The 137,358-nt window shown below is 47.8% G+C and overlaps 16 protein-coding genes and 3 non-coding genes across 35 annotated transcripts; 10 read left to right on the top strand and 9 right to left on the bottom strand.

The window, feature by feature from the left end:
• Positions 1-18,035: 18,035 nt before the first annotated feature.
• Positions 18,036-27,614, bottom strand: LOC108165106 (gastrin/cholecystokinin type B receptor). Its single transcript, XM_017301163.2, has 5 exons — positions 26,352-27,614; positions 19,508-19,708; positions 19,090-19,407; positions 18,802-19,027; positions 18,036-18,707 (listed from the first exon to the last, which is right to left on the bottom strand). The coding sequence occupies exons 1-5, from the start codon at positions 27,010-27,012 to the stop codon at positions 18,233-18,235; spliced, it is 1,881 nt and encodes a 626-aa protein (XP_017156652.1). The 5' UTR covers positions 27,013-27,614; the 3' UTR covers positions 18,036-18,232.
• A 789-nt stretch (positions 27,615-28,403) lies between these two features.
• LOC108153685 (coactosin-like protein) lies at positions 28,404-34,480 on the top strand. The gene is made up of 3 exons (XM_017283811.2): positions 28,404-28,474; positions 33,756-34,079; positions 34,152-34,480. Exons 1-3 carry the CDS (start codon positions 28,424-28,426, stop codon positions 34,266-34,268), a joined length of 492 nt encoding a protein of 163 aa, XP_017139300.1. The 5' UTR covers positions 28,404-28,423; the 3' UTR covers positions 34,269-34,480.
• Positions 34,481-34,684: 204 nt separating this feature from the next.
• On the bottom strand, positions 34,685-36,740 carry LOC108153661. Its single transcript, XM_017283776.2, has 4 exons — positions 36,506-36,740; positions 35,830-36,416; positions 35,068-35,767; positions 34,685-35,003 (listed from the first exon to the last, which is right to left on the bottom strand). Exons 1-4 carry the CDS (start codon positions 36,592-36,594, stop codon positions 34,922-34,924), a joined length of 1,458 nt encoding a protein of 485 aa, XP_017139265.1. The 5' UTR covers positions 36,595-36,740; the 3' UTR covers positions 34,685-34,921.
• A 278-nt stretch (positions 36,741-37,018) lies between these two features.
• LOC108153632 (serine/threonine-protein kinase S6KL) lies at positions 37,019-58,043 on the top strand. Of its 3 annotated transcripts, none has more exons than XM_017283746.2 (9): positions 37,019-37,813; positions 39,050-39,153; positions 39,231-39,447; positions 39,527-39,650; positions 39,739-39,837; positions 40,006-40,164; positions 43,788-43,876; positions 57,287-57,595; positions 57,664-58,043. In XM_017283746.2, the coding sequence occupies exons 1-9, from the start codon at positions 37,385-37,387 to the stop codon at positions 57,769-57,771; spliced, it is 1,638 nt and encodes a 545-aa protein (XP_017139235.1). In that variant the 5' UTR covers positions 37,019-37,384; the 3' UTR covers positions 57,772-58,043. The 3 variants fall into 3 exon arrangements, with proteins under 3 accessions (XP_017139235.1, XP_017139228.1, XP_017139251.1); XM_017283739.2 differs by having other exon boundaries at positions 39,047-39,153; XM_017283762.1 differs by lacking the exon at positions 37,019-37,813 and adding an exon at positions 38,288-38,350.
• Positions 40,171-43,377, top strand: LOC108153679 (autophagy-related protein 101). The gene is made up of 2 exons (XM_017283798.1): positions 40,171-42,697; positions 42,748-43,377. Exon 1 carries the CDS (start codon positions 40,622-40,624, stop codon positions 41,276-41,278), a length of 657 nt encoding a protein of 218 aa, XP_017139287.1. The 5' UTR covers positions 40,171-40,621; the 3' UTR covers positions 41,279-42,697; positions 42,748-43,377.
• On the bottom strand, positions 44,476-48,854 carry LOC108153670 (protein bangles and beads). Its single transcript, XM_017283787.2, has 3 exons — positions 48,764-48,854; positions 48,441-48,613; positions 44,476-46,678 (listed from the first exon to the last, which is right to left on the bottom strand). Exon 3 carries the CDS (start codon positions 46,675-46,677, stop codon positions 45,334-45,336), a length of 1,344 nt encoding a protein of 447 aa, XP_017139276.1. The 5' UTR covers position 46,678; positions 48,441-48,613; positions 48,764-48,854; the 3' UTR covers positions 44,476-45,333.
• Positions 58,044-58,131: 88 nt separating the features above from the next.
• Positions 58,132-64,681, top strand: LOC108164583. Its single transcript, XM_017300410.2, has 13 exons — positions 58,132-59,083; positions 59,174-59,223; positions 59,282-59,477; positions 59,607-60,642; positions 60,723-60,857; positions 60,941-61,152; positions 61,218-61,289; positions 61,355-61,644; positions 61,721-61,901; positions 61,964-62,224; positions 62,295-62,753; positions 62,823-62,999; positions 63,065-64,681. The coding sequence occupies exons 1-13, from the start codon at positions 59,048-59,050 to the stop codon at positions 63,215-63,217; spliced, it is 3,258 nt and encodes a 1,085-aa protein (XP_017155899.1). The 5' UTR covers positions 58,132-59,047; the 3' UTR covers positions 63,218-64,681.
• Positions 64,682-65,513: 832 nt separating this feature from the next.
• Positions 65,514-86,718, top strand: LOC108158553. 9 transcript variants are annotated; one of them, XR_001775256.2, is made up of 12 exons: positions 65,515-65,900; positions 66,129-66,307; positions 76,538-78,071; positions 78,176-78,272; positions 78,337-79,252; positions 79,307-79,819; positions 80,328-80,444; positions 82,094-82,402; positions 82,464-82,616; positions 82,677-83,837; positions 83,927-84,052; positions 84,256-86,718. XR_001775256.2 is itself a non-coding variant. In XM_017291006.2 (12 exons), the coding sequence occupies exons 4-12, from the start codon at positions 77,337-77,339 to the stop codon at positions 83,985-83,987; spliced, it is 4,062 nt and encodes a 1,353-aa protein (XP_017146495.1). In that variant the 5' UTR covers positions 65,515-65,900; positions 66,129-66,307; positions 76,538-76,868; positions 77,051-77,336; the 3' UTR covers positions 83,988-86,718. The 9 variants fall into 9 exon arrangements, 8 of the variants coding, with proteins under 8 accessions (XP_017146516.1, XP_017146495.1, XP_017146487.1 ...); XM_017291006.2 differs by having other exon boundaries at positions 76,538-76,868; positions 77,051-78,071; positions 83,927-86,718; XM_017290998.2 differs by having other exon boundaries at positions 76,538-76,872; positions 77,051-78,071; positions 83,927-86,718.
• Positions 86,719-89,354: 2,636 nt separating this feature from the next.
• Positions 89,355-94,083, bottom strand: LOC108164995. Of its 5 annotated transcripts, XM_017301026.2 has the most exons (4): positions 93,536-93,675; positions 92,610-92,713; positions 90,518-92,382; positions 89,355-90,441 (listed from the first exon to the last, which is right to left on the bottom strand). In XM_017301026.2, the coding sequence occupies exons 3-4, from the start codon at positions 92,289-92,291 to the stop codon at positions 89,624-89,626; spliced, it is 2,592 nt and encodes an 863-aa protein (XP_017156515.1). In that variant the 5' UTR covers positions 92,292-92,382; positions 92,610-92,713; positions 93,536-93,675; the 3' UTR covers positions 89,355-89,623. The 5 variants fall into 5 exon arrangements, with proteins under 5 accessions (XP_017156515.1, XP_017156513.1, XP_017156511.1 ...); XM_017301024.2 differs by lacking the exon at positions 93,536-93,675 and adding an exon at positions 93,976-94,083 and having other exon boundaries at positions 90,518-92,713; XM_017301022.2 differs by having other exon boundaries at positions 90,518-92,713.
• Positions 94,084-94,156: 73 nt separating this feature from the next.
• Positions 94,157-95,280, bottom strand: LOC108164996 (nuclease). Its single transcript, XM_017301027.2, has 2 exons — positions 95,017-95,280; positions 94,157-94,952 (listed from the first exon to the last, which is right to left on the bottom strand). The coding sequence occupies exons 1-2, from the start codon at positions 95,176-95,178 to the stop codon at positions 94,188-94,190; spliced, it is 927 nt and encodes a 308-aa protein (XP_017156516.1). The 5' UTR covers positions 95,179-95,280; the 3' UTR covers positions 94,157-94,187.
• A 2,912-nt stretch (positions 95,281-98,192) lies between these two features.
• LOC108164648 (kinesin-like protein Nod) lies at positions 98,193-102,633 on the top strand. The gene is made up of 6 exons (XM_033394018.1): positions 98,193-98,406; positions 98,528-99,266; positions 99,338-99,483; positions 101,024-101,238; positions 101,305-102,186; positions 102,256-102,633. Exons 1-6 carry the CDS (start codon positions 98,293-98,295, stop codon positions 102,359-102,361), a joined length of 2,202 nt encoding a protein of 733 aa, XP_033249909.1. The 5' UTR covers positions 98,193-98,292; the 3' UTR covers positions 102,362-102,633.
• LOC108164649 lies at positions 99,306-100,921 on the bottom strand. Its single transcript, XM_017300501.2, has 2 exons — positions 99,881-100,921; positions 99,306-99,800 (listed from the first exon to the last, which is right to left on the bottom strand). The coding sequence occupies exons 1-2, from the start codon at positions 100,900-100,902 to the stop codon at positions 99,521-99,523; spliced, it is 1,302 nt and encodes a 433-aa protein (XP_017155990.1). The 5' UTR covers positions 100,903-100,921; the 3' UTR covers positions 99,306-99,520.
• A 412-nt stretch (positions 102,634-103,045) lies between the features above and the next one.
• Trnad-guc lies at positions 103,046-103,117 on the top strand. Its single transcript has one exon. It is a non-coding gene; the product is annotated as a tRNA-Asp (tRNA).
• Positions 103,118-105,352: 2,235 nt separating this feature from the next.
• Positions 105,353-109,714, top strand: LOC108156165 (glutathione S-transferase theta-3). The gene is made up of 4 exons (XM_017287496.2): positions 105,353-105,691; positions 108,673-108,959; positions 109,044-109,179; positions 109,238-109,714. Exons 1-4 carry the CDS (start codon positions 105,574-105,576, stop codon positions 109,417-109,419), a joined length of 723 nt encoding a protein of 240 aa, XP_017142985.1. The 5' UTR covers positions 105,353-105,573; the 3' UTR covers positions 109,420-109,714.
• Positions 109,715-109,993: 279 nt separating this feature from the next.
• LOC108156156 (fatty acid hydroxylase domain-containing protein 2) lies at positions 109,994-113,688 on the bottom strand. 2 transcript variants are annotated; one of them, XM_017287484.2, is made up of 6 exons: positions 112,729-113,688; positions 112,478-112,647; positions 111,990-112,063; positions 111,045-111,220; positions 110,527-110,981; positions 109,994-110,458 (listed from the first exon to the last, which is right to left on the bottom strand). In XM_017287484.2, the coding sequence occupies exons 1-6, from the start codon at positions 112,939-112,941 to the stop codon at positions 110,308-110,310; spliced, it is 1,239 nt and encodes a 412-aa protein (XP_017142973.1). In that variant the 5' UTR covers positions 112,942-113,688; the 3' UTR covers positions 109,994-110,307. The 2 variants fall into 2 exon arrangements, with proteins under 2 accessions (XP_017142973.1, XP_033249877.1); XM_033393986.1 differs by having other exon boundaries at positions 112,765-113,688.
• A 441-nt stretch (positions 113,689-114,129) lies between these two features.
• LOC108156147 (probable histone-lysine N-methyltransferase CG1716) lies at positions 114,130-124,140 on the top strand. Its single transcript, XM_017287473.2, has 5 exons — positions 114,130-114,369; positions 114,439-121,819; positions 122,007-123,088; positions 123,156-123,312; positions 123,379-124,140. Exons 2-5 carry the CDS (start codon positions 114,470-114,472, stop codon positions 123,541-123,543), a joined length of 8,754 nt encoding a protein of 2,917 aa, XP_017142962.1. The 5' UTR covers positions 114,130-114,369; positions 114,439-114,469; the 3' UTR covers positions 123,544-124,140.
• A 287-nt stretch (positions 124,141-124,427) lies between these two features.
• On the bottom strand, positions 124,428-124,499 carry Trnae-cuc. Its single transcript has one exon. It is a non-coding gene; the product is annotated as a tRNA-Glu (tRNA).
• A 560-nt stretch (positions 124,500-125,059) lies between these two features.
• LOC108164692 (lysine--tRNA ligase) lies at positions 125,060-127,608 on the bottom strand. Of its 2 annotated transcripts, none has more exons than XM_017300563.2 (4): positions 127,467-127,608; positions 126,380-127,052; positions 125,359-126,306; positions 125,060-125,289 (listed from the first exon to the last, which is right to left on the bottom strand). In XM_017300563.2, the coding sequence occupies exons 1-4, from the start codon at positions 127,496-127,498 to the stop codon at positions 125,188-125,190; spliced, it is 1,755 nt and encodes a 584-aa protein (XP_017156052.1). In that variant the 5' UTR covers positions 127,499-127,608; the 3' UTR covers positions 125,060-125,187. The 2 variants fall into 2 exon arrangements, with proteins under 2 accessions (XP_017156052.1, XP_017156053.1); XM_017300564.2 differs by lacking the exon at positions 127,467-127,608 and adding an exon at positions 127,128-127,449.
• Positions 127,609-130,427: 2,819 nt separating this feature from the next.
• On the top strand, positions 130,428-130,499 carry Trnat-ugu. Its single transcript has one exon. It is a non-coding gene; the product is annotated as a tRNA-Thr (tRNA).
• Positions 130,500-137,358: the final 6,859 nt, after the last annotated feature.

Here is a 137,358-nt window from a genome sequence, read left to right as displayed (position 1 = left end):
TATTTAAATTGCTCGGACATGAATCCATATGTATGGAGCACCTTACAATCCAATAACAGACTCTACGGCCACGACCACGACGCAATATGGGTTTGCAGATTAAAATGAGCTGAAATGAATCCTTATTGTCGAATGAAAAGGAAAAGTATTCCATAAGGTCTCAATCGAGCGTTTGAAAAATTCAATATTCATTATTCAGAAGATGAAAGGCCATGCGGAATAAAAGAAAAATTTATGAAAAGAAAATACAGGGATTGACAACATTGGGTCCGTTAAAGTTTTCTCTCATTTGTAATGTATTTTAATGTGTTTTTATGGTGTGGTGTATACTTCAGTCATTAAATCGAATTAAATACAAAACGTGTAGGTTATACCATTTTCTATACAACCCATCAATTGTTTTGAAACAATATGAATGAGCGCAGTCACGCAGTCAAAAACGTTATGTTGAATTTTTAAGGAAAGATTTTAGGGGAACTTTACTATGATATAAAGTACATTTAAATGATCGTCCCAACCATCGTGCAAGCGATAATGTGTCATTTGAAATGATAAATATTTTCCAATAGAAAAGATCCCCAAGGAAGCAGAAGAAAAAGCAAAGAAAAAGCTATCCTACATCGATTGTTTGGATGGTGTTTCATTTGTTGTGTCTTCAGTCCTTTAATAATTCCGTGGATCTCCCTTTCCGTGTCCCCGTTTCCTTTCCCCCGCTATCCCCGCTCTCTGATGCTAATCAAAATGTAACAGCTCTCGCGCAATTAAAGCCGCAGCATGAAAGGGAGGACTGCCTTGCACGGTGCCTGCCTGCTGCCGCTTTTCCATTTGTATTCATGACACAATCGTACCCTCTGTGGTAAGAAGCAAACACGGTGGGTTGCGGAAGGGGAGGGCGAAGGGGGGCCAGAGTAGACTAACACATACTAATACCTAATCATGCGTGTGTGTGTGTTTACGTTTATTTGGCACATCATGGTCCGTGTTTGCTTTGCGAACCGCGCAAGCTGCCTGCCAACTTTTTCTGGCATGCAAATGAATGACATGGCGATGACACCGGAAAGTTTAGTTTCCCCCGTACCACAACCGCTGCCAATGCCACTGCCATTGGCATTACAGCTACCTAGCATCCCCATCCCACACTCGTCACCCCAGTGGTATCATCAGCGCTCCACTGACTGTTGTCAGAAAACATTGCGGTGGTTTCTCGGTTTCGGCGACCATTGACACGCCTGGAGAACAACAGGGAGCAGCAGCAGCTAGTGGCGGTGGCGATGGCGGTGGCGATGGCGGTGGCGATGGCGGTGGCGATGGCACAGCCACAAGCTTCGATATCCAGCTTGCAGCTGATGGATATAAGTATCAACCCGGGCAAGACCAGGGAAAATCCAGGGAAGGACCAGGGGAAATAGTACGAGTACTCGTGAAACTCAAGAATATTATTTTTTAATTAAGTCATAATGGCAATGGCTGTCGTTCAGGACAGGATGTGCTGATTGGGGCCAGCAGCAGCACGGAGACTTTCGGGGCTTTTCGGGACCGACTGCCGAATGCCTGCCTCTGAATGCTAATGGTCTTGTGAATGGCCAAAAACGGAAGAGCGGATAGACGAGCCACGACGTGCTCACAATTTTCGACAACGCGCACGCAGTTTGCATATTTTCACATCATTATGCATTTCTTTAGGAGCCCACATCTGACGGGCCAAATGGGCGTATGCGCAATTACCAACAGAGTGGGAGTGGGAGGCGCAGCACAGCGTTGAGCTAAAGCAAGTCCACCTACGCGTTGCACATCAACGATGGCAGTAGGAGAAGTCCATTCCCATTCCCGATTCTAATTGGGGGTATCGTTCCACTATCCCTGATTTCCTCCTGCATTCTGCAGAGAGCTAAGCGGAATCTGAGCCGTAATTAGTTGTATCGGAACGGACCCAAAACTCGCAAAAGACTCCTGCCAAGATATTCGACACTCATTCAATCAATCAATTAATCAAAAGTTAGCAGCAAATAGCCGAGAAAAAGGGACACGAACACGAGCTCGAGCACGAGAGCGAGGGAGCAGCAGGAGCTGGAGAGTCCGTCGGGGAGTGGGGAAAGCGTGGAAGAAAACGATTAACGGGTTTATTGGGGGAAATTAAATTTAATTTTTACGCTAATGAGAATATCTTACCAAGCGGAAGCCACCTCAAATGCGAGCAGTACGGGGGAAGGGAAGTACGGCTAATGGGTTGATGCGGTGATGATGAGGGCATGGGCGCGGAAAGGGTCGGGGCAAGTAGCTGCTAAACTGTTTCAGACTTTGGCGTGTGTGTAATTTTGGAAAAGTAATTTTGTAATTTTTGAATTCGCTTTGGCAGCCAAAAATTAATTCTGCCCGCGGTTTGGATTTGCGGCAAGAGTACGGCTTGCGTCGAGAGCTTTCATTATCATTCCATTTCATTCATAAATCATGGTCTGAAGAAGCTGGAGGAGCTTCACCCCTTACCGCAGCCTGCCCCGCTATCCATCCACCGAACTGTCTCCTTTCCATTTCATTTGGCAGAGGCTCAGAATTAATCAAAGCCAGAATAAGCAGAACAGAATAACAGCAGAACAGAACAGTTCACCAGCGCAGTGCCAGGAGTGAGAAGTCAGGAGTCAGGAGTACCCGCGAGTGCTGGAAATACAATATTTGAAGGAGCTTGGATGGTTGGATTTCGCATCCATTGCTTCCTTACTCTCTTGGCTTTTGCTTCGATTGGTATACAGCGCTTAAAGGGTCCAAGGGCAAGGATGTACCATGTGTGTCATATGAGAACGAGTACCATGGAGCGTGGGCATTTTCTGATCTGCTGTTCCAGCACTGATATCCCATTCGCTGTACAGTTTTGGTCATAGAGCAGCAAAAACTTGGGAAGTAAGACTAAAGGCGGCACAAGGCACGCCGGAGCAGTGTTTCGAAAAATGAAGCAAGTCAAACGCAAATAAAAGATAAAAGAATCCTCAAAGAATGTTGCCGCAGCCCGTTCCACACATGACTCCACATTCACATTCACATTCACATTCTCATCTGGTGGGTGTACCTCTCGCACAGACAGCGGCAGTGGCGCCAGCAGAGAGTGTAGAAATCAAAGCGAAGGGAAACGGGAACGGGAACGGGAACGGGAAAAAAGAACAAACAGAAAAGAACAGATATGAAACTCGAACAGGAGCACGAAATCCACGCAAATCTAGTGGAAAATTAAAATTTTGCCAATTTTGTGCGTGCAACAGAGACGGCCCCAGAGAGCGACACCGAAAGCTGGATAGCCCAATGTTGGAAAATCTGTTTAATGCATTAAGTAAATGTGATTCCACAGTTTGAGGCCTCGATCTTTAAAATTGAATTGTTTCACTTTCGATTTTTTAGATTTTGGGAAATGCACAGAACATTTTAATTGGGGCACAATTTTGTGTACACTGGAAGGTACTGGCAGCTATTGGTGACCTCTGGATTGGTGGCTTCGAGCCCCTGCACCATTATCGTTCGCTCTGGGCTCTTCACGGACTTCAGCCTGTTCCGATCTCCTTGGGCTGCCTGCACGGGAACAAGCTCCCCCGCTGGCCCTGGAAGTACGTCTGGCTCGGCGGGAATGGGCACCGAATCCAAAAAAGATAGGGCCTGTTTCAGGGTGTAAGCTATGAGCGCTATGTACTCAAAGAGAGAATCTCGAAATGCTTGCAACACATGCCACACCACTCATGCCATGCCACACACGTGCTTATTCCCAGATCTCTTCGAGCAAAGTATGAACATTGCAAGCGAGGATTGTGCCTGGAGCTGGCCTTGAGCTGCATTCCAGCTTCCTAGAAGCTGCCAAGAAGCGGCGAGAACAGTTCCGCAGAGTCTCACCCATCAGTCCATCGCCGTCACTCACATGCCTGAGCCAGAGCTGGAGCCCATCCGCTCAAAGTTATTGCAATGTGGAAGCCACATAGTTGCACTTGGCTTTGGGGGGCCATCAAAATGGGGAGGCACAGCACGCAGCTAAGTTGCTTATGCAGTTTCATCTTAAGACTTAAAACAAGAAACTTGAACAGGAGACAGGTCATCCTGAAGAAGGAAACCGTGTGCAGGATCTGTGGCAAACTGCAGCTGCAGGTGCAGGTGCACGTAGCTAGAGTGCTCGGCCCTCGGGGTCTAAATAGCTGAGCGACAAAAGATGAACAATTTTTTACTTTGCACGAAACAAAAATGAAGTTGTAGCCCCTGCACGAGCAGATCTTCCGTAAAAATAAAAAAATTTCATAATTTTCAGCATTTCGCAAGTCCGATATCCAAAACAATTAATTGTATGACCTTTCATAGAATTTTTCATTTGTTTCGACACCAACGAATGTACCTGGAAGATATGTCGAGCCCAAGTTGAAGTTTTCTACCATTTTGAATCAATCTCGTGTAGAGAACCCAGAAGCCCGTGATTTCGAATTTTACCCCAAAATGCACGGCTACCAAACTTAAACAAACCATAAATGTTTGCCAGCAAACGTCACCTCCCACTGTCCTTGGGGCGGTGGAGTGGAGGGTATTATTCATTGGAATTTCCAATTTTGGCACTCGTGCGCCTAACGCCTACCGCCTAACGCCTAACGCCTAACGAACGTGGGCAATTAGGCCTAATTGGCGTTCGGCCTCGCACGTTTGCATAATTCAATTCAACAATTAATATTGGCCAAACACCGATAGTCCGTCCTATGGTCCACAGCTAACAGCTGTACACAGCTGTATACCCCATTCCGTTGGCGAGTATATTCATACCGTTTTGCGAACATCTGATTTGATCATCACCGACGCACCAGGGAACTGTTGCGAAGGCTCCACTAATTGCACAAGACGCCGCCACGATAAGTTTGTCACTCAGGCACCAGCCACAGCCGCAGCCCTGGCCCCGGCCCCAGCACCAGCACCAGTCCCATCTCCAGACCGCTGAAAGTTTGTTCTGAGTAATTAGACATTTATGTCAGAGACTGGTCATCCCGTCTGTTTGGGGCTGGGAAAATTAATGCGTGTACAGCTCTCACATAATCCCCGGATGAAACAGTCTTAGAGTCATGCTGCAGCCTCCTCACTGGCGACTGGTGATTGGTGATTGGTGAGAGATTGAGAGGATACCAATTTGGAGGCCAGCCGATGATTTGCCAGTTGATTGCCATTGCCAGTGACAGCTTTTTGGGCCCTGCGCTATGCTCAAGCGTGAATAATGCTGTTAGGGCTGCTAGACCTTGACGGTTGCTTCGCTGCCACTTGTGGCTGGCCAAGTGGGGTTCCTCCCAAAAACAAATTCGTAAATCATTGCATGCCGATTAGTGTTGTTTGCTGTCCTGCCGTCCTGTTTTACACCACAAATAGGAAGAACGGGGCGAAACGAGGAGTGGCCCAAAGCTGTGACTGCCGTATGGCCGTAATATTCCCAGCTTATTATAATACAAATTAAATGATTTTGTGCCTTTTGTGCTTTGCGGTTGAGGCCCCTGCTAGCCAACAGGGGATTATTCCTCCTACTTTTGAGTGGTTAAACTCTTTAATGCATTTACATTAATTGATTGGACAACTGATTGCCACAAACGCCAGTGGAGTGGAGCCATCCTCACGCTTCGGTTCAATTGAATTGGGAGCCTTTGCCGGAACATAAACCATTAATAGCCGCAGAGCTAGCGATGTCGAGGCCATGAATATCAACAGCAGACACACCACAATTCTTTCGTTCTTTAGTTTAAACGAACATTCAAGTAGCATTCAAGACTCAAGAACAAAAGCAATCCGCATCCGCATCAGGGTCCGTGTCCGTGTCCGTATCCGTGGAACTGCAACGGAGTCTTTCTTAGTAAGTAAGTGCAAATGCGGAAGGAATAGTGTTTGCCTTTGTTCGTAGTGACTGTCTGTCTGTCTGTCTGTCTGTCTGTCTGTCTGTCTGTCTGTCACAGACTCGCTTGTCTCGCTTGCTCCCTTCCGCCCTCATTTCATTTCCTTGCCTTGTCTTGTCTTGGCTTTGCTTGGAGTTTCTTAAGCGGAGACAACTTCCGGCGACGTATATTCTTTGCATTTCCGCCCACGGGTGAGGCTCGAGTGGGGCGCGGAAACAATGCGAACAACAGCAGCAGCCGAACGAACTGTCTCAGCTGTTAAGTTGCTCTAAACGTACCCCGGAGTCGGCACACGGCTGCACGTCTTCTGATGGGATGGCCACTAAGCAAACGCATCTTCCCCCCTTGGCACTTTACGCTGCACAGACAAGACAAGCACAAGGGAGAAAGAACATCAAATGCCGGCCTTGAAGCCTGGTCCGGGTCCTAGTCCGGCTCTGGAGTAATAAGCAAGACAAATACTCAACCCAACGTCGAAAAACACACGAAAACAAACTCTGTCCTGTCCGTCGACCTCTCCTTTTGTGTATTATGATCATCCCATGTACTTTACCATTGTTTTTGCAGGAATGGATCGGCATTTGAAAATATTTTTATATTAGTTCCAAGAACTGTTTTGAAACCAGCAGCCTCCCCCTACAAGTGCTCTTCTGGAGTACTTTTTATTTTGTATTTTGGCGCCTTGTCAGCTTGAAGTTTTTATAATAATTTGTCCACCAGGCTGTGCTGTGCTGTGTTGTCCCCTATCCCGTGTCCTTTGTGGCCTGCAGATAGACAAACGAAAATTTAATAAAGTCAACTCCTCGAAGCGAATGCCCAGCCCCAGCCCCAGCCCCAGCCCCAACCCAGTCCCAGTGCCAGTTCAGTAATTGAGTTTTGATGGTCGAATGTCAGGCGGCTCGTGCGGCAACATCTGTGGTCAGCATGTAAATAAGGTCCCTTCCCTTCCGTGTAGATACTGGTACAGCCTAACGACTCCCATTTGTTGCCATCCGGACGCAATATTCGAGCCCTTCTGCACTAGTCTGGACATTTGGCCATGAAAAGCTCCCACGCCCAACGCGCATTGAAGATGAACCCCAGCCCCCCTCCACAGCAGCAATCAAGTGTTTCAATATTTAGTGGGGCTTCGAGGGAAGCACCAAGCACCAACTTTAAGCATCAACTTCAGCTCCAGACCTCAGAGAACGTTTCTGGAATCACTAATGGTTCTCACACGAACCAGATCCCAAATGCTATCCATAGGCCTGAGCCTGCATCTATCCCATTTCCAGTTTAAAAATACTATTGCATTTCAAAGCAGGGGGTAGCGGCTGGGAGCGAAAAAAATTCAATTTAAATTCTGCCGGTCCTCAACTCAACCTCCACTGGGCTCCCCACTAGGCTAGCCATAGCGCTACCACTTTCGTCAGCTGCGAAACGCAGTGGGCGTGTGGCATGTTGCAATTGGCATTCGGCATTCGGCATCTGTTTACCAACAGGAAATACAGTTTATTCTTGGAGCGCGGCAGCACACCATGGACTCCATGCCAAGCCCATGCCAAGCCCATGCCAAGCTGCCACGTGCCTCTCGAGAATGGGATAATGGGATTCAAAGGTTTTTGCTGTTGTTGGCTGTTGCCTGTTGGCCGTTGGGTGGGAAAAAAGTCGCGAGATCCTTTAAGCACACATCATTTGCGGGCAGGGGCAGTGTTCCTGTGTTAGATCGCCACGGTGCTCTGGCCCACTGCAGAATGTGCACGGCACTGGGTACGAGCATTGCAGGGGGCGTTGCATGCCCAAAATAAATAAATGGAAACTGGTCACTCGGTAAATATTCGCCTGGCCAAGCAGCAGGCACACCACTCGGTTGTTGTGCGGCAAATACTCTTTATGAAGGATGCAGCTTCCGTTTCTGTGTGTGTGTGTGTGTGTGAGTGTGTGAGTGTGTTGCAATATATGCAATATGCGGCAATATCCAGCCAGCCGACCATGCTAGATTAGTCCCTGATGGATAAACATAGATAGAAATACAGAGTAGGCAAATCCACATTTTGGCTGGACTGCCGGTCATGGTTTCCGGGAAACAGTTGGTTATTGATATTCACAGAACAGGATATTGCTCGCAATTGTTTCCACCCGGTGTGATTCGGATCAGAAATTTTAATTAAAAAAGCTGCGGTAGTGGAAAGGGCATGTCCCACATCTGTCCAAATCCAGTAAGCCAAGGCAGGAAATCAAATATATTCCCAAGCTGGCGCCATAAATGAGATAACAAGTTTGTAATTTCGCCATAATTGGCCATTGGGGTGGGGATGGGGTCGAGTCCAAAAAGGTGGAATCACAGCAGGCGAGACGCGAAACGCGAGAGGCCTGAGATGTATCCGCGGCCTGTGTTCTGTGTCTCTGAATTCTTGGCGCTCGTCTTCATTTTATTAAAATCAAATTCGCATATTTTGTGTCTGGCCCGACCTCGACCCCGACCCCGACCCCCGACCTACAACCCACACACCAGAGCTCTCATTCAAACTCTGACTCTGACACACAATCATTCCCCAAGTTTGAGAGTGCGGCTGTTGCTGTGGCAAAATCATGGGTATAGGGATGGGTATGGGGATGGGAGCAGCAGCATACACGTGCTGACAACAAGCCAATTAAGCGGGTGCCCTGCTCCCCTGCTCCCCTGCTTGTCCCAGTCCCAGGCGGATACCGGGTTTTCTTGCACGCACAATAATTGACAGCGCCGCATTATGCTGGCAACCGGTAACCGGCAACCAACAAGCGGCACTCGGCACTCGGCACTCGGTAGCTGGCCAGCAGCCTTTGGGGCAGTGACAGTAGCGGAGTGTCTTTGCCCCAGATTCGGCTGGCACACAATTGAAATTTCGATTTGTTCCGCCGAGACATATATTCGTTTGAAAGAGTGCCTCCAATAAGCATTTAATATTCATTTCGATTTTGATTTCGATTTGGATTGTGTCTCTGATTTTGATTTGCCATTGATCTACTCCTGCCTCCATGCCCCCAGTGGGAGTGAAAGAGTTGCCTCGCATTACGGATTATGGGTACTCGTGCGCACATTGGTAGCAGCATGAGCTGAAGTGTGCACCAAGCATCAAGTGTCCTGCGTGGGCGAAACGAGCTAAGGCCAGTTCAGAGTTCATTTTCATTCCAGTGCGTTCGATTTCGTTCGTTTCGATTAAAAAACTTTAATGAATCGACCGACCAAGCGACGCATGTGGCAGCTAGACAAACAAAGCAATAAACATTCCATGACCCTGGGATCCAGCAGATGGTTCTATGGCTGTACTTCTTGCTGGGTGAATGGGTGTCCTGTTGGCTGTCGCTGCTTTGTTGGTTTTACCGCTTGAGTGCCAGAGGACAGACGGACGGACGGACGGACGGACAGATTTGTGCAGGACATTTTTTTGCCGGTGGGCAGTGCCTAGAAATATTTATTAGATTGTAAATATAATAAATAGAAAGGCCTTTGTGCGCATTGTTGGAAAAATCAAAGTCGACATACCACCCCAAGGCCTCGCACGCAGCCCCCCACCCCACATGTGTACACGCCCGAGGGGGGACCATGAGGTATTTCTGTTGTTCTTTATGTGACAGGCCGAATCATCGCCCCCCATTTGGCGAAATTGATATGTCATGGTGCGGATTTGCTGGGGATTTTCGAAATTAATTGCGACTAAGGCGTGCGAAATGTGAGGTGACAGCACGCCAAAGGACGGCCAGGACACCCTGAGGGACACAATCGTGTAAACGCACGTCTCTCGAATCTCATTCTGAAGTAGCAGGAATTCTGGTGACAATCTCTTATTATTTAGATATATTTCTAGAAGCTTTACCTGGTGCTGCCGCTGCACTGAAGAATACCTGGCGTATACGCAACGTTAAACGCTTTCGTTGATCCAAGCTGGAGGAGTCCGTTGTCATAGCCATAGTCCAGATGCCACTAATTAAAGAGCTGCATGGATATCCATGGATGTTTCCGTCAGTTGCAGCTGTGGCATTGGCAGAGTCACTCCCAGTCCCAATACCAATCCCAATCCCAATCCCAGTCCCAGTCCCAGTGCCAGTGCCTGCCCAGTGCCACTCCAATTATCCAACCTCGAGCGACTGTTGCGACTCTGCTGTATGCGGATCTCATTAAAAATTCAATAAATTTATAAAAAAATATTGGAATAAGAATGCAGCTTTTCATTATGTGGCCGCAGGCAGTCGCAGTGGCGGCGCTGGTCCTCGCAATAAAAGGATATTCGTACAAGTATAAATTGTACAATTGTACAATATACAGCCGCTGGCGGGGACGTGGGCGTGGGCGTGGGCGTGGGCAACAGCTCGTTTAAGTTCCACCACAGACACATATTTTGCTGTACGGCCAGCTTAAAGTGCCACCAAGAGAAAATGGAGCGGAAACCGGAAACAGAACGGCCTTAAATGAACGAAATGAAAAATATGGACTCGCTTTGATTCTGCAGCCCATGCCACAGATGATGATGCTGATGACGACGATGTCGGTGTTGATGTCGCTGTTGATGCTGATGCTGATGTTGATGCTGATTTTGATGTTGATTTATCGCCATGGCTTCCAGAAAGGCACACAATGAAATCGCTGGGCTGTGACAAATGCCCGAAAGTAGCCGAGTCGACGGTTTTGTCCGATGGATGGATTCTGCCCACTGGTCCACACTGCACTCACGGAACGGTGGGACAGGGTCGGCGAATAGCCAAGAAAACACAACTTCCGACTAGGTGCGGTCTCAGGCCCAAATGGCCGGACAACAAAGCACTAAAGCGGACAGCTCCGGTACCGTTTTCAAGACATCGCCGCGGCTGAGGTTGAACAGAACACAGGAGAGCACAGGGCCTATGGGCGAGTGGCGCTGTGTCGTGGCGCCACTTGCGTTTGGCTGCTTCCGTTTCCGCGTCGCTGACTTTCACTCTTTCTGTGTGTGTTTTTTTTTGGGGCTGTGTTGCTGTGTGAAATACTTTCGGCCACACACATAAAAAACGTTGTAAAACAGGGCTTACAGGGAATGGAGAATGGGAAGTGGGGCCCGGAAAGAACCCATCAACTAAACGCCTTCAGCGTGACACAAAGAAACCAAAAAAGAAACAAACAAACAAAGTCCTTTTGCAATGTGCGTGCCCGGAGGCGGGGAACTGGCCAAAAACTTCAGAAAGAAGTATGCTGCCGCTCACCTCTTCATTTCCGTGAAGACCTGGCCACAGCCAAAGCGGCCAAGACCACAACCAAACTTAGGCTAATTCGACTTGCAGATACGGATACTCGCACTCGTACGGGTACAGGTACGGGTACGGGTACGGGTACGGGTACGGGTACGGGTACGGGCATCTGTGGGACACGTAAAATAGGAAGGAACCACTTAAGATTCCGCTGGTCGCAAGCTCCAATTGAACGACTTTGCACGAGCTCCGCATTTGTTTCGTTGTTTCATTGTTTCGTGCTGGGCAGCCGCAGGATCGCAGGATGTGCTAGGATCCGAATAATACAATTACGCAATCAAGCTTTGACCCAGCACAGAGCCGACCCGCATATTTTGGCGCTTAACAAAGACTTTCGTTCCAGGAAGGGTTCATCGGCACGCATGGCATGTGCCGCGTCGCCTCCTCCGCTGGTGTCCGCAGCAACTCGTATTTGCATGACGTATAAACACTGTGGCAAGTACTTGCCCAAGCACATGCCACATACCTCTAGCATACGGCAATGTTTAATGCATGTCCATAATGGCGGCGGCGGAGGCAGAGGCGGAGTTGAAAGTGGAGCTGGAGTGGGGGTGCGATTCCACAGATACAATATTGTCGTTATGGCTTGTTCCTTTTGTAGTAGTCAGGAAGGAAAGTGCTACACCACGTGCTCCCTGTGACCATCTGTGCAGCTTTTCACTTACAAGGACTCCTGGGCTGGCAGAGGGCGAAGGGCACGAACGAGGTGCACAGTCACGTTGCAATTTCACATTTTCGTGCACTGACCATCGGAGTATATTTTCTCATAAATTGACGCCGGACTTGGCAACGCCCCATTCCTGGTTATACCATACGATACACGATACACATACGAGTACAACACCCTCCGTCCCGCTCTGCAACGCTCCCATGGGGGTGCATGCAGCTCAATCTTGGGAAAAATTTGTCTCACAGGAATTTTATTTATTTTGTTGACTTTGACTTTGACTTTGACTTTGACTTTGTTGCGGCTGAGGCTGCGGCACCCACGTGCCACTTGCATATTCTTTCATATATGTAAGATGAACAGTCCACTGCCAAAAACAATGTGGGAGCTGCAACGTTTCCTCTAGGCCAAGTCCAAAACCAAAGAGTCCACAATGGTGGCCGCAATGAAGACAGGCTGAAACTGCAGAGAAAGATAGAAACTTTGGTTTACGCGCAAGCACTCTTTAACCCCTGAACATGTGGTACTTTTTCAAGAAAATAACTTACATGTACTCGAATATTCATGCATATTCCGTGACTCTGAGAAACTTTCGCCCCCAACTCCGTCAATGGACCAAGTCAGTCAATGTCCAGAGCACAAAACTGTGGCACTGTCTGACTAAATGATGTTTGTGCGAGTAAATCTGCAGCCCACTTCAGAGTGTGGCAAGTGCTGCTCGTAACATTCCATTTGGTTGAGTTTCCAAATTAAAAATACATTTTAAGCCGCCCAATCCCTAGCGTGCCCTCTCAAGTGGAAGTTCGCCCCTCATTGTCGCCTGAATGATGGGGCTGTGGCCGTAGTCGCGCCCAAATCAAGTGCACAATCAACAAATGCGAATCAAATTGCATGGACGTCGATGCCCCGAGGAGCAGCCACTGACCACTTCATCACAGCGTGGACAATGGAGCCACCATCGGAACTCTAGCGTCGGGACATCGGACATGGGACATGAGGCGTGTGGCAACAATCGGAGTTCATCAGCGGGTATCTGTATATCAGCCCAGGAGTATCTTCAGGGCTCAGGGTTCAAAAACCTGCCCGATGTCAGCTACCAGCCCGCTGCGGTCACGCCGCGCGAGAGGGCAATTATCCGATAAGGGCGAGGGTTCAAAGCCCCAGCTGGCTCGAGTGCCAGCCTCGCACGCGCTCTGACTGGCGACTGGAGGCTGGAATAAACCGAAGGAGCATAGTGTCACGTCTCTGCAAATCTTCCGCCATTTCATCTGATGGCGGAGGCGCCACTCGGGCGGCTCGTTTCAATTGAATTCAATTAAATGGCAAATGGTCCTTCCTTAGTGAAGTTCCACTATTCCATTTCCATTCCCATTCCCATTCGCATTTAATTTTATTACATTTATTCTACCAATATTTATTATTAGAAACGACACATGGTATGTAACGAGCAGGTGGGGCAGGGAAGGAGTAGGGACCGGGATCTGGACCGGGGCCGGGTCCGACAATTGTCGTGGTGTCAGCACAAGGACATTAGGCGGCATTATTTAGGCTTTGGCTTTGCATAATCCCCGCTTGTCTCTGTCTCTGCCAACGGACTCGCATATCTTTCTGGGTGCTGCTACCATCTGCGGTCTCTTCTGACTGCCATACTGTGGGCAGATCGTGTGGGGGGTGCGGAAGAGGATGTGCGTGCCAAGGCCATGAACAAGAACAAGAACAAGAACAAGAGACACAAACACGTCAATGCCATAAACAGCACACACAACACTAAGAATAAGACCAACACCAAGAGCAATACCAAAAACAGCAGCAACATCCGGAACAATAAGCTGGCAGACGGACGCGAGATTCCCCTCCCCTCCCATCACTCCAACCCAACTCCACTCCACTCCAAGGTCATGGGGGAGTCAACACGCCTCGCCAACGCACGAGGGGATAAAAGTAAATTAGCAACCTATCAAGAATGCTCGAATGACTAGGCCACGGCGCAGCCCCATCTCCGTCTCCCCGTCTCCGGCTGTGTTATGAAAAATGTCCGTAAAGTTTGATGAGAGAAATGTGGATTTGGCCAAGGAGGATCCTCCTAAGGTCCAATCGGGGACCAATCAGCAAGAAGGGCCGTCGCCGCAGAAGAGGACCAGTCTGTCGTCGATGATAGATTCATCGATTTGCGAGCTATACGCGCCCAAGGCAGGGTCATTTGTCAAGTATTCCCGAAGGTATGGTGGAATTGGACGTGGACGATGCACTATAATTCGAGCGGCTTATGAATATTCCATCATCCATTCCCCGCTTTTGCGGCACTTCGATTTGATTATCCTGTCATTTGTTCCTGTGGCGTGAGGCGGAAGCGTGAGAGTGAGCGGGAGATTATAATAAGAGAGTGTCTGTCTGGGTTGCGCTGAATTATGAATAGAATCAGACGTTGGTCAGACTGCCGCCACTCCAACGGAAATGGAAACGAGACGGCGACGATGTGCGTGCCACTCAGCCGTTGGCTCCACTGACGCAATGACTGATGGCCCACGCACAATTAGCCCCGAGCAGAATGTTGAATGGTGAATGGAGAATGGAAACACGCACGCCTTCTCATGGAGGATTAATCGTCATCGCTTGTTGAGCACCGCTCATCGTTTAGCCACAAGTTTAATGCCTAGCTACATCCGAGCCCCCCCGCCCCCACAGTCCAGGCCCAGGGCCAGTCCGAGACCCAGACCTAGACCCAGTCCCCCGCTCGTCATAGCCGGGCTCTAATCAGCTTTTTATGTCGAAAATCTCATTCTGTCCACCCACAAAACACACACAGACACACGGACTCGACACACACACGTCCTCGTCCTGATGCTCGAAAGTGAAATTTGCGTGCGGCCTCGATTGTTTACCCCCAGCAGTCGCCAGCTTGCCACCTTGCCACCATGCCACCACGAGTATCATCATCTCGGGGGCACTCGGGTGCGGTGTTCGACGGTCAGCCACTTCCTTCCTTCCTTCCTTCCTTCCTTCCACGGGGATCATCAAAACAAGCACAAGTCGAGGCACTTTACGGGTATCTATGCATTGTGTTTGCTTACCGCCATGGACTGGGGATACTGTGGTTTCTGTTGCTGCCTCCTCCCCGGTGCCTATGGCAACAGCTCGCCATCAGCATCGCCATTGCCTACGGGCAGGTTGGGAGCGTGTCGTGAATATTTATTCGTATTTGATTAGAGTCTCGCTTTCAGTTTATATTGAGTTTATTGGTCGACAGACAGGACAGAGACTGTATGTGGCATGTACTCGTATGAGACACTCATCCAAAGGGGGCTAGGACATCTGCAAGGACTCACTGAACTAGTCATTTGACTGGAGTCGGAAATCAAGAGGCACGGCAGTCACTGCCGTGCTGTGATGCTAATGGAGTGCACCCGTTCTGTACCAGCTCCAGCTTTCGATGAGGCCGTCGCGATGGCAACGCACTAATGAGTTCTCCCTGGAATACATGGAATATGTGGAATATACATATGTATGGAATATGTTGGATCAGCCTACCCCTAGCCCGGGAACCTGTCAGAAGTGGACGGCAGCTGTGCCGCGTGGGACGGTAGCTCTGCGTGGGCGAATAGCCGGAATAGCCGCATGAATAATGTCACCTGACAATCGACCCGATAAGCTGTCAATTTCTCCTACTATTCTACTATGCTGTATCTGTTTCCCTATATGGGGCTCCGTAGGCGTTGTAAGCTAACCAGCTTTGTGTCTGGCAGAAGGGCAGTCCCCAGACACTCAGAGGTGTCCGGTCCTTAAGTGCGGCCTTATGCTGCCCATGTACACAGGTCGACCACTGCCTCCCCTGGATCCCTTCCGTCAACCCATACCAACCCCCAATCCCCAATCACAAGTAACGGGGCCTTCCGCAGCTAACTACTTCTGGAGCATCAAATCCACAAGCTGTGAAAGTTTTTGTCGACGCTGCACAAGAAGCAATGAATAAAGGACGATGAGGAGCCATCATCATTGGAGCCCCGCTACATCCTTCGCGCTGGAACTTCAGCCTCCACTGAGGGAACAGAGACGAGTATTGGCTCATGTCAAGCTTGCCGCCACATAAATAGAAAGGAAGCGAGTGTATAAAATAAATTAAATAAATCCTAAACGAGACGCGGTCCGTGTTTCGGCCTCACACACCATACGAGTATACGAGTAATACGAGGAGTTCCCCGCGGTAACGATGCCATGTGTCTTCGGTCAGGAGCACTGCCCATGGCCTGAAGCTGCTTCCCACGCTACCATTGGGTCTGAGCTCTGGACTGGGCTGAGTGCTGGGTATTTCGTGGTGCGGCACTGCTTGATTATGCGGATGGGCCGCATGTGCGGATGTTTGTAGTTCCTCGTGTCCGCCAGCTCTTCTTTGGAATTCTGTGGGATTCGCCATAAATTAAATTACCTAAAGCGCAAAGCAGATTCTCTCCGCTGGAGCTGGCTGACAACAGCTCGTTTAAGACCATACATCTTCCAGATATAAGCTATCCAGTTCCAGTTCCAGCCACGGCACGGACGGAGCTGACGGCTGGAGGCTGCTTAACGACCACAGTCTTGGGGACAGTCTTTTCTGCATGCGCCGACAGTTTCGCAGTTTCAGAGTTTCTCAGTTTCTCAGTTTCTCATTTTCTCAGGCTGCCAGTGCACATTTGTCGCTCGTCGCTGCCAAAGTAAAAGTTATATGAATGAATAAAACAAATTGCAGCTTCCCTTCCCTTTCCTTCCCTTCCATTCGACTCTCCGCTACGCATCATCTGCCTTCCAGGGCCATTTCTCTTCTCCTGCCCTGTCTCCGAATGCTCCTGCTACCCGAATATCTACATCTTTGCGGCTAAACGTACGAGTAAGTACTGGCAAAGCCACGGTTATTCAACAATTCGATTATTAGACTACCCCTCATAACACCACAGACAGTATACTCTATACTATATGTGCGTCTATCTGTAGTGCATGTATTTCCCATTACGCCTAATAGGGATTAAGCTAACAAAAGCTCCCACTAATTGACTACATGAGCCCCATACTCATATTAACAGTCCCAGTGTTCTATCGGATGGACGGACGGGCTACCTTTCTCCGACAATGGGACAGGTTTCCCAGTCAGAACCCAGTCCGGAGAGTGTACGCGTGGGCGTGAGAGTCAAAGGGTGCCATCGGAAGGGCTCTCCAGAGTATTTCCACTTTAAAATAATCATCTCTGACAGACTCTGCACCGACCCCGACCCCGACCCCGACCATTGGTGTGGTTGCTGCTGTGGGGAGCTCTAATTGTCGACACCGTTGCCATTCGACCACTCGACCAGGCGACGAGGCGAGGTGCCTACTTTCAAGCACAGAGAGACAAAGAGGCAAAGTCCTCTGGTGACTGGTGACTGGGGGCTGGGGGCTGGGGGCTGGGGGCCTCGGTGGGTGGCAGTGGATTGACAAGCTGTAGAACAAACGGACTGGACCCCAATTGGAAGCCGACTTGCAAACCCTTGTGCGATACCTAAGCGGCTTGTCCTTTTGATTTTTCTCAGTGCCGGCACTTGGACTCAGTAAATATATAAATTCGACCCTATAAACTGTACAATTAGTGGAAAGAGTGGACACCGGAACAAAAGTGAAAGAAGACTCATTTTGGGCAGGAAACTTACCATCCGTCGGCACCCAGATAAGTACTCGTATTGGCATTGGGTATCGAGTACGGATTAATGGTGATAGTGTTCAACCTTGCCGAGGCATAGTATTTTTTGTTGCAAATCGTGCGTCAGTTCCGTGGTTTGTGGGTGCGTGCTTCAAGGGGATGTCCCGTGCCCAGGTGACTGGAGTTTCAAACTTCTTCGCGATTGATTATGAGTAAAAACGCAATAAGTATACTCAATTCAAACTCATTATGATGCAAACATGTATGTTTTTGCGCAAAAAACGGTCCCCTCAGTGATTTTAGGGTGATCGAGAGAGCAAGTGCATGAGTAAAATAAGAAAAATGTGATTTTTGCAGTTCTCCGGTACGGATAGGTAAAGAAAATCGAAATAAATTGAGAGAAAGCCGAACAGACCTTCGCCCTCGAACCCGCTCTCATTTTCGATGATGAATTGTCACCTGTCTCTGCTTTCTCTGCGCCTTGAGCTCTTGAGTCCCCTCGATGCCCAGGCGGTGCATAATTATCGGCGGATAAGAAGAATCCATCAGCAGCTACAATCCCCGCGATTCAGCCAAATGAAAAATATATTGAGTTTGAGTTTGAATTTGAGTTTGTTTATTTTGCGGCAACCTTAAGAAGTATTGAAACACCAATAGACAGATTTCAGATATGAACTAATTTTTACAATCATATACGATACGTTCTAATCGAAAAAAAAAACAAAGAGTTCGCTATAATAAAAAAATACGAGTCATGTACATATTTACATTAGTCCTCGTTGGATCTGTGGAGCCTACAGCCTAGAGCCGTGGACTGTCAGCCGCCGTGGCGCTGCTGGTGTGCACCACCGAATTTAGTGGGTCGTGGCGCGAACGTGTTCGCCAGGTGCCCATGCCCATGGCTTGGCCAGGATTGGCATTGAGGGCATTGGGGTTGTTGTTCGCCACTTGGCTGGCGGATAAGGCAATGCCGCCCGCGGCCCCAGTCCCAGCCCGCCGCCAGGGCATGCCCTTGAAGGTGTCGACGAATGCGCGCCGGAAGCTCGCGTTCATGAAGCAGTAAGTGATCGGATTGCAGCAGCTGGAGGAGTATGCCAGCAGCTGTAGGTAGCTTATGGAGGTGTAGTCGATATACTCATACAGCGCCTGTCCGATGAACATGCTCAGCGTGTTGATCACGTACAGTGGCGTCCAGCAGATGAAGAACTCCAGCACCAGGACGAACAGCATCTTCACGACTCGCTTCTTGCTCTCCAGAGTCTTTGCTTCGTTTGATCTAGACAGTGAAGGACAGTCAAATACAGTTCCCAGCCTAGAGTCAGTCCTCAGAAACCCACAAATCACCCACTCTCGCTCTGACTCGGACTTACCTGCGAAGAGCAGCGTCTTGGACCCGCATGCTGGGCGAGGACATCTTGGCCAGCGTCACCGTCGTTGTGGTTGTGCTTGTCGTTTTGCTCATAGCTGACGTTGATGCTCTCGTAGTTAGTGTCGCGGTCGTTGTCGTTGTCGTTGTCGTTCTCGTTGTTGCTGTTGCTGGGGCAGGCGCAGGCGAAGGAGCTGCGGCTGCGGCGCCATTGTTGTTGTTGCTGCTCTCTGCTCTCGGGGACCAGAGGTGAGTGGGGCAATACTTGATACAACGACAGGCCGGGACTCACCGTTGTAGACTGTGCTGGCGGTCAGCACCAGGATGCAGCTGTTGCTGCTATTGCTGCTGGGCCCAGCTGCTGCAGCTCCCCCGGCAGCCACTACCCCGGTGGATGGGGCTGTGGTTGGGCCTGCTGCCGTGGCCGTCTGCTGCATGGCCATTATCCTGCTGCTGTCCTTGGCCATGCCCACGTAGAGGGTGCGGGTGATGAGGATGTAGGCCACGCAGAGCACCAGCAGGGGCAGGACGAGCAGCATGAAGTCCAGCAGGATGTTGTAGAACTGCTCGTAGCCCTGATCAGGCCATGTCTCCCGGCACTTGCAGTATCCTGTGTGGGTCAGGATGTGAGTGAGGATCGGGTCAGTTTGCCTCACAGGAAGGAAGGAGCCTTGATCGGAGTCTGAGGCGGAAGAGGAAGCGAAACTCACCTGGCCGACTGGTTGGTATCAATTGACTGAAGACGGCTATCGGCGTCATGCACAGGATCCCCCCGAGCCAAATGAATCCGATTATCTTGTAGGCATGGCTGATGGTCTGCCAGGATCGCGAGCGCAGCGGATGGCAGATGGCGTAGTAGCGCTCGCAGGAGATCGCCACAAGGGTCCACGAGGACACGGCCACGGAGGCAGCTGCAGGGGAAGCAGATAAAACTTTGGATTAGGCCATTACCATGAAGTCCGAAGTCACGCCTCTAATGTTGGAGATTGCATCAGGAGACGCCTGCTTGCACTCCCGCTCTCCTTGCATTTTAATTACACTATTTGCATATTAAAACCCGTCTACTTCTGTGTCCTTTGCTGTCCCTGTCCATGTCCCTGTCCCTGTCCATGTCCCTGTCCATGTCCCTGGTGCTGGTGCTTTTTCCCCGTGGGGCATGTGCTACACGATGCAATTTGTGTGAGTTGCCATTAAGCGTTACCCACGCCTCCACCCCGTTACCACCACGTTCCGCATGTTTACGGGCGCTTCGCGGGGGAGCATCAGGTCGCGCTAAAACAGAATTTTTATGTTGCACGGACACAAACACATGTAAATACGAGTACGTGTGTTCAAACTATTAAAACACAAAGTGCCGCCCCTGCCCCAGGACGGAATTGGCCCGCCGCCGCCACCCAGTTTAACTCTTTCGAATTGAAGTTTACCTTAGATTGACAGGTGCTTGGGCTCTTGTGCTCTTGGGCTTAAAACAAACAACGGCCACCCCTCCTCCCTCCTGACCCCTCTGCCTACTAACGGCACATGCCACAGGACCATGCCGCACACACGGACGCGTACGTGTTTGATTTTTGTTACTTGGCTTTAAGGCTTGCACGGGGGCTAAGCAATTTGATTGATTCGCCGGCTGGCAGCCGCGAAACGTCTTGACAACTAAATCATTTCAAAATACAAAGGCCTCAACAGCACAACATCAATGTGTACGTTACATGTGTGCATGTACGGCTACACTGAGAGAACAACCATACCCAGAGTGGCATTTGAACAAATTTCGTTTACGTTTGGACATAAGTCTGGGCTGTGTTAAGCCAGTCGCGATTCCTAGACAAAGCAAAAACGAGCGCAGGGGGAATTATCTCCCAGGCGAATTCCCAATCAGCACAGGTGAGCGCAAAGCACGAACGAGCGAGGGCGAATTAGCTCCCAAGCGAATTCCCAATCAGCACAGGTGAGCGCAAAGCACGAACGAGCGAGGGCGAATTCAGAGAGCACGAAACAGATCGGCGGCCGAGGCGCCGAGAGTGTTTCAATTCAGCCACCGACGGTTGCGTTTCTAGTACCATACCATTATATTTCTGCACTTAATCGCTTATTACTTCGTTAGTTCAACATCTTAGAGAGACTTTGAGGGAAAACTTTTATCCAGAATCAACTTTCTCATATGAGAAAATAGTAAACGAAAATATGACTATAAAAATACAGCAAAAACCCGTGAAAAGCTAACATTGCCTGTTCGAATATGTTTTCCGATCAATGTTAATGAAATTATATGCCAATTGGTTAAATTAGTTGACTGGGAACAAAACGATATGGAAATCGGTTTTTATTGGCTTTCAATGTTTTTTGACATGGTGGACCTTTCGGCGGAACTGCCCCTATGTGAAATACTATATCCATTTGAATTCAACATTTTTTTTATGTGCTGAATTCTATTTAATTGCGCTTCCTTTATATTTCAAAACCGAATATTTAATTGAAATATTTGTCCATTTTTTATTATGGCATTTTTCTCTGAGTGTATGTGCATGTGTGGAGCGGTAGGCGGTGGTCGTGTGCGTGCGTAATTCAATTGGCAAATGCAAAACTGACAGCACAAATAAGGCGCCGGCAGCGGGCAAGAGACGAACACAAATTCAATTTGGTGGCCCGTGCCCCGTGCCCCGTGCCCCCCGTGGGCCGTGTGCCACACAATCCAGCGCCCCTCGGATTCAGTGTTTTTCTCTTTTCGGCAACTGATTGAATTTGATTTGTGCGGAAAACGGGCACCACGCCTTCAAGGCATACCGTCCCGGCCAGGGACACGGGCAGGGACAGAGACAGAGACAGGGACAGGGGCAGGGCAGGCTTACGGAACGTGTTAAGCATATTACGTATACGTATACCGTATACGACACGCAGTCCTCGACTGCCAGCATAAATATGCGGACAGACTCTGACAGACCGACAGACAGACAGCCAGACAGACAGAATTTATAAGCGTCAGTTGGGCGATAAAATTTGATTGCCGCAAATAAAAAAGGGGAATGGCACGGGCGGCCACGCACAGAAAGACCGCAAAAATGTGTTCTGGTCAGGCGAATGCCGAACGAATCAGAAAGGGGAGCGGAAGTCCGGAAAAAGCACCAGTGTAGAGCAGAGTAAAGGATGAGCCGGAGAGACACACAGACATACATGTGTGTGTTTCATTCAAAGCCAGACTTCAAATGGTTTCTGCATAAATACGTCGCGTATGTCGCCTGTCGCCTGCCGCCTGCCGCCAGTTGGGTTGTAGATCTGCCACAGATTCAGAGTCCCGCCAACGGCTGCTCTTCCATGGGAGCCAGCCCGAAAAACGCAAAAGGCTGACAGTGCTTTGAGAAATTATAAATTTTCATTTCTGGTCAAGCTTTGCGCTCCTGAGCACTGACTCCTGAGGTGCTGCCAAGTTTACAAATTAGTTCTGGCCAAAGCCAAACCCAGTCCGTCCCAGCGCCAGGGCCTGTGCTAGGGCCAGTGCCAGTGCTAGTGCCAGTTTCAATGATTGACAACTGGATACGGCCGCTGATGGTGGAGAGACAGGCACAAAGTTGCCACCGAGCTGCTTCCTGTACGTGCCGCCTCCGCTGAGGAATGACACTTTACAGATTATACTGCGCCCAGGCAGGGTGGGGAGGGGGGAGATTCCGTCTTAAGGGATTGCCACCCAAAGCACTTGCTCTTAATTGGTTTATTCAAAAGCCACACTATCTATCGAGGAAGAATGTGGAATTTCCCATCGTAAATTGTGAGCATTTTTCATGGATTTGGTATCCCCAGGCTCATCCCCTGGAGCAGGATGTTATTTTGTTCATTCCTTATATTTTAATTCAATATCTGAAGGGAAACTTTACCAGAAAAACACTGAAGTAAATGTGTGGTGTGATTGTGGGGGGCAAACTCATTTAAATTCAATGATTCAGCTCGCAAATGCAAGCATTTTAAGCATCCACACAGATGGAAGGCTGCCAGGAGGATGTCTGTGTATCTGAATGGGCGGAAAGGGGAAGAAGAAAAGGAAGAGGAAAGGGAAAGGGAAGGGAAAGGGAAGGGGAAGGGGCCTTGCCAATGGCAAAGTTTCAAGCAAAACGAAATCAGAGTTGCCCCAAAATTCTATTTAAGTTGAAAGCGAAAAACGAAACAAAGTTGGCCAAATACTCGGCGTGGCGTTCGCTTTTTATCAAATTAAGTACTCTAAAGTGGCTAGGTGGGCGTGGCAGGAGTAGGAGTATAGCAGAGCACAGCCAACGTGTGTGTGTGTGGGGCCTGAAAGTTTGGCTAAGCCAACCAACAGAGCTCCAGCTCTGATCTGGGAGCTGGGCCCTGGGATGACTGCACCAGACACATGGGGGAACATGTCTGGAGCAGGCTCAAGCTGGCGGCATCTCTCCCAGTGATATTCGTATTAATATTGCTTTTAAGTGTTTCCTCTGGCATCTGCTGTGGCCCTGCGGCCCCATTCCGAAGGAAATGAAAGTTCTCGGGGCCCAGGCCCAGGACCAGGGCCAGGACGAATGTGCATTAATTAAAAAACTTCATCGTAAACAAATCCCAAAGCAACCCGACAAAAACGGGAAATGGAGTGGAGATAAAGCTGAGGCAGCAAGTCAGAGTCGGAGTCGGGGTCTTGGCCTGGACAATGAGAATGGGCTTCGATGCCAGGCCAAAACTTCTCTGAGAATCCCACCTTATGCTTTCAACTGTTGCAGCTCTTTTGCCGAAAAAGTCGGAACAGAACAGTGGGGGGGCCGTAACAGACAACATACAGCAAACACTTTCAGGGAATCAGGGTAAGTGCTGCGTGAGAGAGTTGGATCAACGGCCGTTGTTCAAAAACTCATTAGCCAAATTGTGCGGTGAGGCGGTCCAAGGCGGCCTTCCTTGTTTATGCAGTTTCGCCGCAGCCCAAACAGCAATTGGTGAAAGCAAACAGCCAGGCCAGGACTAAGGCCAATGCCACAAAAGCTACTGTGTCCAAAAGCCAAAAGGCAAAAGCGGGGACGTTCCACCTGTGACCGTGGGATTGCCATATGTTTTCCCATGGAAAACTGCTCAGGAGGGGCCAGGACTACTCTCTGGATATAAATGTTTGTGCGTGTAAGCCCTGCTAACGACACTTTATGCATTCTACGTACACAGACACACACATTACGAGAGAGCAGGTAAAAAACTGTTGCACAGATGTCCAGGTCCTGCCTGCCTGCCTGCCTGCCTCCCTACCCAAAATGAAATGAAATTCGTATCCCCCCGGAGAAAGCCCAACCGAAAGAAGCAAATTTATAATGATTTATGTGCTGACTTCCGAAACGACAGGGGATTCCTTTCGGTGCACCTCCTCCTGCACCTGTATTTCCCTTCAAACTTAAACTGAAATTAAACTTAAGCTGAAATGTCTCTGGCGATTGCTGCCACACCTCTTTCCCCTTTGGCAGGGAGCACACACGAGAAGAGTAGGATTTTATTGCCAATGACAACTCGGACCCCCCCTATCCACCATCCACCGTGGAAGAGCACTCGAGAGGGCTGATGTCGGAATTATCGTTATTTATCGTTGCCTCCCTCCTGTTTGAAGCCTTTGACTTTCAAATACCCGCTTTAAATGCGAGACCCAAGCCCATTTGCCAGACCAATGACAGTTTGCTTTATAGTTGCCACTCGGTCTCATTGCTTTTGCCAACTGTGTTCCAGAGTGCCACTGTGCCTCATACCCGTACTGCCAGCTCGATGGAGTGCCATTAGGAGAATGGACTTTGCTTTTGTGTAGCATGTAATTGCGCGCCTCTCTCTCCGTCTCGGCCTGTGTAATGTTGCATGTTCCATGTCGCGTCTGTGTACTATCACTGCCCCTGCCCCTGCCCCTGCCCCTACCCTGCACTGCTGTAATGCTGTAAGCCTCCTCCTGGTGGTGCCAGGTGCGTGCCGCTTGTTCTCTTCTTGTTCGCTGTCATGTTTTTGTATCATTTATCCCACCTCCACCTCCAGTTCCATGTCTAGGTCCATGTCTGGCTGCATCTGCAGCCGCAGCTCCAACCTTCAACCTTCACCCCCAGCTCTGGCTGTCATTAAAATTGTTATTTAATTCGCAGCTTGCGCACGAAAGTATGCAGTGTATTTTTGCTAGCAGCCAGCAGCCAGCAGCCAGCAGCCAGCAGCTTGAAGCTGCGCCTCGAAGTATGCCACGCCAAGCCACGTCACGACACGCATTCCGTTTTCTCTTGTCTGTCGTTTTTTGTACACCGTGTATCTGTGTACATCTGTACCCTTAACTGTACCAAAAGCAAGAGCAACATGACACGTTGAGCGGGCGACAGAGACAGAAAACGGTCAGGGACCCGCCGCTGCTTTGTCTTCCCAAATCCAAATTCCAAATCCCATGGCTCGTGATTAAATCTGGCTGCGTCTTACGCATCACAATTCCTGGTTTGCAACCGCCATTAGGTTGGACACAGAGTGATTTTTTGGCTGTCCAAGTGTTGTCCTGCCAGGCAGGCAGGCTGCTAATGCGCTCAGATCATAAACAGATCCAGTGTCCAGTCTCCTCTGCTCTCCTAGTCCCACCTAATTGTCTATGCCCTCCAAATTACATCTCGTTCACATACCACCCATGCCGCCATGCCGCCATGCCGCCATGCCGCCATGCCGCCATGCCCCCATGCAACACACACAATCCAAGGGCCGTCATGTTGCAAATGTCTTTTTAATAGCTTCAAACGGACTAAGGGCTGCTTTTGTCCTGGCAACAGGACCTGGCCCAGCCGCTGACAAGTGTTTGATTTGAAGTTATGTAATGGCCTCTGCTGCTCTCGTTTTGGGATACAGAGGCAGAGGCAGGCAGAGCCAGTGGAAGAGTCTCTGCCAATAGCAAATTCCAATGTTATTATTTGAATTTTTCATAGGGCCAAAAGGAAAATAGAAACGAAAATCGTTGTTGCCCCTTCCCGGTATTGTTTCTGGATAGAACAAAATGCAGAGCATTTTCTTGGAATGCCCGTAGCCGCTCCAGACCTCAGACATTGTTGCCACAGGGCCACAGGGCCACAGGGCCACAGGGCGACCAATTTAGCGATATAGGGGTGAAGGAGTGATGGAAGGATGGAAGGATTGAAGGGCGGATAGGAGAGCCGCCGAATATATTCCCCATTTTATTTTACCCTCACACGCCCACGGACCACTTGTTGTTTTTGTTGTCCTTTTCGGGGAACTCGGGGCAAAATGAACTGCCTTTCTTCTGGGGCAAACTCAATAAAACGATCCACATGCGACGATAATCATAAAAAATTATTTTAATGCTGCCCCATCATGCGCCACGCTACACAGATACACACACACACAGGCACAGGCACAGGCACAGAGGCACATACGTGTGTGATTCAATTTTGCTTATGTGTTCGTAATTTCCGCTAATTGAAGAAGGGCAGACAGAACCAGGCCAAAATGGGAACAGCAAATACCTATGTATATCTACATAAAAAGGGATAAGAAGGGGCGCACAAGACGCCAACCCACCCAGCCATTCTCCCATAGATACCCCTCAACACTCACCCTGCGAGAACTGGAACAGCTTGCAGAGGAACTCCCCAAAGATGAAGTTGCGAAGGAGTGTGCCCACCAGCGTGACGGGCATGCAGAGCACGCCCAGAAGCATGTCCGAAATGGCCAGGTTCAGCAGAAAGACATTGGTGATGGTCCGCATCCGGCGGTTCTGCACCAAAGTGGAGATGACCAGCAGATTGCCCAGCACGGCGAACAGCAGAATCACGCTGTAGCTGGGTATCAGCCAGACGGGCATCTCCGTGGTGCTGGTGGTGGTGCTGCTGCTGCCGCCTCCCGAGATGGATCCTGGGCTGGGGCTGGGGCTGAGGCTGGGGCTGGTATTGCCACTGAAGCCAGAGCCAAAGCCTGAGCCAGAGCTGTCCCCAAAGCCATAGCTCGTGCCTGCTGCCTCTTGCTCCAGGCGTTGGTTTCCAAACACATTTCCTGACCCCAGGCCATCCTCAAAGACGCTGTCGGTGTTGTTGCCGCCGCCGCTGACTCCGCCCGCGTACGAGGGTGATGCTGCAGTATCGTTGAACGGGACCAGGGTCAGCGAAACGATGTGACCCGCCGCACTGGGGGCGTTGGCGTAATAGTCGAGCAGCGCCCTGTACGCAGCCGCCGCTGCCATGACCGTTTGGGCAGCATCCTCCGCACTGTACGGGTACATCCCAGATAGAGACGTCCAGACGAGCGAGCGATCACAGCCCAATCGAACGCCAAAGGATCATTGTCATTTCCGAATGGGATCTCTTTCCGCTGCCGATGCTCAGACAAAAAATTAAAACTCGAAGAAAATTCAAAGACGCTTGCGCGCAGGACTGGCTCCGAGGAACGTGGCCGAGAACGGGGTAGGTCTGATTCCGTTACCGGTCCTGATACCGACGACCAGGACGAGAACGAGTTCGAGTTCGAGTTCGAGTACGAGTACGAAGACGAGGACGCGGCCGAAAGCGCTCGTCCTTGCCTGCTTACCGTTAAGTTACCGCTATCGTGGGCAACTGACTAGCGGAGGCGGCCCCGTCGTTCGAATGCTTCGGTGTGGCAGCAGCAACATGTTGCGTGGACGTCGCGTGGCAGCATGAAAACTCACCACAGCAACTTGTGGCAGCAACATGCGGCAGCTTCCAACTGCAACATCAAGCACAGCGCCCATTGGGCACTGCAGATGACTCCGAATTATACATATACTGGCTGGATCTGGGACTGTTCAGATTCCACTTCGTCCTCCTCTTGTACATTTAAAACGGAATATTGGTATATTTAATTCTCTAATTATATGATTTTTCATATTCCAGAAATAAAACAAAATACAAGCTTCGAATCAATTCGATATGACCCTCTCTACAAAGCCTTGTAGGGTATAAAAATGATGCCAAATGCGGGGAAGTCGTTACTCTGGCCTCATCCTCCTCCTCCTCCTCCGCTCGATCAATCTCACTCTCACTCACTCTCTCTCTCTTTTTGCCGCTGCCGCGTGCCGCTCTGCCTGTGGTAATCTTTATCAGCTGCGGCTGTGCCATCTCGCTCACACAATTGGCGGCTGCGCCGCCTTAAGTCTGCCAGTATGCCGGCGTCGGCGATCCCCTCTTCGTTGGAGTGGCGAACGCCGGCACAGCCGCATTCGGTTTTTTCGTGCTGGACGGTTCGGATGCCTTAGCTCTGTTTTTTTATCGTTAAATATTTTTGTTTTCGTTTGTCACTTCTGTACTGTGCATTACATTATTTTGTTAGCCAACACAAAACTAGCAGGACTGGGACAGACACTGAGACGCTGAGACATTGACACTCTGACACAGCACTGCACTGTTCTCCCCCAACGAACCAGAAGAAGAACTGCGCTTGCCTGACCTTCCCCTCTCCTGGTGCCAAAAAGAGCGACGTCGAGCGGCAGAGATTCGTTGAACTCGCTCCTTAAAAACAGGCATCCCAGCATCCAACCCAGTGGACCGGACCGGACTTCGACGTGCATTTTCTTTGCAGCAAGCGCAGCAGCAGCAGCAGCAGCAGCAGCCGCAGCAGCAACAGCAGTCGGAGCATCCCAGTACCAGGAATAAAGGAACACACATCAAATCACCACCATGTCGGACGGCATCGAGGTTGAGCAGATCGTGGAGAGCAAGCCGAAAAGGGTGAGTACTCGTAGTCCTCCGGGGCGCTATATTTTATATATTTACATATGTACATACATATACACATATGTACATAAGCACATGTGCATGTGTATGCATACAGTATACAGAAAGTAATAAGTTCGGCGGCAAGATACAACCAACCGAAAATTAAGAATTATAAAAGATTCGATGGGGAAACAAAAGAGCAAAAGAAACGGGGCAACAGAGACAGCAAGAAGCGAGAGACAAGAGATGGAGATGGAGAGCGAATGAGGCTGAGAATGGGAGACACCGATTGAGAAGAGGGACCAGCCAAAGGCTGGAGTTGGGCCCAGACCGATTGAGTATCTGTGTGTGTGTTTGTGTGTGTGTGTGTGTGTGTGTGTGTGTATCTGTGGCGGGGCATGTTGGGTTTTAAAATAACTCTGACTTTGGCGGTGTGTCCACAAGAACCGGCCGGGGCCCCATATCCCAGACCTCAGACCATAGACCCCAGACCCGACCAGACAGCACGAAGGAGAGACACAAAAAGCGAAAAGGTACATGCATCCATATGTATATTCCGCAGCCACAGTCAGTGCCTCCTTATGCGGGGGCGGATGCAGCAGCCGCCGTTGGGGCGACGAGTTGTTGCCGTCCCGTGCCGTGCCGTGCCGCAGACGCAGACCCAAGTATCAAGTTCAAGTGCGAGTTGTCGGCTGTCGTATCTGCTGCTGCACTTGTTACAGTTACATTTGTACGCTTACGCCGCCGATGCCCGATGCCCGATGCCCGATGCATTCTATATCAGAATCTTTTTGATGTGGTTTATGCGGCGGCGGCTGCTAGCCACAATGGCAGTGTTGAACACGTCTCTTCTGGAGATAGCGGTGCTTTTCAGCTGTCAAAATAACAGTAGCTGGCAGGCTTTGTGTGAGTGTTTTGTGCTAGCTGCACGTTTGTGTGCGTGCATGTGTGTGTGTGTTGAGGGAGAGCGAGAAGTCATCCCCAGTAGGCGGCAGGAGGCCCCTATCTGTTGTGCCCTTCTACAGATCGGATAGTATCGGAACGGATCGCTCATCATGCACTTCAATTGCGTAATTCCTCCACTCTCCAACTCTCCAATTCACTTCGTGAACCTAATCTCTGCCGGAGACGACCATTTACGGTTATAGCTCAGTCAATAAGTCCCAACAAAGCGCAACAATTGGGGGAATTGAAACAAATGCGTCAAAGCACCAGTGTCGCTCGCCCGCCCGCCGTGGTGCGAGGGGTGAGCTGTCAGTAGCAATGCCAATAAATAATACAGCACACTCCCATATACATACACACATTATATGAGTATGAATATATGTATGTATGTATGTATGTATCTATCTATGTATGAATGTATGCACAATGTCGTTAGCTTTTCAGCTGCATCACTGCCAACTTTGGGGTTGCCGTTGGCGGCAACGGCAGCGTCGGCGTCGGCTTCGGCTTGTGCTATCAATGTCAAGTGGTGGATTTAGCCGTAAATCGAATAAATAATAAAAAACAGTAAAAGAAAGAGCAGCACAGAGAGAGGACATCCGAACATTCAAGATCAGACATGCACGATCGTGTCTCTTAGGATTGACTCCCTCGCCCGCCTTTGGAGGAGTGCAGCGCGCTTCCTGGCATGCCAATTCTGGTCATACACTCCTCCTCTCGCTATTCGAGTCGTCGTCACCTTCGTGCGCAAGTGTGACTCACGCAACAGCAGCAGCAGCAGCAGCAACAGCAACAGCCGCCAGACGCAGAATGAGCAAGAGAAACAGATTGCTCCTTTGTTTCACTGGATGCACTGCGTACATATGAAAACACATACATACATACATACATATGTATGTATAAAATAACCCGAAAAACGAAGAAATATTAAGGCGCAGAGAAAACAACAACAACAACATCGAATCAGAAACAGAAACAGCAGCGACTTTAAAAAAAGAACAGCAGCAGCCGCGGCAGTGACAACAGCAACGAGCGGCGGGCGACGGGCAGCGGGCGGTAGTGTATCCCCAGACCCGGCCAGAGGCAATGAACGCATGGCCGCCACTCCGACTGCGCAGTCAAAGCCTCTGCAGCTGCGCAAGTACGTCATGGCAAATGCATCGCTGCGCCGCTGCCGCTGCCGTTGCCGCTGTGTCCGAGGCAGTTCGGAAGGCAATTTGTCACCGAATTGTATTTTTTTGGTTTGTTTTTGCCCGCGATCGAAAACCGATTCGAGGCCCAATCGGTTGGCGGTGACCGGTCGCAACAGTTTTCTAACTGCCGGAAAAGGAGGGTGATTTTTCCTTCCACAAAACATTTCCTGCCGCTGTCTGTGACTCACGGAACCTTCAACGGAATTCCGCGATGGAATGATGTGTGGTTCCATGAGGGAAATATTGAGTATCGCTTTTACGAGTATGTGCTTCTTCTCACTTGGTTTCATTTCATTTTATTCGATGCCTTCACTTATCTGGAATTCGTTAGTCAACGAATCAATTTCAACAATTTCAGTCCGCAATCCCAGGCCCAATCGAATGCCAATCCCCATGCTCCCTTGCTACCTCCTCCCTCCAGCAAGTACCCCCAATCGAGGATGCCTGGAGGATACTCCAATCCAAAGCGAGATTAGTGTTCCGAGGCAGTGGTGGTGGGAGCGGGGGGCTGTTCTAGTATTCAATTGGTTTTTATGGGGCGGAAACGTTTTGCTTTGCTCCGTTGCAAGGCTCTGAACGGTATATTGATACCCTGTACAAGGGTATCCAGCGCTGATATTTGCGGCTTTCCGCCTCTGTCCCAGTCTCAGTCCCAGTCTCAGTTTCGGTTGCAGTTTCATGGATTTGCAACATGCTTGGCTAGCTGCAATTACTGCTGCTACTCGTATATACTTTTGGCCTTACTCAATAATACACATTGGTGATATTGATGGATACACATACAATATAGTAGATGCAGTACGTGTTGGCTGTATGAATGCACATACTTATGAGTACATATACATGTACCTATATGGCTCGTCGTTACGTATCTATCAGATATGGTTGCATGTGCAGCAGATGGCAAAACGCAACAAAACAAAACAAAACAGAAACAGAATGGAAATGGAAATGGGAATGGCTGTAAGCAGGAAGCACCAGCCACAGGCTGCCTGCCACTCGACCATCAAATTCTGCATTGATACTCGCTTCCGCACTCGGTCAACGGGGTCCTGTCCGTCGCCAGATACTTGCTGTAGAAACAGGGACATAACATAAGTATGTGCTAGTATTCGGTGAAGTCACTCTTTGCTGCTGCTTCTGTTGCTGTGATAAGCACAAATCAATTATGAAAGTGCTACTGTTTATCGCTGAACATGAACAAATGCATGACTCTCTCTCTCTCTCTCTCTCTCTCTCTCTGGCAGGGCAGGCTCTCCGCCGTAGGCTTCTCCACACTTCCCCACCCTATCCCGTGTAGGAGTGCCCCGTCCATCCCTTTCCCCAGCTATCGTGTGGGGCTCTGTGACTAAGCGCCAGCCCCAAAGTAGTACAGATTTTTATGGCGTGTGAAATTGAAGCAGAGAAGAACAGAACAGCCGATCCGAGATTGGCAGAACAACAATCGTATCCATTGGAGCGGCCAGGCAGCGGCTGACTCCTCCAAGAAATTCCAGCTGTAAATCAATTCGAATTTTCAAAGTGTGTCGCTCTGCGGGTTTCTCTTATCTGTCCAGACGTCAATTCCACTCCCTCGTCCGATAAGTTCGATAAGGCCTCTCATATCTGAATGATCAGCCATGCGGCCACGCCCTGTTGAGCGGCGCAGTCGCAGTCACTGCCACAGCCACAGCCACTGCCGCATCGGATCTAATTTGTTTTGTTGTCACAGTGTTATCAGAGATACGAGATACGGTAAGGGGCCCTGCCGCTATCGGGCTTATCAGCTGAGAGGATATGTCTAATTTTAGCCATTAACGTTCATATCGCTCTGGTGGCACCCTGCAAGCTTTCCTTTCGGGAATTGCAGAATGTCCCATGGCAGATGCTGCAACTAGTGTCTGCCTGTCTCTCCTTCTCTCTTTCTCTATTCTTTACTTTGGGCCATTCTCTGTTTTTGGCACACAGCTCGCATTCGCATTCGCATTCGCATTCGCATTCACATTTCGCATCTTTTAACTAATTAATTCCCCTCTCAGCAGAGAACGGGAGCGGCGTCCGAGCTTTGGGGCCTCGCGAAGTTCTCATCGCGTTATCGTTGTTGTCGCTTCGTTGTCGTTTCGTTGTGAAAGTCGTCGCCTAAATCATTTTAGTCTTTAATTGTTTGGGGTTTTTTCTTCTATATTTTCGGCAGAGACGTTGCTGTTGCCGTTGCCGTTGCCGTTGCTTCTGCTTCTGCTTTCTGTATGGCCGAACGGACGGGGCGCACTCTCCTTCTAAATCGCTTTGCGCTTTTCTAATTGATTTTTCTCACAAGATGCCACACACACAAGTCCGGTCCGGTCCGGTCATTGAACGCATTATGGAGCGGGTCTCCCATCTGTGTCTCTATTTCTATGTCTTTTTTTACTTATAGTATGAATGCCCCTGTTCCTGCCTCCAGACCTGGCCTGAGTCTCTCTCTTGTGGCCACAGTTATGGGGCACATCTCTTTGTTTGTTTTCACTTTGTCTACCCACAGCGCCGCCCCGCCCCTCCTAGCAATCAGCCGCAGAGATTCAAAAAAGTTAGTTGACAAATCTTTGACCCGCTTTCTGATTGAAAATTAAAAACTGTCACGCGCAGATTGCTTCCGGTCGGTCGATCGATCGATCGATTGAGAGCCTACAGCCAACACACAGTCACAGATACATCTGATCATAGAATCTCATACATGCAATAGATACAATAGTTCATTTAGGCATGTCGTTGCGGTGAACTAATCCGGGAAAGAGTTAAGCAAGTGGCGTGCTTCAGTTTCAGTTTCTGGCACGGAACCCAATCAAAACGAATCGAAAGCGAAAGTAATCCGATGTCCGTCATGAGTACTCGTACGTACTTGCCACTGGCTGAGTGCGAAGGCGGCAGGCGGGCATATAAATTATTCAGATATACATACACACACACACACATACAAGCACTCTTTATTGCTGGCACCCAGTGGCACGATAGTGGACTTGGAATGCATGAAGCAAAGCCAAGCCAAAGCCAGACAAAGTGAAGCAAAGCGTTGGCGTTGGCTGAGCCACCATCCGATCCGATTTGTTCCAATCCGATCCGATCTCTCAACGATCTCTCAATGATTCATGCACTTAAATAATCACTCACATACGCTTACGCCTTTTCCTTATACGTAGATGCCACTGGCAACGTCGCTGGACAAGGACGCCATTCGCGAGGCCTACGAGGACGTACGCTCTGATCTCACAGACACCGAGTGGGCGGTCTTCAAATTCGATGGGCCACAGATCATTGTCCATGGACGGGGCCAATGTTTCGAGGAGTTTCGCCAACAGTTCGGCGACTCGGAGCGTGCCTTCGGGTACATACGCATACAGATGGGCGATGAGATGTCCAAGCGCAAAAAGTTCATATTCCTCACGTGGATTGGCCAGGAGGTGGGCGTCATTCAGCGGGCCAAAATGTCCACGGACAAGGCCATCATCAAGGATGTGCTCAATGTGAGTGTACTTTCCATGCTGAATTACGGGACCCAGGGATCCTAATCCGAATCCTAATCCTTTCTATTGCAGAACTTTGCTGTGGAACTGCAGGCGGGCGTGGAGCCAGAGCTGGATATTGGCCTCTTTCGCGAGGCCCTGAACCGAGCCGGTGGTGCCAACTATGGAACGGGTATCCGGGACAATTAGGGTGCTCTCCCATACCAATACCCATACCCATACCCATACCCATGCCCATGCCCACGCGACGATCTTCATTTAACGTCTATTATTTTTTTTTGGCTTACCAAATTACAAACTCTGCTCCCCTCTTTCTACTTAATTATTATGAATTAATTGTATGCAATTTTAAATTTTATGTAATATGTAAAGACATTATACAAGAAACAATTAACCCACGATCGATTCTTTACGAGCGTTCCTTGTGCCAAATGTAGAATCTCTGCCTTTTCACTCGCTCTGCAAGTAAATTTCCCCCTTTGGAGGGCACCCGAACATCCGAATTCCTTGCTAACGACCTTTCTCTTCGGAGCGTGCCTAAAAAATATATATTCGATGACCGAAAGTACTGGGAAAACTAGTGTCTAGAAACCTTCCAGAAGCCATTTGTCTAGTTAAGTATTTTATTTATTTTAACATGCGCTCTGTGTGGGTGAATTGATGAAAAAAATCATTTAAAATCGGATCCGCTTAGATGTAGGATGCATGTGGAATAGCATGCGGGTTGCATAGAATATGTATGAAGGATGTTTTTAGTTTACTTTTGACTAATTTACTAATTGCGTCAGTCCGCAGCAGCCGATCAGGTGATCAGGTGATCAGTCGATCATGCGATCAGTCGATTAGCGATCGCGGAATAGGACAGAGTGAAGAGCATCTATGTCTACCTCGACGCCAGATGAGTTTGTGGTGACAGTACGTGAGCTGCAAGTGGGTTTGATTGGGTGTTAGAATACTCTAGTAACACGGGATATACGGGACGACTTACCTGGCTGAGTGTGCCGAGCGATTGGACGAGTGCGGATTAATCAGCACGCAGTGCATCGGCTGGCCATCGAACTCGCGGTGATGGTACGCGTCGACGGCTATTTCGGCGTGCTCTAGACTCTTGAAAATGACCTCAGCGGTGCCAGGACGCACCACGTGGGCATCGTACATGGGCCCGATGTCGTTGAACAGCTCCCGAATGTCCGAAGTAGTCACATTCGAATGGAGATTGCTCACCAGCAGCCGATAGCCCTTCTTGTTGTTGGCCACCCCAAGTGGCGCGGAGCGACGTTCGGACAAGCTGCTATTGGCCAGTCCCTGTCCCTTGTTTTCGTTGGCATAGATGCCATGAGACACGCGGCGATCGGGCTCGCTGCCGAACAGACGTGCCCGCAAAGAGTCCGACAGATTGGAAGTGGCAGCCACCTGACGCCGACTTCGCTCAAAGTGCTCCGGGCCCGGACCCGACTCCGTGCGGGCAACAATGTGCGGTGCCGGCAGCATGGGGCGCTCGATACGGTTTCGGGCCGCCTCGTAAATGGAAAACGGGTTGCTGGCATGGTTGTTCTGCGGTGGAGCCGCCGTCGACATCTCCACGTCGTCATCTCTATCTCGGTTCATGTTGAAGTTGACAAAGTTATAGCGAGACGACGGCTGCATGTTGTTGTTGGTCCTCAGATGCACGGCGGAGTGGATTACCTCTGTGAAAAACGCAGTGTCAGAGTGAGAGTGAGAGTCGGATGGGGAGCCAAACAAGACTTACCATCCTCGAGATCCTGCATATTGTCATGGTCCACATAGCCGCGTGGTGCGAACGGTTTGGCCGAGGGCCGGTCACCAACCGAAGAAGAGATGGGCGCTAAAGCTTTCTGCTGATTAAAGGCGTCCCACGGTTTTTGTCGATTCGACATGGTAACCATGCGCTGGCCAAAGTGGCCTCGATCTTCATGATCCACGATCTCATCGGTGTATTCCAGAGGCATTGGTCGGCGGATCTCCATCTGTGGACGGCGGAGATTCTTTCGCCCCATCTGAAGGCGAGCCATGCGTTCGCCCTCAATGGCAGTAATTTCAGGATCAGACTCGCAGTATTCCACAGGGATCGAGCGGAGTAGTTTCTTTCGGTTGATCAGCAGCTGGCGGGCATCAATGCCGGACTCGCGCATGTTCTGGTTGAGCACATCGCGTGCGTCTGTTATTTTTGCACGTGTCTTCTGTATAATCTTGTTGCGGGCGTCATAGGTTCGCGAGGCCGGCTGATCCGACGACGACGCCAGTCCTGCCCCTCCGGCCTTGAATGCTGGTCGATTTACCAGTTTTCGCATCTTGTTGTTGTTGGCATTCGGATTGCTGCGTTAAACAGAGTGAGGCAGACAAGGGACAATGCCATTAAAACGCCATTTTCTTGCATTTTTTCCAGCTTCGCTTTTTACACTTACAATTTTTTGTCACTTGGACGGCCGCCATGAGCGCTCCTCATTTGTCGCCGCTCGATGATCTCGTCCAGGCTCAGTGAAGCGAAGTCCATTGTTCTTTTATATATATGTATATGTAAGCAACTTTTATCGTAGTCCAAAGAAAACTAATATCTATTTAATACTAAGAAAATTGTAAAAGTAAAGCAAATTATTGCAAGCGGGGCGTGTAAGTGCTGGAAAATGAGTAAAAAGAATGTGACCAGACCACATAAACAATTAGAGTTGCACTTATCGCACAAAAGTATCGATATTCCTTCTAAGTCAATGACATCGAAGTGTAATCAAGAGTCGCGGGTATTTTAGATCTAACGACCTGATACAGTAGAAAAATAGTGTCAATTTGCACCGAACTCAGAAATAAATGTGGTTGTAGTTGCGGGTATGCCCATTCCAAAAATGTCCACTTTAATGTTACCGCGTTGACACATCGCGTTTCCACAAATATATCATGAACATACAAAAATATCGATATATCTATCTAACATCACATCCTCCACTCGCACAACAACAATAGAGGGTACAAAATAAAAGAAAACTTAAAACGGCTCTAACTAAATTATTGTCTTGTTTAGAGTGGGAGCTCTCTCGAGTTTTCGTTTTGTGTTTTTTTTCTGCAATATAATTTAGTGATTGCGCAATTGTAGTGCCTTTTTGGCCTCAGTGCCTGCGTCAGTTCTTGTGCGAGTGCGAGCGGAGCGGAGTTTGATTGAGCGTGGCGTGTGTGAGAAGAGTGTGGTGTGTTGTCTTGGTGTGCGCGTGCGGTGTGAGTGTGCATAAACAACAACAAATAAACGAACGGGTAAAAACTACGGAATTGATTAGTACGAGTGGAAGTTTTTGATGGGCAACTCGCAAACAAGGCATGAAAACAGAAGGACATCGCAAAGCACTCGTGAAGCAGCGGCACAACGCCATGAACTAATCGAAACAGAAGCAGCGCCCACAACTGCAACTGGAACTGCATCCACGACGAGGCCACAGCAGCAGCAGCAACAAGAACCACCACAGAGACGACAACATTCGCTACCTTCGACAACCTTTGGCTGTGGCGGCAGCAGTAGAAAATCCCTACAGAGACCTCCTGCCCACCCAGAGCCCCAGGCCGAGCCTGAGCCCGAGCCAGTGGCAAGCAACAGCATCGGCGTCGTCACAGCTGAGGCAGAATTACAACCAGCAGCAGCTGCTGCTGCATCGACTTTGAGTTGTGCGACAACGGTAGGATTACAGCAGCCGCAGCAGCAACAACAACAACAACCACGCTTGCAGCAGGTTCGTACAATATGGGCCACATGGGCTGATAACACAGTACATATGTATGTATCATATGTACATTTACTGTAGATATGTACTGTACCGATAGAGGTGCCTTTTCCCGCTGTTGTCCACATACTTTTTTGTCATCAGTATTTGTTTATTTTCCGTTGTCTGCTGTAAAAATAAATACTGCGTCATTGACTGGTGTATGCTTCGTATTTTCCCATCGAATGGGCAGCAAATGAATTACGACGCGGTCTGGCTCTGGCTATACTCTCTCCGTTCTCTCCGACCGATCTCAGTTTGATCAAGATTTCCAGGCCACCAAATTCTGGGCTGAAGAGCACGTGTTAGGGCTCTTCTGTTAACAGTAAACTTCCGCACTTTTCTAATGTTTTCATTTTGAGTACAAAATTTCATTTGCATAAACATATATATGCATGTGTGTGTGTGCGTGTAGTGTATACACATATACATATTTCCGCGTTCGCAAATTTCATTGTCATGCTATTTACCGCTGCGCAAATTCTGGCGTCATCAGAATACAAACATGTATGGAAATATATAATACATACATACATATGTACTAAGCATATAGAGTAAGCGTTATCAAATATGTGTTCTCTCTTTCTTTCACTTGCTTTCATGTGGGAAGGGAAAGGAATTTCGATCAAAATGTTCGCCCTCTTTTGCCTATTAATCTCAGTTGGGGAGCACAGTTCAAAACGAAAAACATCGAAAACATAAAACGAGTGCACATTCACATGCATATGTATGTGCATAAATCATGCATGTGCAGATGTATGCGTAAACATATGGAGGTACAAGTGACCTCACTCAAGGAATGAACGGGCCGCTACAGACGCGGCTTTTCGGGATGGATTCCATGAGACCTTTAAGAGTAAAATAATTCAAGAGCTGCTATCGGAGAGATTCTTTCTAGAAATTCCCCAGGCAGTAGACACATACATATAACGTTATCTTGAACAAACCCACCAACCACCCTCCTAGCCATCGCCTGTGGATTACACACCTGACCAGTTTCGTGGGACACCACTGTACAGCCGTATGTGTGTGTGTGCGCCGTCTCGCTCGCTCGTTTTTTTTACGTTGCGCTCAGCTGTTCGACGATCGTTTTTGGCGGCGGCTGCTTTGAAATAAATAAATATTCACAAAAAGACACAAGCTTTCTGCACAATTAACTTTTCAAATTTCTCGCTCTCTCTCTCTCTCTCTCTCTGAATAAAGCAGCTTTCCACCTGGAGCCTAGGCAGTCTTAGCGGCGGGCGCGTTAATTGGAGCTTTTCGGCGGCTCGCAATTCCTTCCGGCATCGGAACAAGGCGACACGCAAGAGGTACGACAGACCAGTCCGTCCGTATCTTAAAATCCTAGTGGCAGTCATATTAATATTGTACTAAAATTTTGTTCCAGCTCGACATCGCTACAGGGCTTCCGTCGCAGAAAAACGCAATGGCACCGTCCACTGACGAATTCAATATTTAGCTCGCATTTCAAGGAAGCCAGCCGCAACGAACAGTTCCAGATTGAACATCTTGTGGCGAAGGGAGCCTTCGGTGTGGTCTTCAAAGTGTGCAATAGGACGGACAATAGTTCGTGCTATGCCCTCAAAGTTCTTAAGAAATCAAAGGTAAGGTTCCTCGACGACAGATACAGACCCTCTGGTTCAAGTATTTTTAGTAACTCTCGATTTACGCATTGCATTGCAGCTAATCGAGGACAACAGCGTTAGACAGATAAAGGACGAGGCGGATATACAGAAAGTCTGCGGTCATCATCCGTTCATCGTGCAGCAAATAGATCTGTGGCAGAACCGTCACAATCTTCACATTCGTATGTTGACTTAGAATGTTGCTCCTTTTGTTGTTCCTTTCATCATTTCGCACACAACTGACCCCTGATTCTCTCATCTCTACTGCAGTATCCGAATACATACCGAATGGCGAATTGTTCTCGAAAATTGTTCACTTCTCCATTGACCTAGTGCGCCTGTACATTGGAGAGATTGCACTAGCAATCGGTGAGTTAATGAATGGCGGATTGATTGTACGGCTGTGAATCATCTTCCGATAGCGGAAAGCAAATATCAAATTGCAAAAGCGTTAGCAATAGCCCTGATTATACCCCTGATTATACCCAATCATACATGAGCACTTTCCTGTATTGACCTGTGGCTATTCCCTTACAGATTTCCTGCACAACGCCGGCATCATCTATCGCGATGCGAAGCCAGAGAACATTTTGCTAACGCAACAATTTCACATCAAGCTGACGGACTTCGGGCTTAGCAAGTGGCTCAAACTGGGTGCAAATACGCGCACCATATGTGGCACTTTCAAATACATGGGTACGATCTAAACCAACTTAAAGCAAACAAACAAACAAAAAACAATTACCAATAAAAACCAACAAAACACTTGTGTTTAGCTAGTAAGAGACGCCGATCCATCGATCCAAATCAAATTCAAACCGTTCAAAGAAGGTGTTAAGTTTCCCCAAAAAGGAAAACTCACACAAACCCCATACAATCTAGCAGCAGGGAACAAAAGCAGTATAGACAAATAGACAGCGCAGGTCAGGGCAGAACAGGACAGGCCGCATACCGCATACCATATAGAAACTAAGTTGAATGTAAATAAGAATCCAAATGTAGGCAATTACAGGCAGAAGGTAATTGAATCTGTGAGCAGACCTAAAGTTAAATAAGAAAGGGAATCATTGTGTGGCAAGGGAGAGCAAGAACAGCAGAGCCCTCAAGCATCCATCCTTCAAGAAAGTACCTCCCTTAAGCACTGTATATCACGATGAACGCACGCTCGCAAGTGTTCGACCTGACTATGGAGGGTCTGCAGGTGGACGAGGCGGTGACCACCATCTTCCAGACAGTACTCTTCCATCGTTGCCTCGGCAAGTTCATGTACACGGGCGACGCCCAGTACTCGATCGGTACTGTCGGCTACACGGATGTCGACTGCAACTTCATCGACTTCACCTATGTGTGCTGCACCTCCGACAGCTTGACGCACAAGGTGAAGCGAGCCATCAACCTGTTCAGTGAAAAGCTGCGCTCCAACGAGAGCTGCGGCTCGGGGCAGATAAGCTTGGAGTTCTTTCAGAAGAAGAAGACCCGCTGGCCGTTCCCGCAGGAGTCCATACCGTGGGAGGTGTGGACGGTGCACCTCGATCTGATCAAGCACGAGAACGAGGACGAGCGGCAGCTGTGTCGCGAGAACGTCTCTGATCTCCTAACCGAAAAAGTCATATACATTACGGAGCTGATGAATCGGCACGACTATGTGCCCAAGACACCCAGCCAGAGCGAGCTGGACCTGATCTTCGACACATCCTTCCCCGATGTTCAGCCGTATTTGTTCAAGTTCGATTACTCCACCTCTGGCTCAGCAGCACCCTCCATGGGCAATGCCATGAAAAAGATCATCAAGGAGACGCTCGCAATGTGACTGGCTAAAGCAGGAGCTGGAGCCCGAGTTTTACTACTGTAGAAATTCCAAGACAAGTGAGCAAATAATACAAATTCAAATCGGAATACGAAGCCCGCGACCGAGAACTTTAACATTTTGTGACTATTATTTCTTAGTTCTGGAAACGTACAGTTTGTGCAACGTATTTCGTTACAATGTATTTCTGCTGCTTCATGGGCTTCAAGTGTTTCGTTGCGTTCCAAATCAGAGCCATTTTTAATGCTGATAGGAGTACGAAGTAGTTAAATATTTATTGTGTACCCCCCCCCAGCCGGAGCTTCAATATATTATGTAAAGGGACTCCCTTTGGACTCCCTCAAAGCTCGCTTTGTTAATACTTTTAGTTGTTAGTTATTAATTATTTTGTTAGTGCAGATACGAATCTGATGCGGTAGAGTGCCAGAAATTGCAACATGCAATATGTAGAAAGATCCATCATCCATCTTCAGATTATTCAGTGCTAAAGCTTGAGGAACTTTCATTCGAGTTAGCTGCTAATGTGTCGGCTACAGTCCCTTCCCTCGAGAGGAGGTACACTGCGTGATCTATAGTTTTTATATTATCAAGCCCCTTGTGCCGCTTCTTAGTGCAGTCCAGTTCTTAGTGAGCGCCGCGATCTGTAGCACATCTGTATCTGTAGAGCATATAGAGTATCGCTTCGCTGTTTGTATTTACAATCATTAAATGGTTTTTAATCAGAAGAGTTTCGAGCTGTAGAGGTAGAGATAGAGATAGGAGTAGGAGTTGGACCAGTCCCTTTAGAAAATGTTTGTTTTAGTGTGTTCCATGCAAAAGAGTAGGACGGATATAATGCCAGAATGGATGAGAGCGCTGTAGCAGGAAGTATAGGATTTATGGTATACTTTTTCTTTAATCACAAAACTAAGTGAAATGGATTGAAGCAGAAAGAAACAAAACCGAAACCGAAACAGATACAGAGTTTTACTCATTGATGGACCAAGCGTTAAAGTAAAAGTAAAAGATACATTAGATTTGATCAGTAATTGTATCGATAAATCTGCTTTAGATACCGGCTAATTTAACAACAACAACAAAATCTTAGGCTAAACTCATTCATTAGTGGGCCAAACACCCCACCAATCAATCAATCAATAAAACGGCCCACGCGTGTCTCTTGCTCCAAAGCTTATCTTGAGCACTCCTAGACCTAAGGGAAAAAGTATCTATGTATCTGTATGCGTACATTTAAGTGTGGATTCGGTGCGGCAGTCGTCAATCTTCAATCGTCAAGCTATTCCATTCAAATGGCTGCTAGCAGGCACCACTAACTATAGTGGCTTGAACCAACGTGTTACTTAATTAATACTATGTTATCGATCCGTGTAAAAAAAAAAAACAAATATGCAAAGAGAGGAGTGAGAGAATCAGAGGACGGCGGTAATTATTTTGAAATGATTGTGATTGTACTTGTAGTGATTAAATTATAGTTTTAGCAAGTACCAGACGAAAGAGAAGCGAGAGGAGAGGAGAGAAGAGAGCCGTATGATAATTCCTAGAAGTTCTACTAACTTGAAACTACACCCGAAGCTGGAGAGCATTCAAATTGATGATCGATCCATTGGGTCTGAATGGGAAATGAACTCTCAAAGCTGGCTCAAAGATGGCTGAAAATATGATATGAATATGCGCAGATGGATATGATAGGACGATAATACTGTCTCCTGCTATGGAAAAGATCAGTAGCAGATGAGAGTGGTGTGGTGTGGTGTGGTGCCTGTATACAGCAGCAGCACAAAAATCTGTTGCACTTGGAACTTGTGTACTTTTGCATGGTGTTTTATTAGTTTATTAAATTTAATTAGCGATTGGCGCGACTGGCGACTGGCGCACCGAATCGAATCGAATTGAATCGAACGAACGTATGTCTGTATCTATGTAAATCGATGTCATGTCTGTATGTATGTGTATGTATGTGTGTATGTCCAAGCTATAAACGTAAACAACAACCAACCATAAACCATAAATGTACTTTGCAATTAAACAATTATTGTAAAATCGAATTAAGCAGAATAAAACCTTTGAATCACACAGAACCTGAACACAAATTAGAAATGTAATTGGCCTTGATTTTGATCAATTTAATCCAATAAACCGTAAACCATAAACCATAAACCATAAACCATGATCCATGTATTCAAAACCATACTAAATCCTCTTTAGAAATTCCATATTTAGCTGAGTTTTCGAATCGTTTCGAATCCGATATTCTACCGATAGTCTATCTCGTATGTAGATAGCATAGCTGTAATCAAAATAAATGGATTTTCGATAGCCTTGCCCCTCCCCCACATATCCTTATATCCCTATATCCTTCATCAGTCCACTCTTCGGTTTGCCGAAGAACAAAATACTATTCATAGTTGATTGTTTTTGGTTATTATTTTTGTTTATTTGTTTTCTTCCTTCACCAAAAACTGTTTTGTCGGGTGGGTAAACGTTCGCTCTCTTCGCTCTCATCTCATTCCAGCACCCGAAGTACTATGCGGCGAACCCTACGGTCATGCAGTGGACTGGTGGGCCTTGGGCGTCATTGCCTGTCAGATGCTAACGCAGAAGGTAAGCGAGCAAAGTCGGTAGCCAGTAACCAGTAATTCCCATTGAGAATGTGTGAGCATGTGCCATGTCGGTAATCTAATTTAAACTAATCTGGTCTGGTCTGGCCTGCTGCGATACATCTAGCGTACAACGCAGTACGAAGTGGAACTGGTTTGCAGGTGCATGTTCGGCGCATCTATGGAGAATACTTGATACTCTCCGACTCTGTAGAACTGTACAGCTGTGCAGCTGTAGTAGTGTGGATCGGGGTCTGTAATTCGACCACACCACGGATGCAGCTTACGGATAGCGCCATTGACTGAGCCACTAACAGACGGCATAGACAGAGGACAGACGACAGACTGCTTCCAACTAGTGCCTGTTGAAGTCTGTACTTCTGTAATTCTGTAATTGGACAAGCCAAAGCCAGTTGTAGTTACATATGTATGTATGTAGATCTCAGCCAATTGTCGCTTATAATTGCTGTTCAGTTGAGAGGGAGGATAGAACCCAACCCCAAGGTTTCCCAAAGCTCTTTGAGGATTGATAAACGCTGTGTGTGTGTGTTTTTTTTTTTTTTTTTTTTAATTTTTTCGCTTTTTATTTAAGAATTTTCTCAGTCTATATAAAATCATATATATATTTCTGCTCATATATACGCTATACCACTATCATCGTATTAAATGTAGTTTCATTAATTTAAAACTCAATTCAAAAAAAAGGATGAATTTCATTTATAATATTATTAATTAGTAATTATTAATATTATACCATACATCCGATATCCGATGCCTGTCTGCCGCCTTTCGTTGCTGCTGCTGCTGCTGCTGAATGGGATCATCATCGTATACAGGGGAGGAACCTACTCGTAGAGAAAGATACATAGTTGATAGTGTTGTGTTAGGGGGGGATACAGGATCTAGGGTGGGATGTAGATGTGGGTGTGGGTGTGGGTGTGTTGTTGTCTTGCAATGACTAAAATTTAATTAAAATTACATTAATTAAATTTAATTTATAAGTATAACTTTATGCCATCTTAGCGGTTTGTCCTGTTTGTTTGTTTTGTTATTGTTATTGTTATTGCTATTTGTATGTTCCTTGCATCCCTTGCATTCCATTCTATTGTGTGTGCGTGTTCCGCTGCGGGGATTCAATCCCGATCTTCGCTTTGATGGACTGTGGATTATCTGGATCTTCGTATTTATGGATTTTTGTTTGTTCTGCTTTTGCTCTCCTCTCCACTCCACTCTCGACACTATCGTTTACAACTAAGAATACCACTAACTACGATCGTAATATTAAGGCGCTGGCTGACAGTGGTGACAGTGGTGCTCGGGGGTCTGGGAATTGGGGTCTAGAGGTGTACGGGGGGCTGAAGATTGCCGTTCGGGTACGCTGCGGTTTAAAGGTTTAAGGGTGTAAAGCTCTCTCTCTCTCTCTCTCTCTCTCTCTCTCTCTCTCGCTCTCTCGTTCTATCTCTAGTTGGAAACGTTCTCCTTGGATTCGCTGCTCTCATCCGACTCCTTGGACTCCGAAGACTCCTCATTCTTTGACTCGGACTTCTCCTCCGACGACTTCTTTGGCTCGGCGACAGTGGCAAGAGGTGCTGCTGGAGCTGGGGCTGGGGCTGGGGCTGCAGCAATGGGCTGAGCAACTGGTGCTTCATCAATCTTCTTGGCCTCGGCAACTGGAGCTGCAGCTACCTCTGACACGGTCTCCTCTGGCAGGGTCTTGGCAATGGTATCGGAAGCCACGGGAGCTGTCTGGCCCTGTTGCTCCTTGGCGGGCTCGGCAGCCACCACCTCGGGGATGTTCTTCAAGACCTGTTCTTCGGGCTTGCTGGCCTGCTGGGGCTCGGCTGGGGCTGACTTGGCTTGGGCAGCCAGAGCGGCGGGTGCAGCGGCGGGCGTGATGCTGCCTGGGGCTACTCCGCCCTCAATCGACTTCTTTTCTGGCTGTGAAACGACTGGAGTTATCACCTGGATGTTGGTCTCTGACTTGGCAGCTTCTGCTGGAGCGGCGGTCGGAAGAGCAGCTGGAACTTCAGGTACCGAGGAGGCAGCCTCTGGTGCAGCAGCCTTCTCGTCCTTTTGCTCGACTTCGCTGATTCGCTCTTGGCGGGCGGGCTGCTTCTCAGGGGTCAGGGCTTCCTTCTCGGCATCGGCGGCAGCAGTGGGAGCGGCAATGGCTGGCTCTTCGGCAGACTTGGCGTCAATCTTGGGCTCCTGGGACTTGACCTCATCGACAAGCTGCTTCTGGACCTCGGCATTAGCGACTGGCGCTGGGGCCTCTACCAATGGAATGGCCTTGGGAGCCTCGATCGGCTCCTCCTCCTCGGTGCGGGCGGCCTTCTCCTGCTTCTTCTCGGCCTCGACAGGTGTGTCAATGGGCTGGGTCTGGGTCTTGGTCTGGGGCTCCTCAGGGGCAATCGGCAGCTTCTTCTCGACAGACTTGACCTCATCAGCATTGACCTTCTCGGGTATGGCCGGAGCAGTTTCCACATCGGGGGCGCTCAACTTGAGCTCTGTCTTGGCTGGCTCAGCGGATGCGGATGCTGCTGCTGGAATGCTGGCAGCAGGCTCGAGAGCGGCGACGGGTGCGGCGGGAACAGTTTTGGCTTCGATTTTGGGCTCCAGTGGTTTCTCCGCGAAGGGCTCCGGCTTGAAGGGAGCCGGCTCAATTGGATTGGTCTGGACAGTCTTGCCCAATAGCTCAGCCTTGGATCCGGCATCCGGCTGAATAGCCACCTCCTCATCGGGCACCGGGAGCGCCCATACAGTGACCAGGCATACGGTGGCCACGAAAAGCAGTTGACACTTCATTCTGCAACGAGACACACCCACAAGGCACACAAAAGAGAGAGAAGATAGTGTTTAATAATGGTATAAGATATATGTATATATGTATCTATAGCATTCAGAAAATGTCACAAAAACTGTGGCTGTCACTGTGACTGTGACTTTGACTGTGACTGTGACTGTGAGTGGTACATATATCTTACAGCCTGCTGCAGACTGGACTGGGCAAGGTGGTGCCATCCCCACACTTGCTCTCTTTCGAGGACCATCCGCTTGTCAGTATGCAACGTAAAACGTTTGCCATCTTTTTCAAGCGCTTATCTCTCTGAGAACAGAGATCGAGAGCGGACGACACCACCTTTAAGTAATTACATCTCTGGGCTGGATGGGCTGGACAGGCTGGTCGGTAATTGAAATATTATTACATCAGTTGATTGCCAGCCTGACAGCCAGCTGCACAATGGTCTGGTCTCGGTCTCGCCCCCCAAGCTGGACTTTCTATTCCGTTTGAATTCGCTTCGCCATTCCATTCCATTCATCATCCGATCCGTGCTTCAGCGTTACGTCTTCCGCCCCATCCCATCCCATTCCATTCCATTTTTTTGAAAAACGTTCTTTTGTAATTCGATTAAATCAAATTTTACCGCGCTCTCGAGAACTGGCGGAAAATTACAATTGAATTCGGTTGCGGGTGGGTTGCACAGTTCGTGGACCTTATGCCCGGTCTGCGGCTTGCGGCTTGCGGCTCGTGGATTGTGGCATGTGGCGTGTGTCGTGTGGCATGGCGCCACATGGGAGAAGCGAGTCGGGAGAGTCCCCTGCCCTGTCTTATGTTTCTAACCCTATCTCTAATTATGGATCTTCTGATGATTGGCCCACATTTGCATGGATTAACGATCTGAAGACACAGGGCTTTGGCTGTGGCTTTCAGTATTCAAATTCATATTATAATTCGGACGGACTGTGGCTTTGCGACTTGCAAATTCGTGCGCTGCTCTGCTCTGCTCATTTCCTTATGCTAATTATTTTGGTAGCTTTATTTTGTTGTTGGATTGGATTAGCAATAAAATCGATTCACAAAGACACAAATTAAAGAAATCATCAAAAAACTAACGGCTCTTCCTAGACCCAGACACGACCTAAATCGGCTCGATTCGATTCGATTGGATTCTGTCTTGAGCTGTCGCATTCCTGAAGATTGTTTTTTGGTTTCATAGTGGCCTCACAGATCGGATCAGCTCCGATTAGAGTGCCGTGCCCGCCTAAAGAGAAATTTGACGATTCCAGAGGGGGCCTAGATTTCTGTGTCGTGTGGCGTGTGTCTGCATTTGTATTATGTAACGCGCCGGGCATTAAATGTATCTCAAAGTATGCGGTACGGTACGATACGATACGATCTTTGTAATTTATGAGCAGAGCCTGTCAGCTGAAACTGCATTTAAGTCTAAAGCCAAGTCTAACAACCAAGAAAATCCAAAACTTGTTTCGCACAAACGTTGCCCGCCACAGCCGCAGCAGAAAAGAAGGGTGGAGGGTGGAGGGGGAAGGGGCAACACAAACGGGTCCCCGAGAGGCATTTAGATACATTTTGTGTATTTAAAGGATCTGCAGATGCAGATAAGGCACATTCAGGTGCAGTCCGTCGGGCAGTCAGCCAAGATATTCGATATAGAATTTAAATTTTTGTGGTCCTTACTGGGGGGATGGAAGCCCCAACCCCCAACGCCCAACACCCAACCCCCAATAACCCAATAACCCAATCCCCCACCCCGAACACCAACACTCACCTCTGGCTTATGTCGAAGTAGCTGCAGTAGTTTGGTTTAGGAGATTGAAGACCGTCGTTTGGTTCTGGCACTTGGTTCTGTTCTGAGTATCGCACAGATACGTTTGTATCTTTGTATTCGTTTATGAAATGGCGATTTGGGAATGTTCTCGAGTTTCGTTTCGCGTCCTGCTGCTGCAACACACGCACAAAAGTGTAAAAAAATATTTGAAAAAAAAGATGTTGTATTAGAGACTGTGTTAAAAGTAGTTGCAGTAGTAGTAGCGGGTAGTATCTGTGATTAGTAGGAGGAGGTTCTTAATCCGCTGCGCTGCGTGTTCTCACCGGTCAGTTTCAAGAAACACTTTGAGTGGATGCCAGCCACACGGGGCGTTTATATACCACTCGCCGCGCAGATCACGGACGTCTGACGCTGACGTCGGCAGAGGCAGCAGTAGCGGCAGCAGCAGAGGCAGCAGCAGAGACAGCAGAGGCATAGACAGCGAGAGTTCAGTACTAGGCACGAACATCGGCGGCACACAGACAACGACAACGACAACGACAACGACGACAACGACGACGACGACGACGACGACGACGACACGGGGCAGAATCAGAAGCAGCGGCAGAGAAAGATACATTTACAAAGATACAAAGGTACAGATGCACACACACACACATGCGTATGTCGTGTGTCGTATGTCGCACGTCGGGCTTGGCAGGATCCACCACCACTGGATGCCACTCTTTTTGTAAGTCAATGTCTAAGCCGGAGCTCTTTCACCATAAATAGCAAACTGTTTGGATCGTTGTCTATTTTTAAAGCCTCAGCGATTTGTAAGACTTGCAGAGACCGCGCAGGGCAGACAGAAAGCCAGACGACCAGAAGACCAGAAAGGAGGTAGGAGGTAGGGGGTAGGAGGCTAAGGCTGTAGCTATTTATAACCTAACTAGCCAGGATCGCTAGCCGCTGATCGATTGCCATAAGCATCATTAAACGCAGCACGATTTTCAAATGGAGTTGAACCGATGATAACATCAGCAATCAGCCAGGACCAAAGAAAAATGCTTAATTGAGGTTCATCACAGAGTGGAGAGGTGTTCGGTGGAAGATGTACGCTGTTCGTACGGGGGAAACCGGTATGGACATGGACATGGGCTACAAGGAATAAGTATAGACGAGGCGACTAAACGTTGCATCTACTTCTACAAGAACTTTGCTGCTTTGCAGAGGAGAGATCCATGGTACGATGTACGAGGTACGAGGTACGAGGTGCGGGGCATGAGGCACGATGCTAAGTGCATCCATCGATCTACCCAGGGAACATCATTAACATAATCAAAGCTGGGGCCTCTCTCTCTCTCTCTCTCTCTCGCTCTATCCCTCTCTTCTTCTCTGCAGACATTTCTTTTCCTTTGGCTCTGGCTCTGGCTTTGGTTCTGGCTTTGGGTCTGCCAGTCGATTCCAGTGATCGGTTGGTCAGTCGCCCATTGGCCATCGGTCGATTGTAAATATGTATATTTCCGATCGATCGTTGATTATCTTAGAATGATAAATGCCTTTGGGGCGGCCTTAAAAGGCTGCTGGACGCGGGACGCGGGACGTGGGACTGGGGATTCTTTTTATAGACACTGCCAGACCATCCATGAAAAGGATAGATTGGTGGGGGCACGGGCACCCATGGAAATTTTCCATTCCATTCTATAGAATGGGCTGGCCGCCAAGCTTCCAAAAATCTATCCCCCAGCTTCTCTTCCACTCTTCCACACTCTCTCCTCTTGATTTTTGGTCGCTTTTAATGTGGCTCTCTAAAATTAGGCACCCACGAAGCTCGAGTGTAAAGAGACCCGGCAGCCGAAAAATGGAACCGACACAACGAAGATACACACCACACGGACACACAGCAGAGATACAACACACAGTTACAGATACAGATACAGATACAGATAAAGATAACAGATACAGGCACAGGCAAGGGAGACCTGTATCTAAGGCCATGCAATCGTTTAACGGAAAGTTCTGGTAGAGCTCTTTATTGAGGCGTGCTTTGATTGGGTTTTGAAATACTCTGAGACGGGATGGTAATGGATATGGACGGTCTCGGTCTCGGTCTCGGTCTCGGTCTGGGGTCTGGGATAGTAACAGGCAAAAGCAAAGATAAGAAAAAGGGAAACCCAATTTAAATCCGAGCTCAGCATCTGGCTACTTTTATTTTATTATTTTATGGTAATCTTGAGTTTCGGCTTTTATGAGGCCCTCTGAGGAAGGATTATCGAGGGGACTACCTGTGCGCTGACCATGGATCCGGCAGCTACTGGTTGCTCTGACAGCATTATTACTGGGAATATCTATTGCAAAACCAATAAACCAGTAAATAAATACACAAAAGCAAATAGTAAATAATAAATATTTTGAAAATAGTACCTAGAATACAGAACCCACCGAATACCTTTACGACCAGCAGCGGCTCAGTTTCATGTACACTTTGAAGGCCGGCCGGCGCCAGCTGTGGCTCTGCCTCCTCGGCCTCCTCTGCCTTCGTCGTCACGAAAAATGAATCTCATAAATATTTGCGTTTGGAAAAATCATGCATAATTGCAATTATTAAGTTGCTCAATGATTTCCATGGATAAAATGGCTTGGGAAACAACAACAGCAACAACCACAACGACAATGCCCAGATTTGTTCATGGAAAATGCATTCACGCGAAAAACAACGTATTCTAATGTTGCGGGGCTACTCGTAGTACAGTGATGCCCGAGCCCCCCGCGCCCCGATCAGTTCTGAGTGGGGATCCAGTCGCCACTGTGGGGAACGGAGCACCCTTGTGTGGTGGATCCCTGAGAAGGGCGTTGCCAAAAGTTAGAAGAATACGTCACGCATGGAAGGGCATCGCACAACAATGAAACCAAGACGAAGGGCCGATTGAGGCCATCCAGCGACATAAATATAAAACGAAGAAAATCCAAAGACGACCAGAACGAAGGTACTCGCAGATGCTGATGCAAGCCTAGAGATTCGCAGCAGCCAGAAGCCAGCAGCCAAATCCAATGCAACATCCTCATCATCCTCCTAGCCAAGTGGCAAGGGAAGGAGCGAGAACCAGAACCAGAACCAGAACAAGAGCACTAGCATTAAAATCGGGCTAGCACTTGGCTTAGAGTCAAGTGGCCGGTTAATGGTCGCATTGGGGCCTGTCTCTGGGTATTTTCTTGCGACATTTTTATGCTTTCGACTTGCATAAATATTTGCTGTTTGCAGAGAGGCCCATCCACCCGGCAGCCGGCAAAGAGGCCAAAGAGCTCCTCTGCCTGCCACTGCCACAGACAACACACAGCGCAGCGACCGCAACAGCAAGAACGAAAGCAGCAGGCAGGCAGGCAGCAGGCAGGCAGCAGCAGGCCGGCAGGCGGACAAAGCAATAAATTTTTGCAGTGCGGCACGGCTTCGTTTACTTAGTGGGGACCCATACTCGGATTCGGACTCGGATTCTGATTCCGAGTTGGACTTGGACTTGGAATTGGTTTGGGCAAAGGAGAGGAGCGCGGATTGGACTGAAGCCAAGTCCGCAGACAGAGCTGGTGGGAAGGGATGGGGCTTGGGATCGGCATGGGGACGAGGACGGGGTACTGCTGCTATCATGTAATATAAAATTCGCATGCGTTGCAATCAACATTAACATTGTCGTAGACTCAACAGCGCAGATTCAGCGACAGGGGCAGGGGCAGGGGCAGCCGCAGCCGCAGCAGCAGCAGCACTATTATCATCGGCATCATTATCATTATCATCCTGTAATATAATTACACAGGACAACAAACAACTGGGATTTTTATGTGATGCATATACATATATGTACATACGTACAAATCTCCATATGGCTAAAAATTTATTTCGATTTGCTGAACACACAAAAAATCAATCGACTATTCTTTTGAAAAGCTTTGTCGCACAGTGTTAAGAGCATTGCTGATTGCTACATGCCACAACAACATGCAGACACGCATACGCAGCCACACCACACTCTCATAGATACACACTTGCAACACACAAGAGCTCAAGAGCGCAAGCGCACTCGCCGCTTAACTTTGCTGACCATGTAGCCATGTAGCCAAGTAGCCATCTAGCCATGTATGTATATGGCTGTGGCTGCCGCCTAGACCAGAGACCAGCGACCATCGACCATCGACTAGCGACCAGCGACCAGGGATCCACAAAGGCAACGCGTCGCCCTTGTATCTTATGGATGCGTCGAATACATAACTCTTTGTTATTGGCCTTGAATGTCCTAAGCACGGAAAAGAGGTCATTGTCGCATAATACACCACCACCACACACTGCCCATCCAGACAGAAGTCCAGAAGCAGCCCAGAAGCAGAACTGGTGGACAATGCCAGAGACAGAGCTCTGCTCTCTCGCTCCCCCATGGGAGCAGAGCAGCGAAATCTATGCAAACTGTGCACATAAATATGTACATATGTACATACAGATGTACATACCTAGATAGTACATACATAGATACATATGCGCACATACACTCTTTTCAATTCTTCCCTTCTTCTGTTTTAAAATTCCTAATTAATGTCAGCACGCATTTTAATGACTGTAATTGAAGTGTTATTTTCTTGGCCCTTTCTGCAGAAGAGACATGTCCATTGTCGATTTTCCATTAGCCATTGTCCATGCCTATGATCACGGACCTCGAACCTTGAGCTTTGAGGTCTGCCTTCTGTAATTTGCGACTGGAGGCTAGACGCTGTCTGTGTGTGCAAGTGGCTTTTCAGTTTCGAATTGACTGATTGGGGAAATGTGGTGTGTTTATGCCAATACAATTGTTTTTCGATTTAATACAGTCGAACTTCCGTAGGAAGCATTTTTTCCTGCATTTTTAGGTGCAGTGAGTCGCGGTTTTGTTGTCTCTCTCCTTTTGTACCAGCTTCTTCTTTCATCTCCCGCAATAATCACTGCATCATATTGCATCATCCTATTGCCCTCTCTCTCAGCAATTCCTTTGTGATCTTCCTTCTACTTCTCTCTCACAGACAAGGTGGTCCGCTAACTCTCGTTCGGGTCTTATTTTACACTTCGACGTCGCTTTGTTGAGAGAGAGAAGAGCGCAGTTTGCTGTTGCGCGTTGCGAGTGCGGACCACCTGAGACGACTCTCTTTCACTCTTTCTCTCTCAAATTACGGACTATTCTTTACTGCGTAGTTGCCGTCTTTGTCTATTGATCCCCCTCTTCCTTGCTTCTGTGATTCCACTATAATTCCTGCTCAACGACTACAGATGCGCTATAATTGTATGAAACACCGACCCATACGAAAGTTATCTGCTGAGCAGCTAATTATAGTACATTGTGCAAGTGCCAGTGCATTTACCCGCAGTCCCGCAGACCATTTCCTGCAGAGCTCTCGGGTCTGCATCGCCTTTATTCAAGCCTTCTGTCAGCCTCCAGCCTCCAGCCTCATCAGCCGAATTGTCAGAGACAGCAAGAAAAAGTAGAAGTACAAGAATAAAAAACGTAGCCATTTGAAATTTAATCTTTTGCAGACTGTTGTTCTTTGTTTGTCGGTTCATTTCTTGTCGACCTGTTGATTGTGTTCGGCTGACTATGCAAGATACAAGATACAATATACAAATGTACAGCACAAGTACATGGAGTACTAGAAGCCGCATCATGGATTAAGACAATTAACTGTGGACATTAATTCTAGGAAATATAAAAATAATTATCACTGCGAAAATGTTTTTCAGTCGTTTCTATTCACTCAAACCTGGTCGGTCGTTTGGCAGAGTAATTGGCCAACCAGCCAACCAGGAGGGGCGGCCAGTGGCAGGTGGGCGGAGGAGCGACCGATGACTTTTGCCAGTTCAAAGAAAATATGAACCATCCTCCATCTCCATCTCCATGCATGGCATGGCATGGCATGGCATAACAGATGCTGCCGATGAATCGGATTATTCCTCAAATTCTGTGGCAGTTCTGGCAGTTTGGCGGTCAGTCCGACGCTCACGTGCCGGCAATTACAATTACCATGCGTCACATTATCAGCGACAGAAGTGACAAATAGCAGTAGTAGTACAATAGACAGAAATACACACATCAGCAAAATACTGATGGAATACCTACAGATATACATACATACATGTACACATCTCTATATAGAAATTAATGAGAATAAATGGCAAATGGGTGCTAATGCGGGAGGGAACCAGAGCAGAATCATTGGAGCGCTCGTCTCATTTCACAACTTGTTTTTGAATCAACGAACCAGGAAGGTGGCATCCATCCGCCAGTGCCAGTGCCAGTGCCAGTTCCAGTGCCAGTGCCATTGCCAGTGCCAGTGCCACTGCCGCTACCTCCCCCCCCCCCCCCCATCTGCCTAACTGCCACTCCTTGTCTGTTGTCTCTTGCCTGCTGGATCCGATCCCTGCCCCCTCAACCACACATGCCTGATCGCCTCGCCTCCCCTTCCCTTTCCTTCCACTGATCACTACCTCGTCGTTCGTCGCTCGCCGCTCGTCGCTCGTCACTCGTCACTCTGTGTCTGCCTGTGATTTAATTTAATTTTTCTAAGCACAAAACCTAAACTGTTTCACTTTGTCAACTTGTCGCTGTTTGTCAGTTTGCGGCCACAGTAGCCGTAGCAGTCGTAGCAGCCACAGCCATTGATTAAGCTTAATTTGTTGCTTCAAATGCAGGTCAAACCTTTCGAAATCTCTCGGCATTAGGCTAATGCCTAATGCATTCCCTCCTCCCTCAGCCGAAGATTTATTTCCCAGTGTGGATGGATTTGTGGAGCATCTGCAGGGGTGGCCTGGGGTGCACATGTACTCCACGCCTCACCTTGACTTTTGTTGTCACAGCCACTGTGTGGAATGACTCATTGGAATCATTGGGTGACGTTTCCCCAATTCCACTCCGGTATTGGCCTCGTAGAGTGAAAGTACGGCGTACATACATACATATGTATGTACATATGTATGTACATACGATCATGATGGATGATATGCGTTGAGAAACTATAGATTTATTTCCATTCGTATTCTAACGCTTCCTATTCAAATGCTCATCATTGTACTTTACCGCTTCAGCAGCAATTTTTATGCTCACAATTTCGTTGGTATTGCCTGCATGTGTACATATGTATGTATGTACATGTGTATGTCCAAAACGTAACTGTAACGCTCTCACACGCATAGCCAAAACCCGCAGCTGCACACGCACACAGCGATGCGTTCCGTTTTTGCATTGGGCGCGTCGCATCGCGTGATCTTCCAATTCCCTTTTGCTCGACTTCTTTTCGCGGAGTTGAGTTAGTCGGAAAAAATTCTAGCTGAAACCAAACGCCGCATCGCAGACCGCCCGCTATCCATTTAAAACACGTTGTCAAATACCCTGTAAACCACCAACATTAACCAATATATTAAATGTACAATCAGTATAAAAGATAATACAGTCCACTAATGTTCATTGTGGTTAAGTTCAAGTGCGTGCAATACCCCATCCTCCTACGTAAATCCTCATCTTATTTTCAAGTGCAGCAGCAATAGCAATAGCAATACTTAATTAGATGCTGCTCAGTGTCAGTAAGTGCCCCCCTTTTTTACATAACAATTGCGTTCCCTCAAACTGCATAAATGTGCTGAATTTTTTGACTTTATATTCCATGTGAAGTTCAGAGTATATTCGGACTCTGCGACTGTATGAAACGAGCATCGAGATGCGCTACGAAATGCATTTAATTGCAAAATCCGATACACTTCTAATTTCCTTATTTAACTCCAGCATTTTCATATTTTCTAAACACTGGCGTTTAGCATGTGGAAAACTTGAACGTAGTATGTGTGAGTGCGAGCACTACCTACTATGTATATGGTATACTCCACAACCAACAACGACAGACATTTCACAAGCACAGCAACAACAGCAACAGCAGAGGTTTTCTATTTCTATTTTAAAAGTAGTCGACCGCTAATTGAATTCAATTTGCATGCATTAGTGGCCCCATCGAGCAGGGGAGAGAAGAGTCCAAAGCTAAGCTGAGGAGGAGGTGAATCTGTCTCATCCATCCACCATCCACCATCCACTACTCTGCCTCGTACGAGGCTCATTGACCCTCCTCCTTAGTTCTCCGAAAGCTGCTTCTCCTCACACTCCTTCCGAGTGGAGCCGTTTCTGCTGATAGATGAATCCATCCTTCTATAGATCAATCTCAGCTCCATCTCTGGATAGTACTGGAGACACTTGACAAGGTCATGCTCGGTGCTTTGGTGCTTCGGCGATTCAGTGCTCCGAAGTGAGGAGCTCTTATTATTTGTACAGCAAATAACCGAGCAGCCGTGAATATCGTTGTCACCTGTCACCTGTCCCTTGTCCCCTCTGTCCGTGGATCTGCTCTGTTTTGATCTCTGACGTTTTTTTGATTTGCGTATTTGCGTGCTGTTCCAAATAAGTAGTTCAGTTGTTTAGATAATGATTAGGGTAGTGGCTTCCATGTGGCTGCCATGTGTCATGGCTGCGAGCTAGTGACTAATTTTTGTGCGCTGTTTCTTTCTTTTTTGTCGTTGCTCGAAATTGAAACAACGCTTATGGTATCCAGCCCATAAGGGCGTTCGGACCGAAAGTGACCATCGGCAGCAGCAGCCAGCAATCAATAAGCATAACAGGTTGCATGTTGCAGGTTGCAGGTTGCAGGTTGCAACAGGTCTTCTATTTATAGTCTGCAATTCTTATAGCTTTCGAACCATAGCTTTCTTGGCTAAAATTGGAATCGCTCAGAGTACGGTGAACGGTACGGGAGTACGGGGTATATGCTGTTTCTAGTTTCTTGACGCGAACTTTCTGCTTTCTGCTCCACCATTGCAGTGTCCCAACATTAAGCAATACCTTCTGCGCCAACGCCGGGAGGAGAGCTTGGGCACGGCAGACACGGCAGATGGCTTGTCGAATGCCCCCTCCATTGCGCAGATCAATGGCTGCCTGCAGGACAGGAGGAGCAGCGATAGCGAAGAAGAGTTCCTCCCAGGCGCAGTACGCAGTCTCGAACATGAGGGACAGGATGTGCTACGAAAGCTGCTCGCCATAGATCCGCGACAACGGATTCGCAGTGTGATGGCGCTGCAAAGGATTGCTCTCTACAAGGGATACAAACTGACCTCGAAGCAGCTGCTGAGCGTAAGTTCCATACGGGGAGAGGACATCCGATCCGAACATAAGGCCTTCAACGTTTAATGTTTCGACAGCTTTCTCCACTGGGCATTATTACCAGAGACGGCATCCGGGTCTACGAAGACAGCCAGTTTGATCCAATATCCAGCCAGTTGGCGATCAAAGCATTCCAGGACTTCTGACTTGGGTAGCCAGGAGACACTTGTTACAGCTCCAGCTTCAGCTCCAGCTCCAGCCATATTTACAAAATTCTAAAACCTGCACAGTACCCATCGGCCCGCCGGATGTGTCCCTCCGACGCAGATAATCCCGATGATAATCTGAATATTTCTAATTATTTTCAAATATTTGTTAAGAACTAATGATTGTTGCTTGCTTGCGGGAATTTCCAAATTGTATTATTTTTAAAGATTGAATATTTTCTTGGAATAATTAGAACAAATTTTACAATTGATTAAATTTGAGTTATTCCTCAACCTGTCTTGCCCTGCCCTGACCTGCCGAAGATAATGGCAGCTAAGCTGGAAGATAAATATTAAAAAAAGAAGCAAAGTAAGGTTTAGGGTACTTGTGTGCAGAACATGAAGTCCAGTTCAAGGTGGAGCTCTACTAGCCTTTTCGCGGTATTCTCTGCGCTAGGAGAGTTTTCAATTTTCTGTCGAAAAATGCAAAAGGCATTCAACGTGGAGTACGCCTAGGCCTTAAGAAGACGAATTTTAATTTTTCTATGTTGAAGTCCGGGGAGGTGGGGTGGTGTATTGAGCTTCCGCTTCCTCCCTCACATGAACTAGTAATATTTGAAAGTTCCACCCAAAAGCTGCAACAGCTGCTTGAAAGCTTTGCCAAACACTCTCTTGGCACTCGTTCTCTTGCACTTGCTCTCTTGGCGCAAGTCTTCGGCAGCAGAGAAAAAACCGGGAGTGGGAGATTGAGAGGGAGAAAGGGAAAGGGAAAGGGACAGACAGTGAAGTTCCTGTGGTGCTGCTGGAAATTGTTGCAGAGAGGCAACAACAGCGGCAGCGCAGTTAAAAAAATTCTTTAACAATAAATACACACACATACATACATATGTACATAAAGTACGTGTCGTACATACACATAGATGTAGAGGTGAATCGCGATACGTGAAAAAAACATACAACTCAAAAGTATGGAAATTTGTTTCTAAAAGTATACTTAAGTGGACATTTCCAGTGCTACATGCCACAGAGTGCAGCGTTAAGCTCTCCGAAGTACATATGTATGTAAATATGTAGTATGTATGTACACCCAGATGTATGTATGTACACACGCCAAGTTGTGCGTGTGTTGAAGACCCGAAGATTTTCTAACCTGGATAAAATATACATCACATCAATATATCGCCATGCAATTCTGAGCACTTGAACTAGCAGCCACTACAAAGATACAGCATACTGGATACAGGGTACAGGGTACTGGATACAGGATACAGCCAACATGTCGCTGGTCCACACGTTTCTCGGAACCTGGGAGGTAAGCAGCAGTCCCCCAAATCACGCCTGGCCTGGCTGGTGTTTCACATGCCCCGTGCCCCATGCCCACCTTTTTTTTGTCTATTGACAGATTGTCTGCTGCACCTTCGAGGAGAAGCGTGAGCTATCCGGCCTAGAGGGGTATGTATGTTGTGTGCGACATTGACATTTAACTTTCTGACACCTTCTGAACTTTTAGAATCAAATTTCGCCTAGACGATACCAGCGATATTACTTGGTATAATGATTTGGTCAGTCCACTTCCTGAAACACAAGACTGCGGCACTTTCTGCGACTCGGCGAGTGTTTTATTTAGCTGTGAGACCTTCGATGTGCACGAGACGAATCCCCGTCTCGTGTTTGGAGCTTTTGCCGGCCACAGCATTGAGTTTAGCGTGAGTATTCTCCAATCACAGTCCCAATTCCAATCCCAATCCCAATCCCGAACCCGTACATATGTTTAGTATGTAAGTATAGTCTAGGCGGATTAACTAACGCTGTCTTAGGGTTACGTTACCTTTTAGACCAACACCTTAACACCGACTGATACGCTGGTGCTCAGCTGTGAGAACTGGTACGCCGTCGAATGCAAGCGACTGCAGGACGGTCAGGCTGCCGGTCAGGAGAAGCAACTGAGCTTTGGCGAAGCCCTGCAGGAGTCCTACTTCAGCGATGTGATGGTTAAGAGCGCCAATGGATTGGAATATGCCCTGCATGCCTCCATTCTGCGGCTCAACGGATTCGATTGCAGTATGTGCGTTAACAGTGCTCCGGCATCATCGCGACAGGTCGTCAAAAGTGCACCTGGAACTGGACCTTGTCATAGCGGACCAAACACACCCAATCCCAATCCCAATCCAAATCCAATTCGAATTTCCGTGGCCCACGCCACCGGCGATGATGAGCACCAGAAGTCATTGCCGCGCCTGAATCTATCGCCCATTTATCTCCAGCCCCCCTGTGATTTCCAGACTCTGGCGGGTCTGGGGGCCCGACGAGTGCACCAATTCAGCAGCAGCTTCAACTGCCTCAGCAATGGCAACGATTCGGAACCGGCGATCAGTGCGGGGGGCACAGGCACGGGCCTGCTCAGCGTCGAGTGCGGTGGTGGCATGTATCGATTTCCGCCTACCTCACATTCCGACTCGCACCTGGAAACGTCGCAGTCCCACTGCAAGAACATATTCAATTTTTGTCAGGATCTAATAATACAGCCAACCCCATCCCCGTTGCTGCCTGCGGGCGGATTGAGCGCTGGCCTCGCTGTCTGCAGCATTAGGCGACCGCCTTTGTCGCCGTATCGGGCCCGCAGCCCTTCGCCGTTTCCCAGCTCCATGGACACGCCGCCGTCGTCCCCACTGACACCGGTGGGCGTTCTGTGCAACTTGCCCACTTTCCTCTTGAGCCCCATTCTTCACTGGCTGTACACGGAGTCCATGCTCCCGGACCTTGAGGAGGATGTCTGCGAGAAGCTGATAGACTTTGCCGAATCGCAGCCATCGCTGACTAAACTGGTAGAGCCAACGCGCAAGTACCTGAGGCTGATGAAACTGAAAAAATGTAACTAGAAACCAAACATCCAAATGTCTAAACAACCAAGCTCCAGTCTCTGATCTCTGATCTCTGATCTCCAATTGCAGTTGTTGTCAACGTGACTATGAATCTACATGGGATCCTGAATCGCGTTATACAGTGCATCAATCCCGTGAGCATTTCACACGATCCCGCGCAGCTGTGTGTCACGTTTCAGGATGCGTTGCGGGAGTGTGCCATAGGTAAGAGAGCGGCAACATACCTTTCAGATGCCACAGATCAGAGTTCCCAGCTCACTTTTTTAATGTGTTCGTGTGATTGCCAGGTTGCGCAAAGGTACTGCAATTCTGTAATATTTTCATCACGGATGCCACACACATGACGCGATATCAGAAGAATGAAATTGTCAAGTATATCCGCACCCGTATTCCAATTTTCATGTCACAAATACAGCAGCTGCTGCGCAACGTGCTCGGTGTCTTTGTGGGACTAACTGTCGAGGAGAAAGCCGAGCTGGTGAACTATCTAGTACCTGAAGTGAGTAAACAGAGCCGAGCCACATTCCATTGCAGCTCCCCTACACCACTGATTCGTTCCCACAGATTGAATCCACATTATTTGTATTAACTGCTGTGATAGAAGAAATCAAAAACTCGTTGGAAATCATGTGCAAGGTACGTACCGAACTTTGAATGATGGAATGATTGATCAATGCTCTCTCTCCCTCACTTCCCCTTAGGACCTTAATTGCTCCCATTTGGAACTGCCACAGCAACAGCAGCAGGCAGATGATGCTATTGTCATGCAACTGCACTATGTCGATCCGGGCGGCGGTGAACCTTCGGTGCCACGGCCCCGTCGCGGTGCTCCCGTGGGTCTTACGCTCTACGACAATCACCACACGGACAAGAAGCGCCTGAGCTCCGCCGAGAACGATCTGAAATTCGTTCTCTACATGTATGAAGTGCGAAAAATGCGTGACATTTACGGACGGATTGTAGCTGCCCTTGAAATAATCAATGATAAAAAGTATATACATAGATATATGCTGGATCTGTCTCGTCTCCCATTCATGCTGCCATTTCATTTCTGTCTGTCTTTCCAGAACGACATTCTGCGACATGGATTTTCTAAGCAAGATTAGTACAATTAATCAAAACTTAGAGCAGCTGATTGTTGACATTCCCGCATATATTTTCATAGTCGAGAACATGTCTGATCGCCTCGATGACAAACTGGGCTGGAAGGAGTTTAAGTTTTGCTTTAAGCTGGCCACCAGTCAGATTGTGAGTTAATCAATAGATGCCATAGATGCCATTAGATAGATGATTCTCTTTCCCATGTACAGAACGGCGTTATCGCAAAGCTTCTCGATCACAAGAGTGCCCTACGAGACGCCATCAGTCAGATCTGTATTCTGGTGCACAAGGAAGAATTCACGCAGTCTCTTATTGAACTGGGACTATTGGACTCCAGTGGATCCTCCAGTGGGGAGGCGAGCCAAGATTTGAAAATGGCCGATCATGAAAATAACCTGAATGTGAGCTTGAGTAATGCGGAACAGCTTCGACTCAATCAACAGCATTATTATGACTACAAGAGCATTAAGGTTTGCACTGCACCGATCACGGATAGCTTTATCCATTTTCTTGATCCCTTTATCGTCTTCTATACCTTAGTTAAATCTCATTCGACATCTTTGCGAACCACCGATTGCAGCCAACAGCAATCTGTCGAAGAACGCACTCCGCTTGTTGCACTCCACCCAGCTGGCGGACATGGAGTTCGAGGTGCACACGCATGCATCAACCGGAAATGCGTTGGACACAGAGGCCACGCCGACATCAACATCAGCCTCCACCGGAGGAGGAGAACCTGCGTCATCAGCTTTGCAGGTGCACAGCTTCAAGGCACATCGCGTAATTGTCGCTGCTCGATGCGAATGGTTTAAGAAGGCTCTGATGTCCGGCATGCAGGAGTCAATCAATAGAAAAGTCATCATCACGGACACCTCGCCGGTGATCTTTCGCCGCTTGCTGTTGTACCTCTATGGGGCACCAATTGATCGTACGGTGGGGGCCGAGCAGGTCTGCGAACTGATGCTATTGGCAGATCGTTATTCCATTGATGATCTAAAAGTAAGTGGGGAATGGAATCACCATTCCATCCGGGTGCATCCGTCCCTAACACACTCTCTGCTTTAACAGGAACTGTGCGAGAATACACTGTACTCTCTGATTGACGAGGACTCGGTGGTCTGTCTTCTGGGCATTGCGGATAGATACATGGCCACTGCTCTGAAGTCGAAATGCCTCTCATTCCTATCCCAGCATTCACAACTCACCAAGTGCGAAATATTTAAGGAATTGCCGCAAACCCTCCAGGTGAGAGCCCCACCGCATTGAGAGCCTTTTGAGTTAACTGACCTCTGAACCTCTTTCCATTTTAGCTAGAAGTAATGGATCTAATACATTGGTTCGGCCGTGTTTCGGAGCCTTGGAACGATCGTGGATTCAAGCCACGCAGTAGTTCTCGGCATAGCCTCAAGAGCCCCTCGAAGCCACGTTCGCGATCCCGAAAGTCCTCGCCATCCTATATGTGACGCCGGCAAAGCGCCACTGAACACACGACGAATGCCAACTTCTTGTGATAATTCTAGAAGACTTCGGAATCGAATGGAACGGTAGTCTGTAAGGGTGACACGGATGGTAACATGGTAACAAGAGGAAGGGCTATGGCTTAGTCAGATGCCAAAATAGCAAACAAAAAATTACAAAAAATTACAAAAAAGGTGGGGTTCACAAGGCTAATATGTACTAGGACTTTCACTTTGACTCTGGTCTCAGTAGCATAACTAAAAATCAAGCCAAAATTCAAAGGGAAAAACCGGCAAAAATTACCTGATTTTAAAAGTTTTTTATTTAGTTCTCTAATATGTAGATAGAAATAATTTGATCACTCGTATTACTCGTAAATGCATACATACATATGTAGGTATTTATATTCTTTTTGAGAACAAAAAAGACCGCGAAGTATAACATTTTCTCTCTAATTAATTGATGTACGAGTGTATGTGCAACAAAAAACAAAATTTTTGATAAATGCAAGTGATCTTTGCGCAAATAGGTATGGTATTGTATTGTGTACGTCTTCGACCATTGCACACACTAGTATTTTATTCGCATTGGACGGACCACTCTCATGTTTTTCGCTATGAGGTTCGATTCCGAATGTGTTTGTATTTTTGACATTTACTATACATCTAGAGGTACCATATATATGAATGTGTATGTATGTTTGTATTCAAAATAGTATAAATTATAGTAAAACTTATGAAATTTGTATAACATAACATGTTAATATTGCTATTACATATATGTATGTACATTATGTTACCGAAACATAGCACTCACCTTGTACGACTCGAAGAGCCCATGCAAAGATATCGGTGTTAGCCATAAAATGTGTGTATTACCGAAGACTATACAATACCAAGATGTGGCATGAAGGACGGTACCAAGAAACTCTTCTATGGCGTAGACAGGGGCGCGTGCGGGGCTTCAGTTCTCTTTTAGGCTATCCTTCGCCTGTGACCGTGGCCCACTGCCTACCCAATCGGGTTGGGCCACTCAGCTCGTCTGGGTCCCAAACTTTTCTAGCAACAAAATGTACATATATTGTATAGTCTTTGGTACTACACGACTGGACTGGACTGTGCTGGACTGATGGGTACCGTGCTTGACTTCTTCGGCGTGTAACGATCTGTATCTGTATCAGTATCTTTATCTATGTATATCTGTGTATCTGTGACTGCTTTTCATTTGATTCGGGGGACCCTCTTCCAAAATGTGCTCGCCTAGTACTTGTAGTCTGATGGGTAGATAGAATCTTGTAGTTCTGAAACTGAAACTAAATGAAAAACTGAAATTACAATGCAGCTACATTTAGGATAGACTAAAGTGATCTGAGAACTAAACTTATTGCTAAACTTTTACATAACAGAAACCTGTACATAGATTTGGTATTTAATGCACTACTTCAAATATATGTAAAATTGGACAATGCACGTGTACGTTTTTATATGTAATGTACATACTTACATACATGCATATGTATAACGGTCAAATAACAGCTAACATAATTAATTAACAGATTATTTTCAACAATACTCCTTGTACTTGATCCTTGATTCTTGATCCTGAGTGTAACCTACGATTAATGATGACTTCAACGTGTACAAACATTATGTTTATAGTTATTTAATACATTTCTTGTTGTATTTTTGAAAAAAACAAAACACAAAAAAAGTCTTATTAATTCTGAAAATAAAATAATTTCAAATCCGTGTGTACATCAAACTATTGTGTGTTTTTCGCTTAGATCTGGTTCGGCTGAATGAGCCATATAAAAGTCTATTCCAGAAATACTCTTACAGCAACAAAATGCTGCTATAGAGGAGATCATAGCAGGAAGGGAGGTGTTGAAATTTTTGAATTTAGTGCTCTTTGGCGCCAAAGGTAGAGATGAGCCACGATAGGCGATATATCCCTACGTGCACAGATGTCCCGTTAACAGCAATGGTGTTGAAAATATCGCTCGCAATGTCAATGGGGGGGCAGTGGCAGTCCTATTGGAAGGGACAATGGCTCTTGCAAGGTATATTCATTCATCATACATATTGTGATATAATGATTTAATTAAACCATCGTCCCAATAAGAAAAAAGCTCAAATTAAGAGAGTACATATGCATATGCATACATATGTGCATGTATAATAGATCCAATAAATTATTACATTAAACTTTCATACTTATTGTACATACATACAGACATAGAAACATCCCCTTTTATGTATAATCCTTGCTGCTCATTTGCTCGCGACTTTTCGTACCGTACCGTACCCCTTCCAGTTCCGTTCCGTTCCCTTTCCGATTTCGTTCTTGCTTCTGACTTCCAGCGGAACAGTTGCGGGAACTGTTGTTGGATGCCTGTCTGCCTGCTGTAGCAGCTTTTCCACACAAGTGCGAGAGATACCAAAAACCGAGCGGAGCGTTTTCGCTCATTCGGTGTAGGCGCTCTGCTCTATCTTTCTCTCTCTCTCTCAGTTTTTATTTTACTTCGTTTTTCTCTGTGGGCTGCCTGCGCGCTGCATTTGACCGCGACTCAGTAGCAAAGGAAAATCCATTTTCCATTTTTCTAGACGCGGACACAGGCTCTGAGTATCGTGTGCGGCGGACGTCCTTGTCCTTCGTGCGTCGTTTGCTCGCGCTGGCTGACGGTTTTTGGTGAGCATAATCAAAATGGATGAAAAAATGAGAAAGCCAGGATGAAAATTAACAAAAAAAACCAAAAAAACTATTCGCTGTCGTAACTGGAACTCTGAAAACTTGCCAATACGTCTCACAAATTCGCTGATATCGAAAAATAAATAGAAAACTAATCAAATAAAAGCTGTGCTGCCCACGAAGTGCATTCGGAGTGTGATACAATTTTTTTCTCATCTTTTTTTTTAGAAATTTTTGTGCGTGTTAAGTGCAACAAAAAAATTATAAGAATACGTGGAAAACGAATCGAATCGAGATTCTTCGAATGAAGAGGAAGGCCATCCACAAAAAACCAAAACCAAAAGCAAAAGCAAATGGGAGAAGCAGCGCAATAAGGCAGAAAAAATACTTTGCCTGTGTGTGCAAAAGTGAGTCTGTTCTGTTCTGTTCCGTTATGTTCTCTTCTGTTCCGTTCTGTTCTGTTCTGTTAGTTGTGTGTTAGCATTGACAGTGAAAATTTTTGTTGTGTTGTGAGTTTTTGCGTTACAGTTATGCCTCCTCTGGACGTCTTTTGAGTGGAGGATGTGTGTCTGGGATGTCTTACGTATACATACATACAAACATACATACATATGTACATATGTTTATTTCAAAGTGTTTATGTTGATGTGCGCTCGTGCTTAAAAATTGTTTCAGTTGGTTTTTTGGCTAAACAATTTGTTTTGCTTGACCCAGGAAAGTACACGGCACATACACCCGTAAACACACACAAATCCTCATGTCGTGTGTGTGCACACAACTAAACAATATGGTATATACATATGTAGAGTTCCGGTAGAAGTTGCCATCCAGCTGGTTCGTGGCCTTATGTACATGTGTATGTACATACATACATATGTACGCGCACATGCATATGCAAATATTAAATAACCAGTGAATCTATATAAAAGAACGATATAGTGCTTTCTATTCTTTGTAAATTCAAATTGAGAAAAGTCAAACTTACAAACATACATACATACATACATACATGTATGTATGTACACATGTATGCACATAGATACGTAATAACAGTGCGAAAAAGGAGAGAGAGGAGCGGTAAGGGGCCAACAATGTTTGCAACAAAAACTGCTTCGACGACAGCACTGCTTGCTGGAGGCATAACCAAAAGGAGCACCCCGCATCGCGCAACTCCCCTCCCCAACACTCCACTCCACTCCACAGCTAGTGCCTACGCTGCCAGAGTGTTCCCTCTAAAAAAAGTAAATGTAGATGTGCTCAAAAATTGTTTTGCGCATTTTGGGCTGTGGGATGGCTTGTCGGATGGCTTTGAGCGGAGACAACTTCTCTACTCTACTTTCTGCCTGAGCAAATGTTGTTCTGTTCCGTTCCGTTCTGTTCTGTTCTGTTCTTGGTGCTGCTGACATTGTTGTTGTTGTGCGTTTGCTCAGAGCCCGACGCGGACACACACACACACACACACAGAAAATCATCATCAATTACTTAGTACCCCCTCCCGCCACCCCTCTCCCACGCAGGGCAAAAAAAGGAGAAAAACCACGTAGTATGCTATCTGCTGCGCCTATCAAAGCTTTTTGTTGCTCGGGCGGGCTCTCTTTTGGCCCAATGTATGCGTACCAGCTCACGCACACCCACACATGCATACATATTAGAAAACACACACAAAACAATCCGCCTAGGAGCACTGCTCTGCTGTTGTGTTGTGGCGCTGATACTGTACCATTTTAATTTATTAGCCTCTACATACATATGTACACATAGTATAGTACATATGTATGTACTTACATATGTACAGATCTGTATGTACATAGATTCATGTGTGAAAGTTGTGCGAAACTTGGTCGGCGGCTATTGATACTCCTGATACCTGACAGGAATCAATCTTCTTTACGCTGCGATCATCATTCAGGTTTGTTTTTGTTTGACATTCGATACAGACACACATACACATACATATGTATGTATGTCTGTTCATATGGATCTCCTTTGCATCGATCATTTAAATATTAGTCATTTCATTCATGTGTCACGAAATGCACATTTCCGTGCTGATATTTAGCGTGCAGGATCCTTTTCGAGACACCACCATCGTCTATCTTTAGACGTTCTTTGTGCTTTACGATCTGTTCACACCAGATGTTTATCCGCACTAAAAATGGGATAATGTATGATGTATGTACATATGTACATATATGTGGATGCATAATTATGAATAAACTCAATCAGGAGTGGCATGCGTCCATATCTGACGGAATCGGTAACGTAACGCCGCGGATCTTATACAAAAAACAAAAAAAAACTGGAAACTGGTTTTAACATTTAATAGCTTGGAAAATTAATGCCCAATACTTCATATGTATATCACGCCAGAAAATGTAAGACAGACGGTCCCAGACAGATATGCAATTCGCAGTTTTGCAATTTTGTGGCTCAACCGCGAAAACCGCTTCTGTTTTTTAGAACCGCTCATTCGATTATTGCCTTCTTTTTTGGTGAATCCAATTACTATTCAACTGGAACTTCGAAACTTCACTTTTTTATTCTTTTTTTTTTAACATTTTGTCGTACGAACGGAAAGGCCCATATTGCATAATTTGGTTTCGAAAACTTTTCAGTGGCATTTATCGACATTTCCGCTACATACAATATAGAGTACGATTCAGCGGGGAAGAACAGCGTTGTTGAGTGTTCCTCACCTTTAAGGGTAAATCCAGCTTGAATCCGGTTTAGGATGTGTCGGGGAACCCCCTCAATCCGTAATGTTGGATCGAAAAGCAGTCGCAAGAAGTTACTCTTCGGTTACCGCTGTTATCGGCGCGATGGAAACCCATGGAAATTGTTGAATTTCCAATGGGAATATTGGTCGTAAAACAAGTAGCAAGAACATCGCTCGTAGCCCCTCAACGGGGTGGCCTATCGAATGCAATTGGTAATAATATCGACGGCCAGCCTTTGTTGCATTCATTCTTTACACTTTGATTCATGTTCGCCATTGAACACTTAGCATCCCCGGCGATCAAAGGCCAATTATGATGTATGTTTATGCGCAGATGTACATACATACATACATACATTTATGACTGGCAGCGTAGTCGCGTTGTTCAATTACCTCCTTCAGCCTTCCCCCCTTCGTCCACGCTCCACGCTCGTTCCTACCATCCATTCACATCCCCTCCACATCCATTCCACCCCCGTCCACCTTCTTCGGCCAAACACCCTACCATTCGCATCGGCATCGACATCGGCATCGGCATCGCGGTGTGTGTTGTTTATCTTTGTTTTCCTTTGTATGCACACGAAATGTTTTTATTCAGCTTTTCTTTAAATGTGTATGGGTATTCTGCATGTATGCAAATGTGTGAATGGGTGAATGTGTGAATGTGTGTGAGCGCTAGTGTAAGTGCGGCCATAAGTTCTGTAGGGTTCTGTTCTGTTCTGTTCTGTTCCGTTCTGTTCCGTTCTGTTCTCCTCTCTTGGTATTAAATTGGCCTGGCCGGCTGGCTGGCTTTTTGTATTTATTTATTTATTTGTATACCCTTGCAGGCAGGGCAGGGCAGGGGCCTTAATGGTTTTGTTTCGGTCGCTGGAAAAACCTCCAAAAACCACCAGAAAAACTACATACGAGTACTTTTTGAAAACGAGATTTCATTTGAAAAGAAACGCCAGGGGAAGGAGTGGAGTCGAGTAGAGTGGCATTTTGAAAAGCTAGAACATCTGCAGTCCACATACACGTACATTGTATGTATGTACATATATCACGTATACGTATAGCCTTTGGCACTAGGAGAGCTACGAGACATTGCTTACCCAGCACACTATTTCGTGTATGGGGTTTTTGATCTTTTGAAACCATTAACCGCTGTTTGGGCAGCGGGGTATCCTGCAGTCGAGACAATTCTTTTGCACTACCAACACACACTGACGTTTGCACGACTGCACATACATACATGCAGACATATGTACATGCATATATACATACATACGTGTACGTTATAGCATTTACGGCGTAATTACTCACTCACCCATCGCATGAATCGAGACGGTCGGACGAACCGAACGAATTTACATATCTACACACATACATGTGTACCTCTGTGTGTGTGTGTATTCATTATTAAGTTGATGAAAGTTGATTCGGAATCTTCTTACCATACGCCGTCTAATATTTGAACTCTTTGAACTGTTCGCCCACCAAGAAAGTTACTTGTTTCTGCATCTTGACCAACGGCCTGCTTGTCGAGTAACGTGGGCTATAGGACATGGGACATGGGATATGGGATATAGTAAGGTGTAGATGTAGAGTGTGTGACAGGATATCAAATGTCCTGAATTCCTGAAGCTAGCCAAACCAAGTATTTGAATATAGCCACCGTACACTGCACACAACAAATAGTACCCAAATCTTTTTCAAGTGACTTTTTATAAGTCACTTTATATGTATATCGCCAGATTTGTAGCTAGATCCGCAAACGATCGCCAAATGAAGTCCAATGATTCGCCAATTCGTTCACCAACACAATGTATCATGCATCATGCATCATGCATCAGGTGCCATCTATCATGTTTTGAGTGCTGGTAAACGACTGTGAGACACTATGATAATCGCCTCAGAACCTGTCGATATTGTCTTCGAAGCACCGCAGGATATCTGTAGCTAAATTTATGATGTATTATTGTTATGTCAGCTATCGGCATAGGCCAACAGCAATGCATCATGCATCATGCATCATGCATCATGCATCATGCACCATGTATCATGCATTCCAACGCCTGAACGCGCCCATTGAGCGCCCAGTTTGTGGCCCTGAAAGTTAGGCTTTCGATCACTCGATCACTCACTTAGTCACCTATCGCTCGTTTGCAGGTCCTTTCACGTTAGTTTACGAGATTCTACTCGTTGCTTGTCATCGCTCTCGGTTTTGTCTCGGGAAATACATACATATGTATGTACGTACAATGTATCTACATATGTAAACGTTATTTTGTACATACTCGTTTGTATGCATGTGTGTATGCATGAATGTATGTTCAGCCTCCGTCTAGAGTTTATTTATTTATTTGCATTCGCTTGGCGCTTATTCTCTTGGTCTGTGGGAAAAGTGCGATTATTTATTTTTCGAAACTTAATAATTTCGACAGGGTACAAACACACACACACACATGTACATCGGTATGTTCACACACGGAGAAGCGCGAAGCAAATGGAATACCGAATATTGGATCTAGGAAGGAGCTACATTCCCAGCCAGAGCCACAGCCAGAAGTCCGATTTGTAATTCGTTGGCCAGTCTCAGAAGAGACACTAGCCTATGCCAATACACATACACACGTACATATATACTGTATATAGTGTATATAGTGTATATAGTGTATATACTGTATATAGTGCATGTGCTTGGTTGTATAATACTTTATTCTGCTGGCGAGTACATGGCATGTACATTTTCCCATGTAAACGTCGCTGTTTTCGGTTGCCTTGGATCGGAGTGGAAGGTGGGGAGGGACTTAGCCCCCTCGGAGGGCTTAGACATCGCAGGGGTAATCGCAGGGTAATTCGTTAACAAAGCCCCGCTGCTTGGGGGAAAGCCGCACAGCAAACACAAGAGGTACGGGAGGCACAAGAGCACAGCGCGTAATCGCATCAGCTGTGCCGCGATGCATTCCATTGCACTGCATTGCTCGGCAATCAATATCAATTTAAAGATAAGCTCCTGCGAATGCGAAGGTTCAAAAGCCTCCCTGTGCAGCGGGGGCAGGCGTCTGCGGGCATGGCATTGTGTATGGCATGCGTGTAAGCTGCGGGCACTGGAAGAACTAAATGCATCTTCAAAGTCTGTTTTTTTCTGACGAGTACTCCTCGAGGACGAGCGTATGTCCTCCGCTCGGTGCACCCGCACTTGTACTTAGCCCCGTACGTACTCGTAGCGATAATCTCCATCCATCCTGCCTGCGTACATACATATGTACCTGCAGTAAGTACACAGTGGAACAGAGTGCTCCCATGCTCTGATAGATATGCTTGTGGGTGGATATGCGGATCTGAAGCTTAGGATTACACATTTTTATTTTATTTTGATTATCCGACGCATGCTTTCTTGCCTTGTTGCAAGATTTCGCTCGAGGGACCAAAAGGGTGTTCTATGGCGGGGTTTCAGCTCTCTGCTGCCTCCCTAGATCGGAAGATTGCAAAAAGATATGCATGGCTTGTGCATGATTCACTTGGTATTAGCTCCGCTGTGGCTTGTCATAGCCCTATGTTTCGAGAAGGCACCAGCATACCGAAGGATCATTGAATGAAGTGAATCTCGCTCCTTGAACACCCTTCCCTTGTGGAAGGTGGAACAGAGAACCGTGTGACGAGCACTGAGGTGAGGAGCGGGGAGTTGTGATGTTGTTTCAGGGGGCAAGGAGCTGCCTCCCAGCTTCCTCGGTAAATACTCGTAGCAGTAAAACTTGAAACTCGATTTCGAGCTCTAATAATTCGCGTTAGCTTTCTAATTTCATGTCCTGTCAGATGCTGGGAGCCACGCGAACTTATTTTTGGATACGTGTTCGTTCCTCCCGCCTTGTGCTAACTCTCGCACGCCCCCATTCCCTTCCTTCCGCACTTTTGCCCACCACCTGTCTCCCTCTCCCTCTCTCTCTCTCTCTCTCGCTCAGTCCCTCTCTCTTTTAAATGTGACTTTTGTCATGCATTTGTCGCCGGTGCTGGCTGTGTGCTGCCCTTGTCGTCGTCGTCGTCGTCGTCGTCACTGGGCCGGAAGTTGGTTTCAAACTGTTGGCAAATGAGTTTCCGTTTGCGAGGGAGGTTTCCTGCCCAGCCCTGCCCTGCCCTGCCCTGCCCTGTCCTGCCCTGTCCTGTCCTCGTTATTGTTGTTGTTGTTGTTGTTGTTGTTGACTCTTGCTGGCCTGCCTCTGGGTTTTTTGTTCATTTGCCGCTACACACTTGCACAGTTAGCAGAAGTTTATTAATTTGCTTCGCCTTGGGTTTGTTTTGTTTCTATTTCGTATAAATGGCCAGCGCATATTTTTCGCATTTGTGTGTCAGTGTTTGTGTTTAAGGGAGCTCCCTAGATCTGTGTGTGTGTGTGGGTGCCTCTCTTCTCAAAAAGAGAGTGGAGGGGTATACTGGATATGTGCCGAAAGTGGATGCATGTGACACCGAGGATAAATCTATATATATCCTTGATCAGCCCCAGCCATGCGCCTGCCTGCATTCTCTCTCTCTCTCTCTCTCTCTCTCCCCCTCACACACGCTCTTCTCCGTGCAGTGCGCGCCCTCTGGCCGAGTACCGGGCAGAAAGTAGACATTTCCACACGTTCCCCCTCGTTCACAGTGTGTACATACATACATATGTATGTATATGGGGTAGTATTTGTCGCTAGAGATCCCAACGAGAGAAACCTCATGTCCATTTCCCCTACCCACCGCCAGCCTCCAATAGGGGATTGGAGGCCAGCCTGCGTTTACCTTTTGCCAAACGGCGCCAAGGCTCGATCTGCGTTGTGCGTCGCCAAAGACTGAAGCCCCGCACGCGCCCTCTGAGAAGAGCTTTGCCTGAACTCTGGGAAAACTCACTCCCATGGCCGGCAATCTGTGCGTTTGCGCAGAGATGAAGTAATTCACTTTATTGGTTCTCCCTGGACAGAGGCGCTGGGACAGCCAGGCAGCCAGGCAGCCAGGCAGCCAGGAGGTACTGCCACAATACTGCCTGATGTCAGGCTCCGTACCCCTTTGGCCCAGTTGTGCCCCAGATGTAGATGCATTAAAGCCGCTGTCGCGGATGCCCGCCCCGACAAGGAACACATAAATGATTGATTGCCCGATTGATTGAGTCATTCAATTATAAACCAGGCCAATTCAGGTCATCTTCCGTTCCCGTGCCCGTGCCCGTGTCTCTCTCCGTTGCCTCCGACTCCTTTTATCGTGTCCGAGGATATTTTAGATTACGCGACCTCGACTCCTTGCAGCGTCAGTGCCCCCCCCCCCCCACACACACACACACACACACATTTGTCAGTCTATATATGTACTTTTTATACACACAACCATGACGTCGGTTCAGCTTACATTCAATTTGCATTCATAAATGGATCTTTCATGTCATTCGATGCTGCCGTGTGTGTCGCAGCGTTTGCTGCATTTTCCTCTTTTCAAAATTTGATTAACGAGTATTCAGGGCATGCCGAGTGTCAGGGCATGCCAGGCGATGCCAGGCGATGCCAGGGGGCAGCATGTTCCGTGCAATGGGCATGGGGCATGGGGCATGGGGCATGGGGTATTGGGACCCACATACAAGATCTAGGAAAAATAGCAGAAAAGAAAGTACCATAAAGATGGAAATATCGTAGGACATTTGAGAGATTTTCGAACATTTCTCCATTGGATATCCGATTAAAAAGCGTGCGATTGCGGGAGATACAGTAGTAGCTGTGTTTACGTATACGTATTACGTATCCGTGTGTTCGAACCGATAATTCTTGTTGTCTTTTCACCGGATTTTGTGCTGTGCGGAGTTCCGAGGGTACCCGATGCGCTGAAGGATGTGCTAGACAGAGTTTTGTGCAACAGCTTGCGCCTTTGGTCGGGCTTGCTGGCTGCCTCCTTTTCGAAAGATGTCTGTTTCTCTTTCTGTTTCCGTTTGAGTCTGGGTCCGAGCCACTGTAAGGCCTCTCGACATCGGGCTAACATCCATCGGACCGTTAAGGTGTCCGATAGCGAAAATTGCTTTTCTCAAGGGCTCATGCGAGAGGAAAGACCTTTTCGGCTTTGCGAAAAGATGGAGAAGGAGAGACTATTGGCAAGTGAGTTATGAAAGTCAGTTCCTTCTTACGGCAGGATTTTCAAAATCTTCTACGAATACAGCTGATGCAATAATCAAAGGAATCCTGTGTTTTCGCGCCAAGTTTATCTGGGGGTCAACTCCATCTTAACCCGAAGTCGAGCACCCGGCCCTCAGTCGCTCCCAAATGCTGCTCACAAATTAAAGAGCCGACTGCCAGCCCCTGGCACAACAGCGGAGCAGGCGACTCGACTGGGTTGGAACGGCGGGGCCTCTCCCGGGGAGGGGGCAAGCAGAGGTCGATGGGTCGATGTGGGGAAAGTGCGTGTGCTAATGTCAAAATGGTTGTATGTACACGGACACGGACACGGACACGCACACAGGCACCCACACGCACACGCACACGGACACGCACACGAACAAACAAACAAGTAAACACGCTCACAAGCAGCGAAAAAGAGAAAAAGAGAAAAAGAAACTTGCAGGCAGCCGCCGCCCCCGTGTTTCGTCATTTAATTCCCACTGGCAGCAGCCTGCCACCCATCCAGCCAGCCTGCCACCCATCCAGCCAGTCTGCCACCCATCCTGCCATCCTGCCATCCTGCCAGCCAGCACTGCAGTGCAGTGCAGTCCTTGCATGGGTTTGAGCCTCTCCTCTCCGACAGATTGCAGCTGCCAGCTATGATCCGTTGATAAAAATAAATAACATAACGTACATGCGTCTCGCTTTGCGTCATTTGCGACGTCAGGAGCCAACAGGAGCTCCTGGGACTGGTCCTGGGTCTGGTCCTGGGCTTGGTCGTGGGTCTGGGGGTGTGGATTTGCCGTCTCCAGTGACTCCAGTGACTCCAGTGATGGGTTCTATTTTTAAACAATCATCGGTTTTGTTTTCGTTGTATCGGTGCACTGCAAACGTGCAACATACGCAATTACGCACATACGCACATACGCACATACATGTGTTCAAGTAATTAAAAGTATTTTATGGTACTCGTGGAAATACATGTGTGCACATCCGTATGCTGGAGATGATTCCCAGAATAACGAAAAAAAGAGAAAAATAAATGGAAAAATCAGGACAGCAACTACGCAGCAATCTAAAGTCCCGTTCGTTACTTCCTGAGAGGGTGAGAGGGAGAGGGGGGGAGAGAGTCGTCTCCAGGCCCTCCCTCGGCTCTGGGGAGCTCTCCAGCCTCGGCTTCGGAGCTTCTCGAGTTGTCGGCTCTCTTCAGGTCGAGTCGAACCGCGTCATGGGGTGGCGCATCGGCGCACTTGCATGTACATGTATGTGTGTGTGTAAGCCGGCTGTCGCAATATACATGTACATACATGTGTGTATGTGTATGTGTGTGTGTGTGTGTGTGTGTGATTGTATGCAAATTTTTCATTTTTATCGCTTGACCCGAATAATTGAAAAACAGGCTAAAAATAGAGAGATTTCTCGGTATCAGAAGGCATCAACAGAATAAACAAAGGGACAGCTGATTACAGCTTACAGAAATAGTATACTCTGCAAATATAAGAGAGAGAGCGACCCACGCGGGCCACCGGAGCCAATCAATCGATCCCTCTTTGTGGGTTCCATATGTATACACACCTCATCCCCGGGGAGTGGAGTGGAATGGAAGGGAAGGGAAATGTGGGGGGCCAGCTCCCTGCACCCCTCCCTGCACCCCTCCCTGCAACACAGATCAAGACGCACCACTTCAAGGTGCTGATCGTCGAGCCACAGGTCCATGTCCGGGCTGATTTGGCCTGTAACAAGAATATTCTAGTAGTTTAGCACAACACTTGGGTAGATGTCAGCTGCAATGCTGCTTTAACTAATATGTAAGCGTTTTGTTGTCCTTGCAGGTCTTCAGCTGCACACGCCGCCCCCTGCTCCAGAGGCGCCTGGCAGAGGCAAGTGGCACCTGGCGAGAGGAGGCCCTAGGAGACATCATCGAGCACCAGCCGCCGTCACGCGGAGGCCATGGAAACGTACTCTGGATGAATGGAGGCCCACTGAACATTTCTGAGGAGAGGAGCAGGAGCAGGAGCAGGAACCGAAAGGAACCGAAAGAAACCGAAAGGAACCGGAGTCCCAATCGATTCAGAGCAATCTGAATTCCGAAGTCTGAGATCTGAGGTCTGAAAGGAAGGATATTTTAAGGAGCGCCGCGACTGTGGAGGGGCTTCGCTATTGGTGGGTGGGTGGCGTCGCTAGTGCTAGTGCGTGCCACTTGGTGGCAAGGGGGCGTGGAACCACCGCATCTGATCGAATCATGAAGCATTGTAAGAAAAAGTCCACCCCTTGCCGTCACCGAGTCCGCATGGAATGGAATCCTTAGACTTTTCTCTGTTCTTCTCTGGTTCTCTGCTTCACAGCAAGTATTTCCATACACAAGGACATGATGGAATTCGGCTAACTGCAGCAGAAGCACTGCAGCAACTGTGATCCAGCTCGAGGGATTACGCAGCAATCAAAATTTAAGAGCGGAACCGAACGCACAACCGCAGAAAGCACCCGGCAGGACATACTCCAATTCAAGTATTCCAATAGCAGTATCAAAAGCGTAGTTAGATTAGCGCCCAGTAGCCATCATCATCAGATCACCATCTCAGACGCAGCGACGGCGGCTGCGATACCGAGACCCTAGCGGGTGACGCGGCCATGGAACCTCCCGGTGGGGTGCCGCCCGACAAGGACCGACAGCTAGTGCTCAGAAACTCAGCCCAGTCGGCTCCCGGTTCCGTTCCCATTGTCGTCGCCGCCCCGAATGCCGGACACGGAACAACGTCGGCGGCTGCGAACCCTCAGCAGCAGTCCAGCAGTCAATCCACGCACTTGCCACAGTCCATTAAGCCGACGACACTGAGCCTGCAACCACATGGAGGCGTGCATGCCATGGCCACGGCCACGGCCACGCAGCTGTCTCCCTCGGCCGCCGCGAACAACAATGCGGCGGCAACGGCCGCAACGGCTACGAGCAGCGGGAGCGGGAACGCCAACAGCGGCAATAGTCCTGCGCTGGCGTCCACCGCCACGGCCATATCCGCCACAACGCAGGCAGCGACCGCATTTAGCGGCAGTTCCGTGGGCCACCATCACTTGCAGCACCACCAGCATCCGCACGCCCATTCACAGCCCGCAACGCACCAACAACAACTGCTGCATTCACTACCCCATCAGCAGTCCCAGGCGGCGGCACCAGCCACGGCGCCAGCAGCGGCACCAGCAACGGCAACGGCAACGGCAACGGCGACACACCACCACCATCACAGCTCCATCTCCGGGCCTGGTGGTTCGGGCAGTGGAGGACTGCTTGCAGGTGCGGGCAGTGGCTCCGGAAGTGGCAACCCACAGCAAACCATTGAGAAGCTCTCCCGACCAATGGCCTTCGACAAGGTGGGTAGAGGGATCCCAATACCGATACAGAGATAGACATAGACATAGACATAGATACAGATGTACTCAGATACTCATTTTTTTTTTGTATACTTTTATGGCAGATGGAGGTGCTGGTGCGCGAGATGCAGGATCAAGAACATGGTGTACCCGTGCGACAGCAGAAAATGTTCCTTACATCTATACCATACGCGTTTATGGGTAAGCATTATGGGTAGCATCATCATCCACAGCCCGTTAATCGTTCATCGTTAATTACTTACAGGATACGATCTGATCGAATGGCTTATGGACCGATTGCAAATTGAGGAATCGGAGGCCCTGAACATTGCCAACCAGCTGTGTCTGCACGGGTACTTCTTTCCGGTGAACGACTCAAAGACGCTGACCGTGAAGGACGACTCATCGCTGTACCGCTTCCAGACCCCCTATTACTGGCCGTGGCAGCACAAGGCCCCGGATAACGTGGAGTATGCCATATATTTGGCCAAGCGATCGCTGCGCAATAAACAGCGCCATGCGCTCGAGGACTACGAGGCCGAGGCCTTGTCCTCACTGCACAAGAATCTGAAGGGCAAATGGGACTTTATATCGATGCAGGCCGAGGAGCAGGTGCGCTTGGCCAAGGAGCGCAAGAAGGGGGACAAGATTGTTGGAGACTCGCAGGAGCGGGCCTACTGGCGCGTACACCGTCCACCCCCCGGCCAGTTCACGCCCCTGGAGCCCTGTCCAGTGCCGTCGCGCGACCGCCAGGGCTTCAAACCCAACAAGAAAAAGACTGTCGACGATGTACAGCGAGAGGTCGACTACTTGGGCAAGTCCCTGAACCGAACGCGAATGAAGATGTCGCAGGCCTGCGAGTCACTGGTCTGCTACTCGGAGACCTTCAGTGAATACGACTTCTTTCTGCAGCCGGCGCTGCCCTCGAACCCCTGGGTCACCGAGGACATTACCTTTTGGCAGCTGAACAACACCTTCGTGGACATTCCCACTGAGAAACGAGTGAAGCGGTGGGCCATTTCCATCGAGGAGCTGGTCTCGGATCCGACGGGTCTGCAGGAGTTCACGACCTTCCTCGAGAAGGAGTACTCGCACGAGAACATTCGTTTCTGGATTGCTGTCAACCGCTTGCGTCGATCCGCCCACTCCCAGGTGGCACGGAAGGTCAACGAGATCTACGAGTGAGTGCATCATTTCCCTGTAATTGCAATCATTAATTGATTTCCGTTTTGTAGGGAATTTCTGAAGCCTGGAGCACCCTGCGAGATAAACATCGATGGAAAAACGATGGAAAGTGTGCTTCGCGGTCTCAAGAACCCATCGCGCTTCACCTTCGACTCGGCCTCAGAGCACATTTACATGTTGCTACTGAAAAAGGACTGCTACCCTCGCTTTATACGATCGGAGCACTACAAGCGTTTGCTGGACACTGGCATTCAGCCCTCGTACAAGAAGCGTTTCTTCAATTTCGGAGGCGTCAGCGGAGCCAAGAAGAAGATGACAGCTGCCCTGTCCAGTCAGCCGAACCTGGGGGATGCGGGGGGGTCGAAGGGGTCCAGCAGTGCGGCAGGCGGCACGGGCTCCATGATGCAGGCACCGCCACCCGGCAGCCTGGCACGGCGTCGTGGCAGCGACCGCAGTCTGACGGGCTCAGCGCATGAGCTGGCCGTCATTGGGGTGAACAAGGAGGCAGGTTCCAAGGTACCGCACTCCCATTCCCAGAGCAATCTCAGCGAGATTCCTTTTAGGTAAGCTGGCTTCTGAGGACGCTCGAGAGAGAGTGTGCGAGAGAGTGAGAGAAAGGCTGTGTGCATCTTACATTTATCAATTGATTTATTTTTCACTTAATCATTTAATTTGCTTCGATTTTAAACAACCAAGCAAACGCCTAGGCTAGCAGCATTTTTTTCTGGTTTTGTTCTTGTTTTTAAGTCGTTATCAAGCGCGAAGCATCGCGTTTTGATATACATATATGTAGATATATTGTAGTACATAACATAAATATTTATCATTGATTTACTTATTTATTTATTGTATTTTCACGGTTCACGGTTCACGGTTCACCGTTCACCACTCACGATGCGTTCGACCTTTATGAACATTCCTCAAAATTCAACAACAACAACACTCGAATCGAAACATGCAATCCATTTGAACAATTGATAACCGAACAATACCGAAATACGATTATTACTGTGTAATGTGTTACTTAATATATCATACAATATGTCATACGTCACACACGCACCACTGCAGTAGCGATTCTATTTATCGAGGCGATATGCCGCAGCCCCATCGCCACACGGCGATCATGGATGTTGGGATCTATGCTGCTTACGGCGGGAATCGCGAAAGTAGTTTGCAGGCACTCCCGTAAGACATACATAATTTCTTTTTGATTGGGTTGATTATTCAAATCGCATAATATCACTTGTAACAAACCAACAACGAATTGTTCGAACCTATTATCCTGTTATCCACTATATGCTAGTGTTTCTCCTCTCCTGTTGTATTGTCGTTCGATCTGCTGTGACCCCTGAACCCCCAACCCAGCCCTGACCCAACCCGTTCTTCCATTTGTAATGTTCATTTTTTGTTTGTCGCTCTCTCCCCTTCTACCCCCACAGGCGAATACGAATACAAATCGCAAAAAGTGCGTGCTCCGGTCCTTGGCAAATCGTAAGACTCTCACGATTGAATAACCGGTTGCCTATTCAACTAAAATATTTCAATTTGCAAAAGAAAAACACAATCTGCTAGTCACCTAATGCACTGTCTATAGTGATAGCTGGAGCATACAGATCTCATTAGCGTGGCTGAGTATTGTACGAAGTGCTTGTAACGCTTCTTCAGAACTTTCAGAAATAGAAAACCTTCTATGGTAAATCGTGATTTAATTACGCTCTGTAGCCAGAGCGTAACCGTTTACCGAATGGCAGTAGTCCAAATGAGCCAAGGGTGCTTTCTTACTACAAATTACTTGTCGGTGAAACTCCATTATAGTCCGTACCAAGGTTGGGTCACCGTCACACGGACAGCTCACGAGTATCTGTACAAACTGGTGTTCTTTTCGCACCCAATGGGGGAGTAGGCGACTCTTCCCTTCCGTCACCTGTGATTTATGTAAACCCAAGCCCAACTTTTGTTAACGCTTCGCCCTAAACTGTTTTCCATTTATGTTCCTTCCCGACTTTGTTGATCATTTGTTGCCATACTGCCATGTTGTCGAGAGCATTTGTATTGTTTCTCGGACTCTATATCCCGTCGGACCCCTGTGTTACCCGTGTCTTTTTCCTGGACTGTCTCCAAATACATACATACTCGTACACAAAGTTGCCCATTGGACCAAAACACCCCAGACGAGAGTAACGCGAAGCTCAAACGTGTGAATCCATCGAAAACAGATCCGCCAACGGTTCGGAAAAGGTTTTGTTTTCGATAGCTCGATAGCTGGCTTTTGAGAGCCTTGTTGGGACATCTTTTACGAACCGACTTTATGCTTTAAGCGAGCAAGGTTTAGTAATAAAAGTGAATGAGTTTCGGCGAGTCTTCGTCTTCGGTCATCGTTTCCGGTTGTCTCTTGCCGGCTGTGCCGCGTTTCCAGCGATTGTTTCGTGTTTTGGTCCTTTGGGTGACGGCATACTATTGTTTATTTGAATGCTCGAATGTTTGCTATATTGTTACATGTTGTTTGTGCATTCCGATGTGCATTCGTTTCTGATCTGGTTCTGGTTCTGATTCTGAATTTCTCTTGTGCGCTTCCTTCCTTCCTCCCATTGTGTATATTTTCTGTTGTTGTATACATACACACATCACATACATATGTATATAGTACATATACATAAACTCTTAATGTCACACACACACACACACACACACACACACACACACACAAGTATCGTATCCGGTTGTACCCACAGTCTACTGTCTAATGTCTAATGTCTAATGTCTACCGTCTAATTGTCTAAAGAAGCTTCCAATTCCAGAAAGAGCCATAACATTTTGCTATCTTCTCCGTACAGAGAAAACCCAAAGACGAAGTCCACCTGTCTCGACACGTTGGAGTCCACCACAGCATTAGCTGGCAACTGTAGCGCCGTTTGTCCCTGGGACGAGCCGGTGGCCATACTTCCAGCAGCTCAGGTGAAGCTCTCTGTGTGTCCCTGGGAGCAGGATACTGTGACAGATCCAGCGCCGGCGCCGGCAACGGCAACGGCGCCGGCAACGGCAAAGGCAACGGCGCCGGCAACGGCAAAGGCACCGGCGTCAGCTCCGGTTGCGGTACTGTCCAAGCAGACGGCTGTCATCGTACAGCCACTACGATTGACAAGGTAGGTAGATGAACGAGTCACTCAATTATAAATATAATTATCTATATCTATCTGTATATAGCACTTCGTCGGACAGCAGTGATGTGGCTGATCGCCTGCAGCGAAATCTAGGCATTCGACACCAAAACACCGTCGACAGTGGAGAAACGAGCATCAAACGTCTGACTCCCAACTTTACGGAACAGCGTCGGGCATCCGTATCCTTCACTCCAAGGTAGGGGAAGCAGTTGTCTTGTGTCCTTTTATGTTTTACGTTAAGTTGTATTTTTATCAGCCGCAGCTCCGACTACCAGTTTGGACGCACCGCCGGTGCATGTCCGTCTACCACATCCACCACGCCCACCGTAGGAACCCAAAGCGCAGGTGTGGCCAGCAGTAATCTCACGCCACTGCAGGCTAGGAGTGCCGTCTTTGGAGGTGCCAGTGGCGGCAGCAGCTTCGTTGCAGTTGCAGTTGCCGCCAAGGATCAGCAGCCACTGACTGGCTCGGATGTGGAAACCGAAGTGGAGGAAGAACTAAACAAGCTGTCACAAGAGTCGTCGGCATCGGAGTTGCCTGTGCTTGTGACTCCCACACCCACACAGACCCCGCCGCTCATAGCAAAGGTCACGCCACCGCCCGAGGAGTACCTCCCCATCCAAGCAGATTCGATGGCAAATTGCTTGCAACAGCAGCAACTCGTTGAGAGCTGCGTGACACACGGGAAAGACGTGACTGTGGTAAAAGAGGTACAGATCGAACTGATCGAGTCGCGTGCCTACGAAAAAGATCTGGCCACCACGACGCCCACCATTAAGGTTCTGGAGCTAGTTGCAACTACTCCAGGCTCTAATATCCGCTTACCCTCGGGCCAGAGTCAAGAAGCACTAACAACAACCACCGAGGATGCCGCATTGGCCGACGACGACGAAACGGAGCAAGCAGCCCCAGACCAGGCGCAGGTACCCCTGTCCGAAGTGTCAGAGGCTTTACAAGATGAGCTTTCACCCACCACCGATGAGTACCAAGAAGGACTGCAGTTTGGCGGCAACGACACCAAGGACGTGGTCGATGACTTTGACAGCATAGATAGCGACATACAGCTCGGCTACATACCGCCTGCTCCCACCCCTGCTCCATCCATGGCGCCCCTGGCTGAGTTGGACGTAGACACGATGGTGGACGATGATCCAGCGGACGAGCCTGCCAGCAGTACAGAGCGTCCGGCAGTGGCAGTGGCAGTGGCAGCAGCGGTAGCTCCCACGGCAACAGCAACAGCAACTCCGACATCCAGCAATGACGAGGCACGCAAGCGCCGCAAGAAACGAAACTCTGATGGGAAAAAGCACAGCTCGCAGGAGGACAAGGATAAGGATGGTGGAAAAGATGGAAGCGGAAGTGGCGGCGGCGGCGTCGTCGATCCGGAACACAATGCGGTGTGCCCCTGGGAAGACGAGTTAGTATACAATGCAATGAGTTTCTCCCCTTACCCCCACCCTGGTTAACGCGCTATCAATGTATGTATGTACCTCCAATAATCCACAGGAACGTGAGCACTAGCGATGGAACCTTCGTGAAGACATATGCCACATTGGGCTACTTATGAATAAAACCAAATCTGTTCAAGACGGTGGTCAACAAGTTGCTGAAAAGGAAGCCGCACAAGCAAAAGTAGGGCCTGGGATAGTGTTTTAGCTTACTAACTAACTTATAAATAGTACATATATGTATACAATATGCATATATATGTATGTATGTGTGTTCTATATGTATGTACGTATTTGATTCATGAGTGTGTGTACATGTAATACGTAATTGTTAATTGCTTCGTGAGTTCAAGGGGCAGACAGTCACAGTTTCGTTGTTTATTGCAGAAACTTCTTCAACATACAGAAAACTGAAATGAGAAACGTCTATGAGCCCGTACCAGATGTACTATATATATGTATGATCTTAGTGTATATGAAGGAACATACTCTTATTGTACAAAAATTACAAATTCTATACTATGTACTCTCTTAACAAATTAAAAATGATAAATGAAAAGCAGCGTGATGGCAACAGAGAAACCGAAAGCATCTATAAATCTAGAAATATGTATTTAAAATCAAATAATCCTCCTCCAATCATAATTGGCATGTTTTGTGGTGATCAACTGGAAAACTGAAGAATAGACAACAAAAACGAGAGAGAATACCAATACAAGGATTGTAGACTCGGCAACAAAACAGATAGATCTGTAATTCATTCATGAACCTACAATGCAATATACACATAAATGGAGTTGGAATAACTGAATCCCTATGATTAATAAACAATTGACAAGCCTATTTGGGGATCTACAAAGAACAAAAGGACATCCCGCATGTAACTCCCATGGAAATCGTAAGCATTGTTTGAGCGTAGTGCCTTTTGCGTAGAAGTACACACCGATCGTTTAATTTTGGGTTATCCATCAAGACCTACGGCTTACAGACCGTCGTAGACATAGACAGTGAACTGAATTCAAACAATAAAATTATATTTTGTGTGTCAATCGTTTGGTTGTTCAATAAGTTCAATAAGAGTTCAAAATTGCACAAGTTAATTCGTAAAATCGCATATATGTAGATACATATGTATTGTTTCATTTCACGTGTGCATGCAACACACTCACGAGCCCCCAGGGTGCAGGGTGCAGTGCAACACAAGCAGCAAACCGCCAAATCACAACTTTTACCATGCGTCTAGTAGGAGTATTAGGTGCTGCCTGTCCGCCCAAAACAAAAACAATCACAGTAAACGAGCTACGCTGCATACCATACACCGTACACACCGTACTATGCCATATCTACAGTGAATCTTCAACATGTCGGAAATTTCTTTCGCCAATACAAACACACACAAACCATGAATGTGTTGATCAATATAATCAAATAAAAATGAAATCCTGGTTGTTCGCGGCTAATACCTTTATATAGATCGATCGAAACAGAAGAAAATCACAAGTAAACCTAAAGGGAAAAACTATTAAAATCTAAGTATATTTCTACTTTCATTTCGGTGTGCACTGTGCATTGTGCCCTGTGCATTAGCTACTATATGTATTTACTGTACTGTACTGTCGAAAACCGCTTGCTGGTAAACAATCTTTGTATAAAATATCTAATATCTGAGCTAATCTATGCGTGAATTTTCAAGTTACTTCAATTAAATTAAAACTAAAACACTCAGAAAAAACACTACAAAAAGGAACACAACACAGAGTTACATTTAGAAAAATAATTAGATAATAATGTTGCGTATTTGTTGGATTTTTTGGAATGAATGCAAATAAAAAACTATAAAAAATTATGTATAGAAATAAATAAAATAAAGTAAAGGCAAAAGGTCTGTGCCGTGCGTACAAAAAAAAAGATGTGTACATGAAACCACCGTTAACTTTGCTTATGCGAGCCGAGCAATTAAAAAAAGTTAAAAAAGAAAAACCAAAACCAAAACAAAAACTAAAACTATAAAACGATCAAATTCTGCTGCAGCAATAGTTGGAATGTTGTTGTCGAATATACATAATCCGTGTACTAGTGAAAGCAGCTTCGTAGAACAACACAAAAAACACACGCAAAAGTTGTAGTCAGTGCGGAGGTAATATTGTATTGTTGTTGTTTTTTATGTATGTAATTGTACTTTTTTTTGTAATACGATTGTTGTAAGAAAAGAAAATTATGCCAAAAAGAAAACAAAATAAATAGTTAATTAAGGAGTTTACAAGCAACATTTAAATACAGAGCAGAGCAGAAAAGAGCAGAACAGAGAAGAACAGAAAAGATATGAATTACTTTAAACCACAAAAACAAAATAGAAACAGAAAAACCATAACAAAAAGTTCCGAAAGTTTTGAAATAGTCGATGGTACATACATATGTTTAGTATATGTATTTGTTTTAACTGCATATGTACTTATGGTATGCTTACATAAACCTACATAAAATCAAAATAAAACAACAAAAAAAACAAAACGAATAACGAATAATAGTGTGCGGAGGCAGTCGAGACTTCACGACTTGAATATACCCGGTACTTGGTGAAAGTCAAGTAATAAATATCTTCGAGACCATCCGAAATTATCCGATTATCCAAATCTTTAGTAGCAAAAAAAATTACGACAAAAATCATAAAGCAACCGAAAAACGGACAAACGAACCAACAAATGAAATCTTTGAAGAGCTTAGAAGAGAAAAATTGCACTCCATCCAGGTACCGGGTATAAATGTTATTTAACAAAAACAAATGAATGCAGCTCTTGGAGCAGCCACACAAAGCGCCATTTTGATAAAAAAAAAAAACAAAAAAGAAAAAAAGAAACAGAAAAACCGATTTAATAAAGATACAGAATTACTGTGTACTAACACCAGAGGTGGGGGGTGATGTGATTGTCATTGCCCTGCGAAGGATTTACTTTAATTTCTGTGTAATTAGTGCTCATTTATCACTAATTAGTGGAGACAGGAATGTGAAAAACAATGTGCTTATAAGTTGCCAGAGCTTTTACTAGTAGAGACGCCATTTAAATTCTGATTCTGGGTTTAAAAATACGAAACAAAAAACCAAAACCAAAAAAAACAAAGAAACAAGAAAACTAAGAAAAAAAATAAAAAATAAATAATAAATACCATTGTGAAGAGTGCAACCAAAGTGTTTGTTATTATTAATGATTCATGTCGTTCTATATATTGACAATGAATGGTAAAACACATACATACATATACATTATGTATATATATATATTTAATAATTGTTATAGCAAATTTAGTAAATATATTAAATTAACAGAAAAGCAGAATAATTCATTGTTTGTCTATTTACTATGCCATTGAGAATATATATTGTACGAGTATGTGTAAGCATAAGTTTAAATCCAAATAAACCTATACATAAAAATGAAATTATACAATACATGAGTACATATTTATGTATACATACTACATATGATGCATACATATATATACTTACATATAGGTGTATAGTATTTAACATTATTTCAAATGTTTAAAACATGGATGGAATATTTTGAGAACAAAACTAAACCAATGACAAAGAATCTGCAACACCTGCAAACATTAGTCGGTAAACCACAAATCAAATGTAAAACAAATTCATGTAGACTGTATTGGAAAGGAAAAGGAACATTCGAAAGGGGTAGAGCGATAAACGAAATTTGATTGGTTTGGACTGGGACTGGGTTTAGGATTGGGATTGGGATTGGGATGGGATTGGATTGAATGATATCAACACTCCTCCATTTCGAAGGACTTGCTAACTCTCTCGTAAGAAAGATCGATCTAAGTGGTATTCAAGTTGAAAGGAAAATTATTTGCACAGTGCAGAAAAACGTGTTATAAAATTATTATATTATACATAAAATATATACATATATTACTGAACTATGCTGATGAAATTTAAGCCCGACAAAAATGTAAAAACCCAAAAACAAAAACGATTTAAATGAAGTACAATAAATATTCAAGTGAAGTAAAGGGCTTTCTGTTTTCCGGGATGTTTTCTGGATGCGATCCCTTTCTGTCTGTTTCAGGTATTTTTAAAATCTGTTTAAAATCTTTAAGCACATACACAAGTACATATGTACATATGTACGTACATGCAATGCACAAAGGATAAATACTTGTAACTGACTAAAAGAAGACACCCTACAAGGCGGAAGCACAAGCCAAAGGCTCCAGCACAACGCACACACGTGTGGGTACAGCACAGCTTATTGTTCTTATTTTTATACCCCATACTCGAAGAGAATACGGGTATATTCGATTTTGGGTGGAAGTGGAGCTGGAAGTGGATGTGTCTAATACCTAAGAAGGAACCATTTCCGACCCCGTAAAGTGTATACATATGTACGTATATTCTTGATCAGCATCAATAGCCGAGTGGGAGGGGAGCCGTACTGACCGTGTATCGGGTATACATACATATGTATGTACGTGTAGAGTCGCGGCCTCAGCTGCGGCTCACAGCGTTCCCCAGTGCAGTTGTGTGCCAGATAATTCAAAAGTAATGAGGCGTCGAAAGTGAAGAAAGAACGAACTCATGCTCAAAGCAACAGAAAAGGTACACACATACATATGTACATACGAGTGTGTACACACATATGTACATGTAGGCAGTTAAGTCGTCGCTTCTTTAAAATACATAAATACAATGTCCCGGAATGAGGACATCCGTGTTATACCCAACTACAGTACGTATAGTATGTAGCTTCCTACAAATCTACTGCCTCCCACTTTGTTAGAAGTACGCAGAAGCAAAACGAAACGAAACAAGTTTTAAGTAGTCCTAGGTGCGATATGTGCGATATGCGGGATAGGAGGAATAGGTGGGATAGGTAGGAGGATATCTGCCATCTCTCGGGGTGAGTGTACTCGTACTCGTACTCGTACTCGTACTTGTAGGTGAGGCCAGCTAACAAAGGCCAGGAAGGGATTTGAAAGTCATATGAGCGAATTTTCATACGACACTCCCACTCCCACACCCATTCCCATAGACAGAAGAAGGCGTTCTTTTGTCCTTCTGTCCGCCTGCCTGTCTGTCTGTATGAGCATCTTAGTCTCACCTTAGTAATAGTACGTATACGAGTAGATTCAGTTATACTGCCTAATTATTTAGATTCTAGGACACTTGAACATCCACAACAAATGAAATCCTGTGCAAGTGGTGGGGAGGGCGTTGATGAGAGGTACTCCTCTTCGTTTTCCCTACTTCCTAGCACTCGTACTCGGATGTGCGTCTTGCAAGACCCTTTTTAAAGTGTTTTTCCTCTGCGCTGCGTGTCAGTCAGGTATGACCACCACGTCGCGTGATCACGTATCAATAGCCTATCAATTATCCAGCTATCCAGCTATCTTTCAGCAACCCGCAGGCCCCTTAACACCTCTTAACATCCAAACTCTACAAAAAAAAACTCTAAAGGTTTTTAATTTAATTTCAGTTCATTTCACTTTATTGATGTGTGTGTGTTTAGATAAAGCGCTTACATTGGTAAGTATAGAAATTTATAGGTATAGGCATATAGGCATTAGTATAGGAATAGGTATAGGTATATGTATAGGTATAGGTATACGTGTGTATATATATTTCGCTAAAAATACTATTAAAATTCTAAAATATTATTTACTACCGAGGAGACACCCTGCATTACATTCTGCTTACAATCTAGTGATCGTCTGGTCAAATCTGCGTCCGCAGTAGCTGTCAGAGAATCCTCTTGCGTGATGCGCTTCCATTATTAGTCGATGCGGGGACGTCGGTGGTGGTTAGCTTATTCTGCAAGGGGGCAAGTGATGAGGACGAGGTCACTGTAATTGCTGCTATTATATTTTCCATGACCCCTTCCCCGCCGCCGCCGCCACCCCCCCTGCTTGCAGCATCAGACAGAGACAGAGACAGAGACAGAGTGCATGGGGTGGTGCTGGTGGTACTGGTGGTACTGGTGGTGGTGTATGGCGGTGGAGATGGCTGACGGCAATGGCTATCGGTGGATTGGCGTTGGCTGCTCGGCAATGCCAGAGACCGGCAATGCCTTTGCAGTCCCTGGATCTGTGGCTGTGGCTGGAGGTGGAGCTGTTGCTGGGCCACCTTTGGGGGGTAAAGCAAAAAACTTCCGGATGCAGACGCCTGACGACTGTCGCTGATGTTGTTATTGTTCCTTCTGACAGCAGTCCCCACACTTCCGTACTTATCCTGCAGGTACTTTTGCACATTGATGTTGTACTTGCTTCGGGCATTGGAATTGGAATTGGAATTGAGCCCAATTAGCATTAATTGTTGGCTTAGCTGATCTTCATTGTTCTCGAGCATCGTCAGCCCCCCAGGCCGGCCAGGCCCCTCAGGGGGGCTGTTCGAAGGTAGCACGTCCGGTTGATATTCCTCGCTCTGCCTGATGATTGCAGTTTCCCGTATGTCACAGGCAGTGGCAGTGGCAGAGGCAGAGGCAGATGGCATGATCCTGTGATCCTCAATGACGTTTGATCGGTTCAAATCGTACCCTTTGGACGTTACATTGAGCTTATCTGTTGTAATATAACATAAGACATAAAAAGTACATGTCATTAGGGGATTAAGAGGGTGAGGTTGGGGGTGACCTACCTTTGAACTTGCGCTCTAAGGTAAGTGTTTCGTCGCGGTGTTTTCGTGCGCCATAGTCATCCTCTCTACTGCGCAAAGAGTTCGAATTCCGCGATGCCCCATTATTGCCGCCAATGGCCGAGGGCCGATTGCAAAGGTATCCCATTATTGCATGTGGACTTCTGTTTCTGTCTATACTCGATATCAAGCCAGAAAATTTTCTGCTCTCGGCTATGGGCTCGACCGATCTGTGTCGATCTGTCGCTTGATTTTGGAACGTGTCGAGCAGGACCTCCGTACCCCCGGCAACGACTACGCTGTTGCTTACGCCATGCCCATGGAGGACCACCGCTCCAGCATCGCTGGAGAACTGTTGAGCGGAAAAGTTAATCGATCGCAGGTGGGTGTGCTGCCGGGGATGCAGATGGAGATGCTTGAACCGCCTGTAGATGCAGTAGGTAACCATCGACAGCAGGACCGAGACGCTGATTAGGCCCAGGACCATCAGACAGATGATGACAAAGAGATTGCTGTTTAGGAGCAGGTCCCGCTGCACGCTGGACTTTTGCACCACGAGGCTCATCTGGACGGCATCCTTGCCGCCAGCGTTCTCCGCCAGGCAGGTGTAGACGCCCTCATCGCTCTTCTCGGCACCGACTATGGTGAGCCGCGAGGTAAAAACATCGCGACCGAACTGTGGATCTCTTGTCGATCTTTTCTCTTCCCGGAGCATCTCGATGTGAACACGCGGATGGCGTGGACCCATGGAACCCGTGGAACCTATGGACCCCGTGGTGGAACCCGATTTGTACTGTTGCTTATTGTAGTCCCAGGCCACGACCGTATTCGGTGAGCCGTGCACCCGACACACGAGGGTTACATTCTCCTTCGAAGTGTTAATGGAGGCACCGCGTGCCGGATAGACAATCTTTGGCTTGCAGGCAAACGCCTCCGGCTGATCCTCGATCCAGAGCATACTGCGCAGCTGCAGCGGATAGTGGCAGGCCGTCGGCGGTGTGTACAGGTTCATCTTGAGTACGAAGTCACGAAACTCCTGAAGATCGCAGGTGCAGTTCCATGGATTCTGGTCGAGCGACAGGGCCGTTAGTCGGCTCAGACTCTGAAAAGTCTCCTTGTGCAGCACCCGAAACTGGTTGCCGTCCAGATAGATCTGTGAGAGGAGCGGCACGTCCAGAAACGCCTGCGGATCGATACTCACCAGGCGATTGTGTTTCAGCTCGATCTTGTGCAGGTACTTCAGATGATAGAAGACGCCGCCGCGCAGGGTCTGCAACAGGTTACCGTTCAGCACCAGGGCCCGCACCTTGGTCAGGCAATCGAAGACATTGGGCAGCAGTTCTCGCAGCAGATTGTTGGACAGATCCAGCTCGATGAGTATCTCCAGCTGCGTGAAGCTTTGCGGTATGATCTTTTGCAGCGTACTGTTGCGTATGAACAGCTTGTGGAGATTCTGCAGCTGCGTGGCCAGAAAGGCGTTCTCCTCGAGGGTGAGTATCTGGTTCTGAGACAGATCCAGCACTTGGACCTCCGAGCTGAGATACTCCGGTACTCCGCTGAGACTCAAATTGCGGCAATCGGCCGTCTTCTTGCCCGAGTTCCACTTGCAGTGACAGTTTCCACAGTCCATTAGCCAGTCACCACGCGCGGGTCTCGGCCCCGGCACGAGCCGCAGTAGAGATACCAGACAAACCCATTTGAAGAGCAGTAGGAGTATCGGAAGACGAAGACGAAGGCTAGTTAGGCTTGAGATTGAGATGACCATTGTGATGAGCATTCCTATCACCGGCAGCTGCCGCCTGCTGCCTGTGTCACATTCTAGCTGATGCTCTGCCTCTGGCGTTGATGTCCACTTATGCCGTGACCTTCTACAAATGGAAGGAACACGTAATGACCTAACCATCTGCTTCCACAGGAACCATCAGGAACCGTGGGCCTCGGACAACTGAATCTTAGTTGTATTCGATGCCCCTTATCGGGGTCCCTGGTCCTCGTTTATGGATTTTGAGTCTACTTTTGAAGTGCGTCTTGCCAGCACCATATCTTCATGCAAATCAATTGTGAGGGGCTGCGGTTTATATATGTATGTATGTACCTTTATGTGTGCCTTTATCGCTTTGTTTTCCAACCATCCATCTATGCAGTTTTTGCTACGTGTGCGTAGTCCTGAGAGCTGTGCAATATATGCATCCTGTTGGACTAAAATGAAAACGGATTTACATATGCATATCTGTTTTTTGTTAAGTACTATACATAATTATTTGCATGGCTCTACGATTGCGTGTGTGGAACATGTACTTGTAAAACATACATCGATAGACACAAGATACAAGCGAGTGTCCCAGCTTAAAGTCAAGATTGAAGATTAATGTTCCAAAAGCTAAGCTAAATCTACTACTTCTCAGAGTTTTTACCGACCCGCGCGACCGAATGCCAGTCCGCATCTACCTAGTTCCTTTCAAACTGTTTGTGACTATTCGTTGTTCTTTTGCTTCTGACATTTTGGGTCTGTTCTTGGCCTTATTGTTGGCAAAGCTTTTGAGCGCCATTGGCCACTGGCGATTGGCTATTGGGGATTGGGGGATTCATTGGCAACATGCTGCTTGGCGCCTTGTTAGTTTCACCTTCGTCCCTCGACACACGACTAAGCACAGATAATTTCATCAACACACATAAAAAAGAAGGAAAATAATTGAGAACACATGGCAGGTCGTTTCAGTATTTCCAAAGCCTTTTCAACGTTTTTACACTTTTCTTATTCGCTGTCTTTAAAATATCTGGTTTTGTTTTTGTCCGCACTGACGCTGGCCATGACACGGGGCACTTGATTGGCTTGACTCGCAACACCACCTGATAATTTCCCTATTATGCATAAAGGAGGGGCACACGGCTTGACCGTGTTTATCAATGCGTTGCCCAACGTTTGGCATACAATGCTAATCAACTGGGGACTCGGCTCACTATCGTCCCGATATCATCTTTAATAAATACCCGTATGTATGTGAAAATTGCATAGTTTACTTTGGGAAAATTCCAAGCCAAGGTGAAAATGAAACCAAAACACTGCGCCGCGCCAGAATCACGAACAACACGACACTTTTCACGAACAACGAATTGATGTGCCGATGCTGGCGTGGTCCCAACACGTTCACGAATAACTGTTTTGGGTTCCCGTTATCCACATTACTTATACGCCCTCTCGTTAACAGTAGTGCTAACAGTGTCGTTAACGCTAACAGTGGCATTAACATTGCGCATGTCAACTAGCATTTCAGCTCTCTCTTTGCTCTGCTACGTGATATCGGAAAGGCATTAGACTGGACTGGACTTGAACTAACTGGTTGGTTGGGGAGTACGCAGAGTACAGCAGCAAACCAGTAGACATTTGATGATTCGCGGCACCCGTGCCGCGACCCTACTAATAGCCGGTAATCATTAATTTCATAAATCTTATGACTTACGTAACTTATAAACAGCCTATATTTTATACGACATGTGACTTAAACTCCGGATCAAGCCAATGAGTGCCACATCTCTCTCTCTTTGCACACCTACGAAGTAGCGTCCAACCGTCATATCTCGCTCACTCAGACAGATGGCGCTCACTACACGGCAACCATTTGTGACACAAACTCATTTATGTATTCTAGAAGAAATTAAACATTCTTTATAATTATTGGATATTTTGTCTACAGGCCAAATCGATCTCGATCTTCCCATTATCATACAGCACTTTTGGTTGTAGATCCTTGCTGAACGACAGGCCTGTATAACGTTCGATATCTTTGATGCGGTGACGCCTATCGCGGAAGCTGCCACCACCGTTGCCAGTGTTTTTAATGATGTACGCCTCTATGGTGGGCTGGACCTGGACCTTTGACTCGAAGATCAGCACCTTGAAGTAGTGCGTCGGAATGGGCGTGACAGTAGAGTCCAGTTTCCTGTACTCCACCCACCATGTACAGCCATTGCCCATGGGCATGTAAATGGGACCGGTGTAGGAGTACACCGATCCGCATTCCTGTGTCTTCAAAGTCACGTACTGCTCCAATGCGTGCCAGATCTGCCGCTTGAAGACCCTGCCCATCTCCGCGGAGTCATCGCCCAGCAGAAATACATCCTTGTAGCGGAGAAAGTCATTTGGCCATCCATTCGCATTCCCGTCTCCGGCGCGAAAATGCTCGATTATCCACCGGGCGCTTTTCATGTCTTGTTCCTGCGACATAATGTAGTCCTTGTGCACCACCAGATTTTCTGCGCTTGGTAAACCGTACTTGATAAGATCCAGCATATTCGCAACAGAGGGCTCTCCGTCATTCTTCGGCTTTGGCATTAATACCTTGTGCAGCCGTGGGATTAGCATCTGGCATAGTTTGTCCCTCAGCCCAACGGAGCGATTCAACAGTCTACCCTCGTGATCTGTGCTGAAAGTAGAGAGCTGCCCCCCATGGAAGGAAGTTACTACCATCCCATTGACAAGGGATAAAGTATATATCACTTACAAAGGGATAGAGCCTTTGCCGATAGTGATACAAATACGGATCCCTCTTTATCGCTTCGAATAGGTGGATTATCGACACCTCGTGCTGGACAAAGGCACCGCAGAGAACGCCCGACACACCAATCAAGGCGCACACTCCAAAACGTTGTTGTGGATCGGACATTGTTTATTCGGGTAATTAATAATAATGTATATATTGAAGTGAGGTAATTTGTTTTGTTTTTGTTTGTTTGCTTATTTGTTTTACAGGCAAGAATGTTGAATGTTATCTGAAGCAAAGCCTACTGTTGCGATATCACCCAGAAATCCGCTTCGATTCTCACTCCAGCCACTTGAAGGCAATATCGATGGAGCTAGGGCATGGGGAATCAAAGACTCTGTCGTAATGTGCCATAAGTGGATTTAAAAGAAGCAACTAAATTCGCACGTATTTATGCCAACACCACACACAAGGCCTGTTCATAATTATTGCACCATCAAGAGTCCTGCTGACGCCAGGTAAAACCGTGTTCAGATTTCCTTCGCTCGCTCGTCGTTTCTCCCTCTTTTTGTTCTCCTAGACGGGCGTTGGCGTGCCTAAATTAGTTGTTTGGGATTATGCCACATCAACGTCCCGCAAAATCTCCACTTTGGCACGCAGCCAACAATGGAAAGGCTTCCGGCCAAGGGCGTCGACTTCGAGGCGGCATATTTTTTAATTATGTGCTTCAAAACTGAAAACGAATTAACCATTAGAGGACAGTCGTCGCACGAAGTGTATTTCAAATTCAGATATGTGGCTAATTCTAGCTATTATTAACTGCTTAAACCCTTGTCTTCTCCCACTGCCAGCAGTTGCCATGCCCCTATGTAAGTCGATGTAACGTTTGATTAGTAAATACATACTATATGGCACAGGGCGTAGCATACTATACAAAGGGAATAACAGATCGAAATCCGCTTTTATTTTTAAATTCAATTCAAAACACGCGCCCTAAGCAAATGCAGCATTGTGCGCGGCGCTGCCGACTTTTCAACAGGAAAAAAGCTTTTTTTAACGTGAATATATCGAAAACGAGGGGGAACGTTGTGAGTTGCTGCGGAGACCGCAACTCTACATTTATACCCGATACTTAGTCAGTATGGCTCTCCTCCGGCAGACGCCGCTAATATTAAACGACACGACAAAGAGTGCGTGCGAGAGAGACAGAAAATCAGTCTGAGCGTGACGTCGGGGGCTGCGTAGCCAGTGCAAATTGATTTGTTCCCTTTGGCTATAAAAATGATCTGATCTGATCCAGATTCAGCAATCTGATAGATATAATCATTATCTATGATTCTGCGTTTTTAGTTTTCTCGTATCCTCAATATTGTGGATGCAACAGATTTTCGTCCTTTGTGGGGGCGGAAGGGGGTAAGGCGAAATTTTGAGATATACGTTTTATAGTGAGATCTAACAGGAGTGCGGATACCAAATTTGGTTACTCTAGCCTTAATAGTCTCTCAGATTTGTGAATATCCCCAGATTTTCATCCTTTGCGGGGGCGGAAGGGGGTGTGGCGAAATTTTGAAACAAACTCGTCTCGGTCCGATATCTTAGGAGTGTGGATACCAAATTTGGTTGCTCTAGCTTTTATAGTCTCTGAGATCTAGGCGCTAATGTTTTACTCTAAGCAAAGCCGGCTATGCTACGTGTGTGTTAGAGAGAGACAGGGCGAGAAAAAATGAAATTGTTTTCTTGATGCTGGCTATAATAATAATACGATCTTATTCAAATTCTAAAGAATTCTAAAAGATGTGGTCATTCTCTACGATTCTGCGTTTTTGGTTTTCTCGTATCTTTAAAATTGTGGTAGCCACAGATTTTCGTCCTTTGTGGGGGCGGAAGTGGGCGGGGCGAAGTTTTGAAATATTTTTGTAGCAGTGACATATCTCAGAAGTCTGGATCCAAAATATCGTTGCTCTAGCTCTTATAGTCTTTGAGCACTAGGCGCTAATAGGGACGGACAGACGGACGGACGGACAGACGGACAGACAGACATGGCTCAATCGACTCGGCTATTGATGCTGATCAAGAATATATATACTTTATGGGGTCGGAAACGATTCCTTCTGGACGTTACACACATCCACTTTTACCACAAATCTAATATACCCCAATACTCATTTTGAGTATCGGGTATAAAAATTGCCTTTCACTAACTTTATTTTTTAAAACCTTATTTAAGATGCAATAGAAGGGAATAATTAAAATTAACATATCTTGTAGATAATGTATCTATCAATCGGATACAAATATGTATTCAGGTATGGAAGTCCTAGCCAGCTAGTAATATCCAATCGAATATCAAAATCGACGAATAAGGTTACCAATTATTGCCATAAAACGATTAACCCATTGTAGTCCAAGGGGTTTTTTAATATCCCACCGAAAATAATGAAAATTTAATCATATTAGCGCAGTTCAGATGAAAGATATCGGGGGGTATTTTGAAAGTGAAGAGAAAGGACAAAATGGATCTACAAGAAGAAATTACACTCAATAATATTTTTCGCCATTCACCTCAAGTCGTTGAACTGTTTGAATAGAGGGGGCGTATATATTTTGGTATATTTCTGAAGGTCACACTGATTTTCTTGCCACCACGTGTAGCTCACACAACTTGCAAATTTTATACTTTTAATGGTAGTTTCCATTGGACGCACCCTCTTGTCCAATGCACCAATGTAGAATTCGTGTTGAAATGCCATTAAGAGCCATGTCCAGGCCACATCGAATACTAACTCATGGTCAGCATCAAACTCCTGATTGTTTGCTTGAAAATCAAAATTTGTTTCAAAAATGTCGGAAAAAGGCATGTCTTAAAGTGGATTACGGAGGTTTTTCACATTGGCGCTTTCATGGGGATTATATGAATAAAACCGCCAAAAATTTGTGAAACGCACACATAGGAAATGTGTAGTTAACGTGTAGTTACCATGTAAGTAAATGATTTTAGTGAAAATTGTTTAAACTTATTTTACAATCAAATCTAATAAAAAGGATTATTTAAAATTAGCTAGTGTTGTAGAAAATTGATTGGTCAATCGGATAAAACTAAGGTCCTACCTATCTGGGAATATTCAACCGAATATCGCTTGGAAAAAATAAGTCGTCAGTATATTTACGGTTTGTTTTGAAATTTGTGGCTAAGTTTGGTATATTTGTGTGGGTCACCGGACGCCAGCCGTATCGATAGATTGCTATCGAAATACAAAAGACGCCAGCCAGCCACAAATAAATTAAATTAATAAACAAATGGATAACGGCAAACTGAGTGCCGTTCGCGTGGCCGTGCGCGAAGCACCATTTCGCTCCTTCCTTGGCCGACAGGAGCCCAGCATCGTGCAGTTCTCGCCGCAGGCCGGCAACGTAAGTGATCGTCCACTCCTGTACTGTAACTGTACCTGGACGCCATTTCATCAATATCAAATCCAGTGATAATAATAATCTTTGTCCTCGTCCCATTCCTGTGTGCCCCGTGACGCCGCAGTCACTGGTGGTGGACCACAACGATTACCACTTTGACCACGCTTTCCGCTCGAGCGTCAGCCAGGAGCAGCTCTACGATGCGCTCATCCAGCCGCTAGTAGATAAGCTCTTTTGTGGCTTCCAGTGCACGGCCATGGCCTACGGCCAGACGGGCACCGGCAAGAGCTACTCCATGGGCATGGTCGCAGACAAAGAGCCCACCAAAGAGGAGCACCTCGGCGTCCTGCCGCGCTGCCTCAGGGACATCCTGGATCGGGTGGCCGCCCAGCAAGAGAACACCGCGGAGCGCACACGGATCACCGCCTCCTTCATTGAGATATACAACGAGAAGGCCTTCGACCTGTTGGGCGCCTCGCCCATGGACCCCATGGTGACCGCGCGCTGTCAGAGCCGGACCTGCATGCCGCTGGCCAGCCAGCAGGATCTGCAGCGCCTGCTGCAGCTGGGGACGAGCAATCGCCACGTCCGGCGCACCAACATGAACGCGAAAAGCTCCCGCTCCCACGCCATCGTGACCATTTATGTGTGGCAAGAGGACGGCAAGCAGCTCTCACGCATGAACATCGTCGATCTGGCCGGCTCTGAGGGCGTGCGCCGCACCGGGCACGAGGGTATGGCTCGCCAGGAGGGAGTCAACATCAACCTAGGCCTGCTGAGCATCAACAAGGTGGTGATGGCCATGGCGGCCGGCCATGCTGTGATCCCCTACCGCGACAGTGTCCTCACCACGGTCCTGCAGGGTGAGTAACCCGCGACCCATCTATTTATGCATCATCCGATCTGATTATAATCTTTAATGTCTCATCCGCAGAGTCGCTGACCTCGCAGTCGTACCTCACCTTCCTCGCGTGCATCAGTCCGCACGGCTGCGACCTGACCGAGACCATTTCCACGCTCCGCTTCGCCAAGAGCGCCAAGCGGCTGCGCCTCAATCCCCAGCAGATGAATATGGCGCGCGCCCACCAGCTCCAGCTGCAGCAGAAGGTAAACCATCCTAGATATAGTCGCTGTCAACGCAGTCGAGGATTACCTCGCGCATGCGCCGCTTGTAGAGCTCCTCGTTGCCGGTGCCCAGGAAGCCGGCTCCCTGGAGGTTAGTGCTGCCGCCCGCTTCGATCATATCGCTGATAGCCTGCAGATCGGGCACATCCTGGCCCTGCATGGTCACTATCGGCAGCACCATCATGGCGAGGAGCAGGCCCACGGCCGCCTTGGCACGTAGCTGCTCCGCAAAGGCCTTTCGAGGCAGCAGCTGCTCCACGGACTCACCCATTCTGAGAAAGGATAAGGATAAGAGGCATTACAGGATACGATTATCTTTAAATGGGATAGGGATTATAGGTGGGGCGCTCACCTGGTCAGCTGCTGGCCTAGCTGGACATGGTACTCCTCGAGCATGGTCTGCAGATGGCTCTGGCGGAAGGCGCGCGTGGTGCAGGTGAAGAGGAAGTAGGCCAGATCCGTTACTGGGGAGGCATAGCGCATCAGCTGCCAGTCGATCAGCCGGAGATCGAGCGGACAGAGCCTGTACATGATGTTGTTGTTCCAGCAGTCGCCGTGGCAGACCACGGCATAGGGCTCACAGTTGGTGCCGTTGATCAGGGGCAGGAGCAGGTCGAAGTAGGTTCCCCGCGAGAAGTACTCCCTCAGGCGCGCCCCGTACGCGTCATCCGCCGGGGAGAGCAGAGCGCTGAGCGCACTCTCCTTGAGGTTCTCGAAGTATGAGGCGAGGGCGGTGTCGTCCCGCCGCTGCTCGAAGATGTCTACCATTTGGCGGAAGGGGAGCAGCCTCTCGGGGCACTGGCGCTTGGCCGCCAGGGAGACGGCGTGCAGCTTGCCGTAGGCGCGCATCACCAGCGCCACATGCTGGAGGGGTAGGTGTCTGAAGCGGTCGTGTAGCTGGAAGCCGGAGCGGCACAGATCCTCCAGTACAATGCACTCGTCGGGCTCGTCGCGGCAGGTGTGGAAGCAGCGGGCGTGCTGCCGGAAGCGCTCCTCCTCGGGCACGCCCCACCGGTCCTGCAGCTCCTCCACGAGGGGCAGGAACTCCTCGTAGGCCTGCGACTCTCGCAGGAAGCATGGCCTGGCGAAAAACTGCTTGCGCCGGACGCTGTTCTGAGGTGGCAGCTTCACCACCAGGCTACGATCGGGGGGCACGCGCAGGCGCCACACCACGCCTAGGTAGTTGTCGCCTTTGGCGCTGGCTCGCTGCAGGTGATCGCTGAGCTCTGAGCTCGCGGGCAGGATCTTCTCTGGCCAGAGTTCCCTGATCAGCTGCCGGAGGCGCATGGTCACGCGCTCATTGGGGAGATCATCCTGGGTTGGTTCCTCCTCCTCCTGCTCCTGTCCCGGCGGCTTCTCCCTCTGCGGCTCCATGCTGAACTGCGCCACAGGCGGTCACATGAGCGGCTTTTATAGGATGTCGATGGGAAACCGCAGCAACCACAAGCGAGCATCTACATATGCGCCTTCTCATGTTTCACCTTTCGCATTGCAGCAATCCAAGGCCGCCCGCACGCCGCACATCTTCCGGAGGGTGATGACCAGCTCGACGTCCGTCAAGCGGAGCAGGCCGCCCCAGAACGGTGGCGCAGGAGCTTCCGTTCAGAACAGCTCCTACCTGATGCCGCCCAAGGCCAAGGAGAGCATGCCCCTGGTGCAGCTGCAGCGCACGCGGTCGGAGATGGGGCTGACGCCAAAGGCAAAGAAAAGGTGGGCTCCATTCCACTCCCCCCTTCAGAGCGTGCTCTGACCATCTCTCTTTATGCCTCTCCCCAGGGCCCGCGAGGAATTGCAGCTAGAAGTGACACTGAATGCGCCATCGGTCAGCGACATGTCAGAGAGCAGTCTCGTTCAGCCACAAGGTGTGAAACCACTGCTCAACCTCCAGCGCACGCGCTCTGAGATGGTGCTGATGCCCAAGGGCGAGAGGAGGTGCGTACAAGATGGATGCCCTCCCGCTGTGACCCTCTCTAGCTCGGGTCTGCATCTGATTATCCCTCTAAATAGAGGCCAAGAGGAGGAGCTCCAGCTGGAGGCGACATTGGTGGAGCCATCGAGGATCAATTTCTCGGACTGCACCCAAGAGGAGCAGGACTCCAAGGCAATGGCCCCCCCACCGCCTCCGGATAATGGCAGGAGGAGAAGCAGGAGCTTCTTTCACTCCTCTGTGCTGAGCATACCAGAGGAACCAGGCGCACAGCAGCCGCAGCAGCCCATGAGGTGCCTCTTCTTCAGCAGTCCCTTCAGTCCGATCAATCTGCAACCGGCTGACTCTTTGGAGATGAGCGGCATCCTGCCACTGGAGACCAGTGTAAAGCCACAGGTGAGACGCTCTGCCCGCTTGAACAGCATGTGCAACATTACGCAGCCTCCGCCGGAGCAACAGCACCAGCAGCAACAAAATGAGAGCGTACTGCGCCGCAGCATGAGACTGGCGGTGAAATCGGAGAAGGGCGTCGTGCAAACCAAGGACTTGTTGACCACACAGATCTCGGGCAGCGTAGGAGTCCGTGGCGTTCGCTCGAAGGCGGCCGCGACACACTGGATGAGCAAGCATCGGGTAATGTTCCTAAATCTTCTCAACACGGCGGAAGTTCGCGAGCTACAGAAGCTGCCTGGCATTGGCCCGAAGACCGCCTTTTCCCTGGTTATGCAGCGGTGAGTAAACAGCAGAGGTGTCACAAATAATTCCAATAATTCCGGGCTGTCGTCTCTTTTCTCCCGCAGATCAAGGCTGGGCGGCTTCCAGAGCTTGGCTCAGATTGAGAGCCTGCCCATCTGGGCCGGCAAGAAGTGGCTGCGCGTGTGCCAGGCCAACTGTTTGGATCCGTAGGAACCACAGTGAATCATCCCAACCAACCTAACAACTTTTTTGTGTGTGTAATAGTCCTGTCGATGTTTAATAGTTTTTTTGTTTGTTTGTGATTTTTTAATTTTATAGAAACTAGCGTAGGGTTAAACTAAGGAAGCAACGAATCATCCCAGAACCAATGAAAACTATTGTATTTTAAATAAACATTTTGTAACACCGTTACCTTTAAGTGATCCTTTAATATTTGATGTAAACTATCTTAAGATTAAATTCTCATCATATATAGGTACATATGTATCATAATTTCGTTACTCAATTATTAGGTATTAATAGAAACAAGTGTCGCATTTAGGAGTAAATTGGAACATTGACCATTCAGTGAAGTAAGATATAGGCAAAAAAAAATAATCTGGATTGTATTCATTATTTTGTAATTATCAAATAGACCCTGAAACCAATTTAGATAAGTCATAGCCCTGTCGACAACCACGAGTTTAATAATCTAGAATACTTATATGAACCGAATGAAAGAGATCTGCGGAGATATGGACACACTCCCGGCAAACACTCGACAAGACAGCGGGTGGTGACCTCATAGAAAACACATATCGTGTGCTAAATTAGACCGGACCGTATGCTGTATTTATTAGTGTGGGCCCTGCCACTAGCTTCTATATTAAGGATTGGCTTAGAAGCTTATATATATCCTCGATAGTATAGTGGTCAGTATCCCCGCCTGTCACGCGGGAGACCGGGGTTCAATTCCCCGTCGGGGAGTTGTATTGCTGCAGGGCATCATGAGTGTAGTTTTTTGATTAGTTTTACTCTTTTGTTTTTTTTTTTTTTCTTTTGGACTTTAAGTGGAATAGTAAGGAATGATGTCAAATGTTCAGATTATATGGATTATACCAATTTCCCGGTCTGCTATATATAGTACATAACTCCACCATAGATTATCCAAATCGAATCATTATATCATATGGTTGTCATAGAAAGGAAACATCTTAACGGTGTCCATCTTCCTTTTCGTACGTTTGTGACTTTGGGAAGATTGGACAGCAATCATCTCTAGTTTCTCCCCAATGGCTGTCCCTGTCTTGCTTGCACTCTCACTCTCTTTTCCTTCTGCATGTGGGATCGATGTGCAAGTTGTTTTGCCACCTTGCACAGTGCTAGGGGCAGGGGTGGTGACAGAAAATGTATCTTAAAGATATGTAAGTACATTTAGTTACGGCCGGGCCAAAACAAAGCCCGCAGGCCACCCTCTGCCCGTTTATCAACCGCAGCCGCAGCCGGTGACCGATATAGCGGCTCTTGTTTTTTGGTAAACAAGATAAGGACAAAGAGAAGAGCCGATCGATGAGAAGAGAGCAGAGAGCGGAGAGCAGAAAGGAATCTAAGTGGCGTTTTCTGATTGGAAATTGCTTAAAGATAACGCCCGAATATAAGCGTTGCTGGCTGTGGGCAGGGGCAGGGGCAGGCGCTACAAGTTAGGTACAAAGTGTATCTGGTTAGCCGCAGCCGCAGTCGCAGTCGCAGTAACAGTCGCCGCCGCTGCCAAATAGCAAAGAGGAAAGGAAAAGGCGAGCAAAAGAAACCAGCAAAACAGAAAACAAGAAAAAACGCGTCTTTGTGCGAGCAAAACAAACAAGACAACTTATGTACAACGCAAGCAGGGAAGGCGACTCTTAAATACCCTTCCACCAGCAGAGAGTAATTTGACTGTTAATCGTCCATCTCTCTTTTGCTCTCAGACTTTCCCTTCCGGCACAACAAGACTGCCGTTAAGACGGCACTTTTGCAGTACATATGTATACACATACATATGTAATACAATCAATTAGTGAATCGCAAAAATGTATCCCAACGAACCACACCCTCTTCTATATCTAGCCACAAGCCGTCGTCTCTCTCCGAGCCGGTTAGAGTGCACGCTTCGTACGCCACAACAAAATCTCAGCGCCGCATAAAATGCGCCGCAAAAACAAGCTAGGCAGCGGCAGCGGCAGAGGCGGTGGCAGCGCCAGCAGCAGCAGCTCCAAGCCAAGGTATATTAAACAGAAGGTAAGGTAGTTCGCGAATGCTGCAACATGATAATTAATTCTCATGCGTCCAATCATACCTTTAAAAGACCTTGAACTTTTTGATGACAACAATATGTGAGAAAAAAAATGTAATAAACAAAACAAAGCCATAACCAGGCAAAGGACAAGGTATATTTAAGCGATTGTGAGTCAAATCCGTTCTTCGGATATCCTCTCTACACTTTTTCTGTCTATCTGAATGCATTGTCATGTTCCTACTGTGAAGCAAAATATGTAAACATCCTGAGGGTGCTATCTGGCCAGTCCTCAATCCTTCTACTGAATATACATACCTTGGCAAAGCAAGCAACGACGACCGGCTTTTTTTACATATGTGTGTAGACTGCACACACACCCCACTATGGTCCCAACGACCACTTTTGTTGGCCAAAACCTAATTTTAAAAAGTAACAACTAAAGCCTGGTTTTGATCACTCTGCATTAGAAAAAGAGTGATCCTGCGTGTGCCCCAACTTGTAATGAAAAATAATTTTTGAAAAGGTACTGTTATATTCCAAAAAAGGTCGCACAGCACGAATAAGGCAGATATTCTTGTATCAGAGGGAGGAAACATAAATGTATTGATTTGAGCGGCAAGCATGGCCGCACGAAAACGAGGCAAATACGACGGAGAAGGCTAAATTACTTCGTAAGGCTGTACAGGACCCAGTCGGAATAAAAAAATGTTGTTTCGTTTGCGAGTTATTAATTTTGGCCAAAAAAAGTGGTCGTTGGGACCATAGTGCACCCCCTCGCGGGCACCGACAACCCGGCAAAGCAACGCATCACATACACACATTTCGGCTTCTGCTGCCTCTGCGCAGCGGCAACTGGCAACTGGTTGTTGTTGCCGAACGCCGACGCGCTGCGCTGCCAAAAGGCGACGCCAACTTCGTGCGTTTAAAATGTCGCAGCCGCAGCGGTTTTGAGCTCTGTCTAGAAGCAGCACTCCAGCAGAGCAGAGCAACTAAAACTAGTCAAAGTCAATTCAAATTCAGTTTCGGTTCGAATGCGGATTTTGTTTTGATTGGACACTCGAATCAGCTGATTATTGTGTTAACCGTTAACCTGTGATCCGATCTCCAGTTAAGGAGACCAGCAGCAGCAGCAGCAGAAGCTGTATAAGCAGTATCACACGATCCAACAATCATGGCGCAACCTTTGAAATTCTACTTTGATTTCCTGAATCAATCCAGTAGGGCACTCTACATATTCCTGGAGGCCTCCAAGATACCGTTCGAGGCGATACCCATATCGATGCTCAAAGGTGAGTACGTGCCCAGCAGCACACACAGCCCACACCGAGCCCACACACAAATGTATGTATACATATACACATAGGGCCCAAAGGTCGAACACACAAACACAAACATTTCTATGCACTTATATTGCTATCCCTTTCATGGATTCGGTTTTTGGAATGGGGTTTTCAACAAATTTTCCGCTCGTTAAAAATTCCACTGCTCAGCTCTCCACTTTACTCAAAGGTTTTTGAAGGGGAAAGCGAGACTGCCCATTGCAATGCCACAAAGATTGAGTAATATCCAAAGCCCAAAAAAAGGTACAACTACACCCGCACTCGCATTCCGTTCTCTAAACAGTAGTAGAAATCACCAGAAAATTTAATGATGAATCAAGAATTAATTGAAATTAGTCACAGGAATTTTTTCACCTCAGTCGAGTACAATGTATCGATCGTTATTTTTGTCGCGAGATAAGTGTACGTGAGGATTCCTATAAAAAGATGGGAGCTACTGCCATTAGAACGACTAGTGGAACGTGTTTTATTTGTCGAATCGATTAGGGGACTCATTTCCCTGCCATGGCCACAAAATCTTTGGCGCACTCAAGAATCCATCGTATTTGCACAGAAAGCTACGGCTCTGATGGCTACTTACTGGGTATCCGTATACCACCTGTGTGGTATCCGTGTTAGATCTATCACCTGCTTGCCAAGTTTTGGGCCACAATAAAAGCGGTTTGAGAAGCACCTACTGCAGCTCTTTGTTGTGTCGTTTTTCTTGTCTTTGAGTGTGGACTTGGTCAAGGTTACAGAAACTACGAAACTCTTGCGTGGTGTAGCATCCGCGCACGCATACGGTTACCGCTGAACGCTTAACGAGACCACGCCCCCCATAAACTATAGAATTAATTCGAGGATGCAATCAGGCAGTGACAGAGGCTGAGCCATTAACAAGTTGTGCCTTTAATCGCACATACTATATGCGAAATGCGATCTGCGATCTGCGCTATTGCATACATATCACATCACCTCAACACATCGTACGAGTGCGAGAGCGAGTGTGAGTGTGAGTGCGAGTATATATACATATATAATTACGATCTCTTGTCAAGTTGGCTATTTCTTGGCTGACGTCAGCCCCCCTCCATGTCCCATGCCCCATGCACTCCCCTGCCTTGAAGATACAAGTGATATCCGTGTCTGAGATCCAAGATCCGAGATCGAGTCTCTTCACTGTATGCTAATCGCATGGAACGGAATGGCTTGGCAGGCGCCTGCCTGCCTTCAGCAGATCATCGAAGCTTTTATTTCGTCCAGAGACAGACAGCGACAGCAAAAGCAACAGCGCAGCGACTGAAGCAGAGACTGAGACTACAGCAGAGGCTTAAGCCTAGACTAGACCGGGGGGCTGGCTGAGACCAGTTGGACTTTGCCCCGCAACTCGACTTGGTGGAGCGAGTGCAGCCGCAGACAACCACAAAGCTATGGCTACGGCTGCAAAGCTTAGAAAATCAGAGTCAATGCAGGCAACGGCTACGACGACGGCGACGGCGACAACCTTGTGGAGGTTAAAGACTCCGATCTAGCCGATACGATCCGCTGCGCTCTACGCTGTGGAGGTAAACATTGGCTTTTACTGTTTGTGGGGGCTACATCGTAATGTTCCCATATCATCGTATTATCGTATCATCGTATTTTCAGCGTGTGTACACTCGATCTATGCCCCCCTAAGCAATACGAAGCAGAATCTAATCTTTGGGCCTTCCCACTTTATGGGCCAACTGGGGGAATGGGAATGCAATTGCCTTTGGAGCAGACTCTGTAGATAGTTTTCCAATCTTTTTGGTAAGAGGCTTCGCTTATCTCTCATGGGTATTGCTAGTAGATTTCAGAGAGATCTAAATATTACCTGAAGCTATATAGTAGCTATATATGAGTATTTCCAGTCATATTTCCCTCAGACTTTCATATAGATGCACAGCTAACCAGCCACAGCTAACCCGTTTACACTCCACAGAGTATCCGTCAGGAATGTCAGTCCATCAATCAATCACGTGCCACTCACGGGCCGCCCTTCGGTCTGGTATAGTTTCACATAGTTCCTCTTCTAATCAAAACACAATCCCATTCAGATAGGGCCATAATGTTGCTTTAATTTGCCAAATGGCAGCAATTATAGAATTGAAAAATTGCCGCTGCTTTTTCAAATCTAATCAAATGATGTCGGGAGTCACAGACCAGACTGTTATTTGTTCCCGCTCCAGTCTCCCCGCCCCTCGTCTCTGTTTGTGGCTGTCAGACTGTCTGACTTGACAATTAATTTCCATGAAATTTTCACTTAATTTCTTTTGTTTTTGCACACAAAACACCCCATACCGATACCCACACCATCTCATTCCATGCCCCAATCACGATGGGAGTCATGCACATGCCTCCATCTCACTTAATTCGTGCCTGCCTACTCAATTTGTTTATATAGATTTCGATTCCGGAGATGGCCGAGCTGTTTAATTATAGCCTTTCATCATTATCATCATTATTTCCCTTCCATCCTCCGGTACCCGCCTCGACTCTTGATTGGGTTCCGTTCCGTTCCGTTCTGTTCTGTTCGGAGTGGGAGAGGCAGAGGCCCTACAAGTGCCACGAGTACCACCCCCTCCCCCCCCCACCCTTTTTCCATACATGTTTTCTTATGTATGTATGTACCCTTATCAAGTGCGATATGTTCTTATAACCTTGATGAGACACACACACAACTTGACATTGACAATGACTTTGGGACACACCCTCTTTTTTTGGGTGCAATCGGTTCTTATCGATGGACTGGACTCCTTCCGTATCGGATGATGTGGCTGTTGGGAGGAGGGCGGGAATCGGCTATACTATTTCGGGTGTCACCTGTTACCGAGCGTGACTTATAGATAATCACAGGAATGGTGAACAGGAATCAGGCGATGCCCTGATGTATGATGGCTTTTGGCACTTATCGCTTCCTTTTCCTGCAGGCGAGCACCTGACCGGAGAGTTTCGGGACAAGGTGAACCGGTTCCGCAAGCTGCCGGCTATCACCGACCATGGCTACCAGCTGTCGGAGAACGTGGCCATCTTCCGGCATCTGGCGCGGGAGAAGCTCGTGCCGGAGCATTGGTATCCCCGCCGACAGCTGGGCCGCAGCCGCATCGACGAGTACTTGGCCTGGCAGCAGACGAACATGGGCGTGGCCTGCACGGAGTACTTCCAGCAGAAGTGGCTGGTGCCGTATCTGCAGAAGACGCGTCCAGCGGAGAATGCGGTAAGACTACTAAGAGCTGCTTCCCTCCCAAACTTGCGACTAATCCCTTACCGATGATGATCCCCATTACCGATCGATCCACAGGTGAATGTGGCTGGCAAGCAGCTAGAGCACACACTCAACGATTTCGAGCAGCTGTTCCTCAACTCGCGCAAATTCATGCTGGGGAACAACATCTCCTTTGCCGATCTCAGTGCCATCTGCGAGATCGATCAGCCCAGTGAGTACAGTACAGTACATCACCAAAGAATCCCCAATCACATTCTACCCCCACACAGAATCCATTGGCTTCAACGCCTTTCAGAACCGCAACAAGCTGGCCCGCTGGTATGAGGCGGTGCGCGACGAACTGGGGCCCTACTACAAGGACGTCCACGCGGAGTTCGAGGCCAAGCTGAAGCAGAGCAGCGACAGCAGCAGTCAGGGGCAGCAAGGCGTGGCACAGGCCCTGAAGCAGTAGAGAGCCTCAGGACCCAGGACAAATCTTGATTAGTTTTAACGATTATTAATTATAAATTACCCTCTCTTCAGTCTATTCTATATATCTCTTTTTTTTTGTTTTTTTGCAATATCCTATAACGAATTTCTTGAGATTCCCCCTACTATCCCTATCCCACCTCCCTTTTCCGCTCTCGATCTGTGGCACGCCCTAATGGAATGGCCCTGCATATATGATCTATATAGTATTTAGTTGTTAAATATCTTAATTATCCATACATAAAGTACGCTTACAATTGTTTAACCAAAAAACATAATAGCTGTCTAATATCTGTAGACTGTTGGAGATTGTAACCCTACCCCCAAACAAATATCCGAAGATGCAGATATGTTTGAAAAAGAATTTAAAAGAGAACCAAACCAGTTGGAATGTTTCCTGATCAGACCGAATATCGTGCAGACTAGGACCGACAGACAGACGGACATGGGGCTATATGGATGGGGCTGATGCTGGGCAAGATGGGTACTGCTTCTGGCTATTTGATAACTGTAGGGAGTACCGGCTTATTATTGCCGGTATTATTATTATCTTTGAGTTACATTTACATTTAGGGTTCATATATATTTCGATTAACATCTGTATGGGTCGTGGTGGTGGGGTCGCCTTCGTTGGACGAGCGAGTGAAGGTGCTGCTAAGGTTGGACGAGGGATCATAATGAGAACATGATGTGTGTGCAGATGTGTACGTGTGTACAAGTGTGTACAAAATATAGGATCAGATCAGGGCATCTGTCTGCTTATATCACAATGAGATTTGTATACACAGAAATTGTTTTTGTGTAGAGGAATGCTGATTGATGCAGAAACGCGTGTCTCTGTGTCTGTGGCTGTGACTCGCCTTCCTCCTACTCATTTCATGGTGGAGTCGGGAAAGGCGTCACGCGGCGGCTTGAAGCTGAGCATCATAATGTGGCGAGCGTAGGATTTGGTAGCCCGGAACAGGGAGTCGGTGCCATGCAGGCGGTCGAGCACTCCCAGAACCCCAAAGCAGTTGCTGAATCTATCCAAAAGGCGAATGGAAATTATGGAAATGTCTGTCAAAGAAGGGAAATGGAAAAGAAAACTCACTTGAGATGGTGAAAATCGTGGGCCTCGGGGCTGGGGAAGAAGGGCAAATGGTAGCCGGAGTGGGCATTGAGAGTGGACAGAATGGCCAGGGCGAACCAGAGCCAGGCGGTGGCCACGTGGCTGCCCATGAGAAATACGCCCAGGAAGGGGGGCAGCAGGTTGCTGAAGATGTGCTCGACGGGGTGGCAATAGATGGCCGTCACCGAGATGGGGGCCGTCCACTCGTGGTGCTGCTTGTGGATGTACTTGTAGATGAACTTGTGGTGCAGCAGACGGTGCGAGTAGTAGAATCCCAGCTCCTCCATCAGTATGCAGACGGTCAGCTCGAAGCAGACCCAGTGGAACGTGGGAAGGTCCCGGATGTCACTTAACCCACGAATCTCCATCAGCCGATAGCTCCCATATGCCAGTGGTATGCCCACAAATATCTGATTGAAGATCACACACCAAATGACCTAAGAATAGAGAACAGAGATCAATTCAGTTTCAATTTAAAATTGATTAATAATTTGTCACACCTTCATCAGACGTCGCGCCTCAACGGGCTCATTGGTCCCCGGCTGGATCTTGTATTTCCGCAGACAGGCCGGCCGGTTCGTCAGGTCCATGAATGTGTAGATTGTGCCAACAGTCCAGTAGACGATCATCGTGAATATAGTGGTGCCAAAGACCCAGAGGACCATGGGTTCATCTCCTGCAAAGAGGTGAAGTGTAAGTGCAGTAATCGTAGTAATCAGGGCACAGAGACAGAGATCACTTTATGTATTCTTAATACACATATATGTATTATTAATATTCCTGATTAGACCAAGGTTCAAATTGATTATGGGGGTTAGATCGTTTAGTTCTTAAATAATACTATAAATATACAGAATTAGAAGTGTAGTATTCTCGGCTGGCCTTAACATAATGCATTTCATGGCTCATTAGCATCACCACGTTCAATGGCCCTTAACAGTAAACGCATTTTAAGCTATTTACAGCTTCCAGATCTCACTAATTGTAAATAAGTGTAAAGGTTCGTGCCATTCGGTTCGGTTCGGAGTCCCTTTACGAAAAGCAAACAAAGTCCAAGAACAACATTGTGCACATACATATATGTACGTACATATGTAGGGATCCACCATACTTTCCTTTTCTCAAGATGTACAGATAATATAGATGGAAAGAGGGGATACGGAACTGAGTAACCTTAACGATTCATTTTGCGTAATTGGCAGCACTTGTCCACTGATCTCTCTGTCTCTTTCTGGGTGTGAAATGCAACCTGTGTTCGTGTGTGTGTGTACGATAAAGTATCTGTGTGTGTGTGTGTTCGGGCGAATTAGTAAACAAAACAATGGAATGCATGTTGGGGCAATATCACAATTTGCACAATCTCTCTCTCTCACTCGAGCACACAAACAAACAAAGAACACAGAGTGAGAGAGGAGGAGCAAAGTACAGATTTTGATCACACTTACCAAACGAATCGATGAACTTGTCCCACTGCGATTGCCAAAAGTCACCGGAGGCGCCCCAAAAGCTCTGCAGATGCCTGGCGTACAAATAAGAAACCTCAACAAATTTCTCCTCCATGATATGGGCAACAACAGAAACAATAACAAAAGCGGCTTGTTCTTATTCTGGTTCTTGCTGATTTCTCTTTCTCTCTCCGGGAACGTGTGTAGATGTGTGTGTGTGTCGGGAAAAGGCAGTGCCCAATTGGGATTGGGGGTCTTCGTGGGTCAACGTCGCAAGCGCAACTGAATTTTTGGAATGGGAATGGCAATGGGATGGGGACAGATCGTGGCTAGAATGTGTGGAAGCACAGCTCAAAATGAGAAAAAGAGAGACACACACGCATATACTCAGAGAGAACGACGGCAAACGGCCACAACACGAGAACAGCTGACTACGATCTAGCGAGAAAGAGAGAAATCAGAGACAACAAAAACAACGCTGTACTGACCAGGTAAGAACGTTGCGAAAGAGTATGAACACGGCCAGGGCGCACGTAATGATAAAGATGACGCTGTGCAGTGAAGAGAGCCAGACATCGGCGGTGCGGTGCTCATCCCAGGATCCTGATCCGGACATGATTCCGGAGGATGAGTGCATCTGCTCCAGCTTGCTCGCATGCTAGTGAGTGGGGGCGTGAGAGAAAGAGAGAGAGACAAGACAACTGTTAGGGGGCAGGACGAGGGATGTGCGGTGGCTTACATCATTGAGGGTTAGGTAAACGGGAGGTAGACCAACTTTATCCTTGTGTGTCGCTGATCCAAATGATCCTGAGGATGAGGCGGTGGCTGTGCCTGCGGGCGGCAATGTCAGGAATACGGGCGAAGAGGAAGTCGGCGACGACGACGAGGATGAGTAGGATGTGGCTTGGGCGGAGGCATTGTTGGGCGGCCTTTCATGAGCCGGATGGGACATGTCTGACGCTGCTTACTTTTTTGAAATGAATTTAATTATTTGTTGCTCTCTTTTCCTTTTCCTTTCCTTCTCGCGCTTCTTTTCGTACGTTCCGTTTGTTATGGCCCGTGCTCTTCATTTGTTGCCCTTGACATTTAAAGGACTTTACTTTCGATTTTTCGATTTCACTGGAATTTCGCATCGATTTGTGTGTGCGTGCGTGTGTCCTGAGAGTGCGGAACGGTCGCCTTCTTAGGGTTGCCGACAAAAACAAATTGCCAGCAATTGTTGTTGACTCTGGAGCAAAATACGCATTAAATCCGAATCCTGCTGTTGCCGCGAAAATCGTTTCGTTTGAATTTTTCGCCTGGCTGTACGCGCTCCAACAGAAAGCTCACACACACATACAAAGAGAGACATAGAAGCACACACATGCACAGCTGAGAGCTGCTTGCAGTGGCACCATGTTCTTTAAAATAAATAATAGAATAGAGAAATGCATTCAAAATGCCTTCGAGTTGAATAGAGCGGAGTGAATGCGACGCACATAATGAATTGAGCTTATATGAATGCCAGGGTGTGTAGGCTTCATAGGATGAAGATTCAGCTTGCAAAACAGTATTTTAACATTGGTTAAAGGAAATAGGGTATACATTCGTCCACTCTCCATAAATATGTTGTTGCTATGTATCAATATGTTGATATTGTACACATGCCGTGTAGTTACCATGTAAAAAATTTACATTTGTGCTGACCTTTTTTGTATAAACTAAAAACTCCAATAAAATGCAGTCCTTAAAATTATTATATTAGGCTGAAGGTTCTAGCTAGCTAATAGCTAGCTAATCATGGACACTGTAGACCAATGAAAAGCATTGCCGAGCACCTTAAAACGAAAACGAAACGTGCACCCGCTCCATGAAGCGTCGAACGAAATTATTTTCTGATGTAATATCTCTGTAATTGAATAGGAGCAAGGAGCTTTCGTAGCTTTGTCTAATTAAACAGCTGATCGAGAAGTGTAACCGTAGAGCATGCACACCTGATCACACTCTGCTGCTAGCAAAATATATGGCACTTTTTGCTAGAAAACATTTTTTCTGATCTGATAACCAAGCTTTTTTTTCATCGGTATATTTACGGTATATTTTGAAAATGAGACGGTATTTGTAGTTCGGCTTATGTCACATTTTATCGACAAATACGCGGTCACACTGCGTGATTTCTGGTGGGTGGAGGAGTGTAGTGTGTGTATGTATGTGTGCTCGTTCTTGTTCCTGTGCCTATTCTAGTTTTGATGATAGTGAGCGCCGTTAGACAAGGCTAACTGTAATTAGATTCGATCGCGTAAGGAGAGGCGCGTGCATTGCCCGGCGCAGCCTGCACAAAGCCGCCAATCCGCAACCCCTTTCCTGCCTACCTGTATTGAGTAAGAGTGAGATTTTTTTGGTGAGTGCGTTTTTCACGTAAATTCTTTGCACGCTAATGCTCTTTATTCTCTCTTTGGTTTGCGAACAGACACAGGCACCATCCAGTGCCCACTGGCTTCATGGACGAACCCAATCCCATGCCCAGCACCTCGGTACCTACCACCCCACGGGGCCGGGGACGCGGACGGCCGCCAAAGCGTGAACAGCCGGCACAGCCCCCCGATACAGACCTGCAGAATTTGCAAGATGCATCCGGTGTAGGTGGATCGGTGGTGCGCCCCTGTTCGCCCAACAGCATCCGCCGCAGCTCCCGCAAGCGGTTCTGCAAATTCGATGTGCGCGACGTGCTTTGCCTGCGCAAGGAACCCAAGATCCAGATCGAGGGACGCATCGACTCCAATGTGCCCGACACAGCAGCAGCAGCAACAGCAGCAGTAGTAGCAGTAGCACCACCTGCCACAGCCGCTGCTGCAGCCACGCTCCCTCCATCTGCCAATCGGCTGTTTTCGATGTTCCCGAGCACACGTCCACCGCCCAAACTGCCACCGCCGCCACCTGTCCTGGGGATCTTCGTCAAGCCGCGGAGCACACCCAGCCTGATTGTGGCCCAGCTAAACAGCGAACCGTCGTCCAGCTGTAATCCATCGACAGCCTCCACTGCCACAGTGACTGCAGTATCCGCATCAGCACCAGTCGCCCACAGGGGACGCCCCAGGACTAAGAATAAACTGGAGGAGACAATCAGCCACAGCCAAAGCCAAAGCTTAAGCTTCTCCGATTCGGATTCGACAGGTGCCTCCTCGGGGAGCACTGGAAGCAGGGGTGGCAGCACGGACAGCAACGAGACAACGGCTTCCAGGCGAAAGTGCAGGGTGACCCTAAAGCGATTGAACTTTGTGCAGCGCCAGGGATCGTGGGACTCGGGGGACTCATCGACCGTTCTGGGCGACACTGTTGTGGACGTCAGCAGCTCCTCGTCCTCCGCGGCCTCCTCTCCCGTTCTGCAGGACGACAACGCTTTCGATGAGCAGCCAAAGAGGGATCCGATGACCATGTCCGTGTCCATGCCCACAGCCGACGACGACTCCTCGGACTCTCAGATAATCTTCACGGAGATCGACACGGGCAAGGAAGTGACGGCCCGAATGAAGGAGGAGAATCAGGAGGAGCCAAAGCTAAAGCTGGAGCTAAAGGTAGAGCCACAGATTGAGACAGAGATTGAGCAACAGGAAGAGCAGGAGCCTGAACAGGAGCACGATCATGAAGTGCGTAATTTAATGATGGAGATCACTAAGGGGTCGCGCAACCTCTGGTTCTTTGACGACGAGGATGCAGACGAGGCGGAGACCTCTCCGGCCTCTCTGATGGCGACGCGTCGCAGCAAGCGAACTGCCAAAACGGAGGCAGACTGCAGCAGCAGCAGCAGCCACGCGGGCAAGACCCTCGAGGAGAAATTCGCCGAGATAGCCGCAAGCAGCGAGCAGATCTTCCTCAAAGCAGAGTCAGACGAGGGCGAAGAGGAGGAGCACACGCTGATTGACTTGATAGAGGAGAGCCAAGAGGAGCAGGGAATCCAGGGGGAGTACGAGATGGTCATTGAGGAGGAGATGAAGGACGAAGTGCAAGTGAATGTCATTGAGCTGGATGGGCTGGTCTTTACGGCGACGGAGTCCAAGTCGGAAGCCACTGCAGCAGAGGCTACCCTCATTTCGGAGCATCAGGAGGATGCGGTCGCCACTGAAGTCACATTGAAAGAGTCCCAGGAGAAAAGCCATAGAACCAGCACTAGCGCCAGCACCAACGCCAGCACCAGCACCAGAGTCCTGCCAAAGGAGGAACCGCAGCAGGCGATCATCCTTTTTGAAGTTGAGGCGGCGAAAGAGGAGGCCACCACAGAGCAGTCCAACGTGAATGTGGATGTGCCACCAGATCCACAAGAACCAGATATACTCGAGGATGTGATTATCCCCAACCCAATCCCAATCCCAATCCCAATGAAGGCCATGCCAGAGCCACAGCCAGAGATCTCATTACAAATCGAATCTTCAAAGACACTGAAGACACTGCCACAGTTGCCGCTGCAAGAGGAAAAGAATAAGGAGAAGGAGAAGGAAGTTGGTCTGCCAGAGGATACAATTCTAATAGAAATCGCAATGAAATCCATGTCAAAGCCAACACATGCAGCCAAGAGCCCAGCCGTAGAGGAGCCCCCTGCAGAAGAGGCACTAAAAGAAAATGAAAAGGTATCCCCCATCAAAGGGCCTGCCAAAGCAGAGCAGAGCGTAGGAAGTCCAAGCAGCAGCAGCAGACACTCCTTCCATGCCAGTCTGAATCCGAGTCCCACTGCCACTCCCATTGCCATTCACATTCCTGAGGGCACGGAAGCGTCGTCTGCCTTCGGCTTCGTCGGGTGCAATGTCATATTCCAGGCCCTGGATACTGCTAATGCCCAGCCGCTGCGCGAGGATACGCACATGAAGGTCAAGCTGGAGGCCAAGAAGGGGTCGCCCCCCATTCCATCGACTGGCGAAGAATGGCTGGAGTCGACGAACAACTCCCACAACCCCTTGAACGATATGAAGCCCCTTGCGAATGGGCACAACAGGAAGAGTGACGCCATTGGGCGACCCAGCTCCCGTAACGACGATCTGGAGGGCGAAGAGGAGTACTCCTCCTTTTCCGAGCAGGCCAAGCAGTCCAAGGAGGAGACGCCTGAATCGAGTGCAGGCAAGAAGGGGAGTGAGAGTGCCACAGCAAATCCAAAGGGACGTCTCACCACCACTTCCGAGCTGCCACATTCCGCTGCCGATGAAGAGGGGAAACACAAATCGAAACGAAAAGTCCGCTGCTCGGCAGTCTCGTCCTCCCCCTCTGCTTCACCCTCCGATTCCAGGAAAGACGAGGCCAAAAGAGAGTCTCCTGGTGCTTTACCAAAGAAGGGAAAACCGATGCCATCGCGACGCTTCACTACCATCGATCGGCCGTCGTCGAATGCAACTTCCAGCGACGGCGGCATTCGCGGCGCCTCCTCCGGTGAATTCTCTAAATATGAGACAAGGAAACCATCACCTGCGGCATCCAATGCATCCGTTAAACGACGTCCCACTATTTCCGAGGGTTTCCTGTCCTCCTTCGTCGAATCACTGGTCCAAAAAGACTCCAAGAAAGACGAGGGAAAGACAGCATCTGGGGAGACGCCATCTCCTGCCTCGAAGGCATCCATGAAGAGACGTCCCACTATTGGCGGCAGGTCCTCTTCTGCCTCCTCCTCGGTGGAGTCTCTGACACGAAAGACGGCATCACCAGGAGGGACGCTTTCTCCTGCGAATCTCACCAAAAACATACGCAAGTCGCGCTCCTCCGGGGAATTGCTGGAACGAGCAGATTCCAGGAAAGATGAGAGCGGCGCCGTCAACAGAACATCCCCCAGGCCACAGTCTCCGTCTCCTGCTCCATCTCCTGCTCCGTCTCCTGCTGCGTCTCCTGCTCCGGTTCCGATGGGACCCAAACAGGAGTCGCAGGGGAGGGCTATGCCATTGCGACGCCTCACAACCATCGATCGTCCGTCGTCGAATGCCAATCCCAAAGGGGCACGCCCCTCCTTCGAGCAGCTGCTCGGCCAGGCCGACTCCTATGTGAATCCACAGAAAAAGCGATGCCCCACCACTTCTGAGTGCTCCTCGCCCGTCTCCGGCGAGTCGGTTGCCCGAACCATACGATCGCGACGCTTCACAACCATCGATCGCACATCTTTAAATCACGGCTCCCCCTCTGACTCCAGGGAGACGCAATCGAAGCCATCCTCCCCCCGAGAGCAGTCCCCATCGGACGGGGATGGGTCACGAGGCAGCTCCACTCCAGCCTGTCGCTCGAAAGATCCGTCGCCTGCGAGTGGTGGCTCCTCCAAACTGGCAAAGAAGATCGACATAAGCCGCCTCCCCCTGATGGAACCTAGGACGAACCCCAGTGCAGCAGCAGCCGGAGCCATCACTCCGGAGCTGATAGAGGCATGTTTCAAAGATTTCGCTTCGAGGGCAGGCGATGCTGGTGCTCCAGCAGAGAAACTTCCACGAACAGAAGGGAAACTGCCACTGTCGCAGTCGCCTGCAGCCCCCAAACAGGACACAGAACAGAAGACGCCCTCACACTCGCACTCCCAGGATACTCGGGACGCCAGCAGGAGCATCAGCAGCAGCAGCAGCACTTCCTCCTCGAAGCCAGCCTCCAGGACGTCGTCTCCTGCGCATGAGCCAAAGATAAAGAAGATCAATGCCAGGCGCAAGACCATGCAGGAGTCGAGAATCGCCACACCGGAGCTGCAATCCTCAAACGAAAAGAAGGGCTCCCCCAGGACAGGATCGCCGGAACTTTTGCTGGAAAATTATTCCATGAATACCAAGAAAAATACAGATGGTATGGCACGTGGCAGAAACGACTCTCCAGCACAAAAAGCTGAAAAAGCAGAAAAGGTACCCATCCCCAAAAGAGGTACCCCCCAATCGAAGCAGGGATCGGGATTGGGATCCCCGATGTTGTTGGATCAGCATCACCGGAGGATCACCATTTGTGCAGAGCCTGTGCCTGTGCCTGTGCTCGTGCCTGTGCCTGTCCTGGCTGCTGGTGTTGCGGCAGCTTCCCCCCTGAGAAATGCCGATCCACGAGTCAGGAATGCCTCTCCCGCGGACCCCATACCCATACCCACAACCACACCCATGTTCATGCCTATCCCCCGAGATAGGGCGCTTCCCAAGAAAGCGGTGCCCTCGGCTACGACTCCTCCCTCAAAGCAGGCGGTCCTGACACCGAAGAAACCCAGGGCCCCGAAGGCGGGAGCCAAGAGGGCAGAAGAGTCGCCAGAACCCAGTAGCAGCAGGAAGCGTAGGCCAACGGCAGCCACCAATGCCAGCGACGATGCTCAGGCTCTGCAGCAGGTGACCACTCTGGCCCTGCCCTTGCTGCAGACACAAACGGAGGCCATGGACTCAGAGTCCACGGAATCATCGGTTGGCAAGGGCAAACGCTGGGATGTACAGCCCCCGGCTTCAGCTGCAGCTACAGCTTCGACTGCAACGCCAATTGAAGCGCTGCCTGCATCCACATATGCTGCCCCGCCATCAGCTCCTGCCGCTGAGGTGGAGCCGCCCGATACGCTCAAGGACATAGTGAAATTCATCGAGGATGGGGTGAATCTCCTGAAGCGGAACTACAAACACGATGAGGACGAGGATCAGCCAAATGAGCCACAGAAGCTGCAGCAGGAGATGCAGGAACCAATGCCCAGCGTCAGCAGCATGGAGACGCCTTCAGTCACACGCTCGCCCTCGCCCTCGCCCTTGCCCTTGCCAGTTGGCAGCCCCAGCGCCAGCGTCAACTCCAGGGCCAATTCTACAGGAGAGGACTCCTCCCCTGTGCAGCTACAGCTGCTCCAGGGCTCCAATGAAGATGTGAGCGCTGGAGGCGTGCGACGCTCGCACCGGATTAAACAGAAGCCGCAGGGGCCGAAGGCTAGCCAGGGCAGGGGCGTGGCCAGCAGTGCGCCCCCCATCAGCATGGAGGATCAGATGGCGGAGCTGGCCAACACGGAGTCCCATAACGAGCAGTTCCTGCGCAGCGAGGGCCTGCTCACGTTCCAGCAGCTGCGCGAGAACTACTACCGATGCGCGCGGCAGGTGAGCCAGGAGAACGCGGAAATGCAGTGCGACTGCTTCCTCACGGGCGACGAGGAGGCCCAGGGGCATCTGTGCTGCGGTGCGGGCTGCATCAACCGGATGCTGATGATCGAGTGCGGCCCGCTGTGCACCAACGGGGATCGGTGCACGAACAAGCGCTTCCAGCTGCACCAGTGCTGGCCCTGCCGCGTCTTCCGCACCGAGAAGAAGGGCTGCGGCATCACCGCGGAGCTGCAGATACCCGCCGGGGAGTTCATCATGGAGTACGTGGGCGAGGTCATCGACAGCGAGGAGTTCGAGCGACGCCAGCATCGGTACTCGAAGGGCCGCAACCGGCACTACTACTTCATGGCGCTGCGGGGCGAGGCGATCATCGATGCCACCATGCGGGGCAACATCTCGCGGTACATCAACCACAGCTGCGACCCGAACGCGGAGACCCAGAAGTGGACCGTCAACGGAGAGCTGCGCATCGGCTTCTTCAGCCTGAAGAACATCCTGCCGGGCGAGGAGATCACCTTCGACTACCAGTACCAGCGGTACGGCCGAGACGCCCAGCGCTGCTACTGTGAGGCGGCCAACTGCCGCGGCTGGATCGGCACCGAACCAGAGTCGGACGAGGGCGAGCAGAAGAACGAGAACAGCTCGGAGCCGGCACTTGCGACGGAGGACTCGGACAGCGGAGGAGAGGCAGAGTCCGAGGCGGAGGGACCAGAGCTGAGCAAGAGCAAGGGCAGAGCAAAGACCACTAGCAGTTCCAAGTTCAAAGTGAAGCTGCCTGCTGTGGGCTCCAAGGAGCAGCGCAAGAAGCGGGAGACGGCGGCCAAAGCCAAGGAGCGGGAGCGCGAGTTCAAGGCCGGACGCTGGCTGAAGCCTACACCTGGCGGAGGCTCCTCTGCAGAGAAGAAGGCAAAGCCGAAGGTCAACAAATTCCATCCCATGCTTGAGGATCCAGACGTGCTGGAGCAGCTCTCGCTGCTCAGCCGCAGCGGCCTGAAGAACCAGTTGGACACGCTCCGCATCTCGCGGATCATGGTGCGCGCCAAGCTCCTGCCGACCCGCATCCAGCTGCTGCAGGTGCTCACCCGCGGTGAGCTGCCCTGCCGCCGGCTCTTCCTGGACTATCACGGCCTGCGGCTGCTGCACGCTTGGATCAGCGAGAACGGGAACGAGCAGCAGTTGCGGACAGCGCTCCTGGATGCCCTCGAGGCGCTGCCCATACCGAACCGGACGATGCTGAACGAGAGCCGCGTCTACCAGAGCGTTCAACAGTGGAGCGCGGGTCTGACCGGGCAGCAGTCGCAGCTGCGGAGTCCGGAGCAGTCGGCCCTGCGCAAGCGGATGCAGGGACTGATCAGCAAGTGGAGCAGCCTGCCGGAGATCTTCCGCATTCCGAAGCGGGAGCGCATCGAGCAGATGAAGGAGCACGAGCGCGAGGCGGATCGCACTGGTGAACGGCCCACCGAGAAGCATGTGGCCAGCCACCATTTGACTGCCGCCTCCGCCCTGGAGGACTCGGCTCGCGACAGCAGCACCGACCGCTACCGTCAGGACCGCTTCCGCCGGGACACGATCGGCAGTCGCAACAGCAGCCAGCACCAGAAGCCGCCCATGAGTCGCATGAGCGGCAACAACACCATCTGCACCATCACCACACAGCCGAAGAGCAGCAATCCCTCGGAAGGACAGCCCCGCACGGAGATGCGACGTCGCCCAGACAACAGTGGACCCACAGTGGAGCCTCGTCGTGGCGGTGCCCCGTTGTCCAAGGAACTGCGGCGATCCCTATTCGAAAGAAAGGTATGTATTAGAGCTCTGCCTGAACAGGCAACCGAGAAATGGAAGTTCAACAGATAAAGAGGTTGTTGAAAGAGGAGATTCCGGATGATACCGGTGATCTGATACCGGATACCGGGAACGATGATAAAGTACTGCAGGAATATCCATGGCAATATCTTAAAAATAAATCCTTTAATCTCGTGTACAGGTGGCCCAGGATGAGGCCGAGAAGCGTGTATGCAGCGAGGACTGGCGCGAGCACGAGCTGCGCTGCGAATACTTTGGGGCGGACATCAATACGGATCCCAAAATGCTGCCCTTCTCCCACAACACGGAGACCGGCGAGTGGTTCAACTCGGAGGATGCCCCCGTGATGGCGCCCCTGCGCACAGACCTGGCCCTGGCTCCGTCGCCGGAGATTAGCGAGCAGGACATGATGCCCGCGGAGTACAAGCTGCCGGCTAGCGTGGATCCGTTGCCGCCCTCCTGGCACTGGAGCCGCACCATCGACGGAGACATCTTCTACTACAATCTGCGCTATCGCATACCGCAGTGGCTGCCGCCCAGCCCCGAGCAGCGCCTCCAGACGCTGCTAGAAGAGGAGCCGCAGCAGCCGCTGCAAGAGCTCGATCCGGCGCTGCTAGCCGAGGAGCTGATATCGGTGGACCCGGACTACGTGGGCTCGCTCTCAAGCAAGTCGCTGGCGCAGCATATCGAGACGAAGGTGCGGGAGCGCCGCGAGATACGCCACAAGAAACTGTGCTCCGTGCGCGTTATCAGCCCCCGTCGGGACGAGGACCGGCTCTACAACCAGCTGGAGTCACGCAAATACAAAGAGAATAAGGAGAAGATACGCCGCCGCAAGGAGATCTACCGTCGGAAGCGCGCCAGCGCGGACACCGTAGCCGTCAGCTCCGAAGCGAGCACAGATGCGGAGGCCTGGTCCACTCCTCGGTATCTGTACTCCTCGGACGAAGACACGGACACGGCCCATGCTCCACCCTTGGAGGGCATCATCTATGGCTTTAATGGATCGGCTGGGGCATTGTTTGCCACCTCAAAGGTGGATGAACTCGAGGCGGAGCTCGATCTGGAGCCCAGCACCAGCGCCTATGCCCTGGCGTGTCTGAACAAACCCCAGCAGATCCCCACGCTGGTCACAGGCGGCAACGGGGGTGCCATCAAGCGAAAGTTGCCACCGCTGCCACCGCACACGCCGGAAAAGCCGGCTGGAGCCTTGCCAGAGAGAAAGAGTCGCAGCCATGACCGACGCGCGCCCAAGCGGAAAATGTATGCAAACATCTTGGGCCATTGATTTGTTCATTGATTCCATTCCATTGCATTTTCTTGCCCTTAGGTTACTGAATAGCTCAAAAAGTGGAAGAGACTCGGTTGAGAAATTCCGCTTCGAAATAAGCGGACATGTGGCCGACTTTCTGCGTCCATTCCGCAAGGATAGCTGCCAGATGGGTCGCATCACCAGCGATGCGGCCTACAAGTTCCTGATTAAGCGGGTAAGAAAATGGCATTTCCATTAAGACTTGCCCAAAGGCTTTAACCCTTCCTTCTACCTTCTTCAGCTGACGGAGCATATCATCACGAAGGAGATGCGCTACTGCGAAATGAGCGGACATCCTTTGATCTGCAACGATTCGGTCAAGCACAAGTCGCACGAATTCATCAACCAGTACATGCTGAAGAAGGGCCGCGTGTACGTCATGCCCCCAGACGAGGCCTTCCTCTAAAATGGCCCCAAAACACGCCCCAAAAACGCCAAAAACAAATGTCTCCACTCTTCCTGATCTGTTCGTTCCATACGTTCGATGATTCATTTAGCTGTAAGAATAGATTGTTTTTTATTTCCATATAGCAAATCTCTCTCCTACCCATTATCAAAAGGGTAAGGGCTCGTTCGTTCATCTGAATAGAAAAAGGAACAGGAACAGGAATCGACGATGGATGGCACGCGCATCGCCTCGCGAATCACATACACATACAAATGAAGTACACATTATAATAATAGAATATAAGAATAGACGAAAACAAGTATTGATTTGATTTCAAATTACAAAACAAAATGTGGTCTAGTCCGTAAGTAAATGGCGATAAATGGAGTCCGGAGGCAAACGACACGTTCAATCTGTGAAGATCTTTGTAAGAAAGATGTATCTAACATATACATATACATATGCATATACATATACATATATGCATCCTATAACCTATGTCAATCCCGAGAAGGAGAGGTTAAGTTCAGTTTATCGTTAACGTATCCCATCCTTTGTATATCCAAGCGAAAGAAAGCTCAAGTTCAGTAAAATCTCAGTTAGAAAATCATTGTATTCATTGTGTTTGACGGTCACGAGGGCCAAATGGACACCCGATTACCGATTAGTAGAAATACGATTCCTGCAGATCTTCCTCCAACATTTGGACGGGGTGGGAAAGATTTAAGCCAATCTCCGATTATGTTACGGAATGGCCCATTCTTAAGTCTAAGTCGCTTTGGTGCGTTAGCTTCTGGATGTCTCCTGAATGCATACTGCTGAAACGCATGCATGCAATAAGTGCACTATTGGAATTGGAATGCTTGATAAGTGATTAAGTAAAAAGCTAAAACGGAAAACTATTCCCATACCGGGAATTGAACCCGGGCCTTCCGGGTGAGAGCCGGATATCCTAACCACTAGACAATATGGGAGTTGGTACAATTGGCAGCCAAAAACTGTTTTAAATCTGTTCTTGAAGGATATCTCAAACGATCTGTTGTTGAAAATTCGTTTTTGAAAATAATAATGGCAAGGGATATATAATCTAATATATTTTATATAATCTACTATGTCTACGAATCTGTCACGGATATCAAATATTGAGTGCATGAAGGACGAGAGTGCAATCGAACAATTGTTCGACTCAAGGACTCAAGTTCTAACTGGGAGGAGATTTCACTGAAACAGGAGAAACTAATGGAATTTCGGAGATTAGGCACTCCAAAATAAAGGAGTTCTTCTTCTTCCTCGGCATTCGACATTCGCAATGATTGGGAGAGCAGAGTTCATCTCAAAATCGCAACATTTAAATTCATTAAAAGCCTAAATATAAGCCCACTAACCGGTGCAAAAGATGACCGAGGCCTTGTGAGACAAAAAATCCAAAGTGTTTCAGATAAATCTACGGCACTGCCTACGAAGAACACAGATGGAGAGAGAGAGAGAGAGATAAAGATCTGAGGAAAATACGCAGGAAATCCAATTTGGGAAATAAATTTTGTGTTTGTTTATTCGTTGAATAAGTTAAGGTCTTAAGAGGGGCACAACTGGGACCAGAATACAAGTAAAAGTACATTACGACTGAGTCGTCGGATCATCTGATCATCTCGGATCCAGATCCTACTGCTTGACAGCCTCTGTGGTTTCGGCCGCTGCTCCTGCTGCTGATGCTGCTGTGCGATTGGCCTCCTCCGGCTTCATGGCAGGGAACAAGAGAACCTCCTAAAACGTGAAGAATGGAAAAGTAGAATAGAGAACTGTGTTCAGTGGGAGGGCATGAGTGCCGTTTACCTTGATGTTGTTCGAGTCGGTGAGGAACATGGTCAGTCGATCGATGCCCATGCCAAAGCCACCAGTGGGTGGCAGGCCATATTCGAGGGCCGTGCAGAAGTTCTCGTCGACCATCTGAGCCTCGTCATCGCCGGCCGCCTTGTCGCTGGCCTGCTGCTCGAAGCGTTCGCGCTGGACGACGGGATCGTTCAGCTCGGTGTAGGCGTTGCAGATTTCCTTTTTGGCGACGAACAGCTCGAAGCGCTCGGTAAGGCCGGGGGCGCTGCGATGGTACTTGGCCAGCGGCGACATGATTTGTGGATGCTCGCAGATAAACGTAGGATTGATGCACTCCTCCTCGATGAACTCCCCGACCAGCTTGTCCAGCAGGCGGGCGGTAGTGCGCGGGGCCGGGCACTCGACCTGGTGCTTCACGCACAGCTGCGAGAGGAAGTCGGTAGTCGCGCGCGTGTTGAAGGTTTCCGCGGAGGGGAACTGCACTTTGAGCTTCTCCTCGAGCGTCTTGATCATCGAGACGCGATTGAAGGGCGGCGTGAAGTCGAGCTCCTGCTCGGGCCCCTCGGGTCCCTCCGGATGGTACTTGATCTTGTACGAGCCGCGGATCGACTTGACCATGCCGGAGATCAGCTGCTCGGTGATGTCCATCACATCGGCGTAGTCCGCGTACGCCATGTAGAACTCGCACGTCGTGAACTCCGGGTTGTGGGTGAGGTCGATGCCCTCGTTGCGGAACTGCCGCCCAATCTCGTAGACGCGATCGAGCCCCCCAACTACCAGCATCTTGTGGTAGAGCTCCGGGGCGATGCGCATGAACAGGTCCATCTTCAGTTCGTTGTGATGCGTGACGAAGGGCTTGGCAGTCGCCCCACCGGCCACCATATTCATCATGGGCGTCTCAATCTCCAGGAAGCCCAAGCGATCCAGGAACTGTCTGACATAGGAAATGATCTAGAGAAGGAGACAGGGAGGAAGGGAGTATTCAGAGACGGGATTCTGTGGATGTAAGCCGTTGCTTTTGTACCTTGGCACGAATCTGGAAATTCTCGCGCACTTTGTTGTTGAGTATGAGGTCGAGATAGCGCTGGCGGTAGCGTGTCTCCTTGTCCTTCAGTCCGAAATGCAGATGCGGTAGCATGTGCAGGCAGGGCGACAGCAGCTTGATCTCCGTGGGCATGATAGAGAGCTCGCCCTTCTTGGTTTTGCCCGGATGCCCTTTGACGCCGATGATGTCACCGCGCCGCAGCTTGGCCGTGTCCGTCTCGAAGGCGGTCTCCGGCTGGTACGACTTGGCGCTGGCCATCACCTGCAGCTTGACTCCCTCGCCGCGCAGGTCGTAGAAGATGAGCTTGGCCCCCGACTCGCGGATGGCATGCACGCGGCCAGCCACGCTGAGGCTGACCTTCTCGAGGGTCTCGCCGTCCGTCAAGCCGGAATACTGCTCGATGAAGTTCTCCAGAGAGATGCTGACATTGAACTTGTGTGGATAGGGATGTGAGTCGGCAGACTGCTTCAGCTCCTGGACGGCGGCCGAGCGCAGCTTGAAGTACTCATTGGGCGAGATCTCCTCCTCATCAGCAGTGGACTTCTTCTTCTGGGCGCCCTCCTCCGCGGGCGGAGCAGCTGCTGCCCGCGTGGCCTCTTTCTCGCTCTTCTCTTTGGCCTTCTGCTCGGCTTTCAGCCGGCGCTTCAACTCACTGCAAAATAGGTCGAAAGGAAACACAAAATCAATAAAAGAGCTGCCCTGAAAGCGGTGCCTCCAAGTAACCCACAGTTTGGTTCGTTTGCTGGGTGCCAACTGCAGGCCGCTCACATGGTACCCTCTACGATTGGCTGCCACTGGTGCTACATGGCCATAGCCGACCGACGACACTCGCTGCAGCTGCCTTAGTGCACAGCGAGCAATCATTTTATTGTATCAGCCACTCAGCCCTAGGAAGTAGCTTGGAACGTCGTCGCTTTTCTTGGAATCACACACAATGCGACTGCTGCCGACTGCTGAAGGAGGCTCGACTTAACCTCACTTGTGTGCTTCGTTGGCCAGAGTTGTGGATTATCTTGCAGGTCTTGGTCTGTGGCGTCGTGTGATTCTTGCCAGTCTCCGTACTTACTTCTTGGACAGTTCTCCACTTGCAGCAGCCATGCTGTTCGGGCCTCTCTGGGGTGATTCCTTTGCGGATATTTGGAGCGCGGGCGCGGAAACAAAAACGGTGCGGGTACAAGTGCAATGTGACCGTAGAGATGTAAAAAACATCAATCAGTGTGACCGCGGCTTTATCAATAAAATATACTGTCCGACCCTCAGAAATATACCGAAACATACCGCCTCATTTTCAAAATATACCGTAAATATACTGACGAATTCAAGTTCTATTTTACATATTCCTCGTTTTTGATATTCCGTGGATTATTACTAACTATATAGAAAATTTAGCCATGCCCACATAATTTCATCCGATTAATGAATCAATTTTATACTTAACTGATTTATTCTTAATACTTGCTTTTATTGCATTTTGCGTAAAACAAGGTTTTAGCGAAAATGGTCAAACAAAAAAAGGATTTAGCGAAATAGGTCACACAAAAAAACGAAAGAGGATAGTCGTTCCTTTTGTTCAATTTAGAGATTCCGTTGAATAATTTTGTCTAACTAAAACCCTTAGTTCTGCCCACATCATTTTATGCCGTTGATGAATAAATTTTCTTTAAGATTGGCTAGTTTTTAGTCCTGGCTTTTATTGTATTTTGGCTAAAACAAGGTTTAAGCAAAATAGTTAAACAAAAAAACAGTCTCAATGTTTCTGGTATTTGAAGACATGATGCGTGTATAGGCCTTTGTATGTATACCCTATTTCGTTAATTTAACATGAAGGTCCTGTTATCCAAACTGATTTTAAAACGTAATTAATAAAGAAATTTTAGACATATTCATGCATACGATTATTATCTTGTATTTATATGTATATGTATATGTATATCCTTATACCTATTCTTGGTCGATGTAGAAAGACGATGAGCTGCAAAATATCGTTGAAATAGGTTTAAAACAGAGACAAAATTGTTTTTGCATTACTTGGAGCCTGGGATGACAAACATAAAAAAAATCACAAACAATAAAAATCAGAAATAATAATTATACTATGAAAAGAAAAATAACGAGGGGGAACGTTGTGAGTTGCTGCGGACACCGCAACTCTACAGTTATACCCGATACTAAGTCAGTATGGCTCTCCTCCGGCAGACGCAGCTAATATTAAACGACACGACAAAGAGTGCGTGCGAGAGAGACAGAAAATCAGTCTGAGCGTGACGTCGGGCGCTGCGTAGCCACTGCAAATTGATTTGTTCCTATTGGCTATAAAAATGATCTGATCTGATCCAGATTCAGCAATCTGATAGATATGGTCATTATCTATGATTCTGCGTTTTTAGTTTTCTCGAATGTGCAATATTGTGGATGCAACAGATTTTCGTCCTTTGTGGGGGCGGAAGGGGGTGGGGTGAAATTCTGAGATATACGTTTTATAGTGAGATCTAACAGAAGTGCGGATACCAAATTTGGTTACTCTAGCCTTAATAGTCTCTGAGATTTGTGGATGCCCCAGATTTTCGTCCTTTGCGGGGGCGGAAGGGGGTGTGGCGAAATTTGGACGCGAAACGGTCAAGGTCCGATATCACAGGAGTGTGGATACCAAATTTGGTTGCTCTGGCTTTTATAGGTTCTGAGATCCTTGAACTCATATTTTGCAATTGACAAAACCGACCATGAAACCTGTGTGTTAGAGAGAGACAGAGCGAGAAAGAATGAAATTGTTTTCTTGATTCTGGCTATAATAATTATACGATCTGGTTGAGATCTTACATTCTAAAACATATAGTCATCCTCTACGATTCTGCGTTTTTGGTTTTATCGTATCTTTAAAAATGTGGATGCCACAGATTTTCGTCCTTTGTGGGGGCGGAAGTGGGCGGGGCGAAGTTTTGAAATATTTTAGTAGCAGTGACATATCACAGAAGTCTGGATACAAAACATCGTTGCTCTAGCTCTTATAGTCTTTGAGCACTAGGCGCTGAAGGGGACGGACAGACGGACGGACGGACAGACGGACAGACGGACAGACAGACAGGGCTCAATCGACTCGGCTATTGATGCTGATCAAGAATATATATACTTTATGGGGTCGGAAACGATTCCTTCTGGACGTTACACACATCCACTTTTACCACAAATCTAATATACCCCAATACTCATTTTGAGTATCGGGTATAATAATTATACAATAAAATAAAAATAATAATAATTATTCAATAAAAATCAAGAATAATAATCATAATACGAATTATACAATAAAAATCAAAAATAATAATTATTCAATAATAATCAAGAATAATAATTATAATTATAGTTATACAATAAAAATCAAATATAATAATTATTCAATCAAAATCAAGAAAAATAATTATAACAAGAATTATACAATACAAATAAAAAAAAAAATAATAATTGTATAATACATTTTTTGATCCCTCACATTCATCTTTTCCATTGACTATTTTTTCTTGGTTCTTCTTTTTTTATTTTTTATTCCATCCAGCTCTATTGGCCGACACCCTACATATGTACATATATGCTTCGCCCAGATCGGCCGCCCTATTGCAGAGATATAGCAGCAGAAGAAACCAGTATTTCAATGATATGCCAATCTTCGGTAGGCTATATCTCAGACAATTAGGGCCAACTCTCCTCGGATCGCGAGGATCCAGACCTTTGGTATTCCATCTCTCCTTCCCCTTTCCAAACTCTCCTTCATCTTTGCCTCAGCGTTTTCCTTTAATTATATTTAAAAGCATTTATCAGCCCGGAGACAACGGGCCAAAGAACAAGAACAACTGTGTCAACATATGTTCTCCCCTCGCCTCGCTTTTATTCACCGTCTGTCGCATGCTATCTTTTGTGTCGCAGATACTCGTACAAAAAGATACAAAATTAGCACCTACATACTGCAAGCGCAGCTCTTGTTCGGAGACATTTGGCTGTTGAAATTCGCTTCTGGGACGCCCTCAAAATGTGGGCCTCTTTAGCTCAGTGGCAGAGCACTGGTCTTGTAAACCAGGGGTCGTGAGTTCAATCCTCACAGGAGGCATTTCCCAAGATTCCGCGCTCCCATCCCTCACCATTACCATCATCACACGTATGGAGTGGGAGTTGCGCGAGTGCTTTTTTGCACATGTTTGACTAATGGAAAGATAAGACACCTTCCGAAAGCAATGTCTGTCAATGGGAGAGGATTAGTTATATTATGTATCCCTGCTATTGGATTCATAGAAGTGTCTTTGGAGATCGTTAAAGGTATTGCAAAGGGTCTGAAGCACCCTCCGTTTAAAGATCCTTTGTGCTCCAGTGAAATTCTTTGCTTAGTTCTCCAATCCTCTTCCTTCAGTCTGCTTCTTTATTACCTTTCTTCTGATGTCAGTCGATCGGCAGGACTCTACCAATCACAGAAAGACATGCCTCGCCCAGATCGGCCGCCCTATTGCAGAGATATAGCGTGCAGAAGAAACCAGTATTTCAATTATAAGCCAATCTTCCGTAGGCTATATCTCAGGCAATTAGGGCCAGATTGGTGAAGGGCCAACTCTGGAAAGACATGCCTCGCCCAGATCGGCCGCCCTATTGCAGAGATATAGCGTGCAGAAGAAACCAGTATTTCAATTATATGCCAATCTTCCGTAGGCTATATCTCAGACAATTAGGGCCAGATCGGTGAAGGGCCAACTCTCCTAGGATCACGAGGATCCAGACTGTCCATCGGCATCAAAATCTTGACTTCGAAAATGAGGCCGATTTTTGCAAAATTTAATGATGTAACCATTATGATTTTTTGCGAAAATCGTGAATAAATTGATGTCCTTTTTTCCGATTTCAGTCGATTGGCAGGACTCTCCGAATCACAGAAAGACATGCCTCGCCCAGATCGGCCGCCCTATTGCAGAGATTTAGCGTGCAGAAGAAACCAGTATATCAATGATATGCCTATCTTCCGTAGGCTATATCTCAGACAATTGGGGTCAGATCGGTGAAGGGCCAACTCTTCCTGGATCGCGAGGATCCAGACTGTCCATCGGCATCAAAATCTCGACATCGAAAATGAGGCCGATTTTTGCAAAATTTACTGATGTAACCATCATGATTTTTTGCGAAAATCGTGAATAAATTGATGTAATTTTTTCCGATGTCAGTCGATCGGCAGGACTCTCCCAATCACAGAAAGACATGCCTCGCCCAGATCGGCCGCCCTATTGCAGAGATATAGCGTGCAGAAGAAACCAGTATTTCAATTATATGCCAATCTTCCGTAGGCTATATCTCAGACAATTGGGGTCAGATCGGTGAAGGGCCAACTCTTCCTGGATCGCGAGGATCCAGACTGTCCATCGGCATCAAAATCTCGACTTCGAAAATAAGGCCGATTTTTGCAAAATTTAATGATGTAACCATCATGATTTTTTGCGAAAATCGTGAATAAATTGATGTAATTTTTTCCGATGTCAGTCGATCGGCAGGACTCTCCCAATCACAGAAAGACATGCCTCGCCCAGATCGGCCGCCCTATTGCAGAGATATAGCGTGCAGAAGAAACCAGTATTTCAATGATATGCCTATCTTCCGTAGCCTATATCTCAGACAATTAGGGTCAGATCGGTGAAGGGCCAACTCTTCCTGGATCGCGAGGATCCAGACTGTCCATCGGCATCAAAATCTCGACTTCGAAAATGAGGCCGATTTTTGCAAAATTTAATGATTTTTTGCGAAAATCGTGAATAAATTGATGTAATTTTTTCCGATGTCAGTCGATCGGCAGGACTCTCCCAATCACAGAAAGACATGCCTCGCCCAGATCGGCCGCCCTATTGCAGAGATATAGCGTGCAGAAGAAACCAGTATTTCAATGATATGCCTATCTTCCGTAGCCTATATCTCAGACAATTAGGGTCAGATCGGTGAAGGGCCAACTCTTCCTGGATCGCGAGGATCCAGACTGTCCATCGGCATCAAAATCTCGACTTCGAAAATGAGGCCGATTTTTGCAAAATTTAATGATTTTTTGCGAAAATCGTGAATAAATTGATGTAATTTTTTCCGATGTCAGTCGATCGGCAGGACTCTCCCAATCACAGAAAGACATGCCTCGCCCAGATCGGCCGCCCTATTGCAGAGATATAGCGTGCAGAAGAAACCAGTATTTCAATTATATGCCAATCTTCCGTAGGCTATATCTCAGACAATTAGGGTCAGATCGGTGAAGGGCCAACTCTTCCTGGATCGCGAGGATCCAGACTGTCCATCGGCATCAAAATCTCGACTTCGAAAATGAGGCCGATTTTTGCAAAATTTAATGATTTTTTGCGAAAATCGTGAATAAATTGATGTAATTTTTTCCGATGTCAGTCGATCGGCAGGACTCTCCCAATCACAGAAAGACATGCCTCGCCCAGATCGGCCGCCCTATTGCAGAGATATAGCGTGCAGAAGAAACCAGTATTTCAATGATATGCCTATCTTCCGTAGCCTATATCTCAGACAATTAGGGTCAGATCGGTGAAGGGCCAACTCTTCCTGGATCGCGAGGATCCAGACTGTCCATCGGCATCAAAATCTCGACTTCGAAAATGAGGCCGATTTTTGCAAAATTTAATGATTTTTTGCGAAAATCGTGAATAAATTGATGTAATTTTTTCCGATGTCAGTCGATCGGCAGGACTCTCCCAATCACAGAAAGACATGCCTCGCCCAGATCGGCCGCCCTATTGCAGAGATATAGCGTGCAGAAGAAACCAGTATTTCAATTATATGCCAATCTTCCGTAGGCTATATCTCAGACAATTAGGGTCAGATCGGTGAAGGGCCAACTCTTCCTGGATCGCGAGGATCCAGACTGTCCATCGGCATCAAAATCTCGACTTCGAAAATGAGGCCGATTTTTGCAAAATTTAATGATTTTTTGCGAAAATCGTGAATAAATTGATGTAATTTTTTCCGATGTCAGTCGATCGGCAGGACTCTCCCAATCACAGAAAGACATGCCTCGCCCAGATCGGCCGCCCTATTGCAGAGATATAGCGTGCAGAAGAAACCAGTATTTCAATTATATGCCAATCTTCCGTAGGCTATATCTCAGACAATTAGGGTCAGATCGGTGAAGGGCCAACTCTTCCTGGATCGCGAGGATCCAGACTGTCCATCGGCATCAAAATCTCGACTTCGAAAATGAGGCCGATTTTTGCAAAATTTACTGATGTAACCATCATGATTTTTTGCGAAAATCGTGAATAAATTGATGTAATTTTTTCCGATGTCAGTCGATCGGCAGGACTCTCCCAATCACAGAAAGACATGCCTCGCCCAGATCGGCCGCCCTATTGCAGAGATATAGCGTGCAGAAGAAACCAGTATTTCAATGATATGCCTATCTTCCGTAGCCTATATCTCAGACAATTAGGGTCAGATCGGTGAAGGGCCAACTCTTCCTGGATCGCGAGGATCCAGACTGTCATCGGCATCAAAATCTCGACTTCGAAAATGAGGCCGATTTTTGCAAAATTTAATGATGTAACCATCATGATTTTTTGCGAAAATCGTGAAAAAATGGATGTTCTTTCTTCTGATGTCAGTCGATCGACAGGACTCTCCCAATCACGGAAAGACATGCCACGCCAAAATCGGTTCATAAATAGTCGAGATGTAGCCAAAAATAATATGAAAAAATTTGACGATTTTGGTCGCAAGTTGGGGCCTGTTGTTGCACAACAACAAAAATCGTTTGAGAAAATTATTTATCTCTAATTTGAGATGTAGAACAATTAACAACAACAGCAGACAACAACAGGCCAGTATTGCTTGATTTTTTTCTCCGCTACATGTGGCTAGGTCAGTGTGATGGCTTCCTGAGATCGAACAAATGTACCCGACTTAATGGAGCCTTTATCAAGGATCCTGAATATTTTTCCCAATCAAACATTTCAGTATTTATTTATTTATTTATTATTATTCGACAACGGAAACAAAACGAGGGGGAACGTTGTGAGCTGCTGCGGACACCGCAACTCTACGGTTATACCCGATACTAAGTCAGTATAACTCTCCTCCGGCAGACGCCGCTAATATTGAACGACACGACAAAGACTGCGTGCGAGAGAGACAGAAAATCAGTCTGAGCGTGACGTCGGGCGCTGCGTAGCCACTGCAAATTGATTTGTTCCTTTTGCCTATAAAAATGATCTGATCTGATCCAGATTCAACAATCTGATAGATATGGTTATTATCTATGATTCTGCGTTTTTAGTTTTCTCGTATCTTCAAAATTGTGGATGCCACAAATTTTCGTCCTTTGTGTGGGCGGAAGGGGGTGGGGCGAAATTTTGAGATATACGTTTTATAGTGAGATCTGACAGGAGTGCGGATACTAAATTTGGTTACTCTAGCCTTAATAGTCTCTGCGATTTGTGAATATCCCCAGATTTGCATCCTTTGCGGGGGCGGAAGGGGGTGTGGCGAAATTTTGAAACAAACTCGTCTCGGTTCGATATATTAGGAGTGTGGATACCAAATTTGGTTGCTCTAGCTTTTATAGTCTCTGAGATCTAGGCGCTAATGTTTTACTCTAAGCAAAGCCGGCTATGCTACGTGTGTGTTAGAGAGAGACAGGGCGAGAAAAAATGAAATTGTTTTCTTGATGCTGGCTATAATAATAATACGATCCAATTCAGATTCTGCAGTCTAAAAGATATGGTTATTCTCTACGATTCTGCGTTTTTGATTTTATCGTATCTTTAAAAATGTGGATGCCACAGATTTTCGTTTTTTGTGGGGGCGGAAGTGGGCGGGGCGAAGTTTTGAAATATTTTAGTAGCAGTGACATATCACAGAAGTCTGCATCCAAAACATCGTTACTCTAGCTCTTATAGTCTTTGAGCACTAGGCGCTGAAGGGGACGGACAGACGGACGGACGGACAGACGGACAGACGGACAGACAGACAGACAGACAGGGCTCAATCGACTCGGCTATTGATGCTGATCAAGAATATATATACTTTATGGGGTCGGAAACGATTCCTTCTGGACGTTACACACATCCACTTTTACCACAAATCTAATATACCCCAATACTCATTTTGAGTATCGGGTATAAAAATCTTGAACTAAATTATTTCTATCTTAAATAACAACAAAAAATTACAAATTCATACATGAAATAGGAAAAAATCTATAATTAACCGTCTGATGGCTCCTTTCCCCTAGCAAAAGTAAAATCGCATCCTAGCTGGCAACGCATTGTGCTGGCGCATTGTGTAGATCAACCAAAAAGGGAGCATGGGTCCTAAGGCTCCTTGCAGGCGTGCTCAAGCCAATCCTACTAAACAGGTCTGGGCAATCGATGTTACCCACTAAGAGTTTATAGGTGAAGATCTGAGCAACAATAGTCCTTCCATCCTAGCGGAGGAGAGATGCACGAGGCGAAATTTGCGAACTTTCTGGATGCCAGGACTTGCAACAGCTTCAAAACGCGTAGGTGAAACAATATATAATTGTGCATATATTTTAAAATATATCTTCTTTCACAGAGGACTTATGTACCCAACGCTTTGCCACAAGCCGAGTCGTATGCGACTTCTCCCCGCCAGAGGGAGACCCATCCAAGCACCGAGGCTTATTCGAGACAGAACGAGTCCTATCCCATGCAGAGAGAATCGTATCCCAACAGGACAGAAGCGCACCCCATGTATGATCCGAACCTTACAAGCCATCGGCATCCTCCGAACTGGGCATCGAAAACAAGGAGTTTGACTATGGCAACCAAGGGAGGAGCTATGAGGGCAGCTTGACTCTAGATAGATTTCGTTGCTGTTAGGTTTAAGGACATACGCGTGCATTCATTTAGATAGTAGATGCAAATGTTTTTCACTTGTAAATTTATTTATACTAAGCTAAGCTTTGATGAATAAAACTATTGAAAAATCATCCTTGCTGTATCCTTTATAGGGGATTATCGATTACAAAAAGGCGTGCGACGCCCAGATCGCTTCGCAAATAGCGAAGAAAACTACATATTTTTGATTGTGGAAAATGTCCTTGATCCTTGATAAGGACTTCATGAACTCAGGGACATTTTTTCGATCGCAGGAAGCCATCAGACGCCCAGATCGGCGCAAAACTAGCCGAGATATCTAATTATGTATGGTTTTGGTTGTTAGAGTTCTTACCGAAGGATCAAGGAAATTTTTCTGATTACGGTGGGCCATGGCACGCCCCGATCGGGCCACAAGTAAGTGAGAAAACAAGATATATATGTCTTGAGAAAATATCCTTGATCCTTCGTCCTTAATACGGACTCCATCAAATCAGGGACATTTATCCAATAACAGGAAGACGTCGCAAGTCCCGATCGGGATACAAGTAGTGGAGGAAACAAGATATATATGTCTGGAGAATATATCCTATCTGGCCCTAATTGTCTGCGATGTAGCCTACCGAAGATTGGCATATATGTAATTGAAATACTGGTTTCTTCTGCAGGCTATATCTCTGCAATACGGCAGCATGTCTTTTCGTCATCCTGCAAATCGTCTGCAAATTTGTTGTACAACTGGGTTCCTGGGTTCGGAATAGCTTCCTTGATCTAATGCATTCCTCATCAAGGACCAAGGATCAAGGATATTTTCTCCAGACATGTATATCTTGTTTACTACCTTATTTGTGGCCTGATCGGGGGATGCCATGTCCCGTAGTGATCTGAAAAATTTCCTTGATCCTTCGGTAAGGACTACAGTAGCTCCAACCATACATATTTAATTTGCTCGTCTATTTGTGGGCCGATCTGGGCGTGCGAGGACTACCTGTGATCCACAAAATATCCCTGATTTAATGGAATAATTATTAAGGATCACGGACTTGTACTGCAATCAAAAAAATGTTGTTTTTCCGCTATTTGTGAACCGATCTG

The sequence above is a fragment of the Drosophila miranda genome, chromosome XL (assembly GCF_003369915.1).
Source record: "Drosophila miranda strain MSH22 chromosome XL, D.miranda_PacBio2.1, whole genome shotgun sequence".
NCBI classification, from domain to species: domain Eukaryota; kingdom Metazoa; phylum Arthropoda; class Insecta; order Diptera; family Drosophilidae; genus Drosophila; species Drosophila miranda.
Note: the sequence above shows the minus strand (reverse complement) of the source record. Positions and strands in the feature narration are given on the sequence as shown.

Coding starts and splice junctions, on each gene's coding strand:
- LOC108153661 (XM_017283776.2), bottom strand. CDS start 36,594: ATGGACTTCGCTTCACTGAGCCTGGACGAGATCATCGAGCGGCGACAA. Junction 35,768..35,829: donor TATGCAGGATCTCGAGGATG/GTAAGTCTTGTT, acceptor CGTTTTTCACAG/AGGTAATCCACTCCGCCGTG. Junction 35,004..35,067: donor CGCTCGGCACACTCAGCCAG/GTAAGTCGTCCC, acceptor ACCCACTTGCAG/CTCACGTACTGTCACCACAA.
- LOC108164995 (XM_017301024.2), bottom strand. CDS start 92,417: ATGGTTAGGTCATTACGTGTTCCTTCCATTTGTAGAAGGTCACGGCAT. Junction 90,442..90,517: donor CTTAGAGCGCAAGTTCAAAG/GTAGGTCACCCC, acceptor ATATTACAACAG/ATAAGCTCAATGTAACGTCC.
- LOC108153670 (XM_017283787.2), bottom strand. CDS start 46,677: ATGAAGTGTCAACTGCTTTTCGTGGCCACCGTATGCCTGGTCACTGTA.
- LOC108156156 (XM_017287484.2), bottom strand. CDS start 112,941: ATGTCCCATCCGGCTCATGAAAGGCCGCCCAACAATGCCTCCGCCCAA. Junction 112,064..112,477: donor TTTCGCAACGTTCTTACCTG/GTCAGTACAGCG, acceptor TTTGTACGCCAG/GCATCTGCAGAGCTTTTGGG. Junction 110,982..111,044: donor AGGCGCGACGTCTGATGAAG/GTGTGACAAATT, acceptor CTCTATTCTTAG/GTCATTTGGTGTGTGATCTT.
- LOC108156147 (XM_017287473.2), top strand. CDS start 114,470: ATGGACGAACCCAATCCCATGCCCAGCACCTCGGTACCTACCACCCCA. Junction 121,820..122,006: donor GATCCCTATTCGAAAGAAAG/GTATGTATTAGA, acceptor TCTCGTGTACAG/GTGGCCCAGGATGAGGCCGA. Junction 123,089..123,155: donor CGCGCGCCCAAGCGGAAAAT/GTATGCAAACAT, acceptor TCTTGCCCTTAG/GTTACTGAATAGCTCAAAAA.
- LOC108164996 (XM_017301027.2), bottom strand. CDS start 95,178: ATGTCCGATCCACAACAACGTTTTGGAGTGTGCGCCTTGATTGGTGTG. Junction 94,953..95,016: donor GGCAAAGGCTCTATCCCTTT/GTAAGTGATATA, acceptor CATGGGGGGCAG/CTCTCTACTTTCAGCACAGA.
- LOC108156165 (XM_017287496.2), top strand. CDS start 105,574: ATGGCGCAACCTTTGAAATTCTACTTTGATTTCCTGAATCAATCCAGT. Junction 105,692..108,672: donor ACCCATATCGATGCTCAAAG/GTGAGTACGTGC, acceptor CTTTTCCTGCAG/GCGAGCACCTGACCGGAGAG. Junction 109,180..109,237: donor CTGCGAGATCGATCAGCCCA/GTGAGTACAGTA, acceptor ACCCCCACACAG/AATCCATTGGCTTCAACGCC.
- LOC108165106 (XM_017301163.2), bottom strand. CDS start 27,012: ATGTACCCGTACAGTGCGGAGGATGCTGCCCAAACGGTCATGGCAGCG. Junction 19,709..26,351: donor GCTGTTCCAGTTCTCGCAGG/GTGAGTGTTGAG, acceptor CTTCCCCTGCAG/CTGCCTCCGTGGCCGTGTCC. Junction 19,028..19,089: donor CGCCAGCACAGTCTACAACG/GTGAGTCCCGGC, acceptor CCCCGAGAGCAG/AGAGCAGCAACAACAACAAT.
- LOC108164583 (XM_017300410.2), top strand. CDS start 59,048: ATGTCGCTGGTCCACACGTTTCTCGGAACCTGGGAG. Junction 59,478..59,606: donor GCCACAGCATTGAGTTTAGC/GTGAGTATTCTC, acceptor GTTACCTTTTAG/ACCAACACCTTAACACCGAC. Junction 62,754..62,822: donor ATTCCATTGATGATCTAAAA/GTAAGTGGGGAA, acceptor CTGCTTTAACAG/GAACTGTGCGAGAATACACT.
- LOC108153685 (XM_017283811.2), top strand. CDS start 28,424: ATGTCGGACGGCATCGAGGTTGAGCAGATCGTGGAGAGCAAGCCGAAA. Junction 28,475..33,755: donor TGGAGAGCAAGCCGAAAAGG/GTGAGTACTCGT, acceptor CCTTATACGTAG/ATGCCACTGGCAACGTCGCT. Junction 34,080..34,151: donor TCATCAAGGATGTGCTCAAT/GTGAGTGTACTT, acceptor TTTCTATTGCAG/AACTTTGCTGTGGAACTGCA.
- LOC108164692 (XM_017300564.2), bottom strand. CDS start 127,264: ATGATTGCTCGCTGTGCACTAAGGCAGCTGCAGCGAGTGTCGTCGGTC. Junction 127,053..127,127: donor CCCAGCAAACGAACCAAACT/GTGGGTTACTTG, acceptor CCTATTTTGCAG/TGAGTTGAAGCGCCGGCTGA. Junction 126,307..126,379: donor ATTTCCAGATTCGTGCCAAG/GTACAAAAGCAA, acceptor CTCCTTCTCTAG/ATCATTTCCTATGTCAGACA.
- LOC108164648 (XM_033394018.1), top strand. CDS start 98,293: ATGGATAACGGCAAACTGAGTGCCGTTCGCGTGGCCGTGCGCGAAGCA. Junction 99,484..101,023: donor AGCAGATGAATATGGCGCGC/GCCCACCAGCTC, acceptor TTCGCATTGCAG/CAATCCAAGGCCGCCCGCAC. Junction 101,239..101,304: donor ACGCCAAAGGCAAAGAAAAG/GTGGGCTCCATT, acceptor GCCTCTCCCCAG/GGCCCGCGAGGAATTGCAGC.
- LOC108164649 (XM_017300501.2), bottom strand. CDS start 100,902: ATGGAGCCGCAGAGGGAGAAGCCGCCGGGACAGGAGCAGGAGGAGGAG. Junction 99,801..99,880: donor CTAGGCCAGCAGCTGACCAG/GTGAGCGCCCCA, acceptor ATCCTTTCTCAG/AATGGGTGAGTCCGTGGAGC.
- LOC108153679 (XM_017283798.1), top strand. CDS start 40,622: ATGAACGCACGCTCGCAAGTGTTCGACCTGACTATGGAGGGTCTGCAG.
- LOC108153632 (XM_017283739.2), top strand. CDS start 37,385: ATGGGCAACTCGCAAACAAGGCATGAAAACAGAAGGACATCGCAAAGC. Junction 39,154..39,230: donor AACAAGGCGACACGCAAGAG/GTACGACAGACC, acceptor ATTTTGTTCCAG/CTCGACATCGCTACAGGGCT. Junction 43,877..57,286: donor GTCAGATGCTAACGCAGAAG/GTAAGCGAGCAA, acceptor CCACCATTGCAG/TGTCCCAACATTAAGCAATA.
- LOC108158553 (XM_017290988.2), top strand. CDS start 77,337: ATGGAACCTCCCGGTGGGGTGCCGCCCGACAAGGACCGACAGCTAGTG. Junction 78,072..78,175: donor GACCAATGGCCTTCGACAAG/GTGGGTAGAGGG, acceptor CTTTTATGGCAG/ATGGAGGTGCTGGTGCGCGA. Junction 80,445..82,093: donor AGTAGTTTGCAGGCACTCCC/GTAAGACATACA, acceptor TTCTCCGTACAG/AGAAAACCCAAAGACGAAGT.